The sequence below is a fragment of the Scardinius erythrophthalmus genome (assembly GCF_964197995.2).
Source record: "Scardinius erythrophthalmus genome assembly, chromosome: 12".
Classification (NCBI taxonomy): Eukaryota; Metazoa; Chordata; class Actinopteri; order Cypriniformes; family Leuciscidae; genus Scardinius; species Scardinius erythrophthalmus.
In genome coordinates this window covers 10,505,528-10,643,499 of record NC_138232.1, presented here as the reverse complement: position 1 = coordinate 10,643,499, position 137,972 = coordinate 10,505,528, and the positions used below count along the sequence as shown (strand labels likewise).

Here is a 137,972-nt window from a genome sequence, read left to right as displayed (position 1 = left end):
ATGAATTCTATGAGATGGAAAAGAGGAACAAAACATGAATAATGAGAAATGAAAGATGTCTGCGAACAAAAAAGCATTGTTTCCTCATTCTATTTTCCTCATAGTGAATCATTCTGCACACCCTGATTAGTATTTCCCAGAAAGCGAGGCAGAGCTTTTTCTGAAACCCGATCTCAGTGCTGCGCAAGCTTACATAAATTTGCTAGTGACGTAAATATGTAAATAATCTTTGTGTGCAATAATATATGCAAGAACAACAGTATTAAAAAGGGTGATCAATAAGAATTATTTTAACAGTTGCACTGCAAAAGGTTCTTATTTAATGATCTAAACAATAAGATTGCCAAAAAATGCCAATTTGAATCAGCATAAAGACAACAAATGTATTAAAAATAGTTTATTTATCATGGCATTGCATGTCTACAAGAACAATAAATACAAAATGTCTCCGCAATATTTTCATACACATTACTAAAACAGAGAAGAGAGGCAGTGCATGCAAAATTCGGCTTCACTCATTCAAAGAGAACAGACAGATTTGGTGTATGCATTGTGGTAGTGGAGCATGTCTGGTTTGTCTGTGGGCTAGCTGAGCGAGCGAGTTAGCGGCAATGGGCCAGCTGTTTCGCAGAATGAGTGCATTACTTCCAGGGAGTGACTAGCGCAGGGTTGGGAGGGGGAGTTCTTAGAAAAGGCTTCAATAATTACCTTCAGCCTACTGCACCCTGACACTTGCACACTGAGCACAAACTCACAATCAATGCAATCTCACCACAACAAACCACAGCCACACGCACTTACCAATTAAAAGGAAAGCGAATATAAAAGATACAACAACAGAAGGTTACAGCACAAGACAAATAGAAACCCTTGGTCGGCAAATTTCAGGATTGGCAGGTTTTTAACTCGGTGCATGCTGGGAACAGGCGAGGAGACTGGCAGTGTGCCACCTGCAATTTGACTGAAGGCATTTTAAATGGGCAATTGCTCATGGTAAAGACTCTAGCTCTACTTAGTATGGTGTCATACCAGCCAAGATCATCTTCCTGACTGTCTTTCCTAATGTATTTCCCTCTGTCCTTTGTTTCAGTCATCCTCTCCTTTCTTCTGTAAAATGCAGAATCTTGGCCTGTAAAATAAAAAGCATAGTGTGTTTACCAGTATACAGTAAATGGGATACTGTTGACTCAGCATCCAGAGATAACAGGGTACTTGAGTTGCCTACTAAGGTTGCATCAGTTTTTATTTACAGAGTCGGTTTACCAAATACTGGAGTGATGATCCAGAATGACTTGGACAAAAGCTTTTGCACATGCACACTTTAAAGGAGAAGTTCCCATTTTAAAGATCATCATAATTCTCACATCCCATTACAGTTATTGAGCAATTCAAAAGATGCATATGTACAGCATATATTATATATGACACAAAAGATATATATGCATACATAAAATGTAAATTATTTTTTATATATATATATATATATATATATATATATATATATATATATATATATATATATATATATATATATATATATATATATATATATATATATTCCACTCCCCTTGTGCACAGTGAGCACACACACACACACGTGTATATATATATATATATATATATATATATATATATATATATTCCACTCCCCTCGTTTTAGACATACACTTGCAAACTTCCTTAAGCACCTCCCCTCGGGGGAATCCCCACCGTCATTTTGAAGTGTGTTCCATTTTGTGAAGTGGACGAGGGAAGTTTATATGGACAGACCATTGTCCCCTCAATTTTGACAGAGGGAGCGAGTCTACTCCGATGTACACTTCAAGCAGCTCCATATCCCATAATTCAACTTGATTGTGATGTCACAGCAGATCACTCTTAACTCAAGTGTATGATATATTAATTATTTTGATAATTAACTGATAATAGTGTATAATATATTAATTGTGCTGAGATTTAATCGCATTTGTAGCTACCTTATGTTCACAGTCAAAGTTTATATTTTTTCTGTTTACATATTTATATTTATAGTTAAATATATTTTTTTCCTTTTGTGTAATTTTATATTTCTCCAACAGCTCATATACCTATATGATTTTATATATTTTCTCCAACAACTTATATGCATATAGAATGGTGCATAGAACAAATTCATAGGTTAAAAAAAGAACGCAGCTATGGTCCGTCAGAGAAGAATGGCCAGACTGGTTCAAGCTCGGTTACAACCAAGGTCTGCAGAAACGCATCTCTGGACGCACAACACGTCGAACCTTGATGCAGATGGGCTACAGTAGCTGAAGACCACACCGGGTGCTGCTCCTGTCAGCTATAAACAGCAAATTGATGCTACAGTTTGCACAGGATCACCAAAATTGGACAATAGAAGATTATAGAACGTTGCCTGCTCTGATGAGTCTCGATGGTTGCTGTCACTTTAAGACCTGACGCACAGAGCCATTATACCGCTTAATATAGCAAATATACTTGGTTTTATGTGAGCAAAGAATCTGTGAGAATGCGTAAAATTATGCACAATACGTGTAATTCCATGCCGAAATTCAAGCCCTGTAACAGCAACAATATTCATCTGGAGGCAGAGCAAATGAAACATGCCTTTTTAAGAGACTATGATTGAAAAATGTATATTATATAAAATTCAACCCACCAAAGTGGCTAGTAGGAGTGACTGCTGCGTTACACGCCACTATATATATAACTACAAATTAATTTTTTTAAAGCTATGCTAGTAAACTACTAAAAATATATTTACTATAAAAAATGAAATGATGCTTGAATAAAATGACAATTTTAGCATTCCCTGAAATTTTCATCCCGAGATACAACTATTTGAAAATCTGGAATCTGAGGGTGCAAAAAAATCTAAACATTGAGAAAATCGCCTTTAAAGTTGTCCATTTATTTAAACATTTTCGCGATTGTGCTGCATTCACTCACAAAAATAAATGTTTTATATATTTACGGTAGGAAATGTACAAAATATCTTCATGGAACATGATCTTTACTTAATATCCTAATGATTTTTGCCAAAAAAAAAAAAAAATTGACAATTTTGACCCATACAATGTATTGTTGGCTATTGCCACAAATATACCCGTGCTACTTGTGACTGGTTTTGTGATCCAGGGTCACATATGATTTATATTCTTTTGGGTTCTCTACCAATACATTTAAAAATAAGACATGCAGGTATCGGCGAGTAGCAAAACTGTAAGTATCGGAAATGTCGGTATTCGTGCATCCCTAGTTATAACATTCAAGAGACACACCTATATATACAAGAGACAAATACCTAAGTACATATTTGCTATTTTATGTTGAGCAAGTAAATCCTGTAATTACACTGTAACATGGACTCGGTCTAAAGTAAACAACAACAAAACAAAAAGGGCAGGTCACGGTAGCAGAAGAAACTGACCTGTTGGTGAGGTCACAATGGGTTTCCAGATAAAGCAACCCCAGCATCATTTCCTCTATCAGCTGCTGAATGACTGGAGGATGGCATGGAGCAACCTCGAGGTAAACCCGTCTGGGCAGACAAAGGCATTTAAAAAGTAAGGGAGGAAAAGGTTGGGTGGACAGGATGTTTTCCCAAGTAAACAATATCACAAGCCATTAGTCATGAAGAAGAATAGTAGGAAACCTGAACGCTAATGCTAGGGGCTCTCAGTATCTATAAAAGGGCAGCAATGTGTCATTTCTGCGAAAGAAACAAATCTTAAGTGGACACATAATGAGAAACCCTCAAGGAAATCTGAAACCCTACCACTAAGCAAGTTCTCAGCATGCACTGACAAGGAACAATCGACACGTGCAATGCTCTCCAGACTTTATAAGTGTATTACTCATCCATTCGGTGAAATGCTTACTGAATTAGTAATTTTACGGGCATGGAACATTCAAGATAGGTTTTGCAACCGTCAAGCTAATTGTGTTATTTGTTATTGTGTATGCATGTGCATATGTGTGTGTTTGTGTGTCTTGGGAGTGATAAGGGTTGGGAGGAGAGTTCTGGGAGAATGATCTGGTCCCTGGAATACTGTTATCAACTGAACTACAGAGAACTGTGTAGCACTCGATTCCCTGAAGCATTTTAGGTATGCTGGGAAAGCTTCTTAGCGTGATTATAGCATACTATTTATACTGTATTTGGCTACAACGCCACTCATACAAGAATTTTCAAAGACAACCAGACATTCTGCCAAACCACATATGATGGCGTCAGACAAACACACACTACTCACTTACCCTCGCTTTGTTAAGAGCTTAGAGCACAGACCCAAAATCGGGCGAATCACAGACAGCCCGTCCAAGCCCCCGTCCAATGCGGCATGGTCTTCAAACCTTCCAGGAAAGAGATGTGGCTGTTTAAAAGGTTACATGAGGAATTTTCATACACACACCAAAGGTTAAAGCACATGTTGAGTGTGTCCGCATGTTGGCCTAACCTGAGTATCTCTGTTTGTAAAGTCTTCATGTCCTGACTGAGCAAGTAGGGAGGGTTGCTCACTATAAAGTCAACCGGGTCACATTCTCTCAGTATCGCATCTGCATCTGGGAATACAAAACACATTTTGTTCTCTCGCTGTCAAATGCAAAACATATTTGCACTGATGTGGTTATTTCATTAAATTATAAAATATCATTTACATGGAAATTCAAAGCTTGAAACTAAACAACAATCCTAACCAATGAGGAAAATAATTACATTAATGATGAATTACATGCTTGTAATGTCTGGGGATATATTCAGTTGTTGTGTTTGAATCAAACACTATCATACTATATATAAACAGTAACGTTCAAAAGTTTAGGGTCAGTAAGAAAATTATTTTTGAAAGAAATTAATATTATTCAGCAAGAATACATTTATAATGTTACAAAAGAAAAAAAAAGAATCCAAAAAAAAGAACATGGTTTCCACAAAAAATAAAGCAAATATCAACTGTTTTCAACATTGATAATAATAATAAATGTTTCTTGAGCACCAAATATCAGAAATTCAGCATATCAGAATGATGAAGGATCATGTGACACTGAAGACTGAGGTAATGATGCTGATAATTCAACTTTGCAATCACAGAAATAAACTAGATTTCAAAAAGTTTCAGATTACTGTTAAAAATAAAACAGACTTCTGTTATTTTAAACAGTAATATTTCACAAAATATTTTTTCCTATATTTTTGATCAAATAAATGCAGCATTGGTGAACATAAATCGTACTATTACCAACCAAAACCTTTGAGCAGTAAATATTACATGTATATATTATGTATTATAAATATTATAATAAATAAATGGTACTAGGTTCTAGTTCTAAGTATATACAGTAATAAAACAATATTTGATTTTCTCATATACAGTAGTGGCCAAAAATGACGGTTTGTTTTTAATGACCCAACAAGTTCGATTAAACCATCAAAATATGACGAAAATATTTAATCTTTTTTTAAATATTTTAAAATTTGACCACTGCTGTATATACTGTACACACATAAACACTGCCAAAACAAATACATTTGTGTTAATGATCCGTGAAACTCCTGAAAAGCCTCCATTTATGTCTGCTAGCTCAATAAAAACAACACTTAGGAAGATCTTTAACCTTTCTGCAGAAGTACCTTCATTTATGCAGTTAGTGAAGTGCAGCGATTAAAGAGAAAACAACATCATCTCAGAGCCTAATAATAGTAATGTGGTTAGATCACAGAGTTAAAAATCTGATATTTAGCATTCAGGACAGCTGTTTTTAATGCCATTTAGTGGGAAGAGAGGCACAAGCTTTAACAGGAAAAGCCCAACGAATCCCTGGAATTAGCTGAACATTTCCATGTCACTACCTTAGAGGCCCTTCTAGGATTCGGGCTGAACCGTCTGGCTCGATTCCTCAAAGTCTCGTTATCTACTAGCACACAAGTCGCACTAATGCTAAATCATTTATGAATGTTATGACAAGGTCCACTGTGAATCTCTGCAATGGAATGGAGATTATTACTGGCAGCTGAAAGCATGATGAACTTAGTCAAAATATTTAGTAAACAAACATACAAGGAGAGTGGGATGTGTGGAATGGATGACCGACACTCAAGTTCTACAGAAATCCGTGGAGCTTTCTGGGGAATTCTGAGCTGTGAATTACATGCAGGTCTACTTTGGCACTGGTCAGTTTGGCCAGTCATAACAAACCAACAGAAAGCAAAAGGAAACGGGGCAATCAAAAATGCCAGTTACTCCCTCATGCTGCATTTCCTCTCTATTCATTATTCACTAATTTGCAAAGAAATTAACTATAGAATCAAAATAACACGTAATGTACTTCTAGTCTTGACATGACTTTAATCTCTCGTCAATAACATTTCTTAAAGAGAGAAAAAGAATGACACCTTGGCTGAGAAGTATTTCCATTCTGTCCACTTCTGACTAATTCACCTTCATTTATGCAAGATCAGCATGGAAACACAAACGGCACCATCTAAATAGAAATTCTACACTTTAGGTTTTGTGTTCCGTCAAAATTCATTATCATTTGGATCTTAATGTGTTTCTCCTCCTAAAAAAAAAAAAAAAATCATGAAATTTGAGTAGCTCTCGATAGCTCATTCTGGATAACCATTTTATAATATAACCATTTTTTAAGGAAATACTCAATGTGGTGACCCAAATATCATGTTATTATCTGTATATATATGCATATATATATGTGTGTGTGTGTGTGTGTGTGTGTGTGTATACATATATAGTATACATATATATATACATATACATATATAATATAGTTATATTTATATTCATAATATGTAACTACACCATTGTTAAGTTTGCAATAAAATGTTCTTAAGGCATCTTGCATTTATAAGTTATGTTAAAAGCTGTTAAAAATTAATCATCAGATTACAGTCAGTGACGTAAAATAGACAAGATGCCCAGAAATGACGTTTGTTTGTTGTGTGCTGACCAAAAATTGCCACTTTCAAAGGTTGTCAGTCTTACAATAACCACTAACTGTTATGATGATTAGTCATTGCGGAGTGTGATTTTTCATGTCATTTCCATCACTCTTACCCTTAATCACATCTAAATGGTGAACATCTAGTCTGTCCTGTAGACCCAGTCTGGAACAAACAAAAGAGGATAATAATACATGGAATAGTCAACATAATAAATCATCAAGTAATAAAGATTTATTTATAGAAGCTTTAGATAGTCGATTGTGAAAGGTTGTCACCTGTTTGCATTTTCCGTTGTAAGACATACTGCTATCTGGCTTTGATCCAAAGCAAATACCCTGAGCTTAAAGAATCATGGGTACAGATGTTACAGATGACATGCTACATTACTCAGAAGAGCTAAAGATAAATAATTAGGAGAAAGACACAGTGCAAACCTGTGGAATGCTACGTAGTAAACTAAGAGAGATGGCTCCAGATCCACAGCCCACCTCCAGACCTCGTAAATCAGTCCTGTGCGATTCTCCCTGTATCAACCGGAGGTCTTCAAGAACCAGACTAACCAGCTCCTAGATGCACACAAACCAGCGGGTCCAAGCGGAAATAAATGTTTTCAGACACACAGTCTGTGTTTATCCAAAAAGTCACATCCATTTGAAGTCCACTCGCAGTTTGTTGCAAAATTCGGACATGTGCTAAGAAGGTCACTGAAGCTTTTCACCTCTGTTTCAGGACGGGGTATGAACACGGGACGCTTCATTTTCAGGGTCAGGTCTCTGAAGTCCCATTCCTCAATCACATACTGTACAGGCATCCTAAAAAAACACATTCACACAGGCTTGAAATCAATAGGCTTAAAGGTCAATAGGCAATCTATCTAATCAGAGGCGTTGATACATTTTTTTCCATGATTAAATGCATCAGCTTCTTTTTCGAGTCATTGATTTGTAACCAGTTCAAGGGTTGGTTCACCCAAAAATGAAAATTATCCCATAATTTACTCACCCTCACCTCATCCTAGGTGTATATGACTTTCTTCTTTCAACCAAACACAATCAGAGTTATATTAAAAAAATATCCTGGCTCTTCCAAGCTTTATAATGGGAGTGATTATGAGTTTTTGAAGCTCCAAAAAGAGTATCCATCCATCATAAAAGTAATCCTTAAAGGCCTTCTTAAGTGAAGCATGCGCTTTTGTAAGAAAAATATCCATATTTATATTTATTTACTATTCGCAAGTCTAGTTACGATGGAAGAGTGACTTCTGACTCTTCCGCTTAATATAATTCTGATTGTGTTTGGCTGAAAGAAGAAAGTCATATACACCTAGGATGGCTTAAGGATGAGTAAATTATGAGATAATTTTCATTTTTGGGAGAATTAACCTTTTAATGTTACTAATAACAGTCTAGTCTGTTTTGGGAATTTGAGGAAATACTATATTAAATGTGTTAATTTAATTTGTTGTTTATATCTCATTGCATCTCAATTTAATTTGTACACTTTTGTGGAAACGCAATAAGGTTCCATTTGTTAACTAACTTAATTAACTAATGTTAACATGACTTAAAATTAAAAAGTTGTATCTTTTAATACTATTTAATGGACCTGAGCTAATCAGTGGGTGGAATAAGTTAAAACTCCTCGGAAATGGTTTAGTGTTAATCTTTTAACGTAAATGAATAACAAATAACAATTCAAAAAACTTAAAAGAAGTTCTGTGAAGACCTTCACTTGTACGCACGTCTTAGTCATTAAAACTCATTTAAAAAAAAGTTGCAGTGAGGAGTGAGTAAAAATGTCAAATGTAGTTTTACCTTGTTAGGCGTTTGGAGCATAATTTCCACACTCTTTCCATTTCCCTGTCAGTCAGGGTGTCTCTCAGCCGTTTCCTCGGCACACATTCCAGCTTTTAACAAAGAAAGACAAGGACATGGTGTCATGGAAAGGGAATGTGTACAATTCTCTTAAACAGTTATTTTACACTTTGTAACCACACAGACTATGCCTCCACACATTTTCAGTTGAGTATATATATGTTTGGAACTTTTACAATGTATAAAACGATTTTAAAAACATGGGGTGAGAGAGAAACTCACAGTTTTTTGGCCAAGTACATGAGATATTATATATTGACTAGAGAGGAGAGGCTCGGAGATGCCATGCAGTGTGAAGTGTTGAGCCCACAGTCTGACCGCCTGCTCTGCTGTGATCCTACAGTTTGCCGGAGGAGCAACAGCGCCCTCTGCTGCACTCGACGACAACCTCACAACACTCTGCAAAAATCATCAACAACACATTCATTGTCAGTCACACACACAAGACACATTTTTGGATGCTATATGATTATTTTAGTACAATAATAGTGATTTTTAAATACAAAATTATCAGGAACTTACTCTATGTTTTGACACTCCACTGTATCTGTGCATTAATCGAAAACAAATGGTCTTGAACAGCATCGTTATTTACTGTAAGCTAATCGAGCAAACTGCTTGAGCTGCTTTAAGATTCGTGGAAGAGCTGTCTAAAGCAATAATGTAACCTACATGTGTCTTAGCTCTTGATAGATACAAGTAACATCGGAATCGGATACCATGTGCTAATGTCCGAGTCGTTTTTTTTTTTGAGTCGGATCTTTTGAATCGGTTAAGCGGCAACACAATAATTCATTTGAATAGTTCGTTCACAAATCGGACTGAATCGACTTTGTTTCTCAGTAATTAAATTGAAATTCAGGAGACAAAAAAAAAAAAAAAAAAAAAAAAAAAAAAAAACAGGAAGAGGGTCGACTAATTCACAGGTGTATTTATTTTTGCAAACACCTAAATCACGCATAACCTATCTCCTCCTGCCCCTTTACATCTCATGTCACATTTGCGTTTTAAATACATTTCACGTATTTCAAATGCGCATCTTGCATTATTAAGATTAAGATATAGGCCTACCCAGAGAACCGTTCGGATCTGTGCTATATTAGTTTAATGAGACGAGAAAGAAACAAAAACAAGATAAACAAAAATATGTGCCTAAAATGACTTTATTGGAATGGATGTCAGATGACGCAATGATTCACTGAATCAAATTTTAACCAGTTCTTTGAGCTGTTCAAATGAACCGATTCGCGTTCATGAAGCGGACTTCCTGCCACTAGTGCGCAATGAATGCGCTTACATATTTCAAAATAAAAGCCATATTAATCTAATACGACAACCAAACGAAAAGGCGAAACCTTTTCATTGAAAAGGCAGTATTTTGTTTATTATGTTTATGCTAAACTCTGCAATTAATTGTGTTAAAATTGGATGAAGAACGTTTACACTTTATCTCCAAAAGTGTGATTTTGTTATTACCACTTGAGGGCGCATTAACTTTATGTAAAACTGCTCCATTTAATGGGTAAGGGACTGTATATTTTAACTTAAAAAACGTACGTTTTCTGGTCCTACAGTGTATTATGATAACAAAGTAGGTTGATACATAATTTGTGTACAAAGAAATTGAAAAAACTTTGGGACACATCTTTTCCTGATCTTTTCCTGGTTAATTTAAATTACTTTTGGTATTTCACAATATAGCCTACAGAAAACAACTTATACATTATTCGGCTATTAATGAATTGTTGGTGTACTACATCTTGGAACTACAGTTTTAGTTCATGCATTTTATCCCATAGTTTGACAGCACAAACTTCAAAGACAGAAGTCCTGAAAAGACTTGTTGTCTGCAGTCTGAGCTGGAGAAGAGAGAGATCACGTGAGGAGAGAATGGATTGGGGGATGGAGAACTGGTGCTGTCAGCCAGATGGGACTGATTGTTATTGTGTGCTGCAGGGGTTGCAGTGTGTAGCCTCAGTCTATTTGTGAGCACCACCACACATGATTCAACTATAGCCCTGTGTTTCCCCTGAAACATCTCTCAGAATGAACACTCTCCTTATATGAATAAAGAGGGATGAGATAATAAGTCAGATTGAGACGTGTGGAAGTGAATGTAATTGACATGAACGGAAAGCTATATGAATATGTCAAAGTACTGAAAGAAAACAAGACATAAAAACTTTTTAGACACATTTTTGTCCTTGAAACAAATCTGTGATAATAGCTCACAGTGTGTGTGTAATTAAGGCAAACTGGTAATGCTTGCCAGGAAAAGTGAGTCTTTACCGGTTTGATGGCCTGTGATACTCCAGTCTATACATTTCAGACATTTTCCCATTCAAAGAAACTGCAACAAATGCTACTATTTGTCAGACCTAAGTGATCAGCTTGACGTTAATCATAACCTTAGCCAAGATGCAAAGTATTAGGGGTTTTCAAGCTTTTTGATGCAAGGACCCCCAAAAGTGAAGTTTTCCTTGCAAGTGATCCCTTCCTGAAATATAAAGATAACTACATAATTTTATGTTTTAAAAACCCATTTATATTGTGAGAAAAAGCTATGTTGTTTGCAAAATTAAATAATTGTTTTTATATTGCTACTGTAATGAAGCCAGGACAACATTTTAAATATTACGTTGAAAATACTGACTTCGTAATTTTTTTTACCCGATTATGTTGGATATATAAGTTTCAATGCAATGTAAATTTATTTGCATAGCACTTTTTACAATATCTAAACATTGTTCCAGAGATTTTGTACAGTTAACTTTGACAGCCCTAAAAATACGTTCATGCTTAAAAATGTAAAATCTTCTAAACATACACTGTACATTTTTTTTTAAAAAGTTGTAAATTAAAATATTATAGGAGAATATCATCTACAAGAAACCCAATTTTATTTTTTCTACTTCAACATTTCATGTTTAATTCAATGTGCCATTTCTTTGCAATTGTTTGTTGAGTAAAAAGTGTTGCTATCTTGCTACCATTTTTTTCAGTGTACTGTCAGCTGTGGCATGTCAGTTTGAATATGTGTCATAGTTGATACTGTGGACATCACAAACCACCACCAACTCGCCAATCTCTCACAATCTCTCGTCTTTTACATCAATCCATCTCTCTCTCATGCTATTTTTCTCTCTCACTTTGTATAGATAAGACGCTCAATGCAGAATTCAGATAAGGCATTGTGAGTAGAAGGTGTTCCACGTGTACTGGAAACGTGATATTGATTTTTTGTTTAGAATTTTTAAAATGCATATGGAAATTATATCATAATTTTTTTTTTGAAAAACATAAATTATACAACAAGTTTTATTCTTTTGTTCTTCTTTGTCTCAAGTTTTACTTATGGTCTGACCCAAGTTTTATTATGCTTCGTGTTTTTCTAGACTTTTAGAAAGGGAAGTTTAAAAAAGTTGGAGTTTAAAAAATCAGAGTCTGAAATTGGCCATTTCCAGATGCTATTTCCCCCATCGTTCTACCTACTACCTCCTTCTAATAAAAAGTGGGAAGGAAAAGATGTGTTAGTTCTTTTACATCATAATTTACATTTATATAAATGCCAGAGCATTAAACCGTTTTTTTTTTTTTTTTGCTAATATGACAGAAATAATTTAACCTGGATTCATTGCACAATGACAGGGAATATGCAGCTGAGTGCCAGATGTGGATGATAAAAGAATGGGAAGTATATGCAGGAAATTTTTAGGATTTCGGTAACACTTTTCAATAAGGTTCAGTAGTTAACATTAGTTAATGTATTCACTAACATGAACTAACAGTGAGCTATACATTTGTTAAAGTATTTATTGATCTTTGTGAATGTTAGTTAATAAAAATGCAGCTGTTCATTGTTTGTTTGTGTTAGTTCACAGTGCATTAACTAATGTTAACAAATACAACCTTTGATTTTAATAATGTATAAATGTTGAAATTAATATGAACTAAGATTATTAAATGCTGTTCATTCTTAGTTCATGTTAACTAGGTAGTCAACGAATGAACCTTATTGTAAAGTGTTACCAGGATTTCTAACCAGCTCTTGGCATTATACGCATAGTTGTGATTGTATAGCAACATTTATGTAGGATATTGTCTTGTTTCCTCTCGGTATGTGCTGCAGTGAATCTGAGCAGCTGAAGGTAAGATTTCATCTTAATCCTCTCATTTCCGTAAGATAAATGTGCAGCATGCAGATATTGGACTTGTAATCGAAAGAAACATAAGACTGTGCATCCAAACATCTTTCCCAGCTTCTTAATGTGTCCAAATTTCATTCATTTTCAGTCGCCTTATACCCTGGCATTGGTCCAGACAGAATCCTCTATGGCACATATATTCTCAGCAGTGACTCATTCTGGTGTTTTGAGCCTCTAGGAGGAAGCTCTCTTTCTCTCTCTGCTATTCTTCAAGCTGAAATACTGAGAAGAACCTCACAATGCTGCTTTGTCCCTCAAAAACACTGAAGTCATAGTTTCCCAGGCTGCTGCCCCCTGAGATGCCTAGAAGTGATGAAGCGAGAGGAGGGGCACAGAGCTTGGTAAATTGCTTGGTAATTTTTTTTTTTTTTTTTTTTTTTGCCATGAACAAAAGGATACAACACATTATTGTGCCTCTAGGGATGTTCATTACCCCGGTTTAGCCCATGATGTTCAATAAAATGTTCCCCAACCTCCTTCACAATGATAAAGAGTTAGGCAAAACTCTAAATTGCAGAATAGATCTTTCTGTCTGTCCATCATTTGTAATTTCTATCTGTCTGTCCAGCCCGTTCTCATCCCAAGGCGTCATATACTGACGATTTTGACATTTCGTCTGTCTGTAGCTATCTATTGTTTGTTCTATCCATCATATCTATCTATCTATCTATCTATCTATCTATCTATCTATCTATCTATCTATCTATCTATCTATCTATCTATCTATCTATCTATCTATCTATCTATCTATCTATCTATCTATCTATCTATCTATCTATCTATCTATCTATCTGTCTGTCTGTCTGTCTGTCTGTCTGTCTGTCTGTCTGTCTGTCTGTCTGTCCGTCCGTCCGTCCGTCCGTCCGTCCGTCCGTCCGTCCGTCCGTCCGTCCGTCCGTCCGTCCGTCCGTCCGTCCGTCCGTCCATCTCTCTGTCTGTCTTTTGTCTGTCTGTCTGTCTGTCTATCTGTCTGTTGTTCTAGCTAATGTTTGTTGGATCTATCTGTCCATCTATCTATCCATCTACAATTCAAATTCAGTAATTGAATTGGAGTTTACAGTTTTTCTCAGTCGCTTTGGTGCATTTCTCATAACACTATTTACATTTGCACAACAGTTAATGCAGTTCTCAAAACAATTAGTACAAACTGCAAAACCTAGTTGATAACCTGCAAAACCGTGTCACTTGCTCAAAATGGATAGCCCATTCCTCAAAAGCAAGTATTTATGTCAATGAATGTGTCAGTGTCATCAAAATGAAAAGTCCTGACACCATCGTTTATGAACAAGATAGTCAAATGGCTTAGTCATGTTTTCATTATGACAGTTTACTCTATAAATGTTTTCCAATGATAAAAGTCAGATCTTGGTGACACTACCTGAAAATGCTCAATACAGCACTAAATACTATTTGCACAGCCATTTGAAAAAAATACAGTAAAGTTACACATTACTGTATTTATGAGGTAACTGAGTACAAGACACTGAATATGTATGTTTCACATTTTTACTGCATATGCTCTTTGCAATTCTAATTTTTTCACAGCATTGTGCAAAAGAAAAAATACACCATTATTTACAACAAACATAAACTCCCTTTGGGTAGAGCTGTGCACAACTGTACACAATATTGCAGTAGGCCTATATACTGTATTGGAACTGAACATACAACATACATAGTACTGTAATCATTCATGCACACCCAGACGTTTCTCTCTGTCTGGTCACATAATTTCATCTACATCCCAGCGAATATCATCTCTTGCTCAATTGCAAATTGTTCAATTTAGGAGACTTTTTCGGGATTTTTTTTTTTTATGACAGATTTTGACAACTAGTTCAACATTTTTGAATGTAATGACTCAAGCAATGAAATAAGGACTATTAGTTCTATATGGAATGACTATTCAGCATTCACAAGTATAGTTAATTTTGACTGACATGACTTAAGCAAATGATAATGTTATAAAATAGCAGAGAGTTGTATGAAAGCAATTGATGCATGTCCAAAAGCATTTGCAATTTGTTGGAAGGAATGAGAAACTGCTACTATGATGTGCACAAATGACTAAATGCTGTGGAGGTTGAACTAACTGTTGTGCAAATGTAAATAGTGATGTGAGAAATGCACCAAAGCGACTGAGAAAAACTGTAAAAGCATTCTCAACTGATAGTGATGCTTCAAAACACAAAAATGTGACCAAATATATGGCGGAATTGATTATGAATCATTCAAATATAACTAATTAAGTTCACATGAAGGCTGGATATTGATATAATAAAAATTCTATTTTCACATCAGAAATGCAAACTTCTAACCCTTCTGTTTGCATATCCCAATATAAATTCCTAAGGTAAGCTTGTGAAAGCGCGCTTTGAAAAGGTCAAGTGTCTTGTATGTTTACACACTGCTCAAGATGCTCGTGTTGGGTTTTAAGAACTCTTAACTTTTAGGAATAGATCAGTGATAATATTAATGATATGTTAGTGACACGCACAACCCACATCTACACATGTATAGGAGTAATGCAGCCAAAGATATGCGCTGAAAATAAACTAGAACATAACAAGTGAGATATAGGCCCTGTAGTATTTGTATTTTTTGTTTAAAAGCTATTGTATGGCTCTGATGCCCATAGCTATTGATTTTTTGTAACTGCATTCTAAGCTCGCATCTTATGAGTATTTTTCAGTGTCACTCAGACCACGACCCATTTCACTAAGAGCTTTTCTCTTGCACTTCAAGTTCACAGATGAAATGGCATGATGACAGAGCTTTAATGTGGGTCTCTGAGACCACAGGTTTAAACACCTCGCTGACAGGAACTGTCAGGCCACCGTTTCACTTCTCAGAACATACAATCTTTAAACATCTCTGACACCTGAATGAACAGAGCTCTTGTCATGCTCGTTACTTTTGGACATTTTCCTAAATTCATCATGAGCATCAAGGTTATAGATGCAAAACAAATTAGATGTTAGATTAATACTTCCAAACGCATTAGCACATGCTGTCATATTATGCAAATCAAACTAATTATAAAACACCCACAGAATAAAAAAAATAAAAAAATTGAGTGTGAATTGAACATCTGTGCTGTTTGTTCCCTTAAAACACTTCCCTTCATGCTTCATTTTAGACCTCACAATGTCCTCATGAACGGCAAGTTTGGAATGGATGGATTGTTAAGTGGTTTAACACTTAACCCCCATTCCCCATTTTCCAGGTAACTGCCACCCTTTTAACCACATTTCTGTCTAAACTGACAAATGCAATGTTATAGTGAATTAGAGATACTGGTGATTGATAGTAGGCTATCTCTTCCCCGAAGATCCTTTCACTCACTTTTTAACTTGAAGGTATTGCATTATAATTTTTTTTCACCCTCATGTTGTATTAAGCCCTTATTTTGTGTTGTTTTTATGATGCATCTCTGTAGAATCCTTTAATAGGTCCATTGCAGCATTCAGAGGACAGAATGATATTTCTGAATGACCATCGTCCAGTGTGTCCTATGTGGCTCTGCTTAAGTTTGATGCCTCTACAGATTTAAAAGTCAATATTTTATGTCCATGTTATCTGGTCATTATTGCAGAATAAACACTCAGATCAGTTGCTATTTCATGTCCATATATGAATTTAGTAATGTACAATCTGCTGGTTATTATTGCAAAATAAACCCCTTCAGGATTACACAATTATGATCACCTTGACAGAGTTTGATTTGCAACAATGACCGATTGACTGTACAGACCTGTTTATTGTCATTTATAGGGAGTGATGCATTTATTGCCTGGTCTTACAGGTCATTGTCTGAAGCATTGATACTCACAGCCCTATTCAATCTTCATATTTTAGTTAACAGTTATTAGAAATGGGACACAAATACAAACATGCTGATACATCTCTGAGGAAAATGATACCTTGAGCTAAATACATTGGCTTCAGAGAATGTAAGTGTAAACGAAACGCCCTGAGTGTGTGTGTGTGTGTGTGTGTGTGTGTGTGTGTGTTTGTGTGTGTGTGAGCCCAGGGAGGGGTGCATATGGAACTGATTGGATTGGTTGAGGGAGTGAATTCGACAATAGGAGGAGTCACATACGACGCTCGGGCGCTATTCTGTTCTTTGCTTTGCCGCTGAGATTCTAATGCAACGGAGCCCAATTACACTCAGATAATGCCATCTCAACTCTTCCTTTCAGAGCATGCGGACCTGAGGACCACATAAACGGCATGGGCACAGACACAACGCCGCATCGTTCATACCCAAACCTCTTCTTGTAGATAGGAATTGTATTTTCTTCAGTCACTTCAGATGGAAGATCTTGAGCAAGGAGGAGCAGCCTCTCCCCGAGCCCAGCAGCAGCTCATCTGAACGCGAGGGATCGGATCTGAGAAAGCGCAGGTGTGCCCGGGGTGCTTTCAGCTGCTTCTCTCTGAAGGGGAAAGTATCAGGATTTACCAGCCGATGTAACATTGAAGGACACTTCTGAGAGTAACTGGTGAGGAAGAAGGGGGAAAAGCTGCAAACTGTGACAGTCGGGGGCTCGCGCGCAAGCTCAACATATCACTGGATTCTACATTTATACCTCAAGAAAGATGTCATCTCAGACGAGGATTAAGAAGGACAAGGAGATCATTGCGGAGTATGAAACGCAAGTGAAAGGTATGTTGGCATGTCTTTTATGCATCGATCTGAGGAGTTTAGATGAACATTATTTCACATGGCCTGCAGCGAGATACTTAGATGTTTACTGATACGACTCATAACCTGCTTCTCTAAATACACAAAGATTAGGCTACTTTGTTTTGCCCGATTGTGTAAAAATCAAGCTGTTTTTACATTGATCCCTTAAAACTAGCAGCTATTTTTGTTACTAGAGTTAGGCTACTAGTAGCCTATTCATCCATGTTTTCAATTTAGTAGCCTGTCTATTTATTAAACTAGCTACTTATTAGATGATGGTAGTCTTATTCCAGTCCTCTATCTATTCTCTAAATTATTAGTATTTATTTCCATTACATAGGCTACTACCAATTATTTTTCTTCTAGGCGTCACTAGTCAGATGTAACTAGTCCATTGTTACTGGTAACACATTTGGATCTGTGGTTCTAATATCAACTATTCACTTCCAACTAGTACTGTATGTTTTCAATAGTTGTGGTGCCTATTGCATTCGTGCTAGTAATTATTCTATAATTTTGTGATTAATGTAGGCCTATTATATTTCCTGTTTATAACTTTCCCAATAGTTAGTATCGACTTAACTAGTACTTATTTATTAGATAATAGTACTTGTTAGACACTAGAATGAATTTGGGTTGTTGCTAGTAGCAATTTTTCTAAGAAGTAACTAAAGTAGCCATTCTGGCTAGACTCGTAAGGAGATAACTACTTTGATAAGAGATGTTGCTAGTAGCAATTGTGATAAACACTCTTGTGTCTTGTAAATAGGACAGCAATGAAGTCCATGCAGTGGTTTGGCATTTTTTCATCAAGACTTGATTGTCATATTCTGACTTCTCACAGCCAGTTTTTACCCAAATGTTTGACTTGGTGTTTGTCTGGCTGAAGTTGCTGCTTTGTAGCCATCTGTCCTTTCCTCATGTCTAAAATGTGTCCAATTATAACAGCTTTAGTAACTTTGATTCTGTTGACATGGGGTTTTGTGCAACCACAGGAATGGTTTCATATATTCAAAGGTGTTTTATTGCAGTGAAATTCCTGCTATTAATGGTCTGCACATTAAGTGTTTGTGCATACATTGTTTTGGTGAAAAACTAGAAGGTTGGGTGAGGGTTTTTTGTTGCTGGCAGGGTAGAATGGTGTATTGTATTGTCACCCTCTCTGCACAGATGGGTGGAACTTCAAGGCGACCAGCGAGCTCAGTTAATTCTTCTCCTTTGTTTACAATTTTACTTTTGGCAGATCTAGTATTAAAGGGAAAGCAACAAAGACCATTAATACATTTATGATCAATGTGTATGCAAAGCCTGTGTAGAGACAAGTATTATAGTGATTAAGTGAGGATGTTTAGATGGTGATCTGTTGTTGTGAACAAGATGCATTGCACAGATGTTATATTGTTCCCTCCTATTTACAAGAATCTTTCCACCTCAGTAGAGTCCAATGCCAGTTTGTGTTTGACTAAATGCATCCATTCACAAAGTATTTTAACAGTTCTAGTGTGTGTAGAGTATATTTGTTGTTTGTTCGACTGAGCTTGTTTAGAAACTAACTAGGTTTGGTTTGAATGGGCGTTCCAGAAGCAGTTCATTGATTGGCTACTCAACAATGACGGTGAAGGTTCAAAGGACCCTAGCCATTAAAATGAAAAGGATGGATAATTTGTAAACTTCAGAGAAAGGGTGGATAATCATGGAGATTAGTCATTAATTATTAATGGCTAATAGTATTTAAATAACACTTTACCAGTTAGCATCCATTTAAAATGAGTTTCCTTATGCAGCAGAGCAGGGTTTGGTCATTTTACTCAGTTTGTTTTTTTAATATTCAACATTTAAAACGGGTGAATTCCTGGGATTAAGTGTAATGTGATGCACACTGAATCTGCGGTGGGATTTACAAAGTCTGTTTCTCTACTCAAGGATCCCTTCACACTAAACGCATGTGATTCTCGCTTGAGTAGCTTTTGTTAAAAGAGAGTCTTGCCCCTCAGTGTTTGAGAAGGCCACATGGCTCTCAAGCATAGAGAGGCCCGTCCCATACTTTGGATTTACATAACTTGTGATCTATAATACTGGCACTCTCTTCTTGAACAAATGCCATTAACATTAAAATGTGGATCACCAGACCCCCCCCCCCCCCTCCCTCCCTCATCTGAAATAAAATGGTACCCAAGAATTTTGAAAATGCCAGAAAATATATATATATATATATGTATATGTGTGTGTGTGAATCCAGCTTACATTAGTTTTAGTGATATATTTTTATTAGTAGTAAAAAATAATACAAACACCAATAATAATAATAATTATTATTATTCTGAAATATTTTTTTGATACTGTATTTGCTTTTGTAACACATTTGGTTTGGTGATCTTCAATTTCAGAAGGTCACAGACCATAGTCAGTCTTTGTCAAGACCAGATCTGGTGGTTACACAAGGGAGATGTAGTCTGGAATAGTAATGAGCTTTATCCTCAATCTTTGGGAGTTTGAGCAGCAAGCTACGAATGACACAGAGTGGCTTGTTAATGATAGACGAACCCTCATGACACAGACCCATGCTGGGGCTCTGTTAGCTGATAGAGACGCTTCGATTTTCTGTAATTACAGCAAATTAACTATATTAAATTGATTGGATAAAAACACCACCAACAATATAATCTTGATGTGGTCAAAAAAATCATGTAGCTCATTTGATACATATCTTTGTAACAATCAGTAAAGCGTTTGGTGAATGAGATCCAAATATACATTAACACAAACTGCCCTACTGTCTGGCACCTCTCTGTTGATGTAAACCCAAGAGAACGGTCGTGAAGTAAAACATGTGAAGTGAAGATCCAGAGACATGAGCTGGTGAAGGGCTGCATATATAATCATAATAGAACATTTCACCTACATTATGTATGAAAAGGAGGTTGGAAACAGATAAGAAACTTTAAAAAAATATTCTGAATAATTGAAGTCACTATGAATTATGTAAGAATGAAGATTGAAAAGATGAAGGGTAAAGAAAAGAAAGAAAGAGGTAGGGTCGAGAAATGAGAATGAGTAATTTGCACACACATCTTTTAAAGGGGTCATGATATGAGAAATCAAACTTGATCTTTTGACATATAAGAGGTCTTTGCACTATTAGAAAATCCTGCAAGTTTCATAGCTTAAAACATCCTCCCTATTATAAACAAAGCATTTATTTAATCAAGCTCCAAAAATGTCTCGTTTTGATATTGCAGGATCTGTGACGTCTTACAGGCAAAAGCATTTGCATATGACTGCCTCCAGAGCAAGATGAAATTATTTACTTACAGTTTGTGCTGTCGGATCCAATGCAGTCAACAAAAGTTTCTTTGCAAATTCTCCATTACACATCGACGAATAGTTATACATCATTACACCATAGGCCCCGCCCACTAGCATTCAGGTCACTTAACGGCTTAAAGGATTCAAAGTTTTGTTTTTACTTTTGTTTTTGGGGTTCTTAAAGGAATAGCTCACCAAAAATATAATTTATATAATTTATAAAAGGTAATTTTGTCATTAATTACTCACTCTCATATTGTTTCAACACTGCATTATTTTTGATGATTGAATTTTAGCAATTTTAATAATTAACAACTTAAATTTTAGTCCTCCAACAAAGATATCACATGCGGGTGATTAAATGATAACAACTTGTATAACCCCAGGGGCTGCAAATACTAACGACACACTTCAGTGTTCTTTCATGATGTCATACTGGTAATGACATTTAGTCCAATTTTAGTCTTCATTAATGCATACAGTCAAATCACCATGTGAATAACAGAGCAGCAATCGCCGCATTGTCCTGATAAGTTCCATCTCTAGCGTATGAATCCAGCCAGGTAGCAATAACTCACACCATGACACAAGTGATTTAAATCTGCATTTCATTACGAGCTTCCTGAAACGACCCTAAAGAGACCTAACCATCGCAAACCAATCACTGTGCAAAAAACTAGCATAATATGCATGCTGGTAAAATCCCCTGTTAGGGTGATAAACAATCCTTACGAGCAGCTGTGAGTAAATTAGCATAAGCCCTCCCACTCCCTGCTCGTGCATGTTTTTCATGTGGAACCTTGCTTAATTAAACAGAAGCACCGTGCCCCTGACACATGCACATGCAAATTGCATAATTAATGTTTTGAAATTCACAGGAGCCTTTCAAGCTGTCAAGATGAGTACAGAAGAGGGTCAAATGCAAATTCAATAAATGTACTATTTACTTGTATTCAACAATCAGATTATCACATCCAGACCAAATGAGATTACACTATTGTGTGTCATAATTTCTTAATTTTTGCCCCATTATGCTATTTTAAAGGTTCCTAATTTTGTTTTGGAGTTCTCCTACAATAGGTTTACATGCATCCAAGGTCAAAAAACTATATATTTTTTAATATATAATTTGCACATTACCTCATTTCTCAAAGAGAGAAAATGATTAGTTTGAAATTTCAGTCTCTTTAAAGCAACACTAAGTAGGATTATTTACCTTCAAATAATGTTTCCAAAATCGTTTCAGTGGTTCATCAAGTCGTGACAGGGTGAAAGCCACTTATGCCACCGCTTTGCGGTCCTTTATCTGGTATATCCACGCTATGTAAGATTGCCAGATCGGGTCGCGTTTCTGTAGTTCTAATGAGACATAAGAAAACTACAAATTTGACTTGCTTTACGGCAAGCGTTACAATAGATTCCAAAGCCGGTGCTGGATAAACAGCGAGCGTGTGCGTGTGCGTGCGCGTGCGACAGTAGGATGCGGTAGGCTAAATTATTTACGACAGCGGTAATGGACAATTCTGCTTCCAACCTGTAGGGCGACCGCAGAGGAAAAGTTCCTTGGTGTTGCTTTAAACCCCTCCTTTCTGAGGGCCTACTCTGCTCTGATTGGTCAGACATCCCAGCCTGTTATGATTAGTCAACCGCTTACAGCGTGTGTCAGAAATGAAGCGCCTATTACCATATCTGAATTTCAGCTCCAGAGGCTTCCTCAGCACTTGATACACAGTGAGCATGTTTACATGCACACCAGTACACTGATAACTCACAAAAATTCGTTTACTGAAATAATCTGTTATCCAGGTTTACACGCAAAACAATAACTCAAAAAGTAAGTAAACCACATCTACAAGACTTTATTAATAAATCATGTTATTTCTTGGTAGTGACGTAAAAATGCAATCATTTACGTATCTGACTCTTAGTATTTCATTTGTCAGTTGTGATGTTAAATAAAGCATTAAAATCAGAAGAAGAGTATTGCAACATTTTTGTAACTTGGAAACTTACAGCTCATATGTTATCCTCTCATGCAGTTACAGATGCAGCATTTTGACTGTACCACTTCTTCTTATAAGAGAGCACTGTCATAATATTTTTGGGTCAATAAAGAGTCTGAGTGTGTGATATATTTCCTCCTCCCTTACTGCAAAACACTTGCACTGTCTGGATGCGCTTAAATCCACAAGAACACGTTTCAGTCACATATCACATATGTGAACTTCAATAAGCTGACAGAAAGCAGGTTAATGTGTTTACATGTGCTTAAATTGGCTTAAGGGGCAAAAATCTAGCTGTGACGATCGGTTTATGCTTAAGCCGTTTATGACCTTACTCTGATGAAGGAAAACGGGTTAACGCGTTTACGTGATCACATGCATTATTGGCTTATTAAACATAATCAGGTTAAGAACATGTAAATGCACTCAGTGATAAGAACAATGGCGTCGGTTTATTAATTCCAGTGCGAGTCCTTATTCTTCTGAAGTGCATGCTACAACTTCAGTTAACCACAGTGTTTGAGGCGGGTCAAAGTAGACGTCGTTTACGGGCAGCCAATGAAGACCATAGGCTGGCATTATGTAAATGTGTTACAATGTTACGTAGGTATGTAACAAGGAAGTGAGATTGAAATTGCTGACGACTCATTTCAGGAGTTCAAAATCGATTCTTTCTTTTAGGAGACAATAAGTTTATTTGTCATGCTGTTTGATCTTTAAACTTTGCAGACATTTTACATTTACAAACAGTTATAACACTGCATGAAAGGATAATATTTCAAAAAGCATAATATGGGCACTTTAAAAGGAATAGTTAGTTACTGTAAAATTATTAAAAAATGTAATTTATGTTCTAACTGTTTGATTTTTTTTTTCTGTGAAACACACAACAAAATGATTGGCCAGAATATCGAACGTTAAAGCTGCTCTTGGAAAGTGGATGGTGATTTGTACTTCTAAGCCCCAAAAAGGACAAAAAGCAACATAAAACCAGCAGGAAGGTTGTCAACATGAGTCACACACTATAATTCTTCTATAGCCATAAGAGAGCTTTCTCTTTGTTTAAAATCTTTCACCCTAAAATCACATTCGTGATCGCAGACATTGGTGCCTTGAGATGCATCACTCCAGATTCAACATTTATGACAAATGCTGTTGGTTCTCATGTGTCTAATGTCCACAAAGATTACATTTGCACAAGCTCCTTTTGGAGTTTAACAGCCCCTGGTTACTGTCTGTTTTGTTGTATGAAAAAAGAGCAGCTTGGACATTCTTCTAAACATTTACTTTTGTGATACACAGAAGAAAAGAAAATCATATACAGATTTGGAATGACTATTTTGTTCCTTAAAAATCAGTTAAAAGAATTACTTTGGGTGACCCATGAACCAGAGATTTAATTGAAAGATTTAATTGAAATATGTTAGAAAAAAATATATATATAAATAAATAAATAAATAAATATATATATATATATATATATATATATATATATATATATATATATATATATATATATATATATATATATATATATATATATATATATATATATATATATATATATATATATATATATTATATATAATATTCAGTGTTTACTATATTGCAGAGTTTTTCACTCCTGATTGCTTTTCACAGCAAAGTTTTTGGTCATGCTGGTGCCAATTAATTGTTTTATTTAACACTGAGTTCATTGTTAGATAAAGACACCATCTATTTTTTAACCTTGTTGGATAGTATTGCAAGACACAAAACCATTAGGGGATTTAATGATGAAAGAAAAAAACTATATTCTATATAGACTAATATAAAAAAACTATATTTATATGTGAAGGCAGAAATACTTTACTACAAGTTCTACCAGTTTTTTTGTTTAATGTTTAGTTCTTTGTCTGACGTTTTCTCAGAATTCCTACCATAGTAATTTAAAACATTTAAAGTTGAAAGCATGCATGTACTAAAAAAACAGGTTTAGCTTGATAAAACAGGTTTAGCTCTACCTCAGTTACTTGTTACACTCAGTGCTAAGAGACAAAATGAACAGGTTTGTCTGTCAACTTTCCCATGGTTTATTTCCTCAGGTCAGGTGCTGTAAGATTCTTTCTAGAGTGAAGTTAATGTGCAGGTTGATTGCTAGTTGACAGTTTGGTCTTAATGAAACAAAGTATAATTGGCCCTGATCAAACATGTTTTCAGGTGGCGTTTGCACTACATGATATCCATTATTGCCTTGAGCTAGTTCTTGAGCAAATTGCCAGAGCAAGTGCAAGGCAATGGAACAGACAAACGCAACAGTTATGGCAGGATGTTCAAACATTGTGAAATGACACAATGGCCAAAGATGTTTGAATGACTATATATATATATATATATATATATATATATATATATATATATATATATATATATATATATATATATATATATCGATGATGCTTTAAAAAGGATAATTGAAAGCTTTGTAAATACAAGAAAAGTAAAAAAACTAGTAGACCTAGTCTTGTATTGTAACACAACTGTTTAAACATCTGTGCTTGAGTGTCTGTTTTTTCTTTCCCTTTTGTTTGAACAACTTTTCATCATATGTGGCTTGTGAATTGGTCTACCTTCTCTAAATCTGGGTTGTAGACCCCACTTGACCATACATCACACAGCAGGAATGTAAATGACAGGTTAATGTGATACAGGCCGAGTGGCCAGCAGTGATTCATGGTCCTACCACACACAAACACACTCACAGGCGAACACACCACTCAATAGTTTGTGCAGGGCTGCTTAGTGCCGCACAGTTATGTGATTCATAGAATGCCCTTCCCATTCACTCTCAATGCAAGCAGACAGTGACTATTGCCATAGCAACCAATATTCAATCAAAGCCTTGTGCAAGAATGTCCATTGGACCAAACCAACTCTGACCAACATTTTTATAATCTTGTTAGTCTAATTCATATTCATATTAATAATTGTTTTGAGTATATGTTTTTTTTATATTTCTCTAATATATATATATATATATATATGTATATACAGTATATATATATATATATTTATATTTATATTTAATAATAATAAATAATACAATAATAAAGTAATGGAAAAAAAATAATAATTAACAAAAAAATTCAACAAATTTTTTTTTAAGGTTACCTGACAAAAGTATATTCTTTTAAACTTTAATTGTATTTTTATTGTGTAGAGGTAGTTGACAGCTTTTATGGCCTTTCATTTTAGAGACTATTTTTAATTCATTTATACTTCAGTTTATTTGTGATACTGCAGGACCAATTCAAATGAACTAGCCAAAAAGGGAATTAAAATGTTGAAAAGAGAAATGGCGTCCTTTTAGAGGACATGGTGTATGTTTTGCAAATTATAACCCAAACTCTTGATATTAGTTAAAGTAAAAGGGACACGATATGCATCAGCTACTCACAATCTTGAATTTGCCTGAGACCCTTGATTTCCTCTCAGCTGGTTGCTTATTAATAAACATTTTTAAGACCCAGCGGATGAGCGCCAGGCCAAGGGCCCCAGAAGGACCAGGGGGCTGTGCACCTCACCTCCGTCCAAGCTGTTCAGCTGCCACACAGCTTTATTTGCATTTAAATAGAGAGGCTCTGAGTGGAGAAGTAGCTGGAGCTGTAGAATTGGACTTTTTAGTCTTTCCCTTCACACAGAGGAGCGAGGGATGGGGAGGGTGGATGAGGCTGTTTCCTGCTTGTCCTCTCTCCTTTTCAGGCTTGTCATAATCAGTGTCAGTACAGGGAGTGTGTTATGTAATGGGTCAGGATTTGGCAGCGAGGGCCTGCCAGCTTCCCATCGCCTCTTTCAGTAGCAAGGCAGGACAGTCCAAATGCCTCCTGTTACACCCCAAGATAGGACCTTATTAGTAGTGGTTTTATTTTGCATGTGAAATGTCTAATTGATTTTGAATTTGAATGGCAAGAACTGTAGATACTTTATTTTCCTGGCGGTTTAGAACTATATACATGCGTCTTTACATTATATTGGTAATCTCTCTCACATTTTTGAGTAGTCAGAGTTTGGATTTGACACACAGTCTAGTGCATTTTTTTTAAAACTTATTTATCTGGCTGAGAATCGACCACTTTGAGAATGTTCAAGAAGGTCTGATGAACTATAAAGTGGAAAAACATGTTTTCTTTTGTCTTTTAAGCTGCTAACTGTCATCCCTCTTTTTGAGTATAGATATGAAATGGTTGTTTTCATGAATGCTTTGGAAAATGGATCTAATGGTCTCTATTAAAAGAGGACGCTCAGCAGATTATTGCAGAAGTGAAAGTACTTCAAAAAAGTTAAGGTTTACTGTAAAGAAAATAAACGGAACTAAACATTATATTATTAAGTGTCCTGCTATCAGGACCCCTGACAGTTATCTGGAGGTTCACTGTCCTGCATAGTTTAGCTTCAACCCCAATTAAACACACCTGAAGCAGCTAATCAAGGACTTCAGGATTACTAGGCTGTGCTCGAAATCGCCCCCTATACCCTCATTCTCTATTCCCTACATTAGTCAACTAATATAGTCTACTTGAAGGAGTGAATAAAAACGAGTGAGTGAATTCAGACATTGAGTGCACTGGAAGGACTGAGCTTTTGCATAGTTTGTGCTTGTTGTCTAAAAATCATTTACCAAACTGGCAGCTCCATTAGTTATTAAAAGATTTATCCTGAACTTGTCTTGAAAACTTTGTACCTCACAGTGCATTGTGGGTATTTTCTAACTGTTGAGCGTACATCGGTTGTACACTCATTATTGCGGTGCATAATGGGATTGAATGAGTGCACTCGATAACATCCAAAATGGTTTCGGACACCACTACAAATGGCTGTTCCCTCAAATGGTGCCCTGGGGCGATTTCGAACACAGCCCTAGAAACTTTCAGACAAATGTGTTTACTATAGGACTTTGGCACTCCAGAAGCTGGATTAGACACCCCATGGGCTATGGTTTATCTGAAATAGTTGATACTACAATAATGGGGGTTATGCTCAACAAGCTTCCTTATTCTGTAAAACAGGTTGCATCACTTCCTGTGTTTTGATCGTGCTCTGTTAAATATAGATATATTTTACTCAAGATGCCTTCAAAGGTGCTACCCAAGATGAAAATAACCAAAGCAAATGCACTAAAAGTTGAATTTAAAAAAAATTCTTCTTCTCACTAACATTTTGATATTAAAATGGAATTAAACACCAACAATAAAAATAACCAGGTAGGTTAGGTGATTACATCAAACGTCCATAGATATTGCTGTCAGTTCATATTTCACTTTCTCCGACAAGCTGATGCAATGAGACCTGTTTCCTGTTTGTTCATGTGACGTTCGACATAAAGCCTATTGATGTGGTATGGGGGGGGGGACGTGCAATTGAAACTACAATTCAAATAATTGCACTGCAGTGTCGGTTGACAACCAGGCAGAATAACACTGGAGAAAATGGAGGGAATTTGTGTAGACTTTATCAAAAGTACCAATTTTAAAGATGTAACTTAGAAAACGCAGTGTGCAATTATGCATGTCTGGTTGTGGAAATTTGGTTTGCTTGCTAGTACCACCATATCATCTTATTTCAAAGATTTGCACATTGTGTTAACCTTGTAAACAACCCAACTCTAAAAAATTGCATAAAGCCAAAATGAAGTTTTCAGACAGATTTTGCCATTTTTGTGTCAGTATGCATCAGATGTTTGTGAACAGACTGTGGGTGGTCCGTGGGTGTGCTGTCTGAGTCCGAGTCTGGCATGACCATATTCAGGCCTTCTCTTCATAATTGCATTGATGAAGCCCAAGACGCATGACAAGAAACTCATACAAGTGTACATACTTCAGTACTTCTTTAAATCACTTATTGTGGTAATGTGTTGGTCATGTGATCTGAGCTTTGTTTTAGGGCTGAATTTGATTTATTTTTCTGTCATTTTCCATGAGTTTCCTCCTCTGTGATCTGAGTAAAGGGGAGAGCAGGTGGTTTGCGTTTTTGGCTGGGGTCCTTGGCGCCAGACAGAGTTTTAAAACCTCAGCAATGGCTGGGGTTCAGGATCCCCTTAATTTATATCGAGTGCACACTAGAAAGATACGGCCCCAAATTATCACTGATAAGCTCCACACAGCCTGAAGGTAGAAGTAATGGTACTCGAATACTAGACTAATTGTGTATAATTGTTTATTGCTGACTAGATCATTTGGGGTTGCAAATAAACACAGGCATGCATAGGCTAGCTTGTTAAAGTTTTGCTGTTGAGTTTTCTGTCATGGTTTGCTGGCTGCTAAGGAATGTATTTTCACACTTGTAAGCTTTAGTTTATGCTTTGTCTGTTTTCCTGTGTCAAAAATGTTTTTTGCAAAATGGTCTTTTTTTATCCACACATGCAAAGTTGTTTGATGCAAGCCATAGCCTAGTAAACAATTACTAAAATAAGTGTAACATAACAAAATTTACTCAGCTCCATTAATCTTAGATTAAGGAAAATAAAATCATCATATGGAACTCAAATGAAAAGTGGATATTTAGTAGAATGTACAGCCTGTGTTTTCAGACTGGAAATTCAGACTGTCAATCCCAAATAACGTCCTAAAGAAGTACTTAATAACATCAACGTCTTAAGGAGTTTACAAGGCCAATACAAAAAAGAAAGAAAATTCGATTTATGAAGAGCGGGACATATGCCTCATTAAATGGAGCTCTTTAATGACAAATGAAGCAGAGTTGCATGTCATGGCACTTAAAAAAAATAGCTGATGCCCAGCATGAGTGTTGCTGATACTTATTTTATTTACAGCTTGCCTCTTTCTCCTCAGTTACATTATTGACTGGACAGCTTTAGTTTTTAAATGCGAGTATCGACAAACATGGCAGCACATTTTAGTTTAAGTTAAAGTTCAATGCAGAATTTTCTGTCAAACCCATTTTGTACGGCAATTTGTGAATCGACCTCTTTGTTCCACTTTGCAGAACTGTTGATAAGCCAGACTGATGCAGAAAGGGAGCTATTTTTACATGGCAGCTTTCTGGAATGAGGTAGTCAGTGTTTTGAAGAACATATTCGTATCCTGAATTATTCCATTGTGGTGAATTGCCCCTCTGTGCTTGACTGCCTGTTAGCAGCATATGTCATGCTACATATGAATTCTGTCCAAGTCCAATCCTTGCTGTTGTGCAGGGTTCCTCAGATCCAGTCCTGGAGGGCCACTGCCCTGCAGAGTTTAGCTCAGACCCTGATCAAACTCTCATACTTGTGATTTTCTAGTGATCCTGAAGACCTTGATTAGCTTGCTCAGGTGTATTTGATCAGGGTTGGAGCTAAACTATGCAGGGCATTGGCCCTCCGGGACTGGATTTGAGGAACCCTGCTGTAATGAATGTTTTAAACCAGAGCGTCTCAGCTGGGTTTGCTTAAAGGTGCTGTATGTAACTTTTTTCACTCTACTAAAAGCATAAAAATACCATAATATGTTTGCATATATTGAGGAAACATGCTACGTTCACATACTCGTTTCTCTGAAAAACACTTCTACAGCCAGTTATTTTACTTTGAAATGTACGTTTCCAGGCTGGAATTTTTGTTATTGTTTTGCTCTGTGATACTGCACGTTGCCAATTTACCAATTTTCATTGTCCATTTGCGCTCGTTCCTGTTGCGTGTGCTCAAACTGGCGACCCGTGTGAGTGCCGTCCAGTCTGAGGAGCAAGTGGCGGGAGAAACGCTGATCTCCGATATTTTTAATTCGACTGCAGTACCTATTTCGACCACTAGTCATTCTTACATACTGCACCTTTCAGATTCCTGATTTCACAGTGTACAAAAGTACACAAAAATACTTGTGAATTTGCATTTAATTTTGTTTGGGTCCTGTTTTCTTTTACGTTGCACTCTAAAAAATTCTGGGTTAAAAACAACCCAATTTGGGTTGTTTTTGGCCACCCAGCGCTGGGTCAAAAAGGGACATACCCCAGCTGGGTTGTAGTTTTTCTTATGAATCGAGGAAGAGGGCAAGGTTAGCAACCAGTCCATGTGTGCATTTGCATAATTTTATGTATTTTTTTTTTGTATTATATTTGTATGATATATATATAATAGTTTTAGGGCCAGATTTACTAAACAGGGCAAATTAGCTTGAGGGTGCAATTCCAAAAAGCGCAGATGGGATTGGAAAGTTCTGCACTTGATCTACTGAACAAATTGCACAAATTAAACAACACTAACGCAGGGGGATTATTTCCATAATGACCAACGTAATCTGCCAAGAGCAGCGCAAATTACCGTCTGGTTTAAGGCATGCTTTTTTGGGCAGTAAATAATGGCGCAAATACCAGTAGATTGACTAGCGCAAACTTTAGTCATCTTGCATGATTCTTTTAAATACTCTCCTCCCATAAATTTTGCGTCTGAACAGGAGACTCCGACAAATGCATATGCAATAAAGTCAGTCGCAAAAATTAACCTGTTTCGCCTTTTCAGCGCAATTTTTTCACTGCATGTCTTTAGTAAATCCTGAGAGTAGCTTTTAACGCCAAAAGAGGGTTTGAGCTGGAGCAAGCTGTTAGTTAATATAAATAAACTATACTGTTATAAAATAATCTATTGAGACACTGAATCTTGTTGACATTTATTCTTATATGAATATTACAAATTTTCCCCGTTTGGCATTGTTCTCGGCTGTCAATTACTGTTAATTGTAATTACAATTAATTGTAATTAAAACAGACCTTGCTACCCTTCAGTTAAAAACCACTGGTTAAACCATTCAGTTACACTGGTACTGGAAGCAAAGAGGCATTTCTGGTCACTAGGGCCATAGTAAAATTCATATTTTCCTCATGCTATCTTTTCTCGTCGTCCAGGCATTGTTATTTGGCATCTCCAAAAAACAAATAAGAATGTGAATTTGATTGACGTGATAAATACCAGTATTTATAATGTGTCTTGGTTTACTGGTTTACTTGGTTTATCATGCTTTAAAATCATTTATTAGAGGAAGCACCTTATACCTGTTTATTAAAGTTTAACCGAATAATACATTTCTGATTTTGTTGCTTTAAAGCTTTATCTTACATAAAAAGATCTGGATTTGTGTGGTGGACCGCCAATGGTGTTAAAGGTCTTTGTCTTTACCCAGATGCTCTTAACCAGCAACTGACATAATTGCAAATGAGCACTGCAATTTTGACATTTACAGCCAGGGAATAAATTCTAAAAATTGGTTCCACACAAGAGGTAGCCAGGAACAAAAGAGGTCAGATGATTGTCTTGTCATGTTGCCTTGTGTAAATGTGCACGTGTCAACATCTCGGCGCCCTCCATCTCTCCTCAGACCTTTTTCCCGGGAGAATACCCGTGCGTTGCCGTAGAGACAGTGTACAGTCATTTTTCTCTGTGAGTGGGACTGGCATGGAGACAGCTGTGATTGAAGGCACGGCTCTAAAAGGGACATGTCTCGAATTCTCTAAAGACGCCAGATCATATAACATAGGCACAGGATGCTGATGGTAATACTTCAGCTAGGGAGGAGAAATCAATGCGTTAAATAGATGGGAAGCTGGATGGTGGTGTTTCTGTGTGCGTTCATGTATTTAGTGTGTGTGTTTTGGATTTGTCTGCTTGGAGAAAAGGACAGAATTGCATTATCTTCTTCCTGGACAGTGATATTGTATTGTCTTATGTACCCAATTTCAGTTAATTGATGTCTCAGGCATTCAGCCATGTAGTGCAGATGTTAAATTGACCTTCCATGTGGAGTTAGAAAGACATTTGCACAAGTTCATGTTGTGAAAAGGCTAGGCAATCTAAAAATTGGCCGAGACTATTCGGCTATGATCAGGAATTATGTTCTTGGGTGAATGACTGGGTGTGTATGTGTGTTTCTTTTGCTGAGGATGAAGATGATGATGTTGCAATTTTGAAATAACCTGCTACACTGTTTTTACATTTAAATGGTTTTTGTCATCATCATCTATTGCTCACTTAAAGTTAATCTTTATAATGGTGTGATGCCTAATTTTACCTATAGCTATATATAGACAAAATATTATAATTTTAACATCAGCCATTTATCGGTCATGAAAATTATTATTGGTAATATTAAAAATATAAAGCAGCACAACTGTTTTCAACATTGATTTGATAATAAGAAGAAATGGTTTGTGAGCAACAAATCAGCTTAATTATTGATTTCTGAAGGATCATGTGAGTCTGAAAACTGGAGTAATGGATGCTTAAAATTCAGCTTTGCTAATACAATTTACTATTATTAAAAAAGAAACACTTAATTTAAATTGTAATACCATTTTACAATATTAGAATTTTTACTGTGTTTTTGATCACATACATGCAGCCTTGTTTTGCATAAGGGTTTTCTTAAAAAATAAATAAAAATAATAATTCTTACCGACCTCATATTTTTTTACCTGTAGTTTAGATGCTCTGATTATGATAGTGAATAAAAAGCTAATCATAAGAGCTTTTTACATTATAGTTGTGTTTCTGATTCTGTACTCCAGAATAGCAGGATAGTTATGATCTAGCTGTCTGCACTTATATAACCACACATCAAAGGTTGTTCGCTCTGAAGAATGATGCCACTTAATGATTTGGGCATTAGGGGGAAATGGCATCATATAAATGCCATCATGGCAGCTAAATATAATGTATATCAGTCCATTATAAACATAAGCATAAATCTGTGGCCTTTTAAAGTGACTCTAAGAGTTCTGTTGGGCTGATGATGGACTGCAAAGTCTGTTACATTTAGGAAGATAGTTTAAAGCTCAAATGTCACCCCTAGTTCTGTTCTCTGGAGTGCTGGACCTTTTACACAAGAAAGGTCCATATCTCGCACCCTATGTCTGTTCTCACCTTTTCTTACTGGGTTAATCAGGTAACTAATGGGCTCAGAAGGTCAGATTTGCTGTCATTATGAATGGTCGTTAATAGAACCGATGGGGGGCTTTATCAGATTCAGTTTGAAGTTAATTGCCTGCGGCGTGTGTTATGTAACCTTCGGTGTGAACTCTGCAAAACTGCTGCAGTGGACTTGCTTTACAGATGGCTGAAGAAAAGGGATGCTGAAAGGTGGAGCGAGAGGGGAAAAAAACTGTCAAAGATTTAAAGGTGATCTAAGTAACTTTTTTACCTTAACTGAACAGCTTCGGAGTCATTGGAATGGTTATATCACTTATTTCGGGTTGAATGGTGGCCGTTTCGCACCCCCCTGGTGCCCGTGAGCGGAAAATACGCACTTGCAACTTTGAGCCGCCGCGTCAAGAAGTGTCGCGTGATATCAGGTCTCGCGATGTAAACAATTGCTTTACGGCCAAAAGAAATCTGCTAAAATGCTGTCATTATTGCGCTCCCTCACGCTGTTTGAACCAGAAGACGTTTTAAAGAATGTCCTGTCTGCTTTGATGTCGTTGATCTACTAGCCATGGTGTCTGAGAATCGCCAACGAGTTTTTACAACAGTGTTGTCAAATATCTATTCCGAAGCTGTGGGGGGAGCTCTAGAGAGAAACCTGGGAGCAAAAAGCGAGAATGCAGTGAAGAAATCCCGAAACTACTGAGCCCTGCTTTAAATATTGTCCAGCAATGACCCCTGCTTAACTCATGCCCACTCATTCATCTTGTGGTTGGACTCTTATTGCTAAGCAGCGAACAGTAATTGGAAAAGATGCTGATCTAGCTACTATTTGCTACAAGTTGTATGCATACTGTGTGATGCATTGGTGTAGAATTGCTGAATAATATGGATTACACAGTTTGTCTGGTTAAATTAATTATTTAAATGGACTATGCCCTCTGCAATGTGGTCAAAGGTTCTTGACGATATTATCCTCCGAGAACACTTTTAAGGGCAAATGATGATTTGCTGGTACTGTGGATTTTTTGGTCATGCGGTATTGCTGTAGCCGTAATGCTATCCATGATAATGCAATTGCATTTAAGCGGATATTCAGGATTGAGAGGCAGGCCTGGTTCTTGGCAGATGTAGAAGGTTGGGCTGGCAGAGAGTGGGCATTTATCTCTTAATTTCACTTTAAATAAAATCTTACCATTTTCACTGTTTGAAAATTTTGAAAGAAAATGCAACGGAAGCCTAAGGCCCAAGCCCAATTCTGTGTCTTACCCCTTCCCCTTAGTTTTGCACTCTCACGTGAATATACAAAACTAAGGGGAAGGGGTAAGACAGAGAATTGGGATTGGGCCTAATAACGAACACAACTTTAACGTGCAAGTGCCATTTCCCACAGAACACAGTTTTCCCATTCCCACTATACAGTACTTTTGTTTTTCAATGTAAACGTGCTGTATTGGTTAGCATTAAAGGGTTAGTTCACCCAAAAATAAAAGTTCTGTAATTACCGTAATTACTCTCCATAACGTCGTTCCAAACCCGTAAAACTTTCGTTCATCTTCGGAACACAAATGAAGATATTTTTATAAAATCGGAGCGATTTCTGTCCCTCCAGTGATAGCTACGCAACTACCACTTTGACGCTTCAAAACGTTCACAGAGATCGTAAAATGAATGCATAGGAATTGAGCGGTTTAGTCCAAATTTTCTGAAAAGAGGAAATTGCTTTATGCTGAACAGATTTCATTTAGGCTTTTATTCACATGACATTCATCAACTCACACATCAGTTGTGGTAAACGAAAGCTCAAGCATGTTCGCTTGATGTCCGAGAAACAAATGAGGTTCATTCTTGCATGTTACGCAGCATGTTTGAGCTTCTACAAAAACCAATGAGGTTCATTCTTGTGTGTTGTGCAACACATTTGAGCTTCAGCATGAACCAATGAGGTTCATTCTCGTGTTACGCAGCATGTTTGAGCTTCAGAAAGAATCAGTGAGGTTCATTCTCGTGTGTTACGCAGCACGTTTGAGCTTCAGCAAGAACCAATGAGGTTCATTCTCGTGTTACGCAGCGCGTTTGCGCTTCCGCAAGAACCAGTGTGGTTTGTTTGTTTGTGGTCAACTCAACTCAACTCAATCAAGCAAGTTTGGTTGAGCTTTGTTCATGTTTGCTGATCAATGTTTATATATGAATGAATAAAAGCCTAAACTCAATCTCTACGATCTCTTTATGAACTTTCTGAAGCTTCAAAGTGGTAGTTGCGTAGCTGTCAATGGAGGGAACAGAACTGGCTCAGATTTTATTAAAATAACTTCATTTGTGTTCCGAAGATGAACATAATGCTGTAGAAGTGTACAAATGAATCATGCCTTCACATGTTATTTAGAATACGGTGACGAACAGACAATCGCTAAAAACTACTTTTTTTATCTGCTACTGATATATTTCCTCTGATTAGATTTCACTCCTCTCTTTGTCCAAGGCAAGTGTTTGCCCTTTTACAGCACAGAGAATGTCTCATTGACACAGCAGCATCTGAGTCACTGTGTATCTAAAGAGGATAATCACTGTGTGTAATGAGCGAGAGACTGAGAGATATATGGATGAGTAGCACCCACGATAAAAACATAGACACTCTTTAATCGAATCTAATAATACACAAATCCACTAGTGGAATGATTTGGAGACAGTGAGGGTTAAAAGGCAAAGAAGACTCAAAGACGGGCTTGTCTGTGAAAAAAAGACCACAGAACGGAGAGCTTTCAGCGTCATATAAAGACCATGTCACTGGTATTGTGTTGCAGTAAAACTCTAAGTGCTTATTACGTGCTGGAACCATTTGGTATTGATTTATTTTGCATGAAAAGGGCCTGAGTCTCCAATTCACCATTGTAAAAAGGTGAATTGAATGAACTCTTCTGGAAATGGCGCATGGAATTATTTCCAACAAGAAGTTCTTGTTGAGACTGCAAGGGTTTTGTGAGATGATGCTATAATTGAGAAAGTTTCTCATTGTGTCACAAGCCCAACAGGACTTGGCCTTTCTTGACTGTTTTGAGATTGTGCTCAAAAACATCATAGACTTACATTCTAGAACGAATCTGAGCCATATTTAGGGACCAGAATATCATATCATTGTGGGTGGACTCTTTTGGCTTTAAGTGGTTTCTAGGGTCTTCTGGATGCTAGCAACCACCCATAATACCCTAGAAACTGCATGGCAATGTGCTAAAAACCACTCAGAATACTTAGCAACTGCATTGCAACCATCCATAGCAGGGCTGTGTGATTAATCGAAATTGTAATAAAATTACGATGTGTGAGCATGATTTTTCCACCAGCCCCCTAGTGTGCCATATGAATGCAGGGTGCAAATCTAGAGCAAAACAGAGCGGTTTTACCGTTACCACATGAAAGAAAGCACAGAAACAGGCAAGGTGAATTCAGGGCAGGATAAGGACTTGGCCAAAAAAAATCAACATCTGTGGTTTGGGATTATTGTGGATACAGGAGAGGTTATGTATCATAGAGACAGGTAATTTGCAAAATCTGTCAAACTATCGTTGCAGCAAAACAGAGTAGGGGCCATTCACACATAATGCGTTTCTCTGGTTAAAAACAGGAGATGCAAGTCTAGAGACAATTTTTTTTAAAAGTAACTTTTAGCTTGAGCGCCGCGTACAATGCCATGTCATGCACGAGATGCTGCAAAAGACACAAGACGTGAGTGCAATGGAAGACATTCATCTAGTGTGCTTACATAGAAATGGCTCATTCCAAATCAGGTGAACAAAAATCCATAATGCAGGCATTTTCAAACTGCGCAGCATACGAAAAGTGTTCAAAAAGGCATAAAGAAATAACCGACGCCATCATGTTACATTTATGCAAAGATGTGGTGTCTGCAAAGCTGGCTTCCAAAAAAATATTAATTATATAACTATAATCGTGATTAAAATCAAATGTGCAATATTTCTGATAGTATTTTTTTTATCCATATCGCACAGCCTTAATCCAGAGTGGGACCCTTGTATTTGCATGAGAAAACCAACGCATTCTCATCCTTGGGCGTCATATACTGACGCTTTTGACATTTCGTCGACATCGAACGCACATGGCACCCTTTAGCGTCAATATGACACGCACAGAGCTTTGTTCGGTTATGGGTAGGTTTAGGTCTGGTGTAGGGTTAGGGTTAGACCGCTAGGAGGTGCCTTCTGGCCCATTTCTATCTGCGTCTCATATTGACGCTAAAGGGTGCCATGTGCGTTTGATGTTGACGAAATGTCAAAAGCGTCAATATATGACGCCCTATGAGAACTCACATTTTCTTCAGAAATCGCTAAAATCTTGTGCTAGTTAGACAACTGAGGAACAAACTAGTTTATTTTTCCCAGATGGAATTTGTAGACCTTTTTAACATTTTCTGTGCCAGTTTTTGGAGAAAAACTGCTGACTGGGTGGCAACACCGTAGGGTTAAGCATGATGAATTGAGTTAAACAAAGCTGAGAATACTGCAGTCTTAATGGCAGCTGAAAGCATTATCAAATTAGACATGATGTTAAATAAACGAACTCACCGAACAAACTGTGAATGGTGGGTGTTTTATGAAAGATTGTGGATCACATACTCCTCAAATCTGAGAGAAAATACAAACTACTTGTAAACAATTACCTCCAATTTTAAGTGGTGTACTTAATTTTTCCAGGCTGCTGTTTTGTTCTTTTTTTATTTAACTAGATTGCTGACTGCTCTTCAGCTGAAACGTCGGACCAAATACTTATGTACAAATGAGACAAATAAAAAACTTTACCAGAAATTGTTATGCAATCAGTTAATTAATTGAGTTGATTAATTAGCCAAGTTTGGTGCTTTTTTCTCAACACTACCATGTAATAAAGAATTTTATTCAGCAAGGATTCATTAAATTGATCAAAAGTGACAGTAAAGACATTTATTACAAAAGAATACTTAAAAAATATCATGGTTTCCACAAAAATATTAAGCAGCACAACTGTTTTAAACATTGATAATGGTAAGAAATGGTTCTTTAGCACCAAATCGCCAAATTAGAATGATTTGAAGACTGAAGGAATGGCTGCAAAAAATTCAGCAATGAAAGAAAATTTATACTTTTATAATTTTTTGTATCATTTTACATTTACATTTACGTTTAGTCATTTAGCAGACTCCTTTGTCCAAAGCGACTTACAAATTAGGACTAAATTAAGCGAGTCATTGTGAATCAATACAGCCAAATAAATACAGCCTTTCTGAGCGTAAGAGACTTGTATAGACCACCAGTGCTCCGCAGAACCACAGCTCTAGACCAACACCTACTGAGAGCACGTCTTGTGAGTTTTAATTACAAAGAACATCTCTGGAAATCTCTATAACACCCTATTTCAAGTCCTCCCATAGAAATGGACCCACGGCTCAGACGGAAATGGTTTGGGGGTAGGGGAAGTAAATGACGCACAGTATATAGGATAATAGATAGTATCTTGATAGATAGTTTCTGTTAGAAAACCTTTAAATTAAAGGTTAAGCTTGTTGCCTGTATACTTAGATGATCTTTTGTGTATTTTTGGCTCTTTACCCTACTTTTCATACTCTATAATAGGGATCCATCATCTCTATTTATTCAGATGGCTCAGTCATCATGTTTTGCTAATATGAGAGACAGGCTATTTGTTTTCATTGAAATCAGATGGTCTCAACTCGTGTGTTTGTTTTTAAAGTGTAATTCAGGGGTACGTCGACCATCGAGTGACACAATCGTTCAGCTATTTGCAAGCAGAGGTTGTGACAGAGTTCGGACTCATCAGATGAGGGTATTAAATCCTTCTGTTAAGTAATTCCTTGCTTCTAATGTAACCGGTTCACAGTGTTATACAGGGGCCGAAGGGACGTCAGGCCAAAATTCACAGCATTCCTCCTCTGAGAGCAGCTATGAGTTCCAGACATCAAGTGAAGCCACAGAGTGATCGCAGCACACTTAGAATCCTCTTTCTTGTGAATAATTCTGTGATGGCTTAGGGTCTCCGTGAGAAGCTCAGTTACTATGTGACCTATTTTTCGGCTCTCGCACTGCTGCAGGTTTTTAAACCTGCTCCTTTTACAAGAGTATTTTCAAAAAAGTCCTGCCTGCCATTCATGTGAAACGGTGTCAGATGTTTCTGGGTCGTTCCTCTAGGCTCTCTTGTTTTGTTACACGAATACATGCTGAGGAAAGAGTTTGTGAAAAAGCAGAGAGAAAGAATGAAAAACAGAAAATGCAGAAGTTTTCAGGGAGTCTTAGTGAAACGGTATCAACCAATAGGGGTTTGTTAGTTTTCTTCTTCTTCAATAAGCTACCTCTAAATAGGGCCCACATGGGTTTTAACTGCAAATAGTGCCAGCAGGCAGTAGCCCTCATTTCTAAAGGAAAAGCCAGGTTCAGTGGTTAACCAAAAATTGAAATGCTACACTGCGGTTCGGTCAACCCAGCACAATATTACAGGAAAAAAAGAACGCACTCCCATTTCAACAAGTTTTTGCAGTTGAATGTAATTGTTAATTCTTCTCTTGTAGCTAGGGCTGCATGATATAACAAAATACAATCAATGTGTTTGTGAAAATCACGTAGACTGCGATATATTTAAATAAATATATTCACTACTGGCTCCAGAGTGGCAGTGCAGCCCATGATACAGCGCTTCCCCAGACTGCGAGCTGCCCGCATGTAAAGTGCCATGTTTCACTCTGAAACCAGCAGCGCATATGTCCATTTGCAAACCGCCAAACTAAAAGCTCAATGGTTTAACGTTTGAAAATGAAGAAATTGAGACAGAAAAATTTGTATTGTAATTGTACAGTTGTACTATGAAATTAAAATAATTTTTGCTAAATAATTCTTATTTTACAATAGGGTCCAATTGGGCAAAAGGCACACCGGGGTAAAAGGCGCATTTGATTTTATTCTCCTCTAAACAACGAAAATGAAAAGAAACTTGCCGCAGCACTTTCCTAAACATCCGTGTTTCACGACGCATGGAAATGTGGCTGATCCTTGATGCAGTCATGAGCAGCAGCGCAAGTTGATTCTGTGTTTATTTTATCTAAGGTTTTCCAATAACTTAAGAATATGTAAAAGAATGGTATTTGAGGTAAAAAAGCCCCCATGCTGTTGGGGCTGAAGTCACAATAATTAACATGATGATAAATATCTGGCTATCATGCAACCCTATTTGTAGCTCAGAAGTGTTGTTGTATATGTTCAAAAGCCCACAGAATGCAGTTATTTGACACTCAACAGCTTGACTGGGCTAGCTCTGAGATGTTGCTTCGTGTTAGCAGCAGATCAGAATTTTCGACCCGAGCAGCTTTACACAAGTCGATCAATATCACAGTTGATTTATTTTATTTCCAGTAAAGCTATCTACGTTAAGTTATGTTTGATTGTGAGCTTTCTTTTGTGTCAGGCTTGATTTGCTTTATCAAGCTACTTTTTCTGTTGTCTAATTGTTCTGTTAACCTTAGTGTGGGGAACCAAAATAATGACATTTTCCTTTAAAGGAAGTCTTTGAAGGAATAGAGGCCTTTTGAAATGGCACATGAAAGAAGCTTTGCTTTAACACTGTAGAAACTGGCTGCCTGAGGGACAAGACTTACTGTACAACCTACATGTACTTCGCTGTTGTGTTAGTATAATTCTCGCTTTTCTCTCTCTCTCAGGACTGAGGGAACAGCTTGTCAGTTCAATAACACACTGTTTGTGGCAGGAAACCTTTATTTGCAATTAACTGCAAGTTAGTGATTTTTCTGTGAAAACAAGCTCTGTTCTTAAATATTAGTTTATCTAAATAGCAGCAAGTGCTACAACACAGAAGGCAAATGGCCATCCATCCATCCATCCATCCAATAAAAACAAAAACTAGTTAATCCAGTAAACCTCACTAATCAAGTGGATTGTGGGATGACTACTTCAAAATTTGTATCCTCACATGTGGATGCTTGATAAGGAACAGCTGTACAGCTGTGGCCTAAAGCTTAGATCATGACAAAACAAGTGTGGATTTCAGTCTCATACATTTTTTATTAAAGGACAAAGCACAGGTCTGACTTGGCGTACTGAATTAGAAATTTCTCAATTTCCCTTTACCAATTTGCATACAAATTTCCTATTAAGTGGTAGGTTATTTTCCTTCATATCTATATTGGATGGATATATACCCTGGGATGATGTAATGTATTCGTATCCAGTAGTCAAGAATGACTGGAATAATCGTGGAAATTCTTTGGTCAGTAGCTAAATGGATTAAATGGATTCAGCCAGTTTGAGAAGAGAACATCTGAACCTAACTACTTTTGTATATGTACACAAAGAGATTTTTGCTGAGTCAAACTAACGTGTTTATGTGTACTCTGTTGCTCAGAGATCCGTAATCAGTTGGTGGAGCAGTTCAAGTGCCTGGAGCAGCAATCAGAGGCCCGGATCCAGCTGTTGCAGGACCTGCAGGAGTTTTTTCGGCGCAAGGCCGAAATTCAACTGGAGTATTCTCGCAGTCTAGAGAAACTGGCCGAGAGGTTCTCCTCAAAGATTCGTGGCCCGAGGTGAGGCTTATTTGATATGTGCAAGTGTGAATAGTTCAACAAATATTTTTATTTCTGCCATTATTTATTATTTTTCTTGGAACACAAATTACAAATGCCTGATACATATTTCAGCTGCTCTTGCCAAAAAAACACTACAAAAGTTAGTGAAAAATGACATATTTCAGCCTGTTTATTACACAAAGACTTTAATTTGAAGACTTGAAAGTAAGCAAAACAGTTTTATGGACTAGGGTTGTCACAGTACCAACATTTCAGTAGTCTGTACTAGGGCTGGGCGATATCATTTTCCCTTAACAAAATAAATATCTTAATAGAAAAATGTATTTCTTAGTTTCTGCATGTGCTAACGGGTGATATTGTTTGTGTTGCCTGACTTTGATAGCACGTGTCTTCAGCGCAGTTTGCAGTGCAGGCTGCAATATTAATAATATTACATGTTTTGTCTCTTGACAGTAGTAGTAGCTTGAGTTAGGATGCAGATGTAAATTAATGTTCATTAACAAAAACAGTAACGTGTAAAAATTGTAACAACCTCATTTTTATATGGTAAAATGTAAATATTCTGACTGTTATATTAAAATTAACTTCTTCTTCCATAGCACCATACATTTAGATCATTATAACCAGTTAAAACCTAGCATATGGCACCTCACTATCATGTTAAAATGTAACTCTATGGTTTCTATGTTATTTGAATGAAAAACAGTAGCATAAATACATTTAGTATAAAGTTTTTAATTACTCTTTCAATACATTTAATACATGTCTACATTAATAATATAATACAATTCGATATCAATACCATGGTGCAGTTAGTGTTACTACAGTAAATCCATGGTAAATGAAAAGTCTTCTGACTGTATCGTTGCGCACAGTGTTTCTCCTATTTGTCAGCTATGTTTCATCGGGCTTTAAACTAGTTTAAATCACAGAGACATTTATGTTCCTTGCTGAATTCAAGCACTTCTCACTGGATCTCACAGTGCTGTTTAGTAGTTGCATGACCGAGACCGATCATCGAGTAAACGCATCTGCTATAGTAAGCTTGTGCTGTGCTGCCGTTTGAACTTTGAGCCAAGCGGATAAATCAGAAATCTGTCAATACAGAAACTTTGCAGTGTACTTAGCAGCAAAACTAAACTTGTATTTACAGTACGAATGGGTAATAAAAACAAAGCAAGATAAGAGCCCTCCCTTTATAATAAGGCTGTCAAGCTTACTGAATTCTACACTCTCACGAAAACTCATTATAATAAAAAAAAAAAGCTGTCTTAAAGGTGGTATCAGTGATTTCAGGCCCAAAAACATTTTTTATCACATTCATCTAATCTTTCCTAACGATCCGCTAGCTGCCCGCCCCATAAGCATGCCGTCAAAAAAACGCATCTCTGTAGGCAGCCTAGGCTCTGAGATCTGCACACAAAAACAAATGGTTTAGCCAAACACTCAAAACCAAAACAAATAGTGTTCCAACCAATCACCGACAGGGGGAGGGTGTTGTGAGGTTTTGTGCTCGTGCACGGCTGCACGCGAAGTCGGAGCTGAAGAAAAAGCTGGCTCAAAACCTCACAACACCCTCCCCCTGTCGGTGATTGGTTGGAACACTATTTGTTTTGGTTTTGAGTGTTTGGCTAAACCATTTGTTTTTGTGTGCAGATCTCAGAGCCTAGGCTGCCTACAGAGACGCGTTTTTTTGACGGCATGCTTATGGGGCGGGCAGCTAGCGGATCGTTAGGAAAGATTAGATGAATGTGATAAAAATATTTTTGGGCCTGAAATCACTGATACCACCTTTAATTGTACATTGAATCTCTAATTTACATTGTGTTTACACTTTGTTGGTTATAATGAAAGAATTCGTGAGCATGCGTTTTCAGCAGTGATAAGCAGAACTTACTGACTAGCACCTCTGATTGGCCATTGCATTCCTGACCTCAACATGTATGACTGTGATTGGCCACAATACTCAACGCTTGTAAAAACACGCTGTAAATAGAAACCTTTGACGCAGCACATACAAAAAATATCCGTTAATCGTTACTATGGGCACTGCAGAAATACTGGTACCGTCAACTTTATTATTTTTTTGTACAGACTAATGTTGGTAGGATTAGTATATTATGACAACCCTAGTATGGACTATTTCTATGATGATTTTATGATGTATTTTTGGTCCTTGTTTGAGCTTGAAAGCCATGGTCTCTATGAACTGTTCTTGTATGAAAAAGAGCTGCATTAAAGTTTCTCTTAAAAAATCCTATTTAGTGCTTGATGGAAAACAAATGACATAAAAGTTTCAAACATCATGATTTTAGGTATGTGATGACAGAACTTAAATTTTTTGGTGAACTGTTCCTTTAATTGTGCATGCCAGATTATGTCTCCTCCTTATTTCTCAGTCTGTTTCACCATTTGTCTCAGTGCTCCTTCAATCAGAGCAGAAATAGCTGCTGGTAAATTTTAATCTCTCTCCTGCTGCTGGACATAATCGTCCTTCAGACAAGGGTTGCTCCTCGTTCTCTACTTTCTGCAAAGTTTAAAGAAGTTGTTAAATGCCTGTAGAATTTTACACATTAGGATGTTATCTTTGGTTGTTAATTTGAATTAAATACCCTTTTGAATTAAGTGTTTCCTCAAAAGAAAACATACTTTTGCTTCACACTAATCCAAGATAGCCAGTTCTGTCCTCTAACACAACTTTAAAATATTGCTCTATAAGCAACTGTTCTTATCAAGTTTTCTTCTTTCAACCAAATGCTTATAACAAACCTGTATGACTGACATTCTTCTGTGCAACACAAAAGGTGATTGTAAAATGTCTTTTTATTGTCCATACAGTGAAAGTTAATGGTGTCCAATATTGTTTTGGACTCCACTAACTTTCATTATGTGGACAAAATGTTCAGATTATCCTCTTTTGTGATTCATAGAATGATGACAGAATTTTCAATTATGGGGGAACTATCCCTTTAAGACTATGAAAAATTTAGTTTGAATATTTTTAAACAGCATTTATAGAATTTAAATGTTATAATATGTTGATTCCGGTGACTAATGGCAAAAGTAACTCATTTAGAATATCATACTGTATGTGTTATAGAAACGTTTCAGCAATGCAGTAAACAGCTACAGTTTTCATTAGGAGTGATTATTGGCTCATGTGGCATCAAGCCAACAATGGATTTTGAGTCTGCAGTAAAACTTCTGCTAACAAAACCTCAATTGGTCACTGTGGGATGTGAAAAAAAAGGATTCTACCAATGCTAGCTCTGATATGGCCGTAGAAACGCATTGAGCTTGAGATAGATTTCATATTTTTCTGGGAATGATAGGAAAATGAACATATTGAGACAACAACTCTTTTAGATGTTTAGTGTCGGAATTTGTACATACACGGGTTGTGTCATGAATGTAGGTAGGTTTGTTTTGTGAGTGTTTTGCAGCAGGATTGGCGGGTTTAATTAATAGCAGCTGGTGGAGGAGGGCCGTCTGCTGCTGGCTCCCGGGGCCAGTCTCACTGCACCATTGACTACATTACTGCAGACAACAATGAGGAACGGCAGCGCCAATGGCTGCTGCTCTCTTGGCCCTGCGTCTGGCCTTGTTATTCTCTAGTTATTTCTGTTTTTGTACTTCATTTCCCCCCTTCCCCTTTTCTTTGATATTTTGTCAGCTTTTGGGTTCTAGTTTTGCTGACGCAAGCCTCACCACAAGCTGACTCATGCTAAGAAACAAGCACTCACAAATGCAGACACAAACACATGCTTACATTGACAACAAACTTTTGTCTTTTTCAGTGGATAGATGGAGTCGGAATCAGAATCAGTTTTATAGTCTCTTCATGAACAAAAAGCAACAGTATGTAGGATTAAGGAACATGTTTTATTTCACTTATTAACTTTTTATACACTATACACATTCATGCATGTTTCTTTATCACTAAGTGTCAATAACTTTAAGTAGTACTGTGCTACGTGTATATATTTACATATCGTGATATGAAAGATATAGCTAAATCAATGCATTTTGTTCTGTCGCCACGATATATATCGTCATAGCTTTCAGCCATAGAATATACACTACCATTCATAGGATGTTCATGTTTTAAAAATACAGTAAAAACAGATATATTGTGAAATGTTATTACAATTTAAAATAATTTTTGCTCTATTTTGCTTAAAATAACTATTGCTTCAGTCTTCAGTGTCACAATAAATCATTCTAATATGCTGATTTGGTAAACAATTAACATTTCTTATTATTATCGCTATTAAAAAGTTTTTTTTTTGTGGAAACTGTGACGGACTTTTTTCATGATTCTTCGATGAATAAAAATGTCAAAAGAACAACATTTATTTAAAATAGAAATCTTTTGTTACATTTATATCTTTACTGTCACTTTTTGTCAATTTATTGCATCCTTACTGAATAAAAGTGTTAATTTCTTGAAAAAAAAATCTTACAGATCCCAGACTTTTGAATGGTAGTGTATGTTGTTTTATTTTATGAAAAGAAATGGGAAAAGCAGAATCTTCATACTGTTTAGTCAACCATACTTTTTAGTGGTGGTCATTATAAAAAACAAAAAACAGAATTACATGATTCGCAAATCCGAATCAAGTATTCCGTTCAATAGCACTGTATAATACAAAATGTACTTTATGCACAATTACTGTATGTCTTCATATCTCTGCTTTGACTGCCCACAGCAGCCTACAGTATTGCCTTCAGTAATTTTCTACATTAACTTTCTGCACTGACAGGTAATATTTTTTTTACAGGTTTTGCAAGATTAAACACAACATTTTCATCTACAAATATGTAATACCAATTTGCTCATCTCTTTATTTATAGGGGTAAAATCCTTGCATAAAAAAACTATGTATTTCTACACAGACCATGACATGTCTAAAGGAGATAAGAAGGTGTCTACAATAGTGTCATTAATGGCCATTAGTGTGTGTGTGTGTCCGTGTGTGAGTTTCCCTATCACCACAAAGCAGACTTGTCATCCACGCTGGGCTTTACCAGTCAGAACACAAACTCTGCATGCTTGTGTGTGTTTATTTGAACAGGTTTAGCTTTATTCACATTTCCTGTTCTTATCTTGCCTCGTTCCCTGGCCTGCATGTGTTGTTATTGCAGTCTCATTTGATGCGTATTGGTGCTGAGACTTGCAACACACTGTACCTGAATACTAATCCAACCTGCTCTGCAGTTTAGCTCTTTCTATATGCATTAAACCCAGGCATAGATGACTTCTAAAGTATACATGAATGAGGGTTGAGGCTTCTGCATTTATTTTGCAGGGTAGCTTGCTGATGGAAATGAATATGACCTCTAGGTTGTTTTGCTTGGCTGAAATGACAAAAAATGCCATTGCCCACGCAGATTTTTTAATGCAAAGATGAGAACGCATTGAAAGAATGCATTGAGGGCACTGATTGTAAGGTGTGATGTTTGCATGCATTCACAAAGCTACTATACATTTTTTCCCTATGTTGCTAATGACAAAACACATTGCTAGTGCTACTGTTTTTACCAATCAATTGACCCCAAAAAGAGGGGAAAATGCATTCTTCTGATTAAAATATTCTCTTACATTATTCAGAAGGTCTATTTCTGCCAGATGTTTCAATGACTGAACACTTTTGTGCTGTTGCAGTGAGTTGATTTAAATATCATTTTAGTAATTCAGAATATTAATGTAATTAATGACCAGAGGACACATCTTAAATACTTCCTGTAGACGAACATGAATATATATTCCAGTATTCCAGCATGTAAACCAGAGTATAGGAAAATGAAGTGCATGGTTAAGTGTGTTCCCTTGATTATGTGACAGGCTTATTAAATCAGTGCTAATTTACATAGATCTCGTTAATGTTACTCATTATGGCCATTTTATTAATATATACAACATATTAACCCAAGTCATTTACATTAAATATTTTATACATGCTGACTTGGCGATGTGGTGTTCATTAAGAATTCATTCATAATGTAATTTAAATATGAATCCATACATATGTGTTATAAGTTATGCCTATGCGGCAAAGTAGTGCCCACAGTCTGTCAATACTAATCATCAACATTGAATCCAGACCGTGATGTCATTGTACTGTTGGAATACTGTTTGGTCTTCATTCTTACATTTATTTGAAGCTGCCAGAGCAAAAATGCATCATGTGAACTGACGCAATCAATAATAATATGTGAAAATTTGAGGATTTTAAACAAAGCGATGATGTTTTGGGCTAAGATGCAGTTCTGGTGTAGATGTGGCAGCACGCAGACTGGATTTGCTGCAGCCTATTGGACAGAAGCCTGAAATCAAACTGCCCTGCAGTACGTTCCTGCTGCATTCCACTCCTCGCACGGCAGCACCTGCCTTCTACCTCCGGCCTTCATTCACTCACTGCCAAGCCTCTCAGAGAGCATGCCAAGACCCTTGGGATCGTATGTGCTTGGAAAGTCAATCTCTCAGACTTAGACATTAAAGGATTAGTTCATCCAAAAATGAATAACTCATTTTCATGGCATTCCAAACTCATATGACTTTTCAAAACGAGATATTTTGAATAATTTAATGGTCTTTTCCATGCAATTACTGATGCTTTCAAGTTTCAAAAAGGATGCAAAAGCCCCATGAAGTACATTAAAAGTTGCTTATATTTCAGCCCTTCTCAAGTCATACAGTAGCTCTGGCCAACAGACTGAAACTGAAGATCTTATTCACGATTATTTTCCTCTCCGTTTAAGTTGTGATGAATCTGAAGTAGTGATTTTTTCTTTTTTCTTCTTTATTGTGAAGTACATCCGATTGCAAAGCGTTATTGAAAAAGGAAAAAAATGTAGGTTGGGACATTTTGAGGTATGGGTGTTGCACTTAAAAATGAATGTGAACTTGTGGTTGATTTTGGAGGGGTGTGATTTAAGTCTGTCGAGTAGGACGCTTAAATGAAACATTATGATGTCAAAAATTTGGTTGAATCGCTCACAATAAGATCTACTGTATAACTTGTATTTACGAAACGTTGAATGAGCCATCACTTCTCTCATGAAAATGAGAAACAGAATAATATTTTCCATGAATAATTACTTAAATTTCTCACACAAAGCTTTAATTTGACTTTCCAAAGCGAACATGTATTTTCCCCCCACAATATTTATGATAGTTGTTGTTTTGGAGTTTGACAGCCCCAGTTATCATTCACTTCATCATTTCAAAAAAAAAAAAAAGTTTGAAAAGTGGCCAGAATATTTTTCCAAAAAATAAGCACATTTAGTGTTCTTGACAGAAGAAAGAGAGTCATATGGGTTTGGAATGACTTGAAGGTGAGTAAATCATGCCATAATTCACTATTCCTTTAAAGCTCAGTGCAATTTAAACGTTCAGATCTTTTGGTTTTGGTTCCATGAATATGGCTAATAATGTAAGATTAATGAGGTCAGAATCGTCAGCAGTGAGCTTTTGAGCTAATCCTTGTCCTACCATTCACTGCTTTGAGGAAATTCTCTGCTCTCTCTCTTTTCCAGCCCTCTCATGGGGCTACAGCTGGGAGCAATCATACATTGGTGGCCTCATTTTGCGTGTTTGTGGATTGGGGGGTGTTATTGGGGGTTGGTGGGCAGGCAAAAATCGTGCAATGTATTGAAGCTTACTTAAAAAGGCGGAAATACATTTGAACTGAGAAGCGTATGCCCCCCTTTCTCTTTCCACTATGGTTCCTGATTTGGCACTTGATTCCTTCCCCTGCTTTTCCGTCAGGAGATAAGCTTGAGCAAGCCACCCCAGACTGGATTAAAAGCTCTTTGATAAAGCAGTATCGAGCTTGGCTCATAAAAAAAAAAAACACTTTCTTGAATGAATATTGTGGCAGGCGGTAAGAGCGATTGTATGATTATGTTTCATGGCTTGTGCAGCTATAATGAAGCTAAGTGTGAAGTGATTTTGAACCCCACTCATACTCCGTGTGGGTGTTTTTAAATACAATACGGATAACCGCTTATCACTTCTTAGCATAGGATTAGAGATCTTTAGATCTCTTGCATAGCCTTAAAGGTTAGAAAAGACTCAACAATTCACACAATTATATATTATATATGTGTATACTTGGATGCTTCTGCACATTTTAATTTGTAGTACTACACATATAAGCTTGCACTTCATTCCCATGAATTATACACACATATCCCTTATGAAAAGGTACTGCAGGTACCATGATACATTGATGGTACTGCCACAGAAACCCTACTTACTCATTCACACATTAATTTCTCTTTTTAAATTCTTTCTGACTCACCGGGCTGCAAAGCTGTGAAATACTGGAGTCTGAGAGGGTTTGAGAGTTGTTTACAAGGATCCAATATGTGGAGATTAAGAACAACACTATGCTCAGTTCTGACTCGAAACCTCTGAGGATCAGTCCGTTTTGTGGATCAATAACACTCGATTGAAGCTGCTCATCATGCGTGTTTGTATTTATGTATGAGTTACTACAATATACCTGGTAGAATTAGTGTCTAGAGTGATGTGAAATAATGAAAGCCTTATCTTTTATTTTTTAAAGGGTGAACTCACTTTCATCTTTTTCCAAACCCGTAATGTCTCTCTTCTGTAGAAAACATGAGAGTGAGTAAATGATGTTAGAATATTGAACTCTTTGGATGTCAAACTGCAAATGTAAAAAATAGTTAAACAAATCTTTATAATTCAATGAAAAAATGGTTAAAACCATGCACAACAGTTAACAATCAAACCCACAAACCAAAACCATGAATCATCACTCAACTCAGATTTACTAAATTGAAGAAAATGCTCAAATGCTTACTAAAAAAAAAAAACGGTGTTTTGAAGCACACTGTTACTTTGCATTTGTTATTGAAACCTCACAAGCAAGTGTTTACAGCCAAGATATGATAAGAACTTTATTTAAATAGTGTTATTGTGCCAGAGGCTTTCAGGGGACTAAACTGGCCCACAAAAAGGATATCACCAAATTCCAGAAGCCCTTCTCTCCTGTCACAAACAATCACGGCACAACGTGTTGTGTAGCTCGCCCAAGGCGGCTGTCATGTGGTAAAACAGCTGACTGTATATTTTTATAAGCTGTAAAGGGCTTTCCATCGGCAGATAAATATTGTAGTTGTATGAGTGGTTGTGTTCATTGTAGGCATGCGAATTCTGGTCCTTAACAATTCTATTTATGACTATTCTGAGGACATGACGAACATAATGACTTGCAGTTAATTCAGTTCAGTGGATCAAGAACCACTCTGTGAGATTCATTGAGTTAGTCGTTAGACTTATTCAGACTGATAACTAATGAGCGGACTGATTTATGAGTCTATTTGACCTGTTCATTTTAACTGGCTCAGTAGTAGCCTCATGAAAATAATTGGTTTTGGTATTTACTTTTGTTTAAATGGAACAAGCAGATTTAGAACCAGTTTTTGATCTCCAGCCCTAGTCGGATGTGCACTACAAACGCCTAAAAAAACGTAAGTATATGAGAGTCTTGGCATTGCACTCTTGTTTCAAAGGCTTTGAAATTAGATTAAGAGTTATATGTGATCTTTGGCCCTTTGTATGGATTATAGACCATGAACATTGAAAAAAAGCAATTGGAGAAATGTGATTATGAATCATATGATCCTTTTTTCAGGCCTTGATTGTAGAGTCGGAGCTGTGCTTTTGATCTATTTTCTGAATATTGAAAAAAAAAAAAAGTATAAATGTGGGCCAGATAATGTCTTTCTGCATTTTTGGATGGAATAAGGGGATTTCTAATCTTCAGATCTACCCTATGGCCTTGTGCTACAATTGCCAGTTTCAAAAGCAGGGGCATTTTTTTTTTTATCTTTATAATATTTTTACACAGTTTGAGTTTTTCGTTTTTTCAGCTCAATTGGTGGGCACATTCTTATTTCCTTGCTGCGGCCGTGTTCTGTCACATTGTATTAAACTCCTTCCTCTTCCTCTTCCTCATTCTTGCAAATGCAGTGCAAATCTTCTGCATATAAAGTTTATCTTCAAGAGGAAGCTATGCATGAACTGATAGCATTGCTTATTGAGTGTGTCTGACAGTGTGAACCGCAATCCATTTGTGTTTTGCAAGTGACATGATGCAAAATTTTCTTTTCTTTTCTTTTTTACACAGTTATCTCCAAAGCAACAAACTTTAATCGTGTGCATTGGTAATACCTGTGCCTTGGTAATACCTTTTGTTTGTTTGTTCATTTGTTTGTTTGGATGTGTGCGATGGCAAAGCTGAATTTTCAGCAGCCATTATTTCAGTCTTCAGTCTCACATGATCCTTCAGAAATCAAACTAATATTCAGATTTAGTGGTCAAGAAAATTTCCTACATTCAAAGTTGCCAAAGTCAAATTAAATTCTTAATACAAGTCAAAATATTACATAATGTCCATATCAACTTGACAATAAACAACATCAATAAAGTCATTTTAAAAATCAGATCTGGTACAAATAGCACCTTAAAGATGAAGATTTTAAAAATAATGGCCGCTTTCAAAACAGCTGTTTACACTTTTGGAGGGACTTTAACTTTAAAGTTATTATAGGTGTCTTTATATATATAGGCTACATAAGCTATGCAGTGTTTGTTTTTGGTAAGCTTGTCATTACACCAAAGATCAGCATTAATAAGGTGCTGGTTGGCATATGCTTCTTTGTTTACTGTTTATCCTTATTTGAGGGCAGATTACAGGGCTAATAACGTTCGCCACATGCAGCAGGGAGATATACGTTCCTCATTAGCAGCGATTAGCATTTCACTAACTCTTGCAAGAGGCCACACTTTGATGTTCTCCCCCTAGTCCAAATACTCTCTGAAATAATTGACTTTGCTCCTTGTGTCGTTTATCCAAAGCCTCATCCTGCTATCTCTCGGCTTTTCAATACACTCCACTCAGTTATTTATTTTTTGCACTCTTGTTCTTGAGCTTGTTGATTGGTTAAGGAGATAGGACTAAGGAAAGAAGTGAAGGGTTAGCACAGAACACAAGCTTATGGTCCCCAAAGCTGATTAATTTCAAGCTAGGACGATTTCTGTCTCAGCGCCATTACTTTTAGCAGTGTTAAGGTATTAAGTGATCAGTGTACTGTCAGGTGTGTGTACTGTATGTACTGTATGTGTGGTGTGAGGGACTGAATGGATAATGAAAGAGTATGTTTATAATGTGAATGTAAAAGTGTAGTACTATTTATTTTTGTGATCAGGCTCACTCAAAATCAGATTTTCAACTGGTGGATTTTCAATCATTTGACCGAAATATCATTGGGTGCGGTCTCCTATAATAAGAACACCCTAGTAATGCCCTAGCAACAACCCAGAACACCCTAACAACTGCATAGAAATGTGCTGACAAAGATTAGCAACCACCCACTATATCCTAGCATAATGGTGATGAGTTTTGTATGTTATTATTAATGTGAAAATCAAGAGAATCACATCGTTTTAAATGTGTGTCTTCAACAGTGGATGATAGCAGTGAGGTTGACTGACTGCCAAAACACGATTTTTGCTGACAAAGTCACTAAAAGTAATTTAATATGACTGCATTTGTTAGTTTTTTCAGAAAATGATGGCTTTAAACAGAAGTTATGTGCTCAGCATAGGAGAATATTGTACAGGCATTGTGAATTTTTCTGACAATCTGACAATTATGGGCAAACGAGACGTTATATGGGAGAACGAGTCAAACATTTCAGCTGGAAGGGAAGAAATGCAAAAAAGCAAGTAAACCAACCAACTTACAGCTTTATTTAACATTATTATCCCTTTCTCTGCCCTTCTAGGAAAGAACAACACCTTCTCTCTTCAGTAAACTGCTGGTATCTGGTTTTAAACCAAACTCGAAGAGAAAGTAGAGATCACGCCACACTTAACGACATTTACATCAACAATGTCATCGTTCGCCTGGCTCAGATCAGCGAGGACGTCATCCGGCTCTTCAAAAAGGTCTGCATCTTTGACACCCTTCTTCTTTTCTCACATCTATTTAAATTCTATCATAATCTCATGTGCACTTTGAGCTCATATAAGTCCCTGTGTTCATTATTTCTTGCTTTGGGGGAAAAAAAGGTTTATCCATTTTTTTCGTCCCGCTCAGTAGTCTAATCAAATAATGACTGCATTGTGGGATTCAGTATTTCATTTGTATTGCTCTGTTGTAGACTGCATTGGCTTTAATTGGATACACAGTACATTTGTTACACTTTATTTAGATAGTCCACTTTAGACATTCTACTAACTATGAGTAACTTTACAACTACATGTCAAATATCAGTCATTAGAGTATTAGCAGACTGTCCGCTAACACTTTATTTTGATGCTCCCCCAACAGACATTCTACTGATTATAAGTAACTTTGCTTGTACATGTCAACTTATTCTACTAACCCTAACCTAACAGTTTACTAAGAGTATACTCTAACGAGAGTTAGTTGACATGTAGTTGCTAAATAATGAGAGTTAGTTGACATACTTGCAAAGCTACTTATATTAAATAGAATGTCTAAAGGGACTATCGAAATAAAGCGTAACCACACATGGGTTATTCATTCATGCAAACAAGATGAGTCATCTAATTTGTTGGGTCTGTTGTCGCTGAAAGTTTATTTTGTGGACTTTTAGGAGTGCACTTGTATATAGAAACTAAATAAACTAAATGCCACAAAACTCCAATTTTCTAAGTAGTGAAGTTTTTCTAGCAGAAGGTCTATTGGTAACTTAAAACTTTTCCAAACGTGGGAAATAGTAACACCCTCCGCTGCACCACAATCATTATGTATTCTTTCACACACACACAGGTGACTTTATACATTTGCATGCATTTTCTTGGCAGGCATTCTTCTAAGCACAGCAACGTCTACCTCCTACCTTCTTGCTTAGCTGTTGTAAATTTTAGGTTGTGGATTTTAAATGCCTGCGTACGGTGTATACGGATGGTATGCGACAAAATGACTGGGCATGTCTAAATGCATGCTGTCTCACAGTGTGACTACTGCCTATTTATGCACGTCCTCTCAGAGTAAAAGTCATACTGTGGTGAGGAGTGCCGCCACTGGCTGTATTCTCCGTGGTGTGACTTCTGGGCTATATGAGTTGGAACGATGTCAACACATAGCCTGGATTCCTGTGGTGAAATCCAAACACTACTAGCGTGTTTACACCTGGCTGCTTTTCCTGTAGGTGAGGCCCGGTGCTTCCAGCCACCATTCATAGGAGAGTGGTTCAGTGAGGTGACTGTGAACCAATAAAACACACAGAGAGCACCTTGGGAAAGTGTTAATTGCCTGCAGTGAGTGTGCTCAAGGTCACCTAAGATACCCTACTCTGTATAAATGTATGCTTGAATGATGCTGTGATGTGACAGGCTCAGTTCAGTTGTATTTATAAATAGAGCTGAGGATACATCTATATATTTTTTATCCGATTTGATTCTGATTCACAAGCTTTCAGTTCGATTTAATTATAATTCAGTTTGATTCAGTTTTGACTTATTTGATTTATTTCAGTTATAATGCCCATTTTGCGTATTAAAAAAAATAAATTCTCTCACAACTAATACTGTTAATAATACAGGGAACTATGGAAGCTTGTTTCCGCCACAAAATAAAAAAAATAAAAGATAATTGCGAGTTTACATCTCGCAATTCTGACTTTATTTCTCAGAATTGCGAGATATAAAGTCAGAATTGCGTGAAATAAAGTCAGAATTCTGAGATATAAAGTCAGAATTGCGTGATATAAAGTCAGAATTGCATGATATAAAGTCGCAATTGCGTGTTATAAAGTCAGAATTCTGAGATATAAAGTCAGAATTGCGTGTTATAAAGTCAGAATTCTGACTTTTTTTCTCGCAATTGCGACTTTATATCACGCAATTCTGACTTTATATCTCAGAATTCTGACTATATCTCAGAATTCTGACTTTATATCACGCAATTGGGAGATATAAAGTCAGAATTGCATGATATAAAGTCGCAATTGCGTGTTATAAAGTCAGAATTGTGAGATATAAACTATTCTGAGGTAAAAAAAAAAAAAAAGTCTGTCTTTTTTTCCCCCTTAGAATTGGACTTTATATCTCACAATTCTGAGACAATATGTCAGAATTGCGAGATATAAACTCGCAATTATGTGTTATAAAGTCAGAATTGCGTGATATAAAGTCAGAATTCTGAGATATAAAGTCAGAATTGCGTGATATAAAGTCGCAATTGCGAGAAAAAAAGTCAGAATTCTGACTTTATAAGACGCAATTGCGACTTTATATCTCGCAATTCTGACTTTATATCTCAGAATTCTGACTTTATATCACGCAATTCTGACTTTATATCTCAGAATTCTGACTTTATTTCACGCAATTCTGACTTTATATCTCGCAATTCTGAGAAATAAAGTCAGAATTGCGAGATGTAAACTCGCAATTGTGAGATAAAAAGTCGCAATTATCTTTTATTTTTTTTATTTTGTGGCGGAAACAAGCTTCCATAGGGAACCTTATAAATGAGCATAGCAAAAAACTTTTCTTAATTTGTAAACAAAATCAACATAAAATTGATATGTGGATATAAAATTAAGAAACCTTTAAATTGCATTTCTAGTGAAAAATTATTATACATATGAATTATAAACTCAAATTTCACTTTCATTTTGTGAGTTTTTTTTTAAATGATGAATTAAAAGTACTGGCTCAATATGGAACATGAATGGAACATCACTGGTTGTGTTGTACAGTATGTTTTTGATTTCACCGAAATTAACAGATTTGAAAGAGTTAATCAGAAATTAGATCTTTTTTTTTTTTTTTTTTTTTTACACAGTCACGTTTATAACACTGTGCCAATAAATATTCTGTGGTATTTCTGTTCAAATTCATCAATCACTTAGCTGAAGCAGATGAAACTATTTTGAAACCAGAACAAAAAAATTTCCTATTAACATTTTTGCATGTTGTTGAGGCTGTGTAGTTCATGGTAATATTATTAAATGTCATTCTGCGATTAAGGACATTTTTGATTACTTTTGGTACTGTTGTACAGTTGAATCACTCCTTGATGTCCAATGTGAAATATGAATCCTGAGGTCTAGCAACATGAGTCTGCCATCTGGAATGATAATGAATAGCCTTCCTTACACACTTAAGCTCTTATTTGAACCTTTTCTTTATGTGTTTGGGACATTCAATAGCAGTTAGTAGACACTAACAGCAGTTTTGTCCATGCCAAAGGTTTCCAGCACACATTAAGAGGAGAAACCTAGACCTGAGGTCAGCGAAACCTTTTCACTGGTGAGGATGTATGAGCAGCAGAGACAGCTGGGAAACATGTACTGTAGCTTGACATTTTTACGGTCTTACGCTAGCGTTACCAGTGGTAAGATACTGCAGTCTGTCAGTGGCTTTGGCTCTTTCATAATGTTGCATCAGAGGTTTTCACTCAGAGCTCTTCCTATATATTCTATGCTCTTAATCTGATGTATGCAATAATACTGTTTCTCAGTCACCATGGTCTGATTTGGCTCAACAAAAGCATGAATTTGAAATGGGTTTTGTGGGGAAGATAAAGATAAAGGGAACACCTCATTATCTGACAAGATTAGGGCCAGATTTACCAAACAGGGCAATTAAGCGTGAGAGCACAATCCCATAAAAGAGCCAATGGGATTGGAAAGTTCTCCGTGTGATCTACTGACGTCACACAAATTAAAGAACACAGACACAGTCGGATCATTTCCATAATGACCAACAAATCAAGAGCAGCGCAAATTAGCATCTGGTTTAAGATGTGCTTTTTTGGGGGCGGTAAATATTGGCACAAACACCAGTTAATTGACTAGCAAACCTTTGTAAATCACCTTGCATGATTCTCTTAAATACTCTCCTTACATAAATGTTGTGTCTGTTAAACTCCTACAAATGCATATGCAATAAGTTCAGTCGCAAAAATAACTGTCCACACCTTTTCAACGCTAATTTTTCACTGCGTGTCTTTAGTAAATCCTGACAGTAGTTTTTTAATGCCAAAAGAGGGTTTGTGCTGAAGCTTTTGATAATTTAAACTCTTTTTTTTTTTTTCACTGAACATATAAGCTAGGCATTTACTCTGAATATTAGATTTTTTTTAAAAAAGTTATATATTTTATAAAATATTTTTTTACATTTAGATGATATTTGCTGTCACTCATAAATCTTCTCATGTAAATAAAAACACTAATAAAACATTCTCAAATGTAATCTTTATCAAATATTAAGTTACTATATTAATATACATTTTTCAAACTGTATGTTTTAGTGTTGTAATGCCTAAATTCACTTGTAGCAAATCTTTGATTTTAGTTTTATTTTTATTTTTCAATTTACCTCGTCCTAGACAAATCATTGACCATATTTATTGGTTTTATGCAATAACATGAAATTACTTATTTTTAAGTGTTTAATTTTAATATTGTACATCCCTCAATTTGTACATTTCTCATCAAATTCTTTAAAAATACTCTAAGCTGTTCTATCCATATTAATTGTTTTTTCTCTACTGTACTATACAGTATTTCAACAATTTTCTAATTAAAAAAAATGTTAAGTTGATAATTTCATAAAACATAACTTAGAACTCAAATAAGTCTCCTGAGAAGTGAAAGAGCAACCTCTGGGGAACATTATTTGAGCAGTTTCACCTGTTGTTGTTGGTTGTGTGTTTATGATTTGCTTGACGACTTATTTTATTCAGCCATTTCATCTCTTTCATCAGATGCTGTGCAATGTTGAGTCTACATGTCACCTAAAGACAAAATCAATACATATGCATGCTTATCCCATTAGTGGGATGGCTAGATTTGTAAATTGGTTGCAGGGATAAGTGTGTATGTACACATTCATGTGTAGAGAGAGATTATTTTTGATCCCTATGCTCATGCTGTAGCCTTTATTGATCACTGAGAATTACAGTCCATTATGCTTTACGAACATAAAAGGGTTTCAGAGGGCTACTGGCGTAATTCATTCAAGTAGACTGGGATCATGCTCACTCGCTATGTGCATTTTCAAATATGACGGATACATCAAAATGTTACAAAATGTTATTTGTGCAGGACATATCGTTCCAGTAGTGATATTTCTATACTATTACAGTATTCATTAATCTTTTGAGTTAACTTTTATTTTTATGTTTTTTTTTTTTGTTTTAGACATTATGTGCTTTTGTTTTTTATTAGCTTTTTTATATTTCTATTGAGCTTTGATTTATTTTTATTTCAGTTTTAGTAACTTTAAAACTTCAGGTAGTTGCCATGGTAACATTTCTAAACTTTTTTTGAAGTTGAAGTTTTTCCATCTAATATTTATATTTTATTTATTTCAGCTTTATTTCAATTACCGAAAATTATTTTAAATATTTTGTTTTAATTAACAGTAACAACACTGCTCTTGGACAGTTGATCTTGAACGGGTGTTTGATAACATTTTTGTGTTTTGTTTTCTTTATGTATCGTGCATTTTGTCATCTGAATTTTTTGAGGAAGCACTTTTTTTAAATGAAAAAAAGTGTGCTTGCAGTGAACAATTTCCAGCTTCCCTGGAGTTCTTGCCCTCTTGTTTCTGCCAGATTGTCTCACTTACTTTAGAGTAAATGCAGTATATTCTCTCTATTTCGGCTACAGGTGTGTGGTTGTGTGTGTGTGTGTGTGTGTGTGTGTGTGTGTGTGTGTGTGTGTGTGTGTGTGTGTGTGTGTGTGTGTGTGTGTGCATGTAAGCAAGAGTAGCTTAGCTGTGTGGGAGGAGGTACAAAATGTTTTCTTCCCCACCTAGAGTTGTCTTCTTTCCCGTTAACTTGTTTATAGCATTATTAAATTATCATTTTACCACAGGAATGCATAAGCAATTTTCAGTGTCACAGTCTTCATGTGTCTGAATCAGCCTGGTCTCTTTCTGAACCACTGTTTACAAAAATGCAGGAAACAATGCTGCAAAGCATTGAATCAAATGAGTGATCAAATGAAAACATGAGCCTTTTTGCCATTTTGCGGCAATATAGTGCGGTCACCATACAGTGAGAAACATGAAGCCACTAGCCTGATGCTGTTATTAGTTGCTATTAGCTTACTGCATACTATGCAGTATGTAGGATATAGTATGCAGTATGCTTTATTTACTAAGTTAGTAGTAGGTATTTCATTACAGCTGGCAGTATACTGTATAGCAGAAATAATATTAGAGAGTAGTATAAAAAGTATGCTATTCTGCACACATTCAAGCATAACCATAGAAAATGCGAAATAATAAAATACTCTTTCATCAAGACTTTTTGCTATGTGTTTTTTTTTACTTGCATTTTGGATGTTAGTCATGTTTGTGACTCTTGGCAGGTTATAAAAAAAGAGCGGGTATTTGCGCCACATAAACCAGTCTATAAAAATGGGAAAACATCTTTAATATGACACCATCATAAAACTTGCAAGTTTTTAATGGAACTGAACGAGCTGAATGAGTAACTTTTTGGTTTTGTTTTAAAATCAGTTTGACTAATTTGTGACCCATTTTGTATTTGCAGAGTAAAGATATTGGCATTCAGATGCACGAGGAGCTGGTGAAAGTGACGAACGAGCTGTACACTGTGAGTATAATGTCTCTCAATCTCTCTCCCTTTATTTTTCCTTCTCTCTATTTTTCTCGCTCTCCCTCTGAATGGAGCTCTCACCCGCTGTGTCCTGCCATGCACCATGGAAACGCTGACTCTCCGGCCAAGAACAAAAACAGTTTGGCAGTGCGACAGTTTGAAGAAGAAAGAAACTGTTGCTTCACATAGTTTTCTATTAAAGGATGGGAAACTGATTTTTTTTAGGGAATAATGAAAGTGGTACTATTTGTGATTGTGGTAGTCATGGGAAAATAGTTGATTGGTAGAGACGCCTGTTCCACGCCTTTTTAAGCTTCATAGTAGTCACTTCTTCAGACGCTTCCTCATTGCATTTTAATTTGCTTCAGAATCTGGGTCATTAGGAGCTGAAATCCTTCTTTGATTCCATCGCTTTAGTTTCTTTTACATCAACAGTTTCACATCAACCAAAATGCATGCTCTTTCTTTTTTTCATTCTGGATGAAACCCAAGTAACCTCTGCAAAGGAGCAGGCTGAGATTAATGTTGTCACCCATGACAAGACATCAGAGAAGATTCTTCTCTATCGCTCGACCTGTTCCAGATGTCCCTTTTGCTTCTTTATGCAGGTGGCATAGTAATATGTCTCCCCTGTATTCCTGAATGGAACTAGCTACAGTGTAGCTCATATGGTCATTCTCCTGTTGTCTCATCTCTTGACTGCGGCTGTTCATCACAGTGTCAAACAAGTCTAAAATATGAATGAACTCCACCTACCACACAAGATCTAAAACTATAAATAACCATTCTGATGCCATTTTTAAAATACTTAAGAGCACAAACATGATACTTATGAATCAGAGAGACACTGTTTCTTCCTTTAAAATGTTGAAACGCACTCATATGCGGTTTGGGATCTGCCGCTCTGACGCTGATGTGTTTCAAGGTCACTGACAGGAGTGTAATGTATCGCTGGAGAAGACATGGGAGAGGATCATTATCCTTTCCCTGCCACTCTTCTCTGTCCTCTCTTTTCCTCAAATAAAGCCTTGTCAGAATACCGAATCCCTGCAGAAAAATCGAAATTATTATGTTCTGCATCATTTTGGTCACAAAATATTTAGTGTACTTTTTCTTCGAAGTAGGAAGTAGTGTGGGCTTTTAACTGTATTATTAGATGAAAGCCTGTGCGCAATATATATATATATATATATATACACACACATATACATACAGTATATATATATATATATATATATATATATATATACAGTACCAGTCAAAAGTTTGGAAACATTACTATTTTTAATGTTTTTGAAAGAAGTCTCTTATGCTCATCAAGCCTGCAGTTAAAAAAAAAAACAAAAAAAACAAAAAAAAAACAGTAATATTATGAAATATTATTACAATTTAAAATAATGGTTCTCTTTTTTAATATACTTTAAAATGTAATTTTTTTTTTGTGATGGAAAGCTGAATTTTCATCAGCAAGTACTCCAGTCTTTGGTGTCTTATGATCCTTCAGAAATCATTCTAATATGCTGATTTATGATCAATGTTGGAAACAGTTGTGCTGCTTAATATTTTTTTTATAACCTGAGATACTTTTTTCAGGATTATTTGATGAATAAAAAGTTAAAAAGAACTGTATTTATTTAGAATAGAAATCTTTTGTAACAATATACACTACCGTTCAAAAGTTTGGGAACAATAACTATTTTTTTTTAAGAAATTAGTACTTTAATTCAACAAGGATGCGTTAAATTGATAAAAGGTGATGGTAACGATTTATATTGTTAGAAATTTTTTATTTTGAATAAATGCTGTTTTTATGAATAAATGCTGTTAACGTTTTACTCATCAATGAATCCTGAAAAAAGTATTCCAAAAAAAATATATTAAACAGCACAACTGTTTGCATCATTGATAATAACTGAGTATCAAATCATCATATTAGAATGATTTCTGAAGGATCATAAGACACCAAAGACTGGAGTACTTGCTGATGAAAATTCAGCTTTGCATCACAAAAATAAATTACATTTTAAAATATATAAAAAAAGAGAACCATTATTTTAAATTGTAATAATATTTCATAATATTACTGTTTTTTTTTTTTTTTTACTGCAGGCTTGATGAGCATAAAAGACTTCTTTCAAAAACATTAAAAATAGTAATGTTTCCAAACTTTTGACTGGTATATACATACATACATAAAGTTATGCCATGAAACTCTAGATGTTGCTGGCTGATCTGCTTGCAATCACATCATTCTCTATAGCGCACAGCTGATTGGTTCCTGCTGTATCAGTAGCCAATGAGCAGCGAGCTCAACCTTCAAATACTGGTCAGCATTTCAGAAACCCTTCACCTTCCCCAGCTCCACCTGTATAGATGTGCTATGGGTAATTCATGTATGCTAGTTTGTACAGCAGCAGCAGAATGTCTTACTTGCTCTCAGCAGAGTGTTGTGTGTGTATTGGCAGTAGCAAGTTTCATACTTGCTCTGCAGCAGCAGCAGCAGCAGCAGCGTAACAGATCTATTCCACCAAAACCAAACATATTAACATTGACATATCCATTACCATGCCAAACACTCTGAGAGTTGTTATGACAGAAATATATTTATACTACAGCGCTGTTGAAGCTTGGTTTCTAGTTGGTTGATGTACATTCTTAGGTGTGCGATTATTTTTCAGGAAATGCACAGCAAAAGTAGTTCCACTCACGTCTTGACCGCATTACAATGTCATATCCCTTCTTTAAATATTTCAGCTATTTCAAAGGGCCTTGTAGTTACAGCTATCCAACCAACACTAACAAAGACATTGACCAAAGAAATAAATATAACGAACAATAGACTTTTTTTAAGTACAATTTGACCATATATAATTTCCTATTTGGCCCCTTTGAGGTTATTGGCATACAGTATGCCAATAACAGCACTCTATTGCCAATGTCAATAGACACACATTTTCTGTTTTAAATTTTCAGGGAATATTGTATAAAATAATAAAATAACAATTTAAATATATTAACATTTTATATACACTTTAAATATCAGTGTCTATGGGATTTAAATTCCCTTAGGTTGACCACTAACTTAAATTATTCAGTAGACTGAGTATTATGCTAAACAGTGTTATGAATATTAAAAAAATTGTCAGACTTTGCTAACCTCTACATTACATTTGCTTGATAGAGCATGGCTTGCTTATGATCAACTGTTCTTGATATACAGTTTGACAATAAAAATGAAAGCGAGTCTGCACTAGACGCTTTAAGTATTGATCCTTCTGCCTCTCTTCTGTGGTTTGAGTTATGTGTTCTGAATGTAGAATAATAAATATGAATGTAAAGCTTCTATAGTCCCAATGTGAAATTTCTGCATTAGTTTTGCCGTGTTTCTTGGGCATTAAATACGCAATTTCGACGTATTGTGTCAATCAGACTGAATTTTTTTACATTTGTGGAAAGTATGTATTTTCAGCAGCTTTTGCCAGGGAACAGGCCTGTAATAAATGAGAGCTGAAGCACATTGAAATATAGGTTGTGTATGAGAACAGCAATTCTTTTTCCTAAATGATGGCATAACAACTCATTATAAATTCTGTAGCTGTAAGGAAATTAGTCTATAGCGCAGTGCCCTTGTACAACTGCACTTGAAGCCCTATTAAACATGCATCTATGCATAAGAATTTAACTGTTGACTTTGGGAGCCCCTCCCCAAAGACATAGACATGTGACTTCAGTTCATGTGAAAGAATTGCAGGCCCTCAAACCCCATTTCGGCTAGGTTGCAGCTCTTTCCTCTGTTATGGTGTGGTACAAGGAGAAATCATAATATGTTGATTGCAGAAACTGAAGTCCTGCCTTTCCTTCCTATTCTGTTACATTCTGAACAAGATTGTCATTCATCCTCATGCTTCAGGGTCTTAAAGGCATCAGCCTGCACACAGTGAGGACCATCGATCTGAAATGACGAATGAGTCAGCGCTACCCATTTAGCCAGTTGAACCTCATTCTTCTTGTCGATCACAAGGTCTTACAAAAGACAGTCTGTCTTTGACCAGTTGATGGAAATAGTTAACTTGGAATTTCTCAATTTTCAGCAGTGCTTAAGAGGTTGAAATGGTAGCAGTTAGGGTGTGTACCACGGTACAAAAGCATGTAGACGTGCTCCAGGCAGTTTGTGTGGAAATGGAAGTTGTATATAAATCATTGCTTGTTAGTTTAAGGTCTCTGGCTAATGCTCAAATGCTGAGCTAATGCGGCTTAGCAAAGGATGAGAGTGAGACTATCCTTGCACAGCTCTCGGACAAACCTAAGTGGCCACAAAACCTCAAGGCAGTGGTGCTAGATGTGAGAATATTTGTTACATTTTTCAACCTAAGAATGGTGAGAATGCACTTCACAGCTAAAATATATACTTTTTAGAGATCAGTTTCATTGGTGCTACAATTATTTTATTTCATTTCATTAAAAATTGCAATATATACTGTATATATATACAGCAACCATATTTAGTTTGTTGTAACCAGGAGGAGGAGTTATCCATGAGGTTACATGTGGTTACTATGATCTTATTACAAAGTACCTCAGTTAAACTGTGGTTATTTTGCAAGAACTGCAACAAATTTTCATCAGGGCTGTAGCAGGACAGAGTTTGCAATCATATTAAAAGTCATTTGTATGAGACGGTTTAGATTGTATTTCAATATTTTCCCTAATCATAACAACAGGATTGTGTGTACATCAGAATTACACGTGTTTAAATATATCCCAGAGCTGTATCTAATGTCAGCTTTGCCCTAGCTTTGCTCTTTACAGCTTAGGTCATCTCACCTCAACATGCCTGTAAATACAATTTTGATGCTGGAGGATTGCCAGTCATATCCATCAAACCTGCTTGTAAACATGTTCCTTTGCTGTGTTCTCTTTGAGGGGTATGGGCTGATGGGTGACAGCTTTGAGAGGAGCTGAGTGCTAACCTAGATTTTTTTCCTGCACTGGAGTACATTGATCCTGTCAAATTTACTCACTAGCGTAGTATTTTTATTCACGATTTGCAGTTTCAAGAATGCCACTTTTCTTGAAGAGTGTTGTGGTCTTACTGAGTTTGTAAAAGTGGTTTTAGCCTGTTTTGTGTCATTTAAAATTTTCATTTTTTTTTTCTGATGGATCAGTTCTAAGCTATATTATTTGGACGTAATAGTACACCCATGCTGATGTCGGCAAGGTTTCTATGTAATAGTTTAGCCTAGCCGCTAGCGCATTCATTGTAACATTCAAACATGCATGCTACAGCTTCTAGCACCAGATCTTGCAATGGCTGCATCATTTGCACAACCACATGTGAAACGGCAGAGTACACGTCTAGAAATCGGTTAGCTTGAAGACATTTCACACATCTGTGCATGTTTACTAGACCCTGTTTAAGGGGCTGGTGGTGATCTGTCCTGGGGCATGACACAGCTAGCACTACTCTGAGAAACATCATTTGCATCCTCTTCCTAATGAGCTTGAGGAAACAGCTTTTTCCATCAGGGAATACTAGGGACATTGGGCCTGGATACTGAGTAACGGTTAATGACTGGAACATGTTATTAGTTCGAAGAACAAGGCTAATGGTGTAGGTGTATTGAATTTAGAACATTTAACATGGCTTCACCATGGTCTGCATGTGTATGTCTACCTTTTGAATTATCTGTGACTGAAATAGTCTACATTTTGTGGTTGATATCATTCATAAAATTATTTTCCGATTTTCTTTTGACCGTAAAGACGTTCCAATTTTTTTGACAGTAACTAGACATTTACTAAAAGAAAAGTATCACGGTATCGACAAAAACATTTCGGAGCACAAAATGTCAATATTGATAAATGTTTTTTGAGCACCAAATCAGCATATGCAATGATTTCTGAAGGATCATGTGACACTGAAGACTGGAGTAATGATGCTGAAAATTCAGATTTGCTATCACAGGAACAAGTTACATTTTTAAAATAGAAAACATTTATTTTAATTTGTAAAAAATGTTCACAATATTACGGTTTTACTGTATTTTTGTTCAAATAATGCAGCCTTTGATGACCAAAAGAGAAAAACAAAAATCAGACAAAATCATAAAGAAAAAGAAAAACTTACAGAGTGGTAGTGTGTCATATTACTGAAAGATAATGTAAATTTTTTCATGTTAAAATATTTTCTTCTATCCCAGTTTAATGTCAGAGTTAAGTAATAGGAGTGTAAATATTTACTCTGATTATTTATTGAATTATTATTTTTTTATTAGTTTTTTGGTCAAATCTTGTTTCATCTAACATTTTTGTTCATTATTGATTATATTACACCATAAATCGTATGTTTTGGTAATAAATGTATATATGATTGGGTATCATTATAGTAATTGTAATCCGTTATTGAACTCAGTAAATTATACATTGAATTAAACATTTTAGATGGCTTGCTACACTCCTGATAAGTAAGTAATTTGCAGGTTGACATGCTCCACGGAAGAAAGTAAGTCAAATTGTACTTATATACTTTAACGCAACAATGCACAAAGTGTTTTACACAATATAAAAACACAATCATTACAATACATTAATGAAGAGCTATACACAGTACATAAAGAAACAAAAAAATCAACACCCAAAATACGCGATGCGAGCGGCACGATGTGTCACAACAAAAGACAGCAGAACCTATTATAATCAGTGATGTTGTCTACACTGGAAGCGGCACGACACAACAAATCCTTGACAGTAAACTGATGCCTCGTTCAATTTATGACGTACTCCAAGCACTCGCGATACTTCTCATTGGAAGGACAAATGGATTTGCAACATTGTAGACGCTGTGTTACAGTGTAAATAATGTCAGAATTATGTCAGAACTTTTCCTATATGTAAGCTATTCATGAGTTAACTTCCACAAAAAGTGTGAACACTGTGACTCTTGTGCTTTTAAAGCATTGTTTGTTTGAGGGGTTTTACAACTTCTGGCTTAACCAATCTGTACATTTTGAGACAATACTATGTTCATATTATACCACTAGTAGCCCAGACACATTTAATCTTTAAATCACAGAGGAAACAGCACTAAAAGCATGCATAGTGCCATCGTGCGGATGCACTTGATGACCTCCTCTGAAATGAGCTGATGATCTGTGCGTGTAAAGTTAGAGTGAAATAGCTGAGTGCATGTACATTAATGTCAGGGAGGGTCGCTGCAGATGAGCAGTCTGCGGACGCCTGCAGGCTGGCTGATTTAATAAGCATTTTATTGAAAACATCGTCTGACGTGCATCTGCCGGCTATAAGGGGAGGAATAAAGCAGGGCAATGGTGCAGAGAGCCCCCCCCCCCCCCAGAGCCTTCTATTGTTTGAGCAGAGAGGATAATGGGGTTGAATAGCAGACTGGGTCACACCAATCAGACATGAGGTAAAATATTTTGCATTGTTGCGAACACCTGTGTCATACACTGGGCCGGTGTACTGACGAAACATGCTACCTATCAGATTGGGCTACCAAAAATATATTTGCATTGTTTTAAGGTTAGGTTTTGATTAGGGGTAGGTATGGACGCTAAAAATATCCCACAAACACCCCACTTCACACACACAATCATGTGAAAGACTGGAGATTTAGTTTATTAATAAAATTGCATTAAAATAAAGGCATACACAAGCATGTTTTCTGTCCCCCCCCCCCCTTTCTATAATGTAAAAACAAAAAATCCACATGCAACCACTAGTACAGTTGCAAATGCAAATTTTGTATTATATTTTATAATAAGTATATAAGAAGATTCGGGAGAATTCCCCCTGGACCGCTGATAAATAGGGCTGGCAGTAGTACCACTTCAACATAAAGACAGTTTCACACAGGACCCTAGACTGTACGAGACTCAGAAGCCACAAGTCTCAAGTTCATTTTCAATTAAAAAACACACAGAAAGTGACAAATTGGTGGTAGTTCTAGTAGCGCCGAAGCGAGGGTTATAAATATTATAAAAGTATATGGCTACACATGCATAAGCCTACATTTCAGAAGCATGTGTCTGGCTTTAAAATCATTTCTAGGCACTACTATGTAGAATGAAGAAAAGTTCATTTAGATTCAGAATAACTAAGGAGGTGATAACTTGTTGATATAATTTAAATAATTTCCAAACGAATGTCCAAAAAATGAAGGATACTGTAAATAAAAAGAGCTCAGAGCTCAAAAAATAAACAAAGCTCACACAGGGACCTCTGTAGTCAGAGTCAGCAAAATGTGCGGTTTTGTTTGAATCAGCTTTGTGTTTCATACACATTTCCTTCAGAATCTCATTGTCTTTAGATCGCCCCCTCCTTCAGCCTCTGTCATCCCGGGCTTGAGTGGAAGGCTTGGACTCGTGGTGGAAAGAGGCAGGATTATGGCTGGTATTTCTGCCAAGTCCATACTCCTATGCATATTCATGAGCTGGCCTGTTCTGTAGAGCTGACGGGAATACATTTGATCCTCCTCAACTGAGAACTGCACAGCTTCCCTGGAATGAAACTAGTCTGGAGATCATTTCAAGGCAGTCTCAGGATTGAGTTGTTTTGAATCACCATAGAGAAGTATAATTGTTCGATGTTAGTTAGACCTACTTTCTTCTATCTCAGTTTAATGTGCAGAGATGATATTAAAGGATTCGTTCATCCCAAAATGAGAATTCTGTCATTTACTCACCTTCATGTTGTTCAAACCTGTATGACTTTCCTTGTTCTATGGAGCACAATATTTTGCAGTCTGTTCACACTGCACTTTTCTGTATAATCATGAAGAAAATGGTAAAGTAAAAAAAATACACTATACACAAGTCTCTTATGCTCACCAAAGCTGGATTTATCTGATTAAAAATACATTAAAACAGTAATATTGTGAAATGTTTCTATTTTTCTATATTGTAAAATTTGATTTATTCATTTGATAGCAACGCTGAATTTTCAGCATCATTACTCCAGTCTTCAGTGTCACATGATCCTTCAGAAATCATTCTAATGTGCTGATTTGGTGCTCAAGAAACAATTCTTTTTATGCTGAAAACAGTTTTGCTGCTTAATATTTTTGTAGAACCCGTTTTTCAGGATTCTTTGATGAATAGAAAGTAAAAAAGAGACATTTATAATGCTACAAATTATTTCCATTTGAAACAAATACTGTCACTTTTGAACATTTGAATGCATCCTGCTGAATAAATAGTATCAATTTATAAATATATAATTTATTAAAATATATTTTTTTTCTTCTGAAAATATTCCCTTGTTCCATTGGTCTCAAATCCAATTTGTGCTTCCAGTATTCCAACAGATGTGATGTTAATGATGCAAAGCCCCTTGTTGTAATTATTTGGAAATGTGAATGAAATTTGGCAGTACAATGGAAGATTATCAGTGAATAATGACAATTTTCAGCCTGTTTATAAAAAAAATAAAAAATAGAATAAATTTAAACCGCATTTATTTGGAGCAGGATTTTGGACCAATGAGATATCAGAGTGGGCGGGGCTACCAAATGGAACATAGCAGAAATTAAAAATATCTGCAAAATATCACTTGTCATTTTCACAGCAAGATTTTATCACTAGTATGTGTGTACAGTATGTGTGATGCTGTTAGACTAGTCTTTATAGTAATTTTTATATCATCTTACAGGTGATGAAGACTTATCACATGTACCACACGGAGAGCATCAGTGCAGAGAGCAAGCTTAAGGAGGCTGAGAAACAAGAGGAGAAGCAATTTAGCAAATCTGGAGACCTTAACGTCAACCTCCTGCGCCACGAGGACCGACCCCAGCGGCGCAGCTCGGTCAGGAAGATTGAGAAGATGAAGGAGAAGGTGAGATTACTCTTGAGAGACAACGGCCGAGCTCATAATGCTTGGCAGAGTGACTCATAATGCCAACCTGTTTTTATGAAACCACAGGGCTGTTGCAACCTAGAATCACATTCATTTAATCTCCTGACACTCTCAAGCAGGATTGTGACCCTTTAAGAGAAATGTTTATCTTATTTCAAGTGGTGTATATATTCTGTGCACAATGGAGGATACTTAGCTTTTAGCTGTTTGTCGTTACTTGAGCCACTGTGGTAGGAAGTAAAAGCCAATTTTTATATCGCATAAGCTTAGCCGATGTTCTAAATAGTCTTTTTTTATCCAAAGTGACTTTCAGTACACTTAATAGATAGACAGTCCCACTGGAAGAACCTTAGGTTAAGTGCCTTTCTTCTTGGTTAAGAGCTCAAGTGCACAACGGTGATGCCTCTTTGCAAGAATCAAACCAGAAACCTTCCGACAGTAAACCTTAAACTTTGATTCGAAGTCAGTTATGTTCCACACAAATACATCTCTGCAAGTGCTTTGAATTTGAGAAGCTTTTAGCATGCATAATTATTATTAATATTATTATTTATAGCTTTACTGTACCTTAAACAGCAGAACATGGCTAAGTTGCTTTGGATAAAAACGTATGCATAAATGCTTAATATTAAATATAATTATTATTATACTGATACATAAAAGTCATATTGATGTATGTATGTATGTCTATATATAATATAATATATATATATATAGACACACACACACACACACACACACACACACACACACACACACACACACACACACACACACACTTGGCCAAATTGTGCAGATTTTTTTTAAAATTGGATTTTAAATCTGAATTTTGTTTCCCAAATCGTGCAGCCCTATCCTACAATATTGCAAAATACATTAGATGCAATCTCACCTTCTTCCTAGTTACCTTCTCATCGGCTCTTAAAAACAATGTAGGAACTAAGCTTTGATTGAACCTGATGGATGGGTTTATAAAAATGAATGTGGGCTGAGATTTATCTAAGAATGGACAATGAGGTCAGTAAGACTGTAGACAGCCTGGAGACTGATTGGCTGACTTCTCACACAAACCAGATTCAACATTTCAGGTCAGTGACTTCAGCTGTAAATCATCTAATTCGTGCTAATTCATAGCTAGTTATACGCACTCACGGGAAGCTAACTCATAATGACTGTGACACTATACAAAAATAAAATTATAAATCACCATACAGGAATATTGTGCTTTTCACATGAGACGTTTTTCATGTGAATGAATTCTGTGTCTTAAGCTAGCCAGCTAGCTCTCTCTCACTCTCACTTTTGCTCTTTGTGCCGCTTTCTTTCTCCCTCTGCTGTTCTCTCTCTCTCTCTCCCTCCCTTCCTCCACTTTCAGGCTGCAATGCGTAGAGATGTTGGCATGAAAGCCACTCAGCCTCACACTATTTATAACCATGGTAGCCATGGATGCTCTGTGTTTCTCTGCAGCCTGACCTGATTCTGCAGGCTAGCAGACTCCGTCATGATCTTAGCACACCTGCAAACCTATATGACCTCGATGGACGATTAATTACTAATGTGTAGTTTGATCACAGGGAAATACATTTTGAATTGCACTGAAGAATTGCAATTATAAGGCAAAGAAAAAATTGAATAATTACAATTGGAGAATGATTTTAGATAGTTAAAAAAAAAGCGAATATCACAAAACAAGTATGACGAAATAGCATACACTGCATAAATTATTCAGTTTATATGCTGGAAACATAAACGCCACCATTATTTCAGGTAGTATTTAAACTTACATGAGATCACTATAATACAAACCCAGCTAATTATTAAATAAAAGGCCTCGTTTGAATTATATGATCTCTGTTGCCTTGTATGTAGTAATTTACTGCTTAAGTTTAAATAATAGTCTGCACCTTATATTGCTCCTGTCATATTTGCTTTCACAACATACTCACACAACAGTGATTGTGTAATCACTGTCAACCGCAACTCATTTGATCAGAATTCAAGCATTTGTAGTTGCATGTGTACTAATCACTGGTGTTTGTTCTTCATTTAAGGATTTTGTTTTGTCAATACAATTATGTAGCAGTCAGCTGTTATTAATGGTACTAGAGCAGCTGTCTGCTAGGAGTACTCAAGCTTTTTGATGAAAAATTCAGCAGGACCCAGCTGGAGCTCATAAGCAGATGAGACTCAGTCTGTATGTCCTGTTTCAATTCACTGCAGTGTTATCATTGATATACTATCATAGTTTAAATGTTTATTATAGTTACTATTATAGTTTTAATGTTTTGTTTGATCGTTAAATGTGTGTGTGTGTGTGTGTGTGTGTGTGTGTATATATCTATATATATATATATTTTTTTTATGAAGTTTTCACTTTTAGTTTTAGTTAATGACAATAACCCCAATTCACTGAAAACTCATTTGAGATACACTGCATATTATTCATTCTCTCAGAATGTAGACTTATTATATCTATTTGTTGTTCTATGCTTTTTACATACTATTCAAATTGTTGGCTGCTCATTCACAGCTTTTAACAACACTTTCTACTTTATTTTAAATGTTTTTGAGTTATGATTTTGAGTTATGATATCTGTACACTCCAAAAGATATGTTCTATTGTGTCTTTGAGTATACTGTTAACAAATAATTTCGATTTAGTGGAGACTGGAGCTAGTTTCCTCAATGGAAAGTTGTCACAATGGCTTTATCTGTAGCTCAAACAGAATAGCATGGCACAAGGTCATGGTTTCAATAACCTGGTAAAGCAACAACCGATAAAATGTGTACCTTGAATGAAACTTGGGATAAAAATGTCTGCCACATGCAGTACATAAATGTGAAAGTACATTTTGAGTCAAAGGTTTTGTCTTGATTTCGAGCACAATAATGTTTTCGCAAATTCTATCCTACAAATAAAAAAGGATATAAATTGGAAAAAAAATCATAATATTTTTATAATAGCCCATGGGTAAACAAGGAAAGACAATTAAACCACTTATTTAGGGAAGAGTCCTTGTGAAGGTAAATGTAACCGTTCTTAGTAAAGGATTTTTTCCTAAATATCAGATTGGGGAACATTGTCATATTAATATTGGGGCGAGTAACATGTTTTAAATAATTGTATTGTTAATTTAATTCATTTATTCATGTATTCCTGTATATTCCTTCATAAATAATGTTTTGAATTGGTTGTATATTGATCTTTTAGCTGAAAAGCTGAAAACATCAAATAGTCTGTAAAACATTTAGAATATAGAAATGTTGTTGTTGTTTTTTACCTCAATATTTTAAGCAACGGTATTCCTCTTAAATCAGTGTCAAGTTTATATTGTGACGGCTTAGTGCCACAACAAGCCGCGATCACCACATTGCTGAAAACAACCAATGTTGGGGAAAGTTACTTTTAAAAGTAATAGTTTAGTTTAAAAAATATATTTTTTAGTAAAAAAATAAACACAAATATTTAAATATGATGTCATTTTCATCGGATCATAAAAGGTCAGCTGCAAAGACATTGGTAAATAAAGTGAGATTAAATGCATAAAGTATATTTGTGTTATTTAACATATAATTATTGTATTGTTCATTCATTGTTTGAAAAAGCAACATTTAAAAGTAATGCATTACCTTACTAGTTGAAAAAAGTAATCTGATTGCGTAACACTAATAATATTAACTGATTTCTTCTCCGTTTTGTTTCCTTCTTCCAGAGGCAAGCCAAGTACTCAGAGAACAAGCTGAAATGCACAAAAGCCCGCAACGACTATTTATTGAACCTGGCAGCCACCAACGCCGTCGTGGCAAAATATTACATCCATGATGTCTCGGATATGATTGATGTGAGTATGCACAATGAGGCATGGGTTTGTTTGTGTGTGTATCAGCTGGGATTTAAACAGTTTTACTGATGAGGGCTTTGCTCCATCTGTTTCTCTTTGCATTGTGGGTGAATTGACTGCTTGTTAATATGGTTTGTCTTATTTCTTTTCTCTAAATGTTTGTTTTGCATCATTCTTATTGAATTGGATTTGTGTACTGATTTTATTCCTCACTCTCTGGTATTTGTGTTTTTATTGAAATATTAATCACCATTGCTGTAACCTTCTAATGTGTTTTCCAGCTTCATTCGGCTACAAAGGACGATTAAAACTATTATTCTGCCAAACCAGAATGATTTTTTTTGTCAGATCTATAACAAGAAAATGAAATTACCAGCTTAATTGTACATAAACCTATTTTCTGGATTTAATTCACAAAATATCGTTGCATATACAACAACAGGCTTTCAGTGGCACTGGTATCATCCTATCAAAATATGCTGTGACTGGATTGTTGATGTGAAGTATACTGAAATGTTTCCCCTCCTGGCTCGTCTCTGCTGTTTCTGTCATGTTAGCATTAGTACGCATACTGTAGATAAACCAAATCTCTGTGATTTTTGCTGAGAGTTGCAAAGTTTGTCACATTGCTGTCCATCAATACGCCCTGATATCCTGAAGCAATTTACAAAAATACAAACTCACACAGACAGTTGTACATCTGATAACAGCAAAAAGGCGAAGAGGAAACATAAGCTATTATAGATAACTTTTGAGCCAATATATTTTCCTCTATGCAAACTAGCACTGTATGCATATCTTTGTAGTAACTGTTTTGTTAGGGAATGTTGTATTGGACAATAAACATGTAGGCTGTTTCTATACTTAATTAATTTAAAATATAAACAGAATTTAATTTCTAAAACAGTTGACAGGTTGAAGTTGTAAGAGCTCTGTAAGGGCTCTCAGTTAGGTTGTTGACATAGGTTTACCTTTAAAACCACTAATTGGTAGAAACCACTGAACCAAAAATCACAAACTCCCACAACCCCCACTGCGTATATAGAAATTCATGTGGTACTTGTGGCCTGTCGTGGTGAATTAGGACGCCTTATTACCTTGAACTCTGCCAGGGTACCTTATACCAGAAATGTACGGTTTGCTAATGGATCCAAAACTTTTGAATGATCACAACCCATAGTATTGGTGCTTCAAAGAAACCAGGAGGGCTTTACATACCCTCTGTTAAAGGGATAGTTCATTTATCCTGTCATAATTTGGTTTCTCTGTTGAACACAAAATAATATATTTTGAAGAACTGTATATTTTGAAAACTACATTAGACCAATCTGTCTTTTATTGTATGGACTAAAAAAAAGTGAATTAACTTTTTTCCCCATTTCAAATTAGTGAAATATATAATAGTGGTTTCAGCATTACTGATGAACACAGTAAATACATTTTAAATGTCTGGATTTACTTCTCTTTATGGTTATGATCTATGGTTATTTGCAAGTACTGAGAATTAGCACCATTGCTGTTATTAGACCAAGAATGTGTAAGTACAGATCTAAACTTGGCGATATTACTAGCTTTTTGCAAATGTACACCTACATCTCCTGCAGCTTTGTAATGCTAAATAGAGTATGCCACAGGCTATGACCGTGTAGTGTTTGCACTCAAACACTTTAGAGCATAATATATGGATTTATAGTCCAATAGAGCAGTAACTGCCTCATCGCAATGACTCACAGAGGTTTAAAGTTTCCCTCAAGCAATCTTAAACTTGCTCCACGTTGCTAAAATAGGTTAGTTGCACATTTGTTGCACGTTTAAACTAATTAGCTAAGATATCCCACAGCGCTTGTTCTTCTAAGTATAGATACTGACGATCTCGAATCTCCACAGGATGAAATTCACTCATTTACATCATGTAATTTTAATGACACTACAATCCACGGAGACACAGGAGATGCTACCTGTCTTACAGTTTGTCTTGCCAGAGTGACATGTGAAATCTCAAGCCTGCTAAAAATAGACATCACCATGGAAACATTTTGGCAAATAAAATTTCATTTATGCTGTCTTCATAGGAAGAAAGATCGGATTGGTGTTCATCTAAATGTCATGCAGGCTCGCTGTAAGATATTTTATCTCTTTCTTTCATTTTTCTTATTCTTTCCACAGTGCTGTGACCTCGGATATCATGCCAGCTTGGCGCGCACATTAAGGACGTATCTTTCTGCCGAATATAACCTGGAGACCTCTCGCCATGAGGGTCTGGACATCATTGAGAATGCTGTAGACAACCTGGACCCTCGCAGTGACAAGCACAAGATCATGGACATGTACAATCAGGTCTTTTGCCCACCCATGCGCTTTGAGTTTCTGCCGCACATGGGAGATGAGGTATCCATCCTTCAACTTACTCAATAGTATCTTATAATGGAACAGGTCACCCATAAATGAAAATCCTGTCATTATTTATTCACCCTCATGTCGTTCCAAACAGCATGACTTTCTTACAGTTGAGTTCTTAAAGATTATCCTGGCCACTTCATTTAAATCTAATGAAATATTTAAAAAATACCATAAAACAATAATTTCACTTCTTGTGCACTATAGTGCAAGCTGTATATTAGATTTGCGTAAGAAATTGACACATTTTTTTGGTTTAGAACCAAAGAGTAAGCGATGACAGAATATTCATTTTTCGCTGAACTATTCCTTTAAAGGAGAACTCCGGTCAATTTTAACATTGAGCTCATTTTTTTGTACATTTGGAGTGCTGTCAGTACAGAGAACAACGACAAAAATCGGTGTTGCCTACACCGAGTTATTCTATTTTTAAAATTTGCACCCTATTGACTTCAATGGGGCAAGTAGTAAGCCTGCTTTTAGCCTCTTAACATCCTTTAAGTGTCATTACAAGTGCACAGAAAATGTGAGTGATTCCTTCCGAGTGAACACGGGTGAATCTGACTGCAGTAGATGTTAGAGATATTAATAAAAATGAAGTTAATTCAGCCAGCGCTCATACCTCTGTTTACATCCTGTTTTCGGTGGAAGGCCATAGTAATCGATTGTCGAGTTCACGCGCGTGATCATAGGCACTAAACCTATGCGCGTGAACTCGACAATCGATTACTATGGCCTTCCACCGAAAACAGGATGTAAACAGAGGTATGAGCGCTGGCTGAATTAACTTCATTTTTATTAATATCTCTAACATCTACTGCAGTCAGATTCACCCGTGTTCACTCGGAAGGAATCACTCACATTTTCTGTGCACTTGTAATGACACTTAAAGGATGTTAAGAGGCTAAAAAGCAGGCTTACTACTTGCCCCATTGAAGTCAATAGGGTGCAAATTTTAAAAATAGAATAACTCGGTGTAGGCAACACCGATTTTTGTCGTTGTTCTCTGTATTGACAGCACTCCAAATGTACAAAAAAATGAGCTCAATGTTAAAATTGACCGGAGTTCTCCTTTAAGAGTAATGAAATACTAAATGTTTAGTAAAGGCCATGTCAAGACATAAATGTATGACAGTGATGAACTTCTGTGCATTTCAGGTGTGCCAGGTGAGTGCGCAGCAGCCCGTGCAGACAGAACTTCTGATGCGTTACCACCAACTGCAGTCCCGCCTGGCCACACTCAAGATTGAAAACGAGGAAGTAAGAATCATCACAATTACTACATTCAGCATTTTATCATGGACATTATCATGCTGTTCACCTCTCTATAATAATTATTTAGGCTCAGCCTCAGATGTTACACCCACAAGACCGTTCACTGACTGTGATGCATATTGCATACTAACATAACAAGGTTTTACAAAATTGCTAGCTTTAATGTGACTGGTTTTATCTAATTTCCAAAAAGGCAGGTTGTGCAGGTCTTTATCAGTCTGCTGGGAAACAAAGTTACGGTGCGGTAACTTTGCCGATACCGTTCCAGGCAGCTACACTGAATGCTTCAGTAGAAGATCTAGTCAATTTAATTTGTGGATTTTAGAGTTCAAGGCATTGAATCTTGAGAGGTATTCAGAGTTTGTTGGAGCACAACTGTATATTCTACTTTGTTCTCAAAGTTATTTGAGATTTCAGATTCAAGCCCACCTCGAAACATACAAAAAAAACTGGTTGGTTGAGTTACCTCGTCAATCAGAGATGACCCTGTCTAAGTGGGGTTATGTTAGAACAAGCTACAAAGTGGACCCATACATCGAACCCGTAAGATGAAACTAATGAAACATGAAAATCGTAATATACCCTATTATCTTGCTCAGTTCATCGTGATTCATCAGTTCACATTAAAGGAGAACTCCAGTCAATTTTAACATTGAGCTCATTTTTTTGTACATTTGGAGTGCTGTCAGTACAGAGAACAACGACAAAAATCGGTGTTGCCTACACCGTGTTATCCTCTTTTTAAAATTTGCACCCTGTTGACTTCAATGGGGCAAGTTTTAAACCTGCTTTTAGCCTCTTAACATCCTTTATGTGTCATTACAAGTGCACAGGTCATGTGAGTGATTCCTTCGGGGTGAACGCGGGTGAATCTGACTGCAGTAGATGTGAAAGATATTAATAAAAATGATGTTTATTCAACCAGCGCACATACCTGTATTTTCTTCCTGTTTTCAGTCGAAGGCCACAGTAGTCGATTGTCGAGTTTGCACCCAACAGGGTGCAAATTTTAAAAAGAGGATAACACGGTGTAGGCAACACCGATTTTTGTCGTTGTTCTCTGTACTGACAGCACTCCAAATGTACAAAAAAATGAGCTCAATGTTAAAATTGACCGGAGTTCTCCTTTAAGACATTTCACGGTCAGAAAATCCACTGTCTACTGTTAATAGTGTAGAGATGTATGAAGCATGGCACACACAGAAGTCATTTCTAGACCAAATAACTTTCTGTTGGTCATTGTGGCAAATCCACGAAATCTATTGCCCATACTCGAAATTTCTGATCATGTGGATTCCTATTGAAGTTTCTTTGCGAAAATTCAAGGAACAACGGTAAACGTGACTGCACCTTTATTCCAAAGATAAAAAATGTGTCTTTGTTAATCTTTGAAGGAAGCAAATTTCCTTTTGGGCTGATGTCATCAAGCCCTCTTATAATTTTCAATCCCTCCACTTCAAGCACCTGACGTCACATTATAGCAGTAAATAGTTTGCGAACTCAAGTTCCTGTTGACTTTAACACCTGCTGGTGCAACCAAATGCTTTGGAAACTCTTCAGTTTTATTTACACCTGCTCACTAGAAAGATTCATCAGCTTCTTTAGTGTCATAACTCTGCAGAAAGCCCAACTGCCTCTCTCACACGAGTCTTTAGCACTCAAAGAGCTCTCAGCTTTACTCACATACATTTTTTTCTGCCGTTTTAAAGCACTCAAGAGAATACTTCAGCCTAGCAATCAAACTCATTGCAATTTAGTTCATCTTTCCTGGGAACTGTGAGTGTATTTTTAGTGTACTCATCTGTTAATGGTGTTTCTTTTGGGAAGGACCGGTTATCTCCTTGTTTGGTCTTCAGTGATGGTAATTCTTTGTCTTGGGAGAACGAATACAACTCAGGCGCATTACCAATCAACTAAGTGTATGCAGGTGCTAATGAACTTTATAATAGCTCCCGTCTGTGTGTATTGATGACTTCATCTTGCCCTTATCACTTTGTGTCTCATAACCAGCTAGTAATGGATCATTTTGTGTCAAGTAGGAAATGTGTTACATTAATCTGTGGGGGCCTGGGGCCAATTTACACACCGGTCACTATGATCTTTGGTCCTGGGGTCGAATGGAATCCAAATCCTGAAGAAATCAATGGGATCTCTTGAGGGCATAGAGGTTTAGGAAGTTTTCAAGCTGTATACTACTGTATGGTTTGGCTGTTGACGTTAAGGATGGGGATCATATTTGGTTCCGATATTTGAGCCAGCATATAGTCTGGGCCATTGCTCAGTTTTGAGGTTTTAAAAGTTTTACCTGCATAAGCATTCAACTAGGCTGCAAAACACTGTGGGCTTATATGCATCAAAGTGACACATAGATGCTATTGCAGACACAAGGCTGAAGCTCATTGTACACTTTTTTTTTCTTCCTGTGATTTGTTTTCTCAACCAGTGCACACATATTTTGAGTCTTTCAATATTCTTAAGCTCATATTGTGGGTTTGAATGTATCACAGTGCCACTTACCTGTTATTGCAAACCTGTTCTTGCAGAACAATAAGCATTTTTTTTTCATGTACAATGGGCACAGAAAATGTTATTATAAAAGTTCTCCCAATATTCTTTTTTCTTCTGATGGCTTGATCGGGCCAGTATTTTATTGTATTTTTCATACCCTGCCAGCATTATATGACAACAACATGATAAATAACTATTTTACATTTTTTATATGTCAGAAAATATGTTTTTATATATTTTTCATTAAACATTTTCTTTTTCAAATGAAAATTACTATGGAAGCCTCTTCTGCCTCATAAAAAATAAAATAAAAGGAATGTACGTCTTATTTACGTGTTTTCAGATTTATTTCTTATTTTAAACTTTAAACTGGTGTGAAACATTACTGATTTAGGTATAATTTAAACCTATTCTAAACTGATGCTTCCAAGATTAACAAATGTTTTTTTTTGTTACGTCACTGTCAGGTGTCCAGAAATATACACTACCTTTCAAAAGTTTGGGGTCAGTAAGATTTCATGTTTTTGAATGAAGTCCCTTGTGCTCACCACAACAGTTTTGCTGCTTAATATATATTTGTTGCAGTTTTTCAGGATTCTATGAAAAATAGAAAGTTGAAAAGAACAGCATTTAATTTTAACGGTCACTTTTGATCAATTTAATGAATCCTTGTTGAATAAAATAATTTATTTAAACTTTAAATAAACGCTAGTGTAAATCTCTTATGTAACTTATATTTTAAAAGTTCATAGTAATCTTTTCTTCACCTTACTGAGTCCCTGCTATGCTTTAATTAGGTACGCAAGACTTTGGATGCCACCATGCAGACCTTACAAGACATGCTGACAGTTGAGGACTTTGATGTGTCAGACGCCTTCCAGCACAGCCGATCCACAGAGTCCATTAAATCCGTGGCTTCCGAGAGTTACATGAGCAAGTTAAACATTGCAAAGAGACGAGCCAATCAGCAGGAGACAGAAGTCTTTTACTTCACTGTGAGTTTTCTCAAACCATAAGCACTGGGCCCACCAGTACGCTTTTTATTTTTAGGCCATTTTTATATGACATATAGTAATATATGCAATTAATTGTAATTTAAGTTATTAACATACTGTATGTAATTAATTCAATTGTTATTCGATTGGCAATCCTCCTAATTATTAGTTATTTCAGACATCAGAGAGCCAAACCCGATATCATCCATTTATAAGATGAAGTCCTGGTCCTCAAGATCTCTGGACTATCAGTAGATCTTTAATGCATGGTTCTCCTCAGAAATCTATCTGCAAACACCGATATGAAAGTCTACTCGGCCTGTCCTATCTATCCAAACTCAGTCATCACACATGAATCCGCAAAACATTCGTGACAAGGCATATGCCTCACCAATGAGACGGAAATTAAATCCTCCTATCGGAACAGATTGAATTTGCAGCGTGCAAAGTTCAGCGAAATCTGTTCTTTGTTGCCCACAGCACACATCACTCCCCAGTTTTAGTCACATCCCATTAAAATCATTAGCTCACTGACGCCTTCATCTGTGTCGCAGAAATTCAAGGAGTACCTGAACGGCAGTAACCTCATCATTAAGCTGCAGGCCAAGCATGACCTTCTGAAACAGACTCTGGGGGAAGGTGAGTTGTCTGTTTATTAAATAAGTTTCTCTCTGCTCTCTGGAAATGCTGAGTGTCAGCTAAGCCTCTGGCACTTAATTGCAAATTTGGTCACTGTTGGGTACGAAATTGAAAGTTGTTGCTGCACAGCGAGTTCAAGAAGTTTATATCTAATGGATGGTTCTGGGCTAATTGGACAAGACATACAGAAGTGATATCTAAAAGTTTAAGACCAGACCTCTAGTGAAAATTCTTCTTTTTTGCATCTACTCGTCTTATTGAAAGCTGGTAGAACTGAGATGAACTCCACAAGTTTGGGTAATTTTCAACCTAATGTTTACAGTAAGTATCACACGTCACCTATATTCCACAGTGTATCGCCATAGTCAATTTAGACCTACATTTAGTTTGTTAATAAAAATTGGAATTAAACAATCAAAACAAGCATTGTATTGACACACTAAAACTGGAGGGGGAGGGTGGGCAGATAAAACACTGTTGTAGATTTTGTTGATTTATTATACCAATGCCAAAGACTTAGCCTAGAAATCTAGACGCACCCTAGCGGCAGCAAAATGTATTTTTCAGCCAGGGTAATCTAGCAACTCTCCGTTGACTTTCAGAGCTGTAAAAACCTAAATTGGGTCAGGCCAATAACATCGTGAATAGAGTAGGCGGGGCGGCAGAGTTGCGACGGTTCCCTGCTACTTGAAAACAAAGAAGAGCTGCTGCTGCTGGCGAACAGTCTTTCGAATCGGCTTTGGCCGCGACTCTGGAGGACTTGGAGTTAAGTTTTTCTTTAAGAAAAGAGCAAAGAACGGCACTTAAGTCATTCTTAAAAAAGGAAGATGTGTTCGTAGTTTTGCCGGCCAGATTCAAAAGTTGAATCCATCAACTAACGTTAGCTCCGCTGTTGGGAAAACGCTCTGGTTGGTTGAAGCGCTGTCCTATTGCGTGCAGAGTGAATTTGAAAGACAGCCGTTTATCCCGCCCCTCGGATTGAGCCGTGTCTATGGTGAGTTGCCAGACCTAACATCTTGATATTGCCAGGCTACCAAAGACTTTCTTCAGGCAAATAATAATGTTTCAGTCAAAGACCTTTTTGAAGCAAATGCCTCAAGAAAATCTTTGACTGAAATGTTGTTATCTAATGATCAGTGTTTGAAGAATCCATTTAAGTGATTTAACAAAAAAGACTGCCATTGTGCGTGTATTGATGTAAACACACTTCCTATTTGTTTTTACAAACTGAAGGATAAGTATTTTCATTTAGTTAAAAATTACCTTGAATATTCCTTTAAGTCTGCGCCCTTTTGTTGTCAGATGATTATAGAGACCCTTCTTTCATGGCCACATTTCCCATAAGGCCTCTTGTCACTTCTGTTACGGGCAGTTTACGCCCAATCAATCAGCTAGTGGCACCGGGGGGGGATTTCAGCAGCTGCCTGTGCGGCAGCTCATAATCTAATGACGGCACACTGTGGGACTCCCCAGCTGAGTCCAGCCATCTATGTATATGATAGCTGACCAGTCCTGGCCTCTCACCAGACTGTGTGCTCAATTACACTTCACCTCTTCGTCTGAGTAAAAACCAGACACTCGAGGCTAGCCAAGGTGTGTGCGTTAGTTAGTGCGTATGGTGCATATACACAAGTTTATCACATAAGGTTGTAGCAGGTACCGCCCATGTTTTTAAATTATTCACCTAATTGACCCTCAATCCATTAAGCCAATTAGCTTGGCACATCTAATTCTCTCCGATAATGTTATCAGGAGTTGCCATGGCGCCAGCCACCTGGCTTAAATGCTCACGCTTATCATTTGAATGAGTGATGTAGAAGAATAAACTGTCTCTGTTTGTGACTGTCCTGTAAGTAAACCAGATCCTCCCTAACCGCTATCCAGAAACTTGTTTGGAAAGGACTGAGAGTCTTTTTTTAACCCCTCAGCTGGCAAGACAAAAAGCCTTTCAGTTTTTGAAATGATTTTAGAGGGCAAAGCAAAGGCACATGGGAACCACTCCATTTGATATGCAGATTTAGTGAAATGAAATGATTTGAGGGGCCACTTCAGATCACTAAAGTACCCATGTAAAAACATTAGTGGTTCCACCTCATTACATGGCGATTCAGAATTGAAAAAACTTGATCTGCGTTAAAGGCAGGTGCTCTTGAGATGTGTAATTTTGGGTCTTTTTTCCTCATTTTTCCCCAAACTGACATTTAAGAGTTAACATTCTTGCATAATCTGGGATTTTTGTGACATTCCTGTGTGTTTTGGTTTGTGGGCGTGTATATTTTGCATTGTTTGTATCGTTGCGATACCAGGGAACCCTTTTGGGCACACTGAATATTGGGACAAAGAGCTTAGTGAGCTGACACAGCTTTCGCTCAGTGTCACCAGTGTGAAATGAATCCCTTGATGCACACCCACTCTTTACATACCCTCATACACACAAATACAAACACACACTCATTTAGCCTCTTTTAGTTCCCTTATGTGACCATCTGACACCCCGCAGGGCCCTTCCGAGGTTTCTAGGGTGTCCTCTTTGTCTCAAGCGCAGTGTGGCTGCTAACCCATTCATCTTGCCTTCAATAGTGTTGGCCAGTCTCACGATAGCCCTCAGTACACTCTGACCGTGCTTTAGAACCCAGTGCATGAGATCATACTAATAATGACATTGCTGACTCCTCCCTCTTTTATCTCTCATTTTCAGGAGAAAGAGCCGAATGTGGAACTACAAGGTAAGAGTTCTGATGATGATGAAATTCCCACTTTTCAGAAACAAAATAAAGGTTCTTAATTGGGATCTGTGATTGCATGAAGATCCATGGAACATTTACATTGCACAAAAGGTCCTTTATAGTGGAAAAAGGTTATTAAAATATTCTTTACACAAAGAAACAAATGGTTCTTTTAAAGAACTTTTAACTGGAAGTTTCTTTGGGGAACCCAAAATTGCAACACTGCCAAAACTCCCTTTTGGAACCTTTATTTTTAAGATTGCATTGCTGTGAAGAACCCTTTTTAGAATCTTTGCTTTTAAGATCGAAGATATTCTCTTAGCTTGCTTTTGCTACAATATCTAAAGATTTTTGTCCAATTAAATGGTCTCAAAACTTGTCAGGCCATGGGGTCATTAAAGAATAAGATTCAGTCATCATACTTCTCATCCATATTTATTTTCAATATCCATGATTATTGTTTTAAATGGGGAAAAAAAGGTTATTTTATCACAATCACAAATCTTTTCATGGCATTTTTAGTCTAAAAAACATTATTTTCTGCAGGTTCAGCTGATAAAACAAACTCTAAATCACATAACAAGCTCTAGTAAAAGCAAGAGAGGGAAAATAAAACTTTTTTTTTATATTTCTCAGCCGTCAAAGGGGGACTTGTCCTCAAGCTGTCACTGGCAAGGGCTCAACTCATGCTAGGTTATCCAGAATGTCCTCTGACAGTCTGAGAATGCTGAGAATAGAGCCTTCCTGGTAAATAGATGCAGACCTGTTCTGACCTCTCAGTTGGATGACATCTACCAGTGTTGGCATTGATAATCATATGCCCTTTACTTAAATTTTAAAATGAAACCTACGCTACACTATAACGCAATTATGTAGCTGCGAATGCTTGGCCGGCACATACAATAAAATTGTACTTGCGTAGCTAGTTTCAGACCTAAACAATAAAGTGAAGTGGTATTTGGTCGCAATGTCTATACTTAAGAATGCATAGATTCTCTATGGACTCTAATTCCGTTGAAAACATACAACTCGCCCATCTCTGTTAATGATTAATCACGTCAGCAAATATAAACAACAGCTTGCGCTATGCCCTCAGGTTTACAGCCAAAGTACAGTGCCATGTCATGTTTGACTTTGATTGCATTTATTTACCAATCTGTCACAACAGCAATTGTTTCAATAAGGGCCAGATTCAGTGCTCCTACAGGGAATAGAAAACTCCCTGCAGTTGTTATCGGTTAATTTGAGGTCAAAAGCATTATGATGTAATTACGATCTTTTAAAGAACAACAGTTAATGCCTGTTGCTTATTTAAACCCTTCAATATCGGCTGTTTCCTCCACTGAGACATATGCAAGAGTTAATGGCACGATTGTGTAGACAGGAAAGGGTTGCGCTATATATATTTAAGGTCTTTGATATACGTATGTGATTCAGAGGGAATTTTGCTTGTGTTTTTGTTCCATCTAACCATCTCCATTCCTCAGACCCCCAACCCTTCCCCCGAAACCACAGAAATTGCGGAAACCAAGGCCTCGTTCCATCTATAACCATAAGCTGTTTAATGGCAATATGGAGAGTTTCATTAAGGTACCCACTGACTTTGGTGCTAACAGTGCCCTCTGGTGGGCTGGAGGGATGGCTGAACATCTGTCTATCCTTTCTGACTGACTCATGCTCTCACACCCTCTATTTGCTTCTGTTAATTTCCGTCTTTCGCCAGGTGGCGATGATGCAGATGATAAGGGTGGCAGCTGATGCCCTCCTGCCTAAATAGAGACTCAGCAGGGCTCAATAGTTGTTAAGCAACTGCCTTGATGCATAATTTACACAATTAAGTGGTCGATTACCCATTAAACTTAAACTATTTTGTTTAAAAATACATTTTAAATAGCAGAGAAAACGAACTGAAGGGCATCACGTTCTCCACATGTCTCCCTTTACTGCATCTCAAGCCATTCAAGCAGCCGTCCTAATGCTATTCCACCCAGTCACCACAACGACACTGTCGTCTCCATGGCAATTCTGTCGTCCCTTCCTCTCTAACTGTGATTTTTCTCACCTCTTTCACTCCTCTGCTCTGCTCTACGCTGCTTTGTGTCCTAGGGGAAGACGGAATGCTCGTACCCGCAATCAGGTACTGTAGAATAGGGCCAGCCATGGACTGTCTTTACCTTTCAGATAAGGCTGTAATACATTTGCTTAGACAAATGGCTTGTCTTTGTTTCTTTCCACAAGAGTTCAAAGAGAAATTCTAATGAGCTTTCTGTAGCGACCTAGGATGAGTTGCTATCAGCAGCCTTGGCTGAACTTTTTCTATTGTGTAATGCTCTGAAGGACAGACATGCTTAATGCTTTGCTTTTTTCTCTACTAAAACAACCAGAAAAATACTACTTTTTGTTTTTTTGTTTTGTGGATATATTACTTGTTTTTGAAGCGTTTCGAGAATTGTTACTTTCTTAAAGGTGCACCAAGCAGTTTTGCCATTTAAAACATTTTAAAAGTTCTGCACATATTGATACGCAAATCTATTAATTTTGTTACACAATTAGTGCTGTCAAATCAATTAATCGTGATTAATCGCATCTAACATAAAGTTTGTATATATTATGTGTGTGTGTATATATGAAATATAAAATATAATATTTTACACACATTCACACGTGTGTATGTGTGTGTGTGTGTGTGTATATATATATATATATATATATATATATATATATATATATATATACACACAAACTTTTATGTTAGATGCGATTATTCGCGATTAATCGAAATGACAGCACTATACAAAATAAAATTAAAATAATGTACACTCACATAAGATAAAAATCCAGTCATAGTATTGGCCTTGAAAAAGCTGTTTTAATTCTATATTCATATTCCACAAGAAAGTATGTCCAATAGTATGAATTACAGAGATAGTAATGGCCCAATGATGCGACTTGCTCCATGTAAAATACAACAGTTTTAATTAGGTTTATCATGATTGTATGTGATATTAATCATAATTTTAGCTACTATTATTAGTACTTTTCTGTTCTTTTAAATGAGGGAAAAATGTGTAGGTGCACCTTTTAATGGGATAGTTCACCTAAAAAAAAAAGTTCACTTTTGTCATCATTTACTCACAATGTATGACTTTCTTTCTTCTGCAGAGCATAAAAAAAAAAAATGCCCATAAAATGAAAGTTAATTGGGTCCATTGTTTGACTTACATTGTATGTACAAAACTGTCTTTAAAATATTATATTTTGTTTTCCTTGAAAGAAAAAAGTTTACAGGTTTGGGATGACATGAGAGTGAGTAAATAATGACAGAATTGTCATATTTTGGTGAACCATCCCTTTAAATCTCAGCCGCTGCTTTAAAACTGGTGCCATTTTGTAATGATTGTTGTCTTTCAGGATTCAGGTCAACCCATTCCTCTGGTGGTGGAGAGCTGTATTCGATACATCAATCTATATGGTAAGCGGTTCAAGGAAAGGTCACTAATTGATTGCAGATAAACCTGCTGACTCAGTAGCTACTGGAAACCATTAGAGAGCTCTCCAAAAACAACACAGCCCCTTATCATTCAGAGAGCGATCGACAATCACAGAGACACAGATGCTAATTTGAATAAGGACTCATCTGTTGTAAGTTTTAGTGTTCCCGTGATGCTTTCGAAAAAGTTCCATATTAAGTCCATCTGTCAGGGTGAAACTGAAGTCAGAGAATTTAGAGAATGACATCGGTTTGGCTGCTAAATATGCTGTGGATAGATGATTTATTATTCTGCTAGAGACTATAAATGTTTATGGATGTCAGGGCAGAAAATGATAATGCTATAAACTCTCAATTCTCTGTGCTGCCTCAAAGATTGCTAACAGGAACCTAATCTACTCTTTCTGTGAGATTATTGCTTTAAGATATCAGGCTTTCCCTCAGGATCTAGTGAAATCTTAGAAAATGACTGGAACCACTTTAACAAAACTCATATGTGCCAAAAATAAAGTATCCCTTAGAGGGAAATGTTGCAATTTCTTCTGTGCTCATCTTGTTTTGAACTAAGATAATGCAATATCATGCCTTGACAAGTTTGCGACTCATGTTTCTATTTATTTTCCTGTGCCAGGGCTGCAACAACAAGGCATATTCCGAGTTCCTGGATCTCAGGTGGAAGTCAATGATATTAAAAATTCATTTGAAAGAGGTTAGTCCCCCTAAAGATGAACTGTAATTAATTTTCGGTTCTTTTTTTGAACTGTGAATGTTGTTTTCTGAGTAGAGGGTGAAAATAACATCATAAAATTAGATTTGAAAGCAGGTGTTCAACAAATTGATTCTACATTTAGCTCATGTTTGCAGATAGAGATAATCATGTGCATGGTTTTGAGATTCACATATGGTGTCAGAGTCTGTCATTTCTTGGGCTTTAACATCATCGTAATTACCATCATTGCACTGAAACATTCACTGCCTAGAATTTCCCAGAATGCACTGTTGAAACCCCTGAGTGTGGGTAGTTTGCTATATTCTCCCTTTTTTGTAATTAAGTATATTGTAAGAACACGTACAAGATGAAGTACAATAGCAGGAAAATCACCAAAAAATTTACAATATTCCCCTTCCCACATAGAGGTCTAAATCGGATTGTAACAGTTGAAAAGAAAAAAAAGACTAAAGCATTGAAAGAAAATAAATGTAAAAAAGGAATAATAAGTCTATTATTTCATTATTTTAATAATAAGAATAATTTCATCTACTGTACAAGTGAGATGCAAGGCAAACAAATGGCACTAGAAGAATATCAGTCATAAAAATTGTACAGTGATCTTGTTGATAAATAGCTGTTTTAATGTGCAACCTTGTTACAGGTAATTGAATCATCAGCATCCTAGTATACTAGGATGATGATTTAATGATATGAATCAGCTGAACATGAACACAAATTTGGGCACTAGCATACAGCTTGATCCACTTAATATATTAAGTAGATCAAGCTGTCTGCTAGTGGCCAAATTTGTGTTCATGTTCAACTGATTCATATCATAGGGAATTTAGGAGTGGAATGAGATGAAACTCTTTTTTGTTGACCCTTTCTTAATAAATTGCATGTATTCATTAACTGACTTATTTATATTTTATAAAATATTTTCAGGTGAGGACCCACTGGTTGATGATCAGAGCGATCAGGACATCAACTCAGTGGCAGGTGTTCTTAAGCTGTATTTCAGAGGGCTGGAAAACCCCTTGTTCCCAAAGGAGCGTTTCCTGGATATGATCTCCACCATCAGTGAGTGTTGCATTCACTTTCAGGAACGCTCAAAATGTCACTGGAGTGATTCAATCTGAAATTACTCCATAGATTCCTGTTATCTGTTGTATGCTCTTATTGGAACTTGGCTTTATCTTTCCAAATTTTTTTTTTTTTTATGTCAAGAGAATGAAACACAGATTGTGTTGTGTTGTGACTTGTGATTTCTGTTTATATATATATATATATATATATATATATATATATACACATTTTTTATTAATCAAGAATGCATGAAATGATCAAAAGTGACAGTAAAGATATTTATGTTGTTAGAAAATATTTATATTTCCAATAAATGCTGTCTAATCATTTTCTATTAAATATATCACTGCTTCCACAAAAACACGAAGCATCACATGGTTAATATGAAATATTGCTTCAAATCAGCACATTAGAATGATTTCTGTAACGCTAAAGACTGGAGTAATGATGCTGAAAATTCAGCTTTGTCATTGCATGAATAAATTGCTTTTTACAATATATTAAAATAGATCACTTATTTTAAGTTGTAATAATATTTCACAATATTACTGTTTTTACAGTATTTTTGATTAAAAAATGCATCCTTAGTGAGCATAAAAGTCTTCTTTCAAAAACATTTTAAAAAAATCATACCGACCCCAAAGCTTTGAGCAGTTTGTAAACTTTGAATGTGGAGCTGTGGGTTGTTTTATTTGAATGTTGGTTTGTCGGTTGCTTGTTTCAGAGCTTGAGTCATCCGCTGAAAGAGCCCACCACATCCAGCAGATCATCGTCACCCTTCCTCGCACCGTCATCATTGTCTTGAGATACCTGTTTGCTTTTCTCAATCAGTAAGTGGCCGTTTCGTGCACCATACTTTGAACCAGCTGATCCACAATCACACACGCACATACATTCTCAAAAGCGGGAGGCTAATCTATCATTTTACCGCATTACCGTCTTCACAGCTTCTCTGTCTTTACACTGTAAATCTCCTAGTAAATCACCATTTATATGAATAGCAGCAGTCTCAAGCAAAGACATTCATTATATTTACAAAGAGCTATTCAACAGCCCCCACTGTTCTTGTCTAATTTATGACCATGTCTGTCAAGGAGTGCTTTAGAGAGTATTTACGCCAGGAATAAAGCCATCAGTCTGTACTGTACTATACCTGTCCTCTTCTCCTGGCTTTTTATTAATGCTTCCTGTCCTCACCCTCCCCCAGACCAAACAGAGAATTTGATTTCACGTCATGAGTTTTCCCTCTGACTTCTTCCCCACTTTCATTTGCTGTCGGTGCCCGCAGCTCTTGCAACTGTGAACTTCAGTCGAGAGTTCCCAATGAGAGATGAGCTCTCCTCTGCTGCTGAAAGATAATGCACTGTACATGAAGATGAATTCTCTGGAATAAAGTTATGAATGAATGTATTGAAATAGAGGAATAAGAGAGGAAGTTTTTTAAAAAGTTACTCCTGCAGTATTACATCATGTAAAAAGGACTTATAAAGCTTTTTCTCTCTCTCTCTCTCTGTCTCTTCATCTTTCTAGTCTGTCCCAGTACAGTGATGAGAACATGATGGACCCATATAACCTTGCCATCTGTTTTGGACCCACTCTGATGCCCATCCCGGACGGTCAGGACCCTGTGGCCTGCCAGGCTCATGTTAATGAGGTCATTAAAACCATCATCATGCACAATGAGGTCATTTTCCCCAGTCTGCGAGAGCTGGACGGCCCTGTCTATGAGAAATGCATGACTGGAGGAGAGGAGTACTGGTGAGTTTGAAGATTTTAGCTGGATTTTGTTGTTACTGAGGAATGTCATAATTTCTCCATTAGATCCAGCTGTGGCTTAAACTGAGCTCTACTCCAAATGAATGGGGAGTTTAGCACTCAGGTCATATGTAGATGAATACCTTTGGATGACTTTTGGAACCTATTGCTAAAAAGATATATTTTTACTTATAAAACAGATGGTTATAAAATCTGATTGAACCCTTACAAAAATGATTGTAGTGTTACAGTGTTGGTTGGTATCAGATGGAAAAATAATATGGTTCTTTTATATATACTATTGTTCTAATAGATTAGCAGATTAATATACCATGGCTTTCACATGATATTCCGGGGCACTTAATGGAAGTGGTTTGCTTTAATATATAATCAAAGCAAACCACTTCCATTAAGTACCCCGGACATTTAGTAATAAATGTAAATAAGTTCAAAAAATCTAAATGTGACTTGTGGCTTTTAGTCCTCTATGCTTGTCAAGCCATTTGATGGAGTCTTTCATATTGATACTAAAAGGATTGATAACTAATGGCGTGACATTGCAAAACTGTAATTGCCATGGTTTTTCCAATGCTGGCATTAGCTGTTGTGTTTACTGTGCTCTTAAACGTCTCCCTCTCTTTGTGTTTGTATATTCACACAGTGACAGCCCTCACAGTGAACCAGGCACCATTGATGAAGCAGACAACTGCACCGAACCACACACAAGCGATGATGGTACACCCATTTTTGCATTCATTCATTGCTTTATACACACTCTTATTATTGTCTCTTATGGAAGGATGTTGTATTCAATTCTATTGCATAAGATACCACTAATAATCAAAAGCAGAAATCAGCATTTGAGGTTTGTAGCTTAGTCAATAGAAGTACAGTCAGATTTGTATGCTAGCCTTTGGAGTGAATGGAATCAAAACGACCACATATTGCTTCTTAAAAAACAGAAAAATTGTTGCGTGTGTTTGTGTGTGTGCGCGCGCACATGCATGGCAAACACCTAATTGATGTCAAAACTGGCATTGAAACATCTGGGCCATATTCAGTTTGATCTAAACAGTTGATCTAAAATAAAATAAAAATAAAAATACAGATTTAGAAATTTTGAGGAAAAAAATGAGTGCAGTCAAAGTCTCATATTGGCTGTGGTTGTATGAATAATATATAGTATATATTATTCATCCATACAACCACCACCAATATGAGACTTTGACTGTTCTAATTTCTTTCCTCAAAAATTCTAAATTTGTATAAAAAAAAAAATATATATATATATATATATATATATTAGATCAACTGTTTAGATCAAACTGAATATGGCCCATGGTTGTGTTTTTCAGTAAAACATCTAACTGTCCTAATATGAAATGCATTTACTTGAGCATCAAGAATGTCTCAGATGTTACATGCTTTCAGTGAGTATATCAAATTAAATAGATTTTTCTTTCCCCTCTGGTAAATAGTTTGTTCTTATATAATGTTTTTTTTATTTTTAGCTTTCGTTTTTAAGGTTTTTTATTTATTTTATTTTATTTTTTACAGGCAAACAACAAAAATACTGATTAAGAAGAAATAAATAATAAAGAAATGCTTCATACACACCAGGTTGTGGTGTTTGGTGAATATTATGATTGACATCTAGTTCAGCCAATCAGAATTGTGCCCTTTAAGCAGTGTGCATCCTTATTGGCTGGTGGGCTATGAGGAGATCAGAAAGATGAAAACTGCCAGCACAGATTCATACAAAGGGATATGTGAGATTCCAGGTCGTCTTAAAAAGAGCCATTCTCTCTGCTTTTTTCCTCTCCCCCGCCTCACCCTCTTCATTTCTCAAATATAAATGATAACATTGTCTAGCAACGTTTCCGTTGCTATATTAAATGAAGAAGCAGACGGAAATATCTCTTTCGGCCCAGTTTCAGCAATCTTTGCGCTTCATCTCTCTCTTTCAGCCCCTGGTTTTCTCTGCTTAATTGCCTCCTCCTTTGGCTTTATCAGTTTGTTTTCCTTCTCTCCCTCTCTCTTGCACACTCTTTGTTCAGGGTGAGTAAACAGGTCTCACGGGGCTTCCTGCGCCTGCTCCCTTCATTTACTGATTGATGGAGCTGCACTCGCTCGCTAACCCAAAACATCAGCCACACCGCTGATACCATCTCACGCATACAGCATGCTGCTCATTAAAGAAGTCATGCCAAGTTTTCTCTAAAACGGTTCACCCTTTAACTGATGAATTAAGAATTTATATTTTTTATCACAAAAAATAGAGCATGGTTTGTTTTTCTATTTAAAGGTGCACTTTTTTCCACTTTAAGGTGCTGTAAGCGATTTCTGAGTAACACTCTTGATAAACACACCCCTCAGTTCATTGCTCCGCCCCCAGAATGAACGAACACGCAATGCAAGAGTGGATGTCGCTTTATCATAGCTGAAGCAAAGAAAAATAATGCTTTGTGAAAAATAAAGTGAAGATGACGATCAAATGACAAGGACAAAAAAAGAATATACAGTACACTACAGTATATACAAGCAATAGTTTGTTGTTAGTCGCCAGCTGCACACCAGCTCAAGACAAACAATGACACTCAAAACTGTCCTGTTACAATAGCTAACATTTAAAACAACAGAATATCATCTGTTTTCAGGACCTCACACTTAGGTCTCTCTAGTGCTGAAAAAGCTTGTCTAATATTAATACGGGTCCTATAATCCTTCTTTTTCCGGTGATATTCCTCTGACCTTTTCTTTTTTGTAATGTCTTTCAGCCATCTCTCTTTCTACAGTCTTTCTTCAAACCTCTTGCTCACTCTCTCTTCTCCCTCATCATGAGTGGACACGCCCCCTACTGCTGATTGGCTACAAGTGTATTGTGGTGCTCAGTCCGATACACTTTCAGCAGCGTTTCTCAGAAATCGCTTACTGCACCTTTACAGTTTTACACATAAAGAAATTATTACTGCAATTCCTTTTACAAATTTTTAAAGTTGGCATGAAAGGGAAGTTACAATAATCTTCTCTTCCTTATTGTGAAATATATCGAGTGAAACAATTTCTTGAACAAGAAAAAATGTAGGGCAGAACAGAAAAAGAAATTAGGGGCGAGACTTGATTTTGTCCATCGGTAATTGATTGGATTGTTGTGGTTTGCTATTGCTGTGATCTCATGTGAGTGACAGATTGTCCTGTCCTCACGCCGAAGAACAATAATGATGTGCATGGATAAATCATTTATAATAAATACTGCAATATTCCATAAAAAAGCAAGAAATGTCGATTTTGATTTCATGGTGACTTTAAAATGGAGTACATTCAGATAATATAAGTGACCTACTGGGCTATCTATTTTTAGTTAAAGGGGTCATATAATGCCATTTTTGTACAAGGTAATATGATTCTTTAGGGTCTAAATTAAAAGTTTGTAATATACTTTAATTAAAAATTCTCATTAGTATTGTAAGAAAACACTAATTTTACCTGGTCAAAAACAGCTCTGTTTTCAGCACGCAGTTTAAGTGCATGTGTCTTTAAATGATAATGAGCTTTGCTCACCCCGCCCCTCTGTTCTGTGCGCACACCGTTTGTAACACAATAACCATAACGCGTTGTTCATTGTAAACGTGGGATTATGAATTATATTGAGAACGTCGTATATAGAAAACATGCCGTACCCTGAGTGTAAACAGCCGCATTCATCGTGAAGCGTGCAGCAAGTGATTTGCAAAGATTAATATAAATATTAATATAAAGGTTGATAAAAAGTTACACTCACTTCAGTTCTTCTGGAGGTGCAGCAGGAACACGAATAGTTGGTAGCGATCCTTTTTTCAGGAGCAGCTTCTTAGCAAAACCAGCTTTACTGACCTCGTTTGTAAAGCAGTGTTGTGTGTGAAATTATTCGCACAAACATGAAAGCATTGACGTTGATCGTGGGGAATATTCCCTTCGAAAACAAAACTCAGCCACTGCGTCTTCAGCGGTTCGGATTTAGGAACATCAGAATGACTGCTGTGTTCCTTATTACACCCAAGAACAGAACACCACAATCGCTTAGATGCCATTCTACTCATAGACAGTGCTCCAGCTATCAACAATGACGCGCGGAAGATTGACAGCTCGCTCACGAGCGAGGGCGGGTCTGTGTTGAAACGCTGCTGTCAATCAACAATCGTGGGAGGGGCGTCGATTTTGTGACGTCACAAAATCAAACGGCTTGATTTGAGATGGGGGGAAAACATAAGAAGATTTAAAAAAAAAACACTGGATGGATTTTTATCATTTTATGATGCTTGTATACAGGCACTGCCAACACACATTTTAGTACAATCAACTTGTAAAAGTGATTGAATGACTGCTAAACGACTAAATGTAAGAATGTATCATTATATGACCCCTTTAAAATGTGGAAGGCTTCCTGTACAAAAACAGTCTGTTATGCTGCTTGCAAACTGGTTTTTGTTATCCTATTATTTTAATTTATCATCATAATCATAAACAGACTGGTTTGTAGCTCAAATAGTTTCACTGTTTACTTCTCATTCTTACATTTAGTCATTTAGCTGAATAGGTAAATCATTCTTCTAGTGATTTACCTGTAGCACCTAATTAATCAGAAATCCAGCACCTTCACAGGAAATTGCTTACTTCTGCATTGAAAAATAAGGTGGATTATAAAAGACAAATTGTGATTGAATGACCAGCCATGTCTTGCGATTTTGAATTAAACGCATACTTCAGGATAAATGACCCTTCTCTCTGGAGCTCATCAGCTAAAGCCCGCCTTATGCATGACTTCAGGACTGTTTGAAGTCACATGCTTTAGCTCCAAAACAGCGTTATCTCAACTTTCCCTGTAACCCTCGACACATGCTGAGAAACCGCAATCAGATTCTGAGCCTTCAATTCAGCCAATCAGGTGCAGTCACAATGGAAACAATCAGACGACATACAGAATAGCAAAGGCTGATTTTCTCTCTCTCTTCATTTCCATTCTTCCTCTTTCCTTCCACTTCTGTGCCATGCCTGGATTTAATTTCACCCCTGGGTGGAGATCCTAATGAAACTGATTGTTTTTTTTTTGTTGACTTGGAGATTTCTGCCAAGCGCTGATTTGCTCTGTATATCTCCTTAACCCTGAATGACCCCATTGTCTGTTTGCCCCTGGCAGTGTCTGGGGTGGGGGGTGAAGCGTGAACTGATCTGTGGTCATATGATGGCATTGGTCAAGTTAAATGGAAGCTGGGTGGCAGATTTGGATTTAGATAAAGTCCAGTTTGCATTTTTAGTAGCCCATCTGTATTAGATCTGTGCCTGTTCTTTGTGGTCCTGATGAGATCATATCCTCTGATGTGTAAGACCATAATGTGATGAATGTGAATCTTTATGATATGGAATATAAGGTCTATTTGAGAAATACATTAACCTTTTGCTGTGAATGAGCCTTTTGATGTTGAACAGTATTTTTGTCTTAGCAATATTGCATTGTTCAAAAGTTAGTTTTTTGTTTTGTTGTTGTTTTTGTGTATTACTACTAACACTTTCTCTTCTATTCTATATCTATTTATAAAATTGTTATCCAATTGTTAGTTTAACTGCTTCTATTGTTCTCATTTGTAAGTCGCTTTGGATAAAAGCGTCTGCTAAATGAATAAATGTAAATATAAATATATAGTGTGTGTGAACCTGTACAACTATCTTTGTGAGGACCAGTTTGAGTTTTAGACCATTGGAGTGAGGACTAAGAGAGTGAAGTGAGGACATTTTGGCCGGTCCTCTTTTTCTGAGACCCCTTTAAAGGCCTGTTTGAGGGTCAAGACTTGGTTTTAGGGATACGGTTATAATTAGGTTAAAGGTAGGTTTAGGGTAAGGGTTCGGGTTAGGCATTTAGTTGTGATGGGTAAGGTTAGGGTAAGCGGCTAGAGATTGCATTGTGTCAGTGAATGTCCTCATAAAGATAGATGTACAAGAGTGTGTTTGTGTGTGTGTTCAGTGTTGTGCAGTAGTTTTGCGTTAGGTCTGGACAGACAAATTGGAAACTGGTCTGGACATGGTGTGTGTGTGTGTGTGTGTGTGTGTGTGTGTGTGTGTGTATGTATGTTTTGCTGAGAATCAGCTGGGAGCATGACAGATTTTAGTCTGTTGCAGTGCTTTGAAGCTCTTTGAAAATTTGTTGACATAATTCTCTGTGCAAACATGCTAATGAGCCCTAGTTTCACTGTTTCTCTCTTTCTCATACACACACAGAGGTGGAGCAGATTGAAGCCATCGCAAAGTTTGACTACATGGGTCGGACTCCTCGAGAGTTGTCCTTCAAAAAAGGCGCATCCCTTTTGCTGTATCATCGTGCATCTGAGGACTGGTGGGAGGGCAGACACAACGGGGTTGACGGCCTCATACCCCACCAGTATATAGTAGTACAAGACCTGTAAGTATCTATACTAAATAATTACTTTTTTAATCTAATTCATTTTAGTTATTTTATTATTTGGTGCGTAACACAAATGTTTTTTGCTACGGACATGAGTGGTACCTCACTGCCGCTTGTTGAAGAAAGGTCCTACTATTACTTTTTTTGAGTAAGACTTTGATGTTTGCATCAAAAGTGATAAAATTGGAAAAATCCTATAGGTACCTGAGCCATATTTAGGGTCCAGGGGGTGTATTACAGAAACGTTCTATCTTAAGTCTTAAGTTAAGATCTGACAAGTTAATTTAGGATTTTTCACAAATTTATATTACAGAAGCAAATCTTAGTTGATTTAGGATTCTTATACTATCTTACAAAATTTCCTCTTATCTGTAGTTAGGAAATCTTAAACCCCTCCTTCGAATTCGGTAATCAGCTCTAAGGTCTGTTACCAATCAACCAATACGCGCAAACAGCTGCTGTGAAGTAACACGGAAAAACTTAGATAATAGAAATAGCTGAGATTAAAATGGAGAAACAAAATAAGTGGTGCTTTTTCATTAAGTAAAGTTTTGATAAGCTTGGTAGAAAAGGCAAAGCATAATCCTTTTATTTCATACGAGTCTGTAATTATTTGTCAGAGTTTTGTTGTCAAAGTGCAGCACATAATTTGGGTGTTCACAAAGTCTTTCCACCATCAAACATCGCCGTTCTTCATCTTATATCATTAATAAATGTGACGTCATTCTCAGACAGGGCTATTATTATGTGATTTTTATAGTTGGCTATAGTTTTTTGTGGAGTTAGGATGCTTCTGTAATACCATTTTCCTATCTGTAGTTAAGATAAGATTATGTACTTAAGAAATGTCATTTTGTAATAGCTTTTGTCCGAAATGAGGTCCTAACTGAAATTGCCATGGTTACCAAACAGATAAGATAGGATTCTAAAGATAGGATCTTTCTGTAATGTGCCTCCAGGACATCATTGAGACTGTGGACTTGTACCAGTAAAGGCTGGAAAACACTTACATGATGAAGAGTTGCTTTGGTATTGGGATCCTGCGGGATCTGGTGGAAACGGGTGGTTTTACCTTTCCTGTTCATTTACTTTTGTATTTGTATTTTATTATATTGTGTGTTTTGATAACAGGTTTTGATATCCTCCAACTGCATGGAATCATAGTCTGAAGCTAAAAAATCAGAGTCTGTGCCTATCACACACTATGTGTTTTTCTGTGAAATCTGTCAACTCTGACTGACCAAAATCTGCCGACTGGCGCAGACTTTTGGCAACTATTGTTAACTTATCCAGACTGCAAACCAGGGCAAAAAATCTGAGCAAAAGTCATGTAGTGTATTCCAGCCTTAAGTAACCACATAGCAACATGCTAAAACTAATCAGAACCCCTTAGCAACTTAGCAGTTTCACCAACCACATTTTTGTCAGAAAAATTCCTACTATTATGCACTAGAGTCTTGGCACTAGTTACAGGACAGTTCAATGCATGTTGCCTTGTGAAAGTGTTGCCTTCTGGGTAATATATGACTAATCAACCAGGCCATCTGGCCTGAGTTCATACCTTAATAGCTCAAGTGAGAATCAAATAGTTCCCGCCATTAACACTATACACTTTAATTAAACTTTAACAGCACTTAGTGGCAGTTGAAGAATGCTCTGAAGTCTTTGGCAAGGGCCTTGACACTATAGAAGCCTAATTGTGTTTCTGAAGTACCAAGCATAAGCGGCACCCTAATGTGCTAGGTATGCATTTTTGTCAAAGCCTGTTGTGTGCAGTGGGACACGACATGCTTCACTAAGGCTAAAGTGAGCTGAAAGAAAGACAATCTTCTCTCTAACTTTTCATAAGGTGTTGAGATGACATGAAATTGCAGTGTCCTTGAGTTGGTCATATTTATATCAACGGCTGATATTAACTGTCCTACAGCTGTTTCAGTAATTACTAAAATGATGACATGCTCATTATCTCTTTGTATGGTTTAACTGATGTCAGTTTGATGAATGAGTTTATTAAAAGGGTCAGTCCATGCCCCATTCCTAATATTGCAAGATTTGACAGCAGCAAATAAGGAAAATTGAGGTTGCTAAAATGAAAAGAGCATGGAGACAACCCGCTGCCAGTTACACTACAGGCTGGAATAACCAAAATCTTTTAGCACAATAGTTATTTTTGCTGTAAATTCAACACCAAAATGCAATAAACACAACATAGCCATATGATGTTTATTTTCAGTAATCTAGTGACTTAAAGGGACAGTTCACCCAAAAATGAAAATGATCCCATAATTTACTCCCCCTCAATCCTCCTCAATCCCCCTCATTATAGGTGTATATGACTTTCTTCCTTCCGGCAAACACAATCGGAGTTATATATAAAAGAAATGTCTTGGCTCTTCCAAGCTTTATAATGGGATTGAATAGTAACTGAGATTTTGGAGCCCCAAAAAAGTGCATCCATCCATCATAAAAGTAATTCAAACGATTCTAAAACGAAGCAATGTGTTTTTGTAAATATAAAATATATCCAATGGAAAAGTATCCATATTTATAACTTTATAAACTAAAACTTTATAAACTAAACAGCGAGTCTAGTTCCGGCGGAAGAGTGACCTCTGACCCGACACATGACGTTTTGACGAACGCGGAAGTGCAGAGGATAGAGCAAAACAAAATGGCGGTCACAATTTAGAAGTCTAAAACGAGAATTTTGTAAGAGAAATATTGGAGGAGCTTGAGTTTGTTACCCAGCCCTGTTTATTTGAACTGCGAGAGCCGTCTACTCTCACCTAAGCTTACGCTACTCTTGCGTCATACGCTTGAATTCGACCCTCTCGTGAATACATGGATGGATGTTAGCTAGTGATTAGTTTATAAAGTTATAATTATGGACATTTTTCTTACAATAACGCATCGCTTCACTTTAGAAGGCCTTTATTAACCCCCTGGAGCAGTATGGATTACTTTTATGATGGATGGATGCGCTTTTTTGAGCTTCAAAATCTATTCACTCCCATTATAAAGCTTGGAAGCTAGGATATTTTTTTATATAACTAAACTAATATACGATTGTGTTTAGCTGATAGAAGAAAGTCATATACACCTAGGATGGCTTGAGGGTGAGTAAATTATAGGATAATTTGTATTTTTGGGTGAACTATCCCTTTAAATGCCTAAAAAATGAAAGGTACACAAAGTTCGAGATGAAATATTTTGCAAACTGCGAGCCAGTAAATCACTGAATCCATGTTCATCAAACATCTTGTGAAAAGCCATACCAGAAGAATGGACGCTGTTTGAGTGGATCAGCTTCCTGTTAATGGCAATGGTTTTGAAATTAAGTGTTAAACAAGCATGACTTCAATCCATGTAGTGTGTTTAAAAGGCTATCAGTAAACAGGACTGCTGAAAGATTGCATAATGAAACACTTGGGCTGTTGACTTTTTCGGAGACTTTTTTTTCCCCCATGAATGTGACGTTCAACAGCTTCAGATTACCAAACACCTTCTGCTGTCGTCTCCCAAGAGAACTGTAAAAGCAGGCCGAGAACATGCTGTGAAACTGTGATCAGTGGATGTTTGCTTGCTGTGGGCTGAATGAGACATGAAGTGAGAGGGATGTTGGGGCTGCTGGGACTGAAAAATAAGAAACCAGATGCTTGTTTCATTGCCAGCTTTATGTACATTTGTTTTGTGTGTGACAGTTTAGCTGGTGAACATTATGATGTACTCTACCGTTCAAAAGTTGACTGTCTTCATGATGTCTTCATGAAAATTCAGCTTTGCCATCACAGGAATAAATTCATTTTTTAAATATATTCAAATAGAAAACTGAAAAAAAAAAAAAAAGTGACACCACCAAACAATTACAGTTTTAAGTAGTGTACTTAGTTTATATATCCTACATTTTAAAATGACTTCACTTATATAATCCATAAATTTGCCTGTGGTTTTGTTTTCAAATTATTGATAAGATAAATAAGTGTTTTATTATTTATTTTAATTATTTAGGTCTATTTGTTAATCAATCAAATTGCATTGCTTGGAATCTTTCATAAGCCATCAGTGGTCTGCAGAGAAACATACGTTGTTTGTCTGTTTCTATTTAGGGATGATGCGTTCTCTGATAGCCTGAGTCAGAAGGCTGACAGCGAAGCCAGCAGTGGACCTTTACTGGACGATAAAGCCTCATCCAAAAACGATCTGCAGTCCCCGTGTGAACCTTCGCATGATTACAACTTTGGCGGGGTCATGGGCCGGTCAGTGGCTGATTACACAGAATTCTGCTTGTATTTATTCCACGTATTTTCAGTCTCAGAAAAAAATAATGATCTGAATTATCCTGTTTCTCCTCGCAGCTTACTTACTCTTCTCTTTAAGGCTTGTTTGTGACACGAATATTTAACAAAAATCGTTAGACTGTACAGTATTTGCATTCAGCTTTGAGCCAAAACACAGTGTGACTGTCTGTATTTAAGCTTGTTACAATCTCATTGTGTATTTCTGAAGGGTTAGGTTGCGTTCGGATGGGTCTGCCGTTCCTCGACGCCGTAGTGGCACTGACTCTCACAGTCCTCCACGAGACACACCACCACGGGCCGCAGCCTGCCCCAGCAGCCCGCACAAAGTGGCGGTCACTAGGGGCCACATAGAGAGTCCCGAGAAGAGACGTTTGGGAACCTTTGGCAGTGCGGGAAGCATTAACTACCCTGAGAGGAAGGTCTATCCTGAAGGTCACCCGCTCAGGCCTGTTCCAGGAGCAACGAGACACAGCAGCCTTGGGGACCACAAGTCCTTGGAGGCTGAGGCTTTAGCAGAGGTGAGTGAGAGCGAGAGCACATTTTTTAGATTCTCATTCAAATTCACAGTATTGTAGAGCAAGACAGTGTTATTTTAGAATCACTGAGAGACTACTATTGTTCTTATTAATATTTTGAATTAGATTTTATCTTTATAGTTTCCATTTTTATGGTCTATATGTATGTATGTCTACATGTATATTGTTTATATTAATTATTTCAGTTTTAGTTTAAGTTTTTAAGGTCATAAAGTTACACTAAATGAAAATGGGTAATATAGTAAATGTAGCTGAAATAAAAAAAAAAGTTTACATTTTTGCATATTTTATTTCAGTTATATGTTATTTTAAGTAATGAAAATGGGTAACACTTTATTTTATTGTTATTTTTTACACGCTAAATGTATTTGTATATATGTATATGTGTATGTATGTATATATATATATATATATATAGTATGTATATATACATATATATATTTATTTATGTGTGTGTGTGTGTGTGTGTGTGTGTGTGTGTGTGTGTGTGTGTGTGTGTGTGTGTGTGTGTGTGTGTGTGTGTCTGTTTGGGTTTGTGAGAAAAAAACACTATTTGAGGTATCATTCAAGTCAAGGCAGAGATTTGGAGAGAAAAATAATAAACAAGCACCATTAATTATTCACAAAAGTTATTAAATTAAATTAATTAAATTAATTTTCTATTAGTGCTGTCAAATCGATTAATCGCATCTAAGATAAAAGTTTGTGTCTTTATAATATATGTGTATTGTTATAGTTGTTATAGTGTATATACAGTGTGTATATATATATATATATATATATACATACATATACATAAAATAACTGTATACACATAACTAACTGTATAAACTGTATACACATACACATTTATTATATAAACACAAACTTTTATGTTAGATGTAATTAATCGCGATGATTTGACAGCACTACTTTCTATACAATCTTATTTAAATTACCCTGATTTAAATACATGATATTTAAACATAAATTTCTATTGCTATAAAATCAAACATTAAAATATTTTCACTAAGTGTACCATAAATCCTCTTATATTTTGTACCCTTATAAATCAAAGCTCAAAAGGATTCAGAAATACTTTTAAGTTGTAGTCATGAAAGCTTTTTGGTCTTTCTCTTTGAGCCTTGCAATTAGCCCAGAATTGTGTGCCTGAAGAAGCTGGCAAGATTGAGTCCAGCAGAAACAAAGAGCTGGCACTAAAGACAGATATCAGCATGAACGAGATTCTTTGGCACTGATCCATCTTTTTCATTTGCACACGATTAAATAATGAAGTCTGTGGCACATGGAACAGTTAATGATCTTTTGTAATGGCCCCTTTGTGTCTACGCTCACCTAATGAAAAGAAAACGGCTTATGTGAATACAGACATCAAAATGAAGGCATGATGGATATTTTTGGAGAGAAATGTGTTGTTTTGTGAATTGATAATGCATAATAAGCACAGACTACATGATCTAAATAACATTACTGCTTGATGTTCAGTTTGGGGTGTGTGTGTAAATGTGTTTAGGGGTGTGTGTGGGGTTACTGATGACGTCTGCTCGGTAATAAGACCTTGCGAGGTACTTTTTTTTGTGCGTGAGCATGTGTCTTCATGAGCCTTTTATCTTCCGAGCATTAAACTTTTATGGCATGCTCAGCTGCAAGACAGAACGGAGATGGTCGGTCTTGAAAGAGGAATGGAAAGCAGTGAGTTTATAGTCTATCAGGACGGCAGCGACGCTGTGTGTATATCAAACATAATCTGCCTCCGTGATATACTAGACCGCTCCGGAAGAAAGTAAGATGAATCCCCAGGAAAGATGAGAGATGTCTAAGGCCATACAGCTCCATTAATACTTTCTGTGCAGAAAAACAACAAATTGAAGTTATCGATCATTTTCTTACAGCATGGTTCTTTAGTGGTGCTAGAGGATTTAAACAAATCCCTAATGCTTGACTTTGCTATATTAGAACAACTTGACAAGTTAATACAGTTAATCAAGTATCATTAGGAAAGCTATTTTCAACATAATGCCTAAAGAAATAGATGAATAATTGTTCAGTGTTAATCTCACTCACTGTAATCACAATTACAGACAAATAATGTGATAAAATATATTCAACATGACACCATTTTTTATAAAAAAAAAAAACTAGGTTATGAATAAAATGCTTGAAAATAATGTTTAAAATGAAACCAAATGTGCATTAACTAAACATTACTTTTGTTTAACTCAAAACATAGTTGAAAAAAAAAACTATATATATATATAGAGAGAGAGAGGCAATATTAGGCAATATATTAGGCGTTATGTTAAAATAGCTTTCCTAATGGTACTTCATTAACTGGATTAAAATGTCTTAACTTAAAAACTGAACAATATTTTTGTTACAGGACATTGAGAAGACGATGAACACTGCACTTCATGAGCTCCGTGAATTGGAACGGCAGAACACAGCCAAACAAGCTCCCGACGTAGTTCTGGATACGTTAGAACCGCTGAAGAACCCGGTGAGCTCAGAGCCGGCGAGCCCCTTACACACCATCATGATCCGAGACCCGGACGCGGCCCTGAGGCGCAGCAGCAGCTCCACCTCCGAGATGATGACCACCTTTAAACCGGCGCTGTCCGCCAGATTGGCCGGAGCCCAGCTCAGACCTCCACCCATGAGACCCATGCGCCCCCCTCCCACGCAGCACCGCTCCAGCAGCTCCAGCTCCTCCGGGGTGGGAAGCCCTGCCGTGACCCCCACGGAGAAGATCTTTCCTAACAACGCAAGCAGTGCTGCAGCTTCCTCCGCCAACTCGGGCGAGAAACCTGGAACCATGTAGCCCGTGGTGTGATGCAGCTACCTGTGCCGGTGAGGGCGAACCAGGGCACGATGCTGCAGCGAGGAAGTTCAGGAGTGCTTTTCTTTCCATTTTCTAATGTATTTTTTGAGCCTAGAAGATTTCGAAACTGAAGCCTAGTGGTCGGCACGTGCTCTAACGCGTTGAGACTGGCTGTGGATGCTATGAGTTGAGTCTGGCTCAGGTGATCTCCCACATTCCATTCTGTTCTTCTCATTATTTCCTGTCCTCTCTGTGAAAGAGACAAAAAAAAAAGTAAAATACAAGAAAAAAATAATTTTATAGGGTAAATTTCATGCAACTGAGCTGCATTATATAAAGTATGATTAAAAAAAATCCTCTTGTTTTTATATTATTAATTTTACCTCAGAATTAATATTAAGTTGTCCTTTTTGGCCTTCTTATTCTTATGTGAACTTTATTTAGAGCAAGATTCTCTGCACTGGTTGGCCAGAAGAGTTCTGTTATTCATTGGAGGACTGTTCTAAGATAAGCGATAAGACCCTCCTTCAAGAACTGGACTGTACATATAATAGAACCAAACGGTCACTCAAAGACTGTCAAACATGGCCACCTTTGAGCTGTTGTAAATAGAGATATACTGTACTTGAACTTGTAATGCCTTTCGTTTGTAGAATAAGCGATATACATCTAAGTAACAACATAGCCAAGCTGTATACATATATGAGATGCAGAAAACCAATATACCAACTAATTTTAAGAAACCTGTGGTAAAATGTAGTTTTACTTGTATATAAAGTTTGGGTAGATTCTTTTTTGTACAGCCGAGGACATGACCAGGCAGGGAGACTAGAATGGCAAACGCTTTTACAACCAATAAGCAAACAAATAATGAATCAATAGTCAGTCTGAGCCATTAATATTATTATTAGTTTGGGGAGTGTTCTACCTTTTTCCTAATTTTTGTTTGCTAATACAAAAAGCAGTTCTTCATGCTGAATTTACGCATTTAATGCTTCATTCTCTAAAGTTACATGGTTTTAGGGTATTCCCGTGAGCTCCCTCCATATTATTGCAATCCCATATTAAATACTCTGTCAACTGATTATATGAATATTAATACTTACTAAAATAACCAGATGTTACACAAGTGGCCAGTGTTTTTGTGACCTCAAAATGGTGAATCAAACAATGTGTCCATGTCATAGTAAAATAAATCTAGGGATGCACCGATATGAACATTTTGGCCGATACCGATAACCGATAATTCTTTATATTTGAAAGCCGACAAGTCTAAACCCAAATTTTACTACATAATTTTTGAGAGCCTGGTTACAAAAATATGACATACGACAGACTTGTGTTGCACATGTTGCAAGTTCTTCACCTGAAGTGTCTCATCTGAAGGAAATAATCCATTATTTATCGGCCAAATTTTCGTATCGGGATAACAATAAAAATTAACACATATCGGCCGATACCGATATGGTGGCCGATATTTTGTGCATCCCTATATAAATCTTCAAAATAGTTCTCATTTTCTTATGCAAAATATATTTTTATAATTCTTTTTGTCTTGGCTTTGGGATAATCCAGACATCTTGTTGTGAGATTCACCCAAAAACAGTCTCGTTTATGTCAGATATATGGTGCAAAGCACTGCGCATTTCCCAGTGTAATAAATTATACATTTGTAAATACATACCGCTCTCTCTCTCTGGTGAGGTACACAACCTTCCTACCAATCTAAATTTTCAATAGCCTAGAGAAACCAGCTCGAACAAGAGAAGCTTCACTGCCCCCAATCTGTCATATCATCTCTGGTTCATCCTCAGCGTTACCCCTCCTCCCTGAGCTGTGCTTGAAGAGGGAATACCCAGTCGTGAACAAAATTTGCCCGACTGACCTAGATATCCACTCAAATACACTGAACCCAAAGCTTTAATCTCATCTTCAATGATTTTACTTTTACAGTTTGCCTTAGGATTTGCCACTTCACGCAGTCCAATCAGTGTGACCGTATGCGAAAGCTTGTGTAGCTTTGAAATTACTTAGAAAAAACAGTACTGTTACTACGCACAAGAACTATTTAGATTTGCATTTAAAGCCATGCTTGATTTGTTACATCACGTGTCTGAGTTAGTCGTTGTTGCCATGCTGATTTGCTCTTGCGTTAGGAGCATAAAAATTTGAAAATCACTTCTAAGACTCCGTGCCCTGTTGCTGCCATCTCGAATTTCTTTTAACAAATGATCAGGCAAAGACTGGCAATTAGCTTCTGTCTGAATTCCTCAGCTTTGTATTAGCATGAGCCTGTTTTCCGCATGTGAGGGAGATCGACGAGCACGTGCTTCTCTTTACCAATAAGCAACACTGTTCAAAGAATAATAGTGCTGCCTTTTCCTAAATACAACACACTCTGTCCCGAAATACATTAGCTTTCAGCCAGGAACTGGGTCTGTAGCTGCAAGGATTAGGCTCATCTCAGGAAGGGATTCTAAGTTTGTTCTAAAATCTTACCATATCACTTCCCAGTAGGCACCATTTAAACATACGACATGCATAAGGACTATTATTTACGATTACTAGGGCACACATCTATTTCTGGATGTTCATTTGAATTCAGTCACTGCATAATTACACCTGGATGGATGAGGGCTTAATTCTATTTACAGTAAGAAAACGTGCAGAATATTGCAATGCATTATTCATAATTATAATAGTCATCCTTCTGTGAAGTACAGGGTTCCCATTGAAAACCTGGAATTCTTGAATTCCAGACCTTCGAAAGTCATTTACATGAAAGTCGGTAAAAATTTCTAAAGTGAACACAGGTATGAGTTTTTCCTGTTATTCTCAGCCCGATAATAATACATTGGCTAGAAATAAAATGTTATTTTAAAAATGGCTTAGTTATATTTGAAAAGTTCAGATGCAAAAGCCTCTAAGTGCCATCTGAAATTTTCTTCTAGAATGATCATTTTTATCAAGCTCGTATATTTAAGTTCAGTAATTTCACTTAAATGGCAATGAAAATCAACTATTAATTGTAATTTAAGTGAAATTACTGAACTTCAATATACGAGCTTGATAAAAATGATCATTCCTGAAGAAAATTTTAGATGGCACTTAGAGGCTTTTGCATCTGAACTCTTCATTTACAGTAAAGGAAACAGAATATTGCAATGCAAAAATCATAATTTGATGTATAAAAGAGACTTATAGGGTTGTCCTTTTGTAATTTGCAGTACAAGGTTTCCATGGTCATAGAAAACCGGGAAAAATCAGGGAATTAAAAAAATTACGATTTTCCGGCCTCGAAATCACAGGTATGATATAGTTCATACAGGTATGCATTTTTCTTGTTCTCAGCAGGAACATAATTAATTGGCTAGAAATAAAATTCTACGGAAATTTATAAAAATGATTCAAAATATATATATTTTTCATATTACTATTTACTACTAATATAACCTCGTCCAGTGATCATCATTTAAAATAATAATAATAAATGTGTGGGAACCCTCGCCCCCGGTTTTACAGACAAGTCTTAAGCCTAGTCTAGACTAAAATGCATGTTTTAACTGAAAGCAACTTGCTCTGATAAATATTAAAATATGTTGGTGCCATTGTTTTGTCTCAAGATGTACATCAGTAAAGATTTTTTCGAAGGCACGCTTATAAAAGCTACTTAAATGTCCTAACTGAACCACGGACACATCCTGGCTAAATGTAAGCCCTGTCTGTGAAACCAGGCCCTACAATACCAGTTAAGTCTTGTTTAGTGTGGATTTACCAGATAAACCTTTCTTTACATATAAGGGCTAAGACAAATACTGCCCTCTGGTGGCCTTATTTGGCCTATCCCTTCTCATAGTCTCCCTCTGGTGGTCAGTGCTGGTATTGCTCATTCATTGACAACGCGCAGGAAAAATCTAAGGCCGGTGACACACTGGATGCGTGGCGTGAGCGTCTCAGCTGCGTGGCGTGTCCGTTTTTATTTCGGCTCCCATGTTAACAGGTTAGAGCTTGCACACTGCGTGCGTGACACGCGCGTCTCAGGCGCGGCTCGAGCCGCGCGGAAAACGCGTGCCTACTAGAAATAGAACCGACGCCTATTTTTCACGCGACACGCAAGCGTCTTGGAAGCGTTTCCAGGCAAAATTGAATAGGAAAAGATGTTTATATGACATTTTGACACGAATACATATTAATAAATGTCATTTTGATGTTTGAAAGTGTCTAGGGTTTGACATAAATGCAAATATAAATGCAATTTAAAAAAATATTATCGATTTTCAAATACTGCACCTGTCAATACAGAACGAAATATTCTATAGTCTATATTGCCGTCAACACTGCCGACGTTGTCTTAGCTGCTATATATTTATGTTTAACATGAAGTATAGGCCTTCCACAACTCTCTCCCCATATGTCAAATATATCACCAATATGTCACCTAGCAGCAGCAGCGCCGCGTCAGACACGCTTCTGGTGTGCAAAGACATGGAAAACGCGATGCAGCCGCCACGCAGCTGACACGCAACAGAAACGCCACGCTCACGCCACGCATCCAGTGTGTCACCGGCCTAAATTGTTGGCAGAACTTGAAGCTTTTTGGTACAAATGTGAAACTGCTACCACATTTCTGAAAGTGTTTCATACGTTCTACAGCATATCTTGTCTTACTGTCATTGTAGGCGTTCCTAACTCTAGCTTGCACTAGCAGCCATGCACCAAAGGTTCACATAAATCAGTGTATGTTGAGAAATTCACACCCTTGGATTTTCATACACTGTCTTTACTCATGCTGTAATCATGCCTTTGTGTGTTATGAATTTAAATACTTGAGTATCAGACTTCTGCTCGTTCTGCTGGGGAAATCAGTGTATTACATTCTCACATATCTGTTGTACAGCTCATATACTGTATAGTAGCGCTCATGTAACGAGCCGATGTTTGATAATAAATTATATAGAGTTTACAGAAACTGCCATCCGTAACATACTCAAATAGTCATGGCCTTTCAATCCATGTTGTGTCATTCATCTCTGTTTATCTCTCCTCTGCCAGTGAACTCAAGGCTGTGCTGTGAAAAGCGTATACTTTTGCTGTTAAGTTAAATCTTCTACCCAATCTAATGCATTGCAGTATTTAAGACTGTGTTGGTCTGATAATAGGATGTTGTATGGTACTTGCACGATTTCTAAGGCACTTGGTGCATCCCTGTACTTAATAGACTGTATGTGATGTTACTGGAAGTATGTTTTGGGAATGTATGCAACATTGGGAGTGTATTGTATGCCACAGTGGGTATATATTGTATGTACGCAAAGATAACAGGAAAAAAAAAATAGGCTTTCTCCTTCTCTGGACACAATGTTCAACAGGACAAAAGTGCCGTCTGTCTGTAGTAGTGGGTTGTGAAAACGTTTGTGTCAGGTTTTTTTTTTTTCTTTTTTTTTTTCTCTAAACACTTTTTGTCTAGTGATGCTGTTCTTAAATGTGTGTTTGAATGGTTGGATTACCCCTCTGTGATGTTATCCTACACCATCCCACTGTTTGGATGTGAACCATTCTTAAGTCCAAATAAATACATTTTTTTTTAACCTTATATTCAATTGTTGTCTCTTTTTTCATTTTAGTTGAAATTGATTGATTGAAGGCCATGTCATATAATGCTTTTATTCTGCAGAAATGCAACACATAATATGAAAAACACTTGCTTAATTCTGTTTGAAAACTTACAATATCCTGATTTTTCAGCCCAAAGAGCAACAATTTTAATATTTTATGAACACATTCTTATTACTACAGTATACTCTTAATTAAATGAAATGATAACATTTTAGAATATATATATATATATATATATATATGTGTGTGTGTGTGTGTGTGTGTGTGTATAAATTATTACAGTGTGTTACATTTTCAATCAAGTTTTATACTTAATTGTGTGCTTAATTGACAAGTACCTGTAGTTTCATGTCACAAAATTCAAGAAATTAACAACATCATTTTCAAAATGTGAGTTTTGTGTGTTTTTTTTTACTTTAACCTATAAGGTTCCATTTGTTTATAATAGCAAACTAAATGAGTTAACGAACTAACAATGAAAAATACTTCTAAAGCATTTATTACTTTTAGTTAATGTTAATTTCAAAATGTACCAATACATTATTAAACATTATTAAACCCAAAAGCTGCATCTGTTAATATTATCTAATGGACCTGAGCTGACATGAACTAATAATGAACAGTTTAATTTTTACTAACTAATGTTAAAGAATTAGCTAACGTTATCTAATAGGACCTTATTGTGCCACCATTTTTTAAACGTAACCTGGACATGTTTTCGTGAGATTTCTCAATGTATTTACTGGAATGTAGTGCGCTTGCTACACCTTCTTGCAGTACTGAGTCCGGCCACTAGATGGCAAGAGAACGATGGGCTCTAGATGGAAGTCGAACGAATAAAGTCTTTGAAATATAGAACATTTTTGTATGGGTTATTATTTGTTACACCAAATGTGGTCAAAACTGTGACAATAAATGGAAACCATTAAGCCCGCAGTAAGTCTGATGTCTTTCAAAGTGCATTTTGATTTTCTCTGAGTGCAATAGCGAGATGCTGGCCAATCAATTTCATTTGTCATAATGCTACACAATAAAGGCAGCCAATCAGGCATGGAGTGTAGATAAACAAAATCCCATTTGTTACACCTGAGGGACTCAAGACGTAAACAAGACGTAAACATGAACAATATAACTCTCCCCTTTCAGTCATTTATTACTTACTCCCAACATGCTTCCCTCTTCCCTGTTTTGAAGACATTGTGAGGGCAATTCACCCCTTACAAAAATGTACCATGGTTTTATTATAGTAGGCCTAGCCTAAAAGTGTATTATAACCATGTTTTTTTAACTTGTTGGTTTCCATTTGTACAACCACAGTTTTACTACAAATGTCACAAACTATGGTCAGTGTAGCAAAATATTAACTATGTTTTTTTGTGATTAATGTTTGTAAGGGATAACGTCACACTTTTGTATTGCTTGCTGTTAAAAACGTTTTGGTCACTGATCTATATAATGACTGGATAGCTCATGACAACTGCCAGCAGGCAGTGAAGCCACGGGAAGTGTTCGAGCGGCCATCTTACGATTCCCTACCAGCATTCTATATGTGGTTTTGGTGTGTTTTACACTCTTAAATATGTAGTTAAAATGTCACATAGAATATTAAATGTATTAGACATTTATAACATGTTCATTAAATAATATAGCAGGCTATAGTAGGATATTATATTACATAACACTGTCAAAGAGCATATAGCCTACAATACTTGCCTTTGTAATGTTTTTGTAATGGCATCATGAATAATGCAAGGATTATTATTTCTCTGATGTTTATGAATACACTGTAAAAAATTTGCTGTAGTTATGCAGCTATTTGCCAGTAACTTATTGTAGATTTAAATTGATGTTATTTACTGGCAACAGTTTGTTCAAAGTTAAATGAACATTAAACATTAACAAGTCTTTGTCTTTACAGAATAAAACTATAAAATAACAACCTGATGCAAAGCATTCTGGGAACCAGAAATCTTCATCAACCTTTTTCTGTTTTTTTCCTTCAGATTTTGGTTCCCAGAATGCTTTGCATGAGGCTGTTATTTTAGTTTTATTCTGTAAAGATAAAGACTTGTTAATGTTTAATGTTCATTTAACTTTGAACAAACTGTTGCCAGTAAATAACATCAATTTAAATCTACAGTAAGTTACTGGCAAGCAGCTACCAGTAATACTGTAATTTCTACAGTTTTATTTTACAGTGTAGGTAACACACTTTTATCTTCTATGATATGTTTAGGTTTTACTCATATTGCTGTCTTGCACTCTATCCTTTTATAAAAAAATAAAAGCATTTCCTCTCTGTTGTTGTAATTGTGAAGTATGAAGTGTTATGACACCAGGGCTTGGTAGGGTGGATAGATATTCAGACAGAGCTACCAAAAACCCCTCAAAACAACGTGAAACTGACATTCAAGATCAAAACACGGCACCAGGGAAGAATAGTACAACCTTATAGGCCTTATGTATAAAACATATACTGAAGATGCAACAGCTCTAATTTCAGAATGATCAAAACAACTCCAGTCCAAACTAGATTGCTTTTTACGAAGCAAGGAATGAAAAGAGCCAATTTAATTTTAATGGGTTAAGTATGGCTGCAAACAGGTTCGAGTTCTTTCTACGTTTAAGGTTTGAAACTTTGAATTGGCTTAATTTTCCTCTATGTTCATACTGCTGTATTCAATCGCTGGAGGGGGCGTGGCTAGATAAAAGAGGCTGGTCCTCCCTGAATCTCATTAACGCTATTATTGACAGTTGTGATGGATAGGATAGGGTTAGGTTAAGGAGCTAGAGATTGCTTTGTTTCAATAAATGTCCTCAAAAAGAGGTACAAGTGTGTGTGTGTTCAGTAAACCATATACCAGTAGGCCTATGTGTGTGTGTGTGTTCAGCCCATAGGGGTGCTAATATGATGGCTGCCTCTTAGACAACAACTCGAAATTCTGAGCAGCTTTCAGTAAACATTTTGACTAGATCCGTGCTCTGTAAAATAAACCAGCATTTAAATTGCAGAGCGTCATGCCAGGGCCACTGAACAGAGCCAATTTTTTATTATTTGAATGAAACAAGTAAAGCGAATGTTTGTTTATTATGTTTATTGTGCTATTATTGTGAGCCGAATGATGCAATTATTTTGGCTAAATTAAATTTCTCATTCTACTGAGCTTTAACTGGACAATCAATGTGAGTTTTTTTCTGAATCAACAATGTGTACATCGTTTTCCAGGGTTGTTGTGGCTGCTTGTAGAGGCGAGCCTATGTGAATGATGGTCATAATATTGATCAATAGATGATTCTCTGGGACACCTAAAGTTTGTTTTTATTTTTGTCATAGGCGTAGCTTAACATTTGAGCTGGGGGGGCAAACCAAGTGTGTTCACACTTTACATTTTAGCTTCTCTATAGTAAACTCTGTGTACCATTCAAGTGGTTTTACTGATTACATATAACAGTAGCAAGCTGAGGTTGTCATGGCAACCAGATGCATCACAAGCGAATTACTTGTGCTACATCTATTTTTGCAGGGATAGCAATAAACACGTTGAAAATAATGCACTATTAATATGTTTGTCAAAAGAATCTCAAAGTAGGCTTTTATCTGGTCACAACAAAGTTCAGAGAAGTTCTCTTCTCTCTGTATCCGCAATGTAGACCTACACTGGTACACAATTTGTATTTTCATAATTTTAGTAAAAAAAAGAAATTGTAACTTGATGGATTTGTGAAATAGGACCTAAAATCAAATTCTAAATCTCGTGAATCAGTCATGTCTTGTTTTTAAGTAAAAGTCTTTTTTTAAAGGGGTGGTTGAATATGATTTCACTTTTCTAACTTTATAGTGTGTAATGATGCTGTTTGAGCATAAACAACATCTGCAAAGTTACAACGCTCAAAGTTCAAAGCAAAGGGAGATATTTTCTTTTAAAGAAATTGCTTTTTAAGGACTACAACAAACGGCTGGTAAGGACTACACGACACTCCTCCCTAAAATTTACATAAACCCGCGATTTATAGAGCTGATAAGTCCCGCCCCTTCTGCTAACCCCACTGGACCTCTAGGTTGAAAAATCGTCAATGCAAGTGAATGTGAGAAAATAATTATTTTCTGGTCCCGTTTGAATTTTGCCATGAATGTGAACATACAGTAGCCTATGTTGTCTGTGAAATTTTAATATAATTTTTCATGTGAAGAATGCTACAATTTAGCGGGTAGAAGTTTTATATGGTTAGACTTTGTGTGAGAGCACTTTGTGGACTACAACTCTTCGCTGCTTTCGACGGGAATCTGAAGAAAGAACAGCCCATTTGGTTTGAATGGTGACATTTGGGTACAAAACACACAGGCATCTCGATCTGTCTCCATAGATTATCGCAGCATTAGCACCGTGATTTGACAAGTGGAGGGAAAATGTGTTATGGGGTGACGTCACATAGGCGACATGTAGTCTTTCTCGTTATGTCTTTTCCACAACTGCTAGCCGAAGAATCATACCATATACTGTCAAACTCGTAACATGAAAAATTATATAAAAAATTCACAGACATTCATGGCACAATTCAAACGGGACCAGAAAATAATTATTTTCTCACATTCACTTGCATTGACGATTTTTCAACCTAGAGGTCCACTTGGGGTTTTACGGATGGGCGGGACTTACCAGTTCTATAGATTATCAAGACAGAATATGCTAATCAATGACTAGAAGATAACTACACATAAGATACATAAATTCCCCAACTAACCATTCAGAAATGTTGTCTACATGTTGTTACTTCTTCTTGAGTCTCTCCATCTCTCTCCAGGTTTTTGAAAAGATCTTGAAGCTCCGCCCCCTGTGCTGGGAGTAGCAGCTCATTTGCATTTAAAGGGACAGACACAAAAACGGTGCGTTTTTGCTCATCCTCAAAAAGTGACAACTTTAACATGCTATATAAAAATATCTGTGGGGTATTTTGACTAAAACTTCACATACACACATACACACATCAAAGACTTATTTTACATCTTGTGAAAAGGGCATTATACCACCCCTTTATCTCGTCAATCAGTGGCTAATTCATGTGAATTCATAGGATCTTATTCGTTCATTTTCGTAAGATGGACTGTCATGAGTAGCCTACTTTTTCTTATGTTTTTATTCGATTCACATCATTTTTCAGTGAGATCGACCTTATGACAGCACTTTTTCGACTGGTTTCACACCTCATGCAATAAGCAACGTTTGGTGCACAGAAAACCGTTTGAAAACAAACTGTAAATATTAAAATCGCAATAAAACAATCGAGTGAACTATTCACCCATTTTTTAAAAAAATAAGTCAGTTGTGTGGTTCATGTAAACTTCACATGCAGCTAAACTTTCTACTCAATAAATCCGAATGAATCCACATGATTTAAGTAATTTAGCTACACTTTGGGACATGGGTTCAGTGTAGATTAACTTGAATTATTTAATGCTATTTTTCCATCAATAACCCATAAGCTACTGTATCTAAAATGGCCTGGTTTAAATCAACATTGTTAATCTGTGTACGACTGCTAGAGAATAATTACAAGAGGATGATTGTGAAAGTTTCTCTAATTTGGCTTTTTCTCTGCGATGTTAAGCAAGCAAATGAGCACATTCACTGTAATTAAAATTAATTGTAAGTGTTTATGTCAGAACATGTCTGACATAAACACTATATTTATGTCTTACTGCCTCTCATTTTTACTTTGGGGCAAATGAACAGCTGGCAGTTACTGCGCCGCTGATACAAACCCCTTGAGGAAAATTGCCATCAGAATTGCATAATTTAAAAGGAGATTGTAAAATAGCTGTATGTGATGGGCATTGTGTTTTGTTTGTTTGAGAGAAAAAGAATCAGTGCCTATATTTTCTCCAGATGCTTAATTAACAGTCAGGAATAACAGTAGCCTATTAGTTCTTATATTAAAATGCATAACATATATTTCCTGTATTCATGTTCAAAGATTGTGTGATCGTTGGGACTGAAAACAATTTCATGAATGTCACATGTTTGGCTTATAGTTTTTGTCCCTGCTAGAAAAGCTAGGAGATTACATTTTCTACTCAGCCATAGTCTTCTAATGGGAGCTGCTTCATTTTATGAGCCAGGGCCATGGGAACATATTTTTTCCAGAGAAAAGGATAATTTAGACATCTCTTCATCTTTGTCTATTGATATATATTTATGTTCTGTCATGTTTATGGGATCTGGCTATACTTCTTTAGATTCCAAGTTCACATAGGGCAAGAAACACAAAAGAGAATAATAAAAAAGTGGAATGCAAAGGAATTTAGACACCATTGTAACATTCATTTTGTACTAATGTATTGATTGATTGTGTAGGCCGGCTGGTGTGAAAATGTGTTAACTATAACTCACTTGAGCAAAACAAGCAAAACAAGCCACTCTAAAAGTTTATTGGCAGGGTATCAAAAATAGCATGCACAAAAGTTTGTAAATGTGTTGTTGTTGGCAAAGGTGTCATTGTAATGCATGTGAACTTAGATCAGTGTGAGATAGTGTGAGTAGAGCAGTAAATCGATCTATTATTTTACATCACTCAGTGAGAGTTACATGACTCTTTTTTTCAAGAGACAGCTATAATCACATAATGAAACAAAATCTCTTGGTTCAGTGTCTTCACTATCTGCTCTCTGGAGAGACGTTGACTATTGCTTCTCTTGTTCATCTTTACTGAGGCAACTAAAAAACTTTAAAAAAAATTCCCTGACACATTTAAGTGGATCAAAATGCATGGAAAATGGAATTTCAAATTTCCCATTGTTCTCTAGAACTTACATGAAGCTTTTACAAAGATGTAATTTCTGTTGTGCAGTACAGTAAGTTACAGGGATAGTTCACCCAAAAATGAAAATTTGCTGGTAATTTCCTCACCCTTGTAAGAGAAATTAGATAAATGCCAGGCAGTCCACTTGAGGAACGACCACTCCCTGAGAGGACAAAGGACCTTTCTGGAAATTAACATTTGAACTCTCTCTTGTGAAACTAGCACCATCATTCGAGATGCAAGTCTCACCTAAGCAATTATCTATTTCTTCCCCTCTTCCCCCATCTCTCATGCTGAGATCACCAAAATTCACCCAAGAATCTATATTGTGAATAATTATCATATAGTATTACACGTTTGGTATCGTTTGAAATGTCTCTGTGCAACTGGCACAAAGGTCTCATTCCCAAAGAAGTAAAACAAAAGGTAATAAGGTTTTTAAGAGTTTATAGATAACTGGCACACAGAGGAGGGTGGGTCTCTAGACAAATGGTCTTCTCCCAAAAGGTGTCAACTGAACTAGATGTGAATGTAAATTCCCATTGTTAGCAGATGTTTCCATGTGAAAGAAGCTTCTGTCTATAAATGTAACTAGAGGATCAGGGCGATTCCTAGATCAGCCCATGATGCGAAGTGCAAGAAAAACACTTTGCATCATGTATTTTATAATGTCAAGGTATTGCATCTTCTCTCTTTATTCCAGAGCATTTGATGTTTTGTATCTATTATATTTGAACTGATTATGAAATCGGCATGATACATTTACCTGACATAATAAATTGTAAACATTTGATTTTATTCTAATCGACTCTGACATTATTTTCAGTAAAGAGTTAAAAGGAATAGTCAAACATTCGCTCACATACTTGATCATTCATATAAAGCAAGTCAATGGCTACTGTCACAGAGTAAAAAAAAACCATAAACAAGCAAGACAAAATTAATAACCATGGCTCCTGACGATTCATTGAGGTCTTATGAAGCGAAACATTTTACTGAAGAAGAAGAAAAAAAAAGACACCTACATCTTGGATGGCCTGAGGATGAATAAATTAACAGCAAATTTTCATTTTGGGGGAAACTATCCCTTTAAGTTACATTATAAACTTCAACCTTTTATCAGTTGTTAAGGCAAGATTGTCTGTGAACAATGACTTATCGGGTGAAATATGGGTGAAAGAAAATGACAACATTTTGAACAACATTAGGGTGAGTAAATGACAGAATTAATTTTTTTTTTTTTGTGAAATATTACCTTAAATTTTCTAATTCATCATATAAAGTATTATTAATTAGAATTCTGTCATTTCATTAGTTCTCACCAACACATTTGCCTGTCATTTCAGCATCCCTTCAAACCCTTAAGGAAGTTGTGATGCTGTCACAATGCTGATACCATGGTAACGGCTCATATACTTGCTTGAGTATTGTGCTAATGCTGGTGCAATCAGTCTGAATTAGTGCAGTTTGGCAGATGGCTCACTGCGCTGTATTTCACATGCACTCAACAGATCGATACAGCACCTCATTACAGAGCCCAAAGCAAGAGACAGATCACACACCAGATAAAGGGAGCGGATTCCAGGGAGGGCTTATATCAATGATGATCAAATACTTTGAGTAGTGGTTTGACTTCAGACAGTGGACAGCTTATTGAAAGATCCTTCTTGTCCATATTTGAAGCTAAACTATGGTAAGCTTGCACAAGAGTGTGCCAAGAACAGCAGCAGTTACTTGAGTTGTTCTTCATCATATACACATTTTAACTGAATACTTGATCTTACTCTGTTGGTTTTCCAAGAATAAGAAAAAATCTCTTTAGACCATAATTTAAACAATATATATTTTGCAGATCACCACAACTTAAATATAACAAAGCCTCACAACTCTATAATATATTTTGACGATTTTTGGTCTCATGGTCATGTTAATTGTTTAATAGGCCTATTTTGTGGCGGGAGGAGCAATGGGAGCACAGACACAGTGGGAATGGTGTCAGGCTTCGAAGAGGCATTTATTAAAGTAAGTAAACATAAAATGTCCAAAAAAATGGGGAAATAAAGTGTTAAAACAAAAGGGGATCCGGGTAGTGAAGAGATGGGATGGGTCCAGGGGGCGGTGTCCGTCGGTCGCACGAGGTCGCTCAGCATTTAACAGCGGCGGTGATGAGGCTTCTTTCTCGTCAGGTGTATGGCAAGCCGTCGCCAATTCTCTAATTCAGCGCCCCTCCTTTCCAATCACACCCACTCCAGTCGGGAACTTGGCGAAGGGCGGCGAGTTAAGGGATGGGGTTGTGTGGATTAGGCCTACTTCAGTCGATCCGTCACAATAAATATGTATAAGTTTTAGTTGTCCAAAAATTATGCCAACGAGTGTCTACAGAATTTATAGATTTATTTAATTAAAAGGTTGGACCCTTACAAGGTGCCTGCATCATTTTAATGAAATAATCTTCCATCTCAGTCTGTAAAACTGTAAAACTGCTTAATTATCATATTTAAGTAGGCTAAATATGATATTTGAGCCTAAATGTGGGAAAAAAAATACTTGCAAGTATGTTGTTGCCTAGAGATTTTCCTGTTTAAATACATTTATAACAGTCAGTACCCAACGATTTTCTGTCCTTTTTACACCCCTGAACTGTGGTAAATGTCAATGTAAACCTGAAAGGCAAATTAGCACTGTACTTGTCTTGGCAGCATTATAAGTGACTGCTGAGGGGTTTAATTGCAGTGTGTTTTTGTCACGATCGCTTGTGAACAAAAAGGTGTGAGGACTCAAACGCTGGAGAAATCAAATATTTATTAACAAAAGACACTAAACACAAAACAAAACCCACGAGGGGGAAAAACAGATCTAAATAAATACCATAACCATAACCATAACCGACTAGAATACTCAGGAGAATCACAGGGAACAGGAAACATTAAACAACGTACCGACACAGACTGCAAACAAGAGGGAACTAATAAAGGGAAACTAATCAGGAGGGAACAGGTGGATGAACTCAAACAATAATCAGATAACAAGGGGGAGGGATCAGACAATAACACGAGCACATGGCCCAAAATAACAAAACACCCATGTGCAGCACAAGACAGGACAGGCATGTGACATTACCCCCTCCCTACGGAGCGGCTACCAGACGCTCCATAAGACCCGGACGACAGACCAGGGCGGGACGGGAGGGACAGACCAGGGCGGGACGGGAGAAACAAAATGTTTGTGACACCGGAGTGGCCCACAGGATTCGGGAGGCCAGGACGGAGCAGGCTGTGCCGACGGCCAGAGTGGAGACAACAGTTCATCTGGCGGCCAGGGCGGAGACCTCTCCTCGGGCGGCCAGGGCGGAGACGACCCTTCGGGTGGCCAGGGCGGAAACTCTCCCTCGGGCGGCCACGGCGGAGACGACCCTTCGGGTGGCCAGGGCGGAGACTCTACCTCGGGCGGCCAGGGCGGAGACGATCCCTCGGGCGGCCAGGGCGGAGACGATCCCTCGGGCGGCCAGGGCGGAGACGACCCTTCGGGCGGCCAGGGCGGAGACCTCTCCTCGGGCGTCCAGGGCGGAGACGACCCTTCCGGTGGCCAGGGCGGAGACTTTCCCTCGGGCGGCCAGGGCGGAGACGATCCCTCGGGCGGCCACGGCGGAGACGACCCTTCGGGTGGCCAGGGCGGAGACTCTCCCTCGGGCGGCCAGGGCGGAGACTCTCCCTCGGGCGGCCAGGGCGGAGACGATCCTTCGGGCGGCCAAGGCACAGGAACCACCGGCTCAGGAACAGACACCACCGGCTCAGGAACTGGAACAGACACCACCGGCTCAGGAACTGGAACTGGCACCACCGGCTCAGGCACTGGAACTGGCACCACCGGCTCAGGCACTGGAACTGGCACCAACGGCTCAGGCACTGGAACCACTGACTCAGAAACAGGAACTGGCACCACCGGAACTGGCACTGGAATTGGCACCAACGGCTCAGGCACTAGAACTGGCACCACTGGAACTGGCACCACCGGCTCAGGCACTGGAACTGGCACCACCGGCTCAGGCACTGGAACTGGCACCACCGGCTCAGGCACTGGAACTGGCACCACCGGCTCAGGCACTGGAACTGGCACCACCGGCTCAGGCACTGGAACTGGCACCACCGGCTCAGGCACTGGAACTGGCACCACCGGCTCAGGCACTGGAACTGGCACCACCGGCTCAGGCACTGGAACTGGCACCACCGGCTCAGGCACTGGAACTGGCACCACCGGCTCAGGCACTGGAACGGGCACCACCGGCTCAGGCACTGGAACTGGCACCACCGGCTCAGGCACTGGAACAGACACCACCGGCTCAGGCACTGGAACTGGCACCACCGGCTCAGGCACTGGAACTGGCACCACCGGCTCAGGCACTGGAACAGACATCACCGGCTCAGGCTCAGGAACAGACACCACCGGCTCAGGCTCAGGAACAGACACCACCTGCTCAGGCTCAGGAACAGACACCACCTGCTCAGGCTCAGGAACAGACACCACCGGCTCAGGCTCAGGAACAGACACCGGCTCGACGGCGGCCATCTTGTCAGGGGACACAGGCTCGGTAGGCGTGACGTGAACAGGCTCGGCGGCGGCCATCTTGTCCGAAGACACAGGCTCGGCAGGCGTGACGTGAACAGGCTCGGCGGCGACCATCTTGTCCGAAGACACAGGCTCGACAGGCGTGACGTGAACAGGCTCGGCGGCGGCCATCTTGTCCGAAGACACAGGCTCGGCAGGCGTGACGTGAACAGGCTCGGCATCGGCCATCTTGTCCGAAGACACAGGCTCGGCAGACGTGACGTGAACAGTCTCGGCGGCGGCCATCTTGTCCGAAGACACAGGCTCGGCAGACGTGACGTGAACAGTCTCGGCGGCGGCCATCTTGTCCGAAGACACAGGTTCGGCGTCGGCCATCTTGTCCGAAGACACAGGCTCAGGAACAGTCTCTGGCTGGGCAGACGTGACGTGAACAGTCTCTGGCTGGGCAGACGTGACGTGAACAGTCTCTGGCTGGGCAGACGTGACGTGAACAGTCTCTGGCTGGGCAGACGTGACGTGAACAGTCTCTGGCTGGGCAGACGTGACGTGAACAGTCTCTGGCTGGGCAGACGTGACGTGAACAGTCTCTGGCTGGGCAGACGTGACGTGAACAGTCTCTGGCTGGGCAGACGTGACGTGAACAGTCTCTGGCTGGGCAGACGTGACGTGAACAGTCTCTGGCTGGGCAGACGTGACGTGAAAAGTCTCTGGCTGGGCAGACGTGACGGATCGCTGGGGTGGCGCAGGCAGTGCGAGCAGCTCGGGCGGGGCCGGCAGAGCAGGACGCCTGGGCGGCGCGGGCAGAGCAAGACGCCTGGGCGGCGCAGGCAAAGCAAGACGCCTGGGTGGTGCAGGCAGTGCGAGCAGCTCGGGCGGGGCCGGCAGAGCAGGACGCCTGGGCGGCGCGGGCAGAGCAAGACGCCTGGGCGGCGCAGGCAAAGCAAGACGCCTGGGTGGTGCGGGCAGAGCAAGACGCCTGGGTGGTGCATCAAGGATGGCAGTCACCACCGGGATGGTCTCCATGTTAGGAGCCACCGGACTCGGGACCACCGGAACAGGGACCACCGGAACAGGGACCACTGGAACAGGGACGGAGGGAGCCTTTCTCCTCCTCCTGCGTCTTGGAGCCACCGGAACTGGGACCACCGGAACTGGGACCGCCGGAACTGGGACCGCCGGACTCGGGACCGCCGGACTCGGGACTACACCCCTGGCAATTCTCCCCCGATGGCGAATAAGACCTTCTACCATCGCCACAAAACTGACCCGATCAAATGCTCTTCGGATCAGCCAGTCCATCGGTTCATCAAGTGCATGATTGAATAAATCCTTAAGTGCCTCCTCGCCAAGGTTCAGCCCCTCAGCTGCACTACAGAACCTCTGGCTGAACTCTCTTACCTCCGTCCCCTGCTGACGGAGGGAGACTAGCTCATTAAATTGAAGAATCCGATCCCATTGCGGACAGGAGACTGGTTGCGCCTCTCTTCTCCGCTGAGTCCTCATTTGGTCGGTACGTTCTGTCACGATCGCTTGTGAACAAAAAGGTGTGAGGACTCAAACGCTGGAGAAATCAAATATTTATTAACAAAAGACACTAAACACAAAACAAAACCCACGAGGGGGAAAAACAGATCTAAATAAATACCATAACCATAACCATAACCATAACCGACTAGAATACTCAGGAGAATCACAGGGAACAGGAAACATTAAACAACGTACCGACACAGACTGCAAACAAGAGGGAACTAATAAAGGGAAACTAATCAGGAGGGAACAGGTGGATGAACTCAAACAATAATCAGATAACAAGGGGGAGGGATCAGACAATAACACGAGCACATGGCCCAAAATAACAAAACACCCATGTGCAGCACAAGACAGGACAGGCATGTGACAGTTTTAAACCGTTAAAAGAAACACATCTGTACTTTGCACCCTTCCAGAACTGTGCACTTACACCATGAGCAAAATGTCATAGCAGATGCTACCAATATCTCCTGTCTGCAAAACTGAAGAAGTATTTGTCTTTAAAATCCATGCTGTTCTGAAGGGACCATCGAGTTGTCAAAAACAGTCTGCTGGTGAAGTCTGGAAACAGCAAGACTTTAATTCTGCAAATGTCTCTCTAAGGGAGAACACAGTCAGCCGTAGACTGCCTCTCTGAGTGGGCATCAGGGGCTACAGGGACGTGCTCCGGGTGCAGAGAGAGCACTTTGGACCATACCCATAATCCAGCAGTAATCTTTTCCTAAATGCTAGGCTCTGGCTAAAGGTGATGAGGGGTGATAGAGCGCAGTGCACAGCAATAAACAGGAATGGGGCTTTGGGGAAAAAATTAACGACTACTGAGCTTCAGAAGGAAGGGTCCCCACCCTTCTTTTTTTTTTTTTGCTGATTGAATACGAGGATCAGTTAATATGCAAATCATATGAAGGAATGTATGGAGTAAGTTAATCCTCTTTTACAAAGCATTTGTCAAATGTTGTCAGCATCAGTCAACATCAAATAAGAATTTACCCAATTTACTTTCTTAATTTCTTCATGTAATCGTTTTCCCCTGATGTCACCAATACCTCTTTCCTTCAACTCTTCCCCTCCAGCTAGATACCACTTTTTGCGATCCCTTCAATTCTCATGGATAAAATCTGTAGATGTACTTTACATGTACAAATATGTTTTGTTTTTTTCTTGTTACATACCCAATTTCACTCATAAATACTTAACATTGAGAAGTAAATGGGCCAAAAGCATCATTTCATGTTAACTTTATTCCTCCTTTGTGGAAAAGCAAAACCCAAAATACATTGCCGCTATTTTTTTAATCATAACTGAAATATGATTTTTTTGTACAGTTAAAAACAATTAAATATTTTCTGTGCAGTCCTAAAATGTTGCAGGCCAAGAATTTTTGCCAACCGCATTGGTGATGCTGCCCATGTTTACAAATAATTACCAGAGGACATTGGATCTTAGCTATTGCAAATTGTAAGTGGCTCCGGGGAGCCAAATTACACACTGTTGCTGCTAATGAAAATGCATAGAAGAGCACACTGTGAGGCCGAATGAGGGAAACAAAACACATTTGGGATTTTTAATAAACATCATCCTTGTTTTTTTTTTTTCTTTGCATCCTTGATGTGAAATGTTGCATGTTAACATATACCTTACCTGAGTTAAAGAAAATGTAGTGTGTCCTTGTGTAGCACTGAATGGATGAAATGGACAAGAGAGTGAAAGCAAGCAAGAGTAAAATAATGTGTTTGCATTTAGCCCTGCTATATAGCCTTCAATCATTGATAAAAACCTGGAACAGTTCTAATGTATGATTCACCTATAATGGTTTGTCATATTAAGCTGATCTCTGTGTTGGAGACATTAAAAAGCAAGATTACAGACAAACGCTGTATTATGTGCTCATTGACCTGACATTTAAGAATTTTACAAGTGAGCTTCAAAGTAAAGTCCAGTCTTCATGTAATCATAAGGAACTGACAGGCATATGAGTGCAGAGCTGGTCATTTCCTGTTGCCTTTTGTCCTTCAAATAAACGCCACTGAAATTTGTCCCCATGTAATTTGTTTGAACTATCTAGTTCATGATGTGACATACAACAAGCAGGACTTGGGTCATACAATTACTTTGATATCCAAAGACAGTCATTTCAATTCCTTGAATGTGCTTCCTGGCTTTTCATACTGGATTCAGCCTTGAACCTGAATTGCGGTACAAATATACAAAACTGTTATTGTCTTAATGTCATGATGCTTCTTGTCCTTGATTTTTCCCTAGTTTTGAGGCAGGATCATGACAGACCCATGTTTTGTGCACAAGCACATGGCCATTTGTTTGGGCCATGTGCTTGTGTTGTCTCGTTACTTAACCCCGCCCCCTTGTTATCCTCGTTTTGTCATTATTGCTTTACCTGTGTCACCTGTAATGTTATCATTAATCTCCTATTTAATCCCCTTGTGTTTGCTTTCTTGTGCTGGTTCATTGTTACCTGTTACCTGCTATCATTCATTGTGAGACTTTGTTCATCTCTGTGAGTACCCTGTCAAGTGTGTCATCAAGAGAAAGTTCTGTTTCTGTATTCCCTATTTGTTTGTAGTCATGTTTTGTCAAGTCATAGTCTAGTTTAGTCACTCGTTGTCTTGTTTTGCCCCCTCGTGGGCTTTGTTTTCCCTATTATTTGTATATAATAAACCGTGTGCTGTGACTACTGTCTGTGCTTGGGTTCATCTCTGCATCCTCATAACAGAATGAACCGGCCAACCAGGAACCCAGCAGACAGTATGTCCTCTTTTGTTGAGCATAACCCGGATGACCTTGCACAATGGTGGCTGAGGACTATTTCCGATGCAAGGAATGGCAAGCTGCCCATTCCTCCTCAGGGAGAGCGGTCTCTGAAGGAGTATGCCCGGGTCGCGAACGAGAGGAGGCTGTTCCTACCTGATATCCTCCTCAACCGCTACCTCATTGCGGGTCTCAACACTCCTCCACCCCTGGCAGAACGGGAGAAACTGGTCTGCTGCTCGTTTGGTGAGATGGTGGATTGTTTGTTGCAGAGGGAGTTGCGGGGTTCCACCTTGTTGTCACCATCACCCAAGCTGTCAGTGATCCCGGAGGGTTGTGTCCTGGCTGTGGTTACCCAGGGGAATCAAGCTGGCTCCACTTCCACCCCTGAGGCATCAGTCATACCCGAAAGTCTCCTCGGCAAGCAAGGGAGACGGACCTCATGGGAGTCGGCATCAGAGTCCTCTGCGACGGAATCAGCCCTGTCAGAGACTGTCCTCCATGCCCCAGTCACAGCTCCTGTTGAGCTTCCCCAACCAGTCGCTAGTCCAACCATGGCATCTGCTCCGCGGCCAAGGAGAAAGAGGAGGAAGGGAGCCTCCAATCCTCTGTCTCTGTCTGTCCCTGAGCTCGCTCCTACTGAAAGCGCTGTCCCAGAGTCTACTGCTACGGATAGCGCTGTTCCAGAGTCCACTGCATCAGAAAGCGCTGTCCTAGAGCCTGCTGCTACGGATGGCGCTGTCCCGGAGTCCGCTGCTGCTGAGGGTGCTGTCCAAGAGCCCGCTGCAACTGAAAGCACGGTCTCAGAGCCCGCTGCAACCGCAGGTACTGTTCCTGAATTAGCTGCTGAAGGCGCGGTTCCAGAGTCTGCAGCAGTGAGAGCTGTTCCCGGGCCTGCAGTCGTGAGTGCTGCTGGGAGGGCAGCGGCCGACTCAGCTGCTGAGGCTGTTTTGCGCTCAGTTTCAGCTAGTCAAGAGATGCCGATCGTCATTGCTGCAAGAACCCTGTCAGCGTACTTATCCCGTCTTGTCAAGATTCTAGAAGTCCCTGTCAGTCCTGTCTTGTCCCCAGACCCTGTGCCCAGGTCAGCTGCAGAGAGCGCTGATCCCAAGCCAGCTGCAGAGATCGCTGATCCCAAGCCGGCTGCAGAGAGCTCTGTTCCAGCGTCAGCTACTATCAACGCCACTACAGAATCAGAGATGGGGAGCGTCGATTCCTATTCTACTTCGGGGTGCGTTGATTCATGGTCCGTTTCTGCGAGCCCGGCACCTTCTCCCACTCCACAGTTGCCTGCTGTACCCCCCCCCCCGTCATGATTCCTGTCCTGTCACCCACTGTACCCCCTGTTTCTGTTCCTGTTGCGGTTTCCATCCCTGTCAAGCCGCCGTGTGTTTCCCCGGTCACCCCTGTCTCCACTAAACCCCGGACTGTTTCCCCCAAGACTTTTCCTCATGTGTCCCCGTCCAAGTCTGCCCGGACCCCTTGCCATCAGCCTTCGTCCCATCATCCTAGAACCTCCGTTCCACCCATGGAAGCCGCTCCTTAAGGGAGGGGTTCTGCATTGTCCTTGATTTTTCCCTAGTTTTGAGGCAGGATCATGACAGACCCATGTTTTGTGCGCAAGCACATGGCCATTTGTTTGGGCCATGTGCTTGTGTTGTCTTGTTACTTAACTCCGCCCCCTTGTTATCCTCGTTTTGTCATTATTGCTTTACGTGTCACCTGTTATGTTATCATTAGTCTCCTATTTAATCCCCTTGTGTTTGCTGTCTTGTGCCAGTTCATTGTTACTTGTTACCTGCTATCTGCTATCATTCATTTTGAGACTTTGTTCATCTCTGTGAGTACCCTGTCAAGAGTGTCATCAAGAGAAAGTTCTGTTTCTGTATTCGCTATTTGTTTGTAGTCACGTTATGTCAGTCTAGTTTAGTCACTCGTTGTCTTGTTTTGCCCCCTCGTGGGCTTTGTTTTCCCTATTATTTGTATATAATAAACCGTGTGCTGTGACTACTGTCTGCGCTTGGGTTCATCTCTGCATCCTCATAACACTTAATTCTTCATAGGAATTTTTTTGGAATTTCTCTTTTTCAACACCAGAAGTTAGAGACAATACAGATTAATTCTGGGTTGAAATTCTGGGTTATTGTTGTCTGCCTTACAATACAAATACATCTGACAACTGTTACTGCTTTCTAAGAATACCAATTGGTTATTACTGGATTAATGACTATTATTCTACAATTAATTGGTGAAATAAATGTGGAGGTAAGGTTAAGCAATAGTCTAATTGCTCACTTAACATCCAATCGCATACTTAAAAATCTGTGTCTTAGAGGTTAAGAGCTCATGCAGAAGCCAGAGATGACTTTGTGCTCTGTTTGCATGAATGGACAAGAGAAGAGCAACCACAAACATTGCTATTATACATTAAAGAAATTCTGAAAAATAAAGTCTCATTTGCATTCTTCCAAGCATGAACTTGGGAAATGAAAAATTCCTATTTGACTTTTTTTTTTTTTTAACATTGCTTTTCTTCATTTTCTTGTCATGAATAGTGACTTGATGTTGACTCCTTTTGCATGTCATTCCAGGAAGTCTGTAATATGAAAGAAAAAAAGCAACCTGTTAACATTCCCATTCATCTCAATGCACTTGCACTTGGACCCCTCAAAATGCACGATTTGAAATCTACCATCTTTGGTCATAAATTCCCGTGACTAATCTGGAGCTGCAGGTAAATGACTTGATATTTTTAAGTTCAGCCAAAACATATTTGAAATAATCAAGTTCCATGAAAACTGCCACAATTACCTATTTTTTAAATGCACCATTACAAAATTGTTTTATTTGATCATTCTCCATATTTGGAAATAATCAGCTTGCAGAAACTGTTTTTGGTTTTATTATTTCTGTTGTCTGTAATATGGTTGCTGTGTAGTTTAATTTAGCAGCTGCATTTCTGTATACAGAGCGCCTAAAAGCAGGTGTTGGTGAGCGCTCACATTTCTTATGTTTCTCTAAACTGACGGGCTGTCTGAGAGCTGCTTTTATATAATCTCCTCACATCCTCAGATCTGCACATTTGAATTCTGAACAGTTTCTGGGAGGAGATGTTTATATGTTAATGGTAGTGCTGGAGGGGAGATTTGAGAAAATGATAACTTATTTTCAGTTGTTTATAGCAGTGATTCTCAACTGGTGGGTCATGACCCAAAAATGTACTGCAGTTGCAGGTCTTTTCTGACAGCAGGGAAAACAATGCTACTGACACTATGCAAATAACATAATTCAACCTATAGCAAATAATCGTCACGGAAAAAACAAAAACCATATGCTTATCAACTTTATTATTTAAAAGGGAGTTAAAATGCTTCTCACACCTTTTCTTGTTGGCGTCAAGGCCGTGTGACCAATCAGCGCCAATTCAGCTAGCCAAATCTGACAGATGGTAACATGTTGCTTGACATCCCTTCATTCTCAAAAACTATGAACAAAATATGGAACGTAAAAGAAAGGATGACTCAGACTACATTGAACACAGGGTCACATCCAGCAAGGACAAACATGAGTCACAACTCCAATGTACACTGTAAAAAGTTTAACTATTATTTACTCAATTTTATTGGTGAAACATTTTTACACTCAAAAAAATTGAGTAAATTTTAAAGCTGTGAAATCAATGAAATATACTGTATGAATTGAGTAAATGCAAGTAAAAAAAATTGTTGTTTTAATTGAGTAAACTTACTCAATTTTAAGAGCGTGTTAAATATATTAATAATATTGATTTGAATTAAGCAATTTTTTTGTTTCTTGAAACAGATCAGTTTAATTAAACATTCTCAAATATTTTGATAGAAATTTCACATATATATTAAGTATATTATAAAGAAATAATTGGTTAGTCAAATACTAAATTATTTTATTGAAAAAAAATTAAATATATCTGTAAATTTTAGCTAAAATTAACTGTTGGATTTTTACTCAATTATTTTGGTATGTTTAACTCAAACAATCAAGTAAACGATATACAGAGATTTTATTAAGTTAATAAAGTTAAAAATTTCTGTAATATTTACTAAGCCACAGAATAATTTTTTACAGTGTAAAATTTGTGTTCTGAAGCAAAACATTTTGAGTACCACCGGTTTATAATATGATACATTAATGATCAGTATTATTATGTGTTTCCATTGCATAGCAAATTCAAAGTTCTTATCACTGTTCTGCAATAATTTATCATATCATTTTTTATAATTTTTTAAAAAAGTTGCTGTTTTTATTTGCAACATAATACATTTTTTTAATGATACCATACATATTATGCTATAATACTTGGTATAATTTGCATGAATGGGATAAAACTTTATAAAACTATATAAGAATGCATTTTAGAGTGTCAGGGTCTATCCAGCAAAATATGTTTTGTATATCTGCATTTAGGTCATTTTTCATTCTAGTAGCCAGTGCTTTTCTGTAACAGAATATTTGGCTGCCTTTTTGATTGAAACCCAAGCTATAGCAGCCACATGGACAAGATTGAGGTGGGACGGTGTATTTAGTAATTGAACGTCATCCTGTTCCAAACTCGATTGCTGCTTGCAGTGGAACAGCTCTGAATAGTTTAATATCACCTTCTGAGCCCAAGGTAATGAATGTCTGGTTGACAAAGAATCTGGTTACCTTCAACATTGAGCGTTTCTGTGTGTGTGTGTGAGAGAGAAAGCATTTTTGTATGCAAATAATTGCTTTTGCAGGTAACAACCTGTTTCTGTGATCTAATGGCTTTCAGAACCTGAGAAATTTCATATGCCTATTTGTTTGTGCCCATATGTCTCTGTCAGAGTTCATGAGTCTTCTTATTTGTTTGATCTGGAACCAAAAGTAGTTAATTAAGGAAACCCAGGTGTTTCTAATTCTTCTAAAACAAGGAAAACAAATGAAAACTCCCAAAGAAACTAAGCGAGCAAAGAATGATCTTGCCTTCGAAATCCTAGTTAAAGAGATTGAGCTCTGAAGATGTATTGGTTTATCCTCAGGTATTTAATCAGTCAGACTAATTAAATGAATTGAGCCAGAGACAACTGATTGCCTGTGACATTTACAAGTCCCCTGAGAGCATGTGCATGTGTTTGTGAATTGACCTCCATAATTATTCTTCAACAATCAGAGGACTTTTGCTATTTAAATAATCTGTGTGATTCAAAGATTCTGATATCTATTGTGTAAAAGCTTGCTCAAAAAGGATAATTCTGGCTTCATTTTCTCTAAACCCCAATGATTCCCCCCCCCCCCCCAAATAGATGTAAGGAAGGAGGCTCTTTTTTACAATAGTGAAATAGTGAAAGTGAATGGTCACCATGGTCTGTCAAGCTAAAAAAAAAAGACTAAAAAGCATAATTTAAGTATCATAAAAGTCTTGTGAATTGTTTAAAAACATAAAAGTTGTTTTTCATTAAAAAAAAAGTTCATCAAAAAAAATTGCCAATTTGTATTGTCATTTTCCTCACTTTAATTGAGGATCAGGGTCATGCCATGATTGCCAGGGCTTCTGCTATTCTAGATGCTCCACAACCAAGATTGAAAATAATTTATAGATAAAAAAACAATAAAGCCTCTGTCTTATATGCCTTGATATTTAATGAGACTGGGCCATAGGGGAAGAGATGGACAGTAATGTCACCTCAGTCAAATACTTTAACATAACTCTTTATATCAGCACTTGCATTCCTGTAATTGAACAAATCATTATTTTATTCAATATACCAGAATCAGATAAACGTGTGTATATATTTTATCTCATGTAGTGAGCTTAAAAATTGGACTAATGGCAGAAGAAATGGTTCATCGTTTAAAATAATAATTTTCAGTTTTGTATATGTCCTCGTGTGTGCTTTACATTATCAGACAGAACTTGAATTATTATCCTTTCTGGTTTGATCAGACCAGTGAAAGGTAGGGTAGGCAATATTTTTCATAAACACTTTAGTTATTCTGGTTGAAACTCTCTTCAAATCATGATAGCAATCAATGATAGAAGTAGTAAATGCACAAATATCATCTGTAGAAATCTCGGGACCAAAAAAACGTTTGTCTAATGATTGCATTTATTGGACGAACTTCGGAAAACGCTCTGAAGGGAGGGTGGGATCTAATGCTTTCAAAGCTAGCTTGCTATTGCTAGCCACTCTGAAATTGCCTATAGCCTACTCTGCCTTGATTGTGATCAAATATGGCACGACTGGCAGGGTTCAAGCCCTGTGTTTAGAAAGGGAAATAGAAATGAAACTGAAAAGGAGAGTTCCCCAAATGTTCCATTTCACTGACTGTTTTGCATGCAAAAATCGGAGTAAGGTTGAACAAATTGCAACAGAAGCAAATTATTTTGTATCCTCAATATGTCCTGAGTATGGAAAAAAAGCCCCGAAGAATCCCATTAGGGGATAGTTTCGAAAAAGACCCAAATGTAGCCTATTCATACGCCTATTCATTCTTTTTCTTATGTGAATGGGGTAAAATGTTTAACCTTTAGATATCACCATGAAAATTACTGAGTTGATTACTTAAAAAAATGTATTACAAGTTTTTAAATTGTTTGTTAACATGGACAAACGGTGCATAATCTAATTACGTACAGTATGTGCTATTTGCAGTCCCACGGACCCAGCCCCAAACCCCATCTCTGCAATAATAATTAATAAAGGCTGGTTTAAAGTACTTCTTCCTGCATCTATGTATTAATGCTTATGGGTAGCCTAAATGGGTTCCATTCAGACCTTCATATTAAGTATTTTACTGTTATATGTCAACAAGATTCAACAAGACATTTTCACCTGGCTATACCCAATGTTTAGATCTGTTGTGGTATTTATGCAAATTAGCAAATACATAATTAGATTATGCATCGTTTGTCCATGTTAACAAACAATTTCAATAAACTTGTAATACATTTTTTGTTTGTCTTGATGTAAGTAATCAGCTCAGTAATTTTCATGGTGATATCTAAAGGTTAAAAATTTTACCCGATTCACGTAAGAAAAAGAATGAATAGGCGTATGAATAGGCTATATTTGGGTCTTTTTTTCGAAACTTTCCTCAAATGGGATTCTTCTGGGCTTTTTTTTCCTTACTCAGGATACAAAATCAGTTGAGTTTGCTTCTGTTGCAATGTGTTCAAGGTTGACCCCCATTTTGGCTTAAAATGACTGGACTATTAAGCATATGCATGTGAACTCATCTGTGCATTAGTGGCACAGCAACTGTGTTTACCATTGAGTTGGGAAAACAAATGTGCTGCAAAAAAAATTATATTCCTTGCATTTTCTTTTACTTTCAAATTTTGGTAACATTAGTGTTATTAAACAAAAGATTTTTCTCTCATTTATAAATGTATTTATCTCCCAAATTCAATACCATTCAATGCAGTTCTACAGCATTAAGTCTTTGCATATTTTGTTTTCCACCCGAATATTCAATTATAATTGTGCTACTGTAACAAGATTTTATTCAGTTTGCAATTTTCAAGTCATTCTACACATTTTCCCCTCCCAATTGAATTGAAGTCTGGACTCTGACTGTGTCATTTCAGAATATTTCATTTATTTTTTTGCCGGCCATTTCTTTAAATAGTATTTACTTTTTACTTAAGGTCATTGTCCTTCTGGAAAATAAAACTTAAGTGATATCTCTGGCTGACTGAAACAGAATCTCTTCAAGGATTTGCATCTGGCTCTAGCCATATTCCCTGTGTCTCCATCAAATTTTCCAGTTTCTTAAAAGAAGCCCTAAGGTACAGGCCTTATCCTGCGTCAATCGGTCTTGATTGATGAAAGGGGAGGAGGTACTTGGTCAACACAGTGCTTAGCATTCAGGCCAAAGAGCACAAATTTAGTTTCATCAATTTAAAATGCTTCACATGGCTTCTAGATCACTGCAGTACTGTTGGTGTTTCTCAAAATTGGCCACTTTCCCAAAGAGTCCAACACATGAAGCGTTGAAAAGATTGTTGTTGGGCAGTTTCTGCTGTTTCATCCAAACTCTTTGGTCACCACTCTTACAATTGCCTGTTTGGTTAACAACCTGTTTGTTGTCAAATTTAATAGGAGGGCCTGATTGAAGGCTGAATTGTGTCAAAAATGTCCATTTTATTATGTGGACTTCATAATGCTCCAAGAAAAACATGATGTTTTTACAAACATTGTCCAGATTTATCTGAAAGTTCCAGATGCAGTTCCTTGGTCTCAATGAAAGCAGTGAAATTAAATTCTCAATTAAATTTTTTTTCTTGGAATTTCTTTCTCAGTATCCCTTTTTTTAAAAAAATGATGTTTTTTTTAGAGCCAACTGGCAATTATGCTGTATTAGAACACTACTGTAATATCATGTTTCAGCGTTTATCATTTTTTTTAATGGTCATAGCAGCAAATTTAAATTAGGAAGTCAATAAAGTGCTCCTACTGTACTTGCACTTGATAGAATGTTTTTTGATTTAGATTAGTAAAGAAAGCTTCAAATGTCCATTGTGGATATTGAATAACCATCTAACGCATTTTGTCCAATTTTAACTCTGCCAAGACATAAAATGCTGAAAGCCCCTTTTTTCTGCCCTTACAGTTTTTACACTAATGCTCATCAATGTATGTCCAACTTCCAAATCTAAAATGTATCCTGGTGGTCATGGTCTGTTGATTTGAGAACCCTATTATTTTCATGTGTCTTGGCATTTAAGACTGCAGTCACACTTTGCTATCCATTACATTTTGCCTACACACTATTCCCACAAAGAGAGGCACCTGTGCACATTGGAGAATAAACTCTTTCAGGTTTAAGTCATTTGGAACATGTTCCTGAATTAGACTTGTCTGTCAGCCTTGTTTGTAATCATATTCATGTAAAATAAGTAGCTAGTAAAATGCAATTGAACCTCAAGGTAGCGTCAAAATGTGTTTTACTTTTCCATACTCGCATGTCATGCTTGGAGCACTTAGATTTGATGATGTTGGCTATCCAAGTCAAGCCTATAGGTAATCAGTCACATATGTATGTGATTTTACTTATAGTGAGCAGTAGCAAATTTTTTTTTTTTTTTTTTTTACTGCAATACTGTATGAAACCCTCTTTATTCCTACTCATATGTCTAAATCACTCTGTTATGTTTTGTTCACCATCATGAAAGTGAGCGGCTTTGGCCTCAATTCTTCTATTCTTGCAATATTATTACTCTATAATTCCTGTTCGCATTGAATCTCTTTATTTGGTACAGTAAGTACGCTAACCTTTCAGAAAACATACAGTACAGAACAAATTATACCTTAAAACCCTAGATTGTATTCACATATGTCTTTTTTCCCCTTAGCCTTGACATTCAGAGAAACAAGAGAAAGGAACAGTGTGTATTTAGGTGCACATATGGAACCGATTTATTTATTCAATCTCACTCCTAGTGCTAGTTATGATCACTGATTTGGTTAAGTGACACTCTGTGTGATGTGGAGCCTCACTTTTACTGTCAAAATATTAACAAAGTAGTGTTTTAAAGTCCTCGTGAACCAGAAGTTGCAACCGACTTTACTTCAGTGTTGTGACATATTTCCAAGTGAAAAGTTGACATCTTTCTCTCTTCTGACTGCCGCTATCAATCTCTTTATTTTTTCCCCTTTTTGAAAGTTGTGAAAACACTATTGTGAAGTTTTTCTTTTACTATTTGAGCAAATGGGAACACATATTTAATGTGGTCTCTCGTTCACCGCTATAGAAGTTTACACAGCTATGACGACTTCTGCTTCTGAGAAACCCAGATATGTGAAAAGGGTCAATTGAATACAGGGCGGGGAATACACTTGAATACACGTTTGAGATGCGCCTCGCCTTAAATGTAGAAGAGAGTAGGCGGCTGCAGTGAGGGGAGGAGTGAAAAAGTGCAGGGAAGATGGACAGTTCTCTCTTTAGTGGATCAGACAAGATCAAATGCGGATATTGAGGGACTAATAATAAATTGGATGAAATTTAAGTTCTGTTGACGTCAGAGGAAGGCGGCCCACACACATTTCTAACCGGCGTGCATCTTGCGGTGACTGGTGATTGGTTCTGCACAGATTTTTCTAATCTCAAACGAGCGGCGAGCCTATTAAGAATGAGGAGATG

At 37.4% G+C, this 137,972-nt stretch overlaps 2 protein-coding genes across 5 annotated transcripts; one reads left to right on the top strand and one right to left on the bottom strand.

The window, feature by feature from the left end:
• Positions 1-383: 383 nt before the first annotated feature.
• On the bottom strand, positions 384-9,614 carry hemk1 (HemK methyltransferase family member 1). 2 transcript variants are annotated; one of them, XR_014031209.1, is made up of 12 exons: positions 9,367-9,614; positions 9,067-9,243; positions 8,785-8,876; positions 7,689-7,782; positions 7,405-7,536; positions 7,246-7,310; positions 7,083-7,132; positions 4,467-4,572; positions 4,267-4,362; positions 3,437-3,547; positions 1,030-1,129; positions 384-961 (listed from the first exon to the last, which is right to left on the bottom strand). XR_014031209.1 is itself a non-coding variant. In XM_081380603.1 (11 exons), exons 1-11 carry the CDS (start codon positions 9,427-9,429, stop codon positions 1,087-1,089), a joined length of 1,029 nt encoding a protein of 342 aa, XP_081236729.1. In that variant the 5' UTR covers positions 9,430-9,614; the 3' UTR covers positions 384-1,086. The 2 variants fall into 2 exon arrangements, 1 of the variants encoding a protein (XP_081236729.1); XM_081380603.1 differs by having other exon boundaries at positions 384-1,129.
• A 7,568-nt stretch (positions 9,615-17,182) lies between these two features.
• Positions 17,183-106,899, top strand: srgap3 (SLIT-ROBO Rho GTPase activating protein 3). Of its 3 annotated transcripts, none has more exons than XM_081381572.1 (22): positions 17,183-17,715; positions 42,343-42,520; positions 54,347-54,509; positions 61,102-61,164; positions 70,834-71,019; positions 74,754-74,882; positions 77,049-77,270; positions 78,438-78,539; positions 81,860-82,057; positions 82,612-82,696; positions 85,395-85,422; positions 86,910-87,012; positions 88,834-88,894; positions 89,544-89,621; positions 90,570-90,704; positions 91,435-91,540; positions 92,241-92,468; positions 93,127-93,200; positions 98,718-98,898; positions 103,008-103,157; positions 103,408-103,717; positions 106,116-106,899. In XM_081381572.1, the coding sequence occupies exons 1-22, from the start codon at positions 17,649-17,651 to the stop codon at positions 106,551-106,553; spliced, it is 3,285 nt and encodes a 1,094-aa protein (XP_081237698.1). In that variant the 5' UTR covers positions 17,183-17,648; the 3' UTR covers positions 106,554-106,899. The 3 variants fall into 3 exon arrangements, with proteins under 3 accessions (XP_081237698.1, XP_081237699.1, XP_081237700.1); XM_081381574.1 differs by lacking the exon at positions 86,910-87,012 and adding an exon at positions 87,529-87,559 and having other exon boundaries at positions 17,526-17,715; XM_081381573.1 differs by lacking the exons at positions 103,008-103,157; positions 103,408-103,717; positions 106,116-106,899 and adding an exon at positions 99,861-100,049 and having other exon boundaries at positions 17,197-17,715.
• Positions 106,900-137,972: the final 31,073 nt, after the last annotated feature.

What these genes read in the sequence shown, in the direction of transcription:
- hemk1 (XM_081380603.1), bottom strand. Translation starts at nt 9,429, where the DNA reads ATGCTGTTCAAGACCATTTGTTTTCGATTAATGCACAGATACAGTGGA. An exon ending in TACTACGTAGCATTCCACAG is followed by an intron (nt 7,311 to 7,404) that starts GTTTGCACTGTG and finishes TGATTCTTTAAG; the next exon opens with CTCAGGGTATTTGCTTTGGA. An exon ending in ACAACGGAAAATGCAAACAG is followed by an intron (nt 7,133 to 7,245) that starts GTGACAACCTTT and finishes TGTTTGTTCCAG; the next exon opens with ACTGGGTCTACAGGACAGAC.
- srgap3 (XM_081381572.1), top strand. Translation starts at nt 17,649, where the DNA reads ATGTCATCTCAGACGAGGATTAAGAAGGACAAGGAGATCATTGCGGAG. An exon ending in CAGAAGTCTTTTACTTCACT is followed by an intron (nt 82,058 to 82,611) that starts GTGAGTTTTCTC and finishes TCTGTGTCGCAG; the next exon opens with AAATTCAAGGAGTACCTGAA. An exon ending in ATATGGAGAGTTTCATTAAG is followed by an intron (nt 87,013 to 88,833) that starts GTACCCACTGAC and finishes GTTGTCTTTCAG; the next exon opens with GATTCAGGTCAACCCATTCC.